Source organism: Cucurbita pepo, chromosome LG04 (genome assembly GCF_002806865.2).
Source record: "Cucurbita pepo subsp. pepo cultivar mu-cu-16 chromosome LG04, ASM280686v2, whole genome shotgun sequence".
NCBI lineage: Eukaryota > Viridiplantae > Streptophyta > Magnoliopsida > Cucurbitales > Cucurbitaceae > Cucurbita > Cucurbita pepo.
Window position 1 is genome coordinate 3,894,796 of NC_036641.1, and position 115,142 is coordinate 4,009,937.

At 37.4% G+C, this 115,142-nt stretch overlaps 13 protein-coding genes, 4 non-coding genes and 1 pseudogene across 18 annotated transcripts; 9 read left to right on the plus strand and 9 right to left on the minus strand.

Annotated features, from left to right (window-relative positions):
• Positions 1 to 3,249: 3,249 nt before the first annotated feature.
• On the minus strand, positions 3,250 to 4,064 carry LOC111793679 (classical arabinogalactan protein 9-like). 2 transcript variants are annotated; one of them, XM_023675672.1, is made up of 2 exons: positions 3,659 to 4,064; positions 3,250 to 3,432 (listed from the first exon to the last, which is right to left on the minus strand). In XM_023675672.1, the coding sequence occupies exons 1-2, from the start codon at positions 4,025 to 4,027 to the stop codon at positions 3,355 to 3,357; spliced, it is 447 nt and encodes a 148-aa protein (XP_023531440.1). In that variant the 5' UTR covers positions 4,028 to 4,064; the 3' UTR covers positions 3,250 to 3,354. The 2 variants fall into 2 exon arrangements, with proteins under 2 accessions (XP_023531440.1, XP_023531441.1); XM_023675673.1 differs by having other exon boundaries at positions 3,364 to 3,453; positions 3,659 to 4,055.
• A 2,241-nt stretch (positions 4,065 to 6,305) lies between these two features.
• On the plus strand, positions 6,306 to 6,501 carry LOC111794144. Its single transcript, XR_002815037.1, has one exon. It is a non-coding gene; the product is annotated as a U2 spliceosomal RNA (small nuclear RNA).
• Positions 6,502 to 12,575: 6,074 nt separating this feature from the next.
• Positions 12,576 to 20,558, minus strand: LOC111792815 (phenylalanine--tRNA ligase beta subunit, cytoplasmic-like). The gene is made up of 21 exons (XM_023674404.1): positions 20,426 to 20,558; positions 20,274 to 20,329; positions 20,099 to 20,196; positions 19,612 to 19,741; positions 19,410 to 19,525; positions 18,974 to 19,040; positions 18,552 to 18,593; positions 18,247 to 18,288; positions 18,028 to 18,104; positions 17,667 to 17,793; positions 17,411 to 17,578; positions 16,822 to 16,947; positions 16,615 to 16,716; positions 16,390 to 16,524; positions 16,158 to 16,232; positions 15,067 to 15,174; positions 14,587 to 14,682; positions 14,395 to 14,477; positions 14,230 to 14,251; positions 13,120 to 13,209; positions 12,576 to 12,748 (listed from the first exon to the last, which is right to left on the minus strand). Exons 1-20 carry the CDS (start codon positions 20,481 to 20,483, stop codon positions 13,141 to 13,143), a joined length of 1,797 nt encoding a protein of 598 aa, XP_023530172.1. The 5' UTR covers positions 20,484 to 20,558; the 3' UTR covers positions 12,576 to 12,748; positions 13,120 to 13,140.
• A 1,800-nt stretch (positions 20,559 to 22,358) lies between these two features.
• Positions 22,359 to 24,666, plus strand: LOC111792129. The gene is made up of 2 exons (XM_023673462.1): positions 22,359 to 22,747; positions 24,259 to 24,666. Exons 1-2 carry the CDS (start codon positions 22,448 to 22,450, stop codon positions 24,376 to 24,378), a joined length of 420 nt encoding a protein of 139 aa, XP_023529230.1. The 5' UTR covers positions 22,359 to 22,447; the 3' UTR covers positions 24,379 to 24,666.
• A 92-nt stretch (positions 24,667 to 24,758) lies between these two features.
• LOC111792128 lies at positions 24,759 to 27,461 on the plus strand (annotated as a pseudogene).
• Positions 27,462 to 28,318: 857 nt separating this feature from the next.
• On the minus strand, positions 28,319 to 30,224 carry LOC111792246 (probable protein phosphatase 2C 63). The gene is made up of 4 exons (XM_023673601.1): positions 29,777 to 30,224; positions 29,241 to 29,614; positions 28,841 to 29,077; positions 28,319 to 28,760 (listed from the first exon to the last, which is right to left on the minus strand). The coding sequence occupies exons 1-4, from the start codon at positions 30,033 to 30,035 to the stop codon at positions 28,491 to 28,493; spliced, it is 1,140 nt and encodes a 379-aa protein (XP_023529369.1). The 5' UTR covers positions 30,036 to 30,224; the 3' UTR covers positions 28,319 to 28,490.
• Positions 30,225 to 35,219: 4,995 nt separating this feature from the next.
• Positions 35,220 to 37,498, minus strand: LOC111792297 (probable E3 ubiquitin-protein ligase RHY1A). Its single transcript, XM_023673670.1, has 3 exons — positions 37,151 to 37,498; positions 36,337 to 36,527; positions 35,220 to 35,808 (listed from the first exon to the last, which is right to left on the minus strand). The coding sequence occupies exons 1-3, from the start codon at positions 37,367 to 37,369 to the stop codon at positions 35,439 to 35,441; spliced, it is 780 nt and encodes a 259-aa protein (XP_023529438.1). The 5' UTR covers positions 37,370 to 37,498; the 3' UTR covers positions 35,220 to 35,438.
• A 1,617-nt stretch (positions 37,499 to 39,115) lies between these two features.
• Positions 39,116 to 40,635, minus strand: LOC111793725. Its single transcript, XM_023675745.1, has 2 exons — positions 40,510 to 40,635; positions 39,116 to 39,591 (listed from the first exon to the last, which is right to left on the minus strand). Exons 1-2 carry the CDS (start codon positions 40,548 to 40,550, stop codon positions 39,294 to 39,296), a joined length of 339 nt encoding a protein of 112 aa, XP_023531513.1. The 5' UTR covers positions 40,551 to 40,635; the 3' UTR covers positions 39,116 to 39,293.
• Positions 40,636 to 42,166: 1,531 nt separating this feature from the next.
• TRNAN-GUU lies at positions 42,167 to 42,240 on the minus strand. The gene has a single exon. It is a non-coding gene; the product is annotated as a tRNA-Asn (tRNA).
• Positions 42,241 to 42,877: 637 nt separating this feature from the next.
• On the minus strand, positions 42,878 to 42,951 carry TRNAN-GUU. The gene has a single exon. It is a non-coding gene; the product is annotated as a tRNA-Asn (tRNA).
• Positions 42,952 to 43,328: 377 nt separating this feature from the next.
• Positions 43,329 to 43,402, minus strand: TRNAN-GUU. Its single transcript has one exon. It is a non-coding gene; the product is annotated as a tRNA-Asn (tRNA).
• Positions 43,403 to 43,945: 543 nt separating this feature from the next.
• LOC111792187 (leucine-rich repeat protein 2-like) lies at positions 43,946 to 47,355 on the plus strand. The gene is made up of 7 exons (XM_023673528.1): positions 43,946 to 44,369; positions 44,653 to 44,785; positions 45,048 to 45,119; positions 45,549 to 45,692; positions 45,766 to 45,837; positions 45,934 to 46,005; positions 47,016 to 47,355. Exons 1-7 carry the CDS (start codon positions 44,291 to 44,293, stop codon positions 47,080 to 47,082), a joined length of 639 nt encoding a protein of 212 aa, XP_023529296.1. The 5' UTR covers positions 43,946 to 44,290; the 3' UTR covers positions 47,083 to 47,355.
• A 1,191-nt stretch (positions 47,356 to 48,546) lies between these two features.
• LOC111792571 (40S ribosomal protein S29) lies at positions 48,547 to 50,026 on the plus strand. Its single transcript, XM_023674079.1, has 3 exons — positions 48,547 to 48,702; positions 49,598 to 49,697; positions 49,806 to 50,026. The coding sequence occupies exons 1-3, from the start codon at positions 48,641 to 48,643 to the stop codon at positions 49,812 to 49,814; spliced, it is 171 nt and encodes a 56-aa protein (XP_023529847.1). The 5' UTR covers positions 48,547 to 48,640; the 3' UTR covers positions 49,815 to 50,026.
• A 13,103-nt stretch (positions 50,027 to 63,129) lies between these two features.
• LOC111793789 (QWRF motif-containing protein 2) lies at positions 63,130 to 74,850 on the plus strand. The gene is made up of 6 exons (XM_023675831.1): positions 63,130 to 64,929; positions 69,000 to 69,119; positions 73,690 to 73,806; positions 73,891 to 73,980; positions 74,208 to 74,315; positions 74,412 to 74,850. Exons 1-6 carry the CDS (start codon positions 63,451 to 63,453, stop codon positions 74,490 to 74,492), a joined length of 1,995 nt encoding a protein of 664 aa, XP_023531599.1. The 5' UTR covers positions 63,130 to 63,450; the 3' UTR covers positions 74,493 to 74,850.
• Positions 74,851 to 80,783: 5,933 nt separating this feature from the next.
• On the minus strand, positions 80,784 to 81,612 carry LOC111793920 (zinc finger protein ZAT10-like). Its single transcript, XM_023675997.1, has one exon. It carries the CDS (start codon positions 81,608 to 81,610, stop codon positions 80,999 to 81,001), a length of 612 nt encoding a protein of 203 aa, XP_023531765.1. The 5' UTR covers positions 81,611 to 81,612; the 3' UTR covers positions 80,784 to 80,998.
• A 2,863-nt stretch (positions 81,613 to 84,475) lies between these two features.
• On the plus strand, positions 84,476 to 88,812 carry LOC111793752 (ATP-dependent Clp protease proteolytic subunit-related protein 1, chloroplastic). Its single transcript, XM_023675781.1, has 9 exons — positions 84,476 to 84,781; positions 85,185 to 85,300; positions 85,482 to 85,688; positions 85,784 to 85,888; positions 86,043 to 86,105; positions 87,796 to 87,907; positions 88,060 to 88,121; positions 88,196 to 88,378; positions 88,475 to 88,812. Exons 1-9 carry the CDS (start codon positions 84,574 to 84,576, stop codon positions 88,559 to 88,561), a joined length of 1,143 nt encoding a protein of 380 aa, XP_023531549.1. The 5' UTR covers positions 84,476 to 84,573; the 3' UTR covers positions 88,562 to 88,812.
• A 700-nt stretch (positions 88,813 to 89,512) lies between these two features.
• Positions 89,513 to 101,005, plus strand: LOC111793539 (zinc finger protein-like 1). The gene is made up of 9 exons (XM_023675466.1): positions 89,513 to 89,762; positions 90,225 to 90,305; positions 96,402 to 96,522; positions 96,633 to 96,727; positions 96,945 to 97,016; positions 99,351 to 99,638; positions 99,745 to 99,853; positions 100,295 to 100,481; positions 100,616 to 101,005. Exons 1-9 carry the CDS (start codon positions 89,739 to 89,741, stop codon positions 100,716 to 100,718), a joined length of 1,080 nt encoding a protein of 359 aa, XP_023531234.1. The 5' UTR covers positions 89,513 to 89,738; the 3' UTR covers positions 100,719 to 101,005.
• Positions 101,006 to 111,627: 10,622 nt separating this feature from the next.
• Positions 111,628 to 113,316, plus strand: LOC111792816 (transcription factor bHLH54-like). Its single transcript, XM_023674405.1, has 5 exons — positions 111,628 to 111,996; positions 112,596 to 112,826; positions 112,912 to 112,977; positions 113,069 to 113,134; positions 113,218 to 113,316. Exons 1-5 carry the CDS (start codon positions 111,628 to 111,630, stop codon positions 113,314 to 113,316), a joined length of 831 nt encoding a protein of 276 aa, XP_023530173.1.
• Positions 113,317 to 115,142: the final 1,826 nt, after the last annotated feature.

Sequence of the window (115,142 nt, forward strand, 5' to 3'; positions counted from 1 at the left end):
CAATTTCGAGTCGAGGTGTAAGCGTACGGATCTACTCTCAGTTATGCGGATCTCGGCTATGGCTGGCTGTACTGGCTTGCCAAAGCTTGGATGGGCCTCGGGTTTGCATTTGCTGTAGGCGAGGGTCATGGGTCGCAGGCCTGCAGGCGTGGGTTGGGCTAGCCGCTAGGCCGCGGTTCCTACTGGTTGCAGGTGGGTTACGGGTTGAATTCCACCCGGATCTTTTCTTCTTCACCCGACTCTCAGCGCTATTTTTCAATATCTTTCTCTCTTTTTTTCGCGGCTGTTTTCGACGTTTTTTAGTTATCTTTGACTGAGCGAATGTCAGGAAATCGTTACCGAAGAAAAAGCCGAAGAAATTGTTGGGGAAGAAAATAACGGAAAACAAAGAGAGAGATAATATTTGCCCTAAAGACGGGATGATTTTATTTCTCATTCATTCGATATTTAAATAACAAATTTAATCTAATGAAAAGGAGTGGGCAACTTAATTAAAGTGCTTTGAGTGAACTTCCCACTCACTTTAATTGTCTAGGTTTAAAAGAAAAAATAGTTACCTAGAAAATCCTAACTAAAAACTAGGAATGATTTTCAATCTATCTATTTATCTAACAATCTCCCCCAAGCCCTATGGTATATATCTGCCTTATTGTTTGAACTCCGATTTGAGCCCCTATGGCTCAGTGTCCCGGTGGCATGTCCTCCAGACTCCACGTCTTGTTCATCCACCTCTTCTTCGAGCTCGCAGGCCGCTAGTCCAGGTGGTTCACCTCCTCCCAGTAGGTCTTCCATCCTCTGGTACCTAGCTACCAGATCATCATCGTGATCGGCATTCAGCGTCGAATCCGCAGTACGTGGTGTTGCAAACTCCACTGGTTCAGGGGGTGCAGCCGGAGTTGTAGTTGGGGTTGGCTAGGCGTGCCTGATGCAGCTACTGGTGGCAGTAACGGTTCCTGATGTGTTGTGCTCCTCCTTCTCCCGGCTTGGTGATGAGGTACTCCATCGTGAATTGATTTGGGTTTTGGTTTGCCTCGGCCACGTCCTTCCACTGCCAAAAGGTGCTCTCGTCAAAGACAACATCGCGCGACACGTGAGCTCACCTCCCCATAGGATCATAGAGCCTGTACGTCTTACTCCCGAGTTTATAGCCTATGAAGACGACCTTCAGCCCCCTGGGATCAAGCTTGGCAAGGTGGGGACGCGCGACCTTCATGTATGCAACGCAGCCGAACACTCAGAGATGATGTACCACTGGCTTCTTGTTGTACCAGGCCTCGTGTGGCGTCTTCCTGTCGAGGCTTCACGTTGGCGATCAATTGAGGAGATAGACGGCCGTCATTACCGCCTCTCCCCAGAACCTCCCAGGCATCCCAGCCGTCATCAGCAATGACCTTGCTGTCCCGACGATGGTCTGATTTTGGCGTTCCACAACCCCGTTCTGCTGAGGGGAGTAGTGCGTCGTTTGTTGCCGCTGCATGCGGAGCTCGTCGCAGTACTTACCGAAGCTTGCTGAGGTGAATTTCCGCCTTAGTCTGTGCGCAGCATTCACATCTCTTCCCGTATTCTGCCTCAGCTCGCGTTTGAATGCATCGCCTCTGTCGCCTCACTTTTCGCTTACAGCAAGATTAGCCACATGAAGCGGCTTTTTTCATCGACCAGCAGGAGGAAGAGGGTCTTGCCACATGGGGTCGTCGATTTGATGGGCCCGCAGATATCGTCGTGCACGAGCTCCAACGGCTCACCGGCGCGGTAGGATGCCTGAGACAGAAAAGGGGTGTGCCTCTGTTTGCTGATGAGACACCTGTTGCACTACTTGTTCACGCCTTTGATTGCCAGCAAACCGTGCACCATCTTCTCCTTGTGTAGTTTTGTAGTTTTTCTATTATCTTTGACGGAGCGAATATGAGGAAATCGGAGGAAAAAGCCGAAGAAATTGTTTGAAGAAGAAAATAACTAAAAACAAAGAGAGAGATAATATTTGGGTGGAAGACATTTTATTTCTAATGATATTTAAATAACAAATTTAATCCTAAGGACAAGTTAATTAAAACACTTCCACTCAATTTATGGTTGAGCGGGTTTAACACAAAAATAGTTACCTAAAAACAATAACTAAAAACTGATTTTGGATTTATCTAACATCTTTCTCATTGTTTTCCTCCTTTGGCTCTCTGTTGGACCCTTTGGTTCCCTTCCACGAACTCGTGGCTTGTAGATGTCTAAAATGGTAGATCTACCAAATTCCAAAAAGCTCGAACTTCCAATCTCTTTTCCGATGACAACGAACGATGACACAACGCGAAACGTGTCTTAAGTGGACATATGATGGTCGAAAATATCTTTCATAGTGTGGGATGGTCGTATTAGGCATCGGGGTGCGTGGTTCAAACTCGTTGGAGACGTTTCAGTTTCTTCTTCTCTCCATCTAAGGTGGTGTTTGGCGATCCGTGGAGGTCGTAGGGTTGTGTCTCAATGTGGGTCACGAAAATTCCGGCAGTCGCTAGAATTTTCGCGTCCACCGACGACTAATGCAATTTTTTTAAAAAAATTAACGGAACGTTACAACTTTATTGTTTTTATTTTTTTTAATAATTTCTATGGTAGTTACCTATTATCTCACCGGTTGGATCGACTTAAACTTAGTTTTTTTTTTTAATACTAAATAAATCAAGATGATCCAATGCTTCTACTCTAGGTGAATAGCTCAAATACCAATTATTACTTGTTAGGGACCAAGAATATGTACACACCATTTTTCAGTAGTATTATATTGTCCAACTTTAACATAAGCTCTCGTGTATTTACTTGTGGTCTTACTCCAACATATCTCATACCATTAGAGAGAGTCCTCTCCTATCTTACAAACCTGAGACTTTAGTTCCACTTCCAACATTCTCCCTTCAAACAATGTAACACCGAACATACCCTCAAATAGTTATTTATTCGTCTAATTCTTTACTTAGTCCCATAAAACTCTATCACAAACCTTCACAGTAACTAATGTCTTTTAGACTCATAATTTCTTTTTTCTTTTTTTTTCACCCAAAAATTCTATCTTTTTGAGTTTGTGAGGGACAACGATCCCCACATCACTATGATATTGTCCACTTTAGACGTAAGTTTCATGACTTTACTTTTGGCTTCATTTAAAATGTCTCGTATCAAATCAAATGGGTATTTATATAGAGAGAGACCAAAGGGCTAGTAAATTAAAAAGAAAAAAGGTCCGAAACAAGAGAAGGGGGCAAATAATAGTAAAAATGAAATGAAATATAGAGCAGCCCAAGGGAACACAGACACCAAAAATGGGGGCTGATCTGCACAACCAAAACACATATCAACAATGTCCACTCTTCACCCTAACACCATCATAAATACATATCCCATTCCAATCATCGCCATCCTCCCCACCATCGTCTCCTCCGCTCCGCTCTGCAATTATCAACCGCCCTTCTATAAATATCCAAATGAAAGTTCCACATCCGCTAATTTAGAAAATGATCATAAGTTTATAATCAAATAATACTATCTCCATTGGTACGAGGCTTTTTGGGAAAGTCCAAAGCAAAGCCACGAGAGTTTATGCTCAAAATGGATAATATTATACTATTGTGGAGAGTCGTGTTCAACTAAAAATTATAATTTTTTTAAAACTTACATTGTCGTTTTGAGATGGGGTGGGAGAATCAGAGCTGGTGGGTGATGGGGCCTCAGCTGATGGCGCGGGTGGACTCGACAGGGGCGATGGTGCTGAAGCTGCCTTTGACTTCTTCTTACTGGGTGCCGGGGCCGGGACTGCTGCTGGTGGGGATGCCAACGGCGCAGGTGGTGGGGTTGCCGGAGGAGGAGCTGACACAGGAGGGGGAGTGGCTGGAGGAGGAGCTGACACGGGAGGGGGAGTGGGTGGAGGGGGAGATGAAACAGGCGGAGGAGTGGCGGTGGGAGGAGTGGAAGGGGACTGAGCTCCGGCGGCGGCGAAGGCAATGAAGATGAAAGTGAAAGACAACAAAGCTTGAGGATCCATCATTGTTGTTTTGTGAAGAGGAAATGAAAGAAGAAAGAGAATAAATAGAGAATTTAAGGAAATTTGATATCCAATAATAAATTTTAACGTAAGAAATAATTTTAAGGACTAAACTCCCCGCCACCAAACTCATCTCAGGAACCTGTCCTGTCGGGTGGGCCCACAGACAATGAAATTTGGACCAAACATGGATTGTGGGAGCGCAACGTGGCAGGACAACTTACTCAACCAACCCTCCTAATCATGAGCTAATTATTTAAAATAGTAAATCGTAAATTTGTCTGTCTTCAAAGAAATGAAGGTAAGTTTGTTTACGATCTCTCCAAGGAGTATGTGATATCCCACATTAGTTGGGAACGATAACAAAACATCATTTATAAGGATGTGGAAACTGAAACACACTTTATAACAGTGTGGAAACATTTTCCTAGCAGACTCGAGAAAGCTCAAAGTGGACAATTTCTAGTGGCAGTGGATTTGGGCGCTACAAATGGTATCAGAGTCAGACACCGGACGATGTGCCAGCGAGGAGGCTATCTGCTAGCAGTGGGCTTGGTGCGTTACAAATGGTATCAGAGCAAGACATCGGACGATGTGCCAGCGAGGAGGCTGTTCCCCGAAAGGAGGTAGACACGAGGCGGTGTGCCAGCAAGGACGCTGGACCCGAAGGGGAGTGGATTTGGTGAGGATCCCACATTGATTAGAGAAAGCAATGAGTGTCAGCAAGGACGCTGGGCTCTAAAGGGGGCTGGATTGTGATATCCCACATTAGTTGAGGAGAAGAACGAAACACCCTTTATAAGGGTGTGAAAATCTTTCCGTAGCAGACGTGGGAAAGCCTAAAAAGAACAATATCTGCTAGTGGTAGACTTGAGATTTTTACGGTGTAAAACGACGAGCTTTATCATGATTATGACAGCCAAAATCCACCGTTGGTAGATATTGTCCTATTTGGATTTTTCTTCCCGACTTTCCCTCAAGATTTTCACAATGTTTAGTTCCTCTTTTCCAACCGATATGGAATCTCTCACACACACAAGGTCTTTTGATTGCAACTTTAATTTATATATATAAAAGAAAAAGAAAACTTCACTTTTAATACAATCTTAGTTTACAATTATTACTATCAAGAGTGCGTGCTATTCATGGGGGAAACCCGTTTGAGGCAAATTTGGATCACACGCAAAGTAGGATGGAGAGTTTGGTGAGTATTAGGAAGGTGTCACGGCCTGATTGGCTGAAGGTCGATGACGGTGACCGATGAAAGATATATATAGTTCGTATAATTAAATTCTTGGTTACGATAATAATTTGGTGTGAAAACAAACCAAACACATTTAACTATGATTAGTAACTAATTACGGGAGCCACCGTGGTAGTTTTAGTTTTAGTTCTCAAAATGATTGAGACTTCTAAAATAATTGATGTCTAATTGTTGGTAAGTTCTTAAAAGATGAAATTAAAACGCAGGTTAAAGTAATTAATACTAAATTATTACAAATTAAATATAATAATCAAAATATGCATGCTATTGTTATTTTAGTTATTTAATCTCAATTTTTTTATAAATAATTAATTTAAATTTCATTCATTTAAATTACAATATTATGTTTATTTTTATAAGAAAAACAATTGCTTACAAAATACTCCTAATTCATCCAAACTTATTAAGTAATGGGAAAACTTGTTTATAGTCTTCTATGGCAACTAACGATCTCTCTCTCCTCGTCACGACCCTTCCACGCCTCTGCCCTACAAATTCCTTGCAAGGATCCCACCCTAGCCCCACAAAAATAAACGAGAAATTCTACACCCTAATCCCACGAAAATAAACGAGAAATTTCGCAGGTATGAAGAATGAAATAAAAGGCAGAGACGAGGACGGGATCCCACCCTATCCCCACGAAAATAAACAAGAAATTTTGCAGGGATGAAGAATGAAATAAGAGGCAAAGACGAGAACGGGATCCCACCCTGTTCCCACGAAAATAAACGAGAAATTTAGCCGGAGTAAAGAATAAAATAAGAGGCAGAGACTAAGACGGGAGGAAGACTTTCCTATCTCAAACCAGACACCTCTAAATAGGGGATTTTGAATATTTAAAATACAAAAATTAAAAAAAAAAAAAAAAAAAAAAAAAAAAAAAAAAAAAAAAAAAAAAAAAAAAAAAAAAAAAAAAAAANAGCGAGGCTCCAAAAATGAACGTCCCACATCGGAAATGCGGCATAAAGACCACACCAAATGTCAATATAAAATGCCCCTGGATTGACTGTAAACTTCATACCTTTCTCGGCCTTTTGGCTAAGATCAAGTGTAGTATCTGTTCTTATCAGTTTAATATCTGATACGTGGGCCATCGGCCCACATGATATTAAATTAATTTTTAATGGGGGAAGGCCCACCAAGGTAGCTTGCTACCTGGGTCTTCGAGCGTCGCCCTTGCGTTGCACTACAGCATGGGCCTGGCGCACCCCTCGAAGCCCAGTTCCAAGTGTTGTTTCATCCTTATAAGTCCGTTCCTGTTTAATTTCGTCGAGGGGGGGAGGGCCATGGAAGAATATGGTGGTTCGGGGACTTGTTGGATCGAGGTTGTTACAACCCGATTTTACTGAACCTCAAACTACACCGAACTTGACATTCTACGAAGATCTCCTCTATGACAGCTAGCGCAGCTCCTGTAAACCAGTCGTTGACAATTGTCTGATTTCTTAGTAGACAATCTATGAAATGAAGAACGAAGAATTGAGTTGGTATAAAAATATTTAGTAGACAATCTATTTGTAAGCTCTCGTCATCCGGGTTACAACCATCTATTGGTAAGTTCTCGTCATCCGGGTTACAGCACGTTTTGTTTTTTCTTTAAACTTTAAGAAAAATTCAGAACTTGGTAGCTATACAGCTACCATCTTTAAAAGGACCAAATCTTGGTAGCTATACATGTAAAATTCAATCTTGGTAGCTATACATGTAAAACTCAGTTTCATATATGGTTAGGTCTAAGTCACTAATGAGATCATACAAAAGAGTAGGATAAGGATGCGTATGATCCAAGAGTAGATAAAAAAAGTCACGTCGATGTAAGGCATAGAAACCTAGAGTCTGAGGTAAGCGATAAGGTATTCCTGAAGGTGGCACCGATGAATGATGTAAGATTTATACAAAAAGGCAAGTTGAGCCCACACTTCATCAAGACCTTTAAAATTCTATATCGAGATTAGATCGGTGGCATATCGATTGACCCTACCAGCATCCCTCTTCGTTGTGTATAATATATTCCATGTGTTTATGTTTCATAAGTATATGATTGACCCGACCCACGTGATAGACTACGAGCCCTTCCAGATAGGTGAAGTCCTAAACTATGAGGAAAGACCAATAAAAGAAGATAAGCTTGAGAAGTAAAAGTTCTACATACCAGGGATACAGAGTTCGTTAAGGTACCATGACAAAATCATCCAATAGAAGAGGTTAAATAGAAACGGAAGGACGAGATGATGGAGTATATAAGGTACTTTGAGGAACGAAAATTTCTTTTAGAAAAAAGTTATGAAAAAAATACTTCAAAATATGTGACTTGGTATCTAATGGACGAGTCTTTGTTGGGTTTGTTATAGGCATATGGGAATTTGCACTATTAGCAAGGTGGTGGGATTTTGGTCTCACAAAGAGTCCTCCCGGTTGAAATATCATCACTAGCCTAACAGAGTAAACCTTTATAAGTGTATGAGCATTTATTTTAGTAGAGATTTTAAGAAAGATATTTAGATGTTTTAGGAGAGAGATCTAATATTTTAGAAAAAGATTTAGATTTGTTAGATTAGATTGGGTAAGCTTTAGTATAAATACCCCTCCATCCTACCTAGGTTTTCATCCAAGAAATCCAAATACAATAAAAAGTAGTAGTATTCTATAGAGTGTCTTGTATTCTCTTCTCGATTGGTGTTAATAAAGAGTGCGAGTGTTTCCCACAAAGAGTTGTATCTTGCATTCTCTTCTCGATTGGTGTTAATAAAGAGTGCCCACAAAGAGTTGTGTTCAAAGATTTGGTATCAGAGCGAGGTTAGTGTAGGTTATCTGATATCTTGGAATTCTTAGTATGTTCTGTAGTTGCATCTCTATCTGATCTTCCACATCAGAAACGATTTTTTGAGATTAGTAGTGAGTGAGTCTCTTTTGTGTCGTGAGTAGTCTGTGACTCTGCAAGTCTTGTGTCGAAAGAGCTTGTTTGGTATTACTAAGGTATGACCAACACGATGGGTGATTTCCAAATCGTTAGAAGAATCAAGAAACTCAACAACAACTACTACAACACATAGGCAACATGCATGATGTCCTATTTACAAGGACAGGATATTTGGGAGATCGTTGGCGGGTGTGAAACTACGCGGCCAGAGGAGGATTCTAACGCCGCCTTGCACAAATGGAGAATCAAAGCAGGCAAAGCAATGTTTGCCTTGAATACCACAATCGGAGAAGAGATGTTAGAACATATTTGAGATGACAAGACACCGAAAGAAGCATGGGACACGTTCGTGATGTTATTCTCAAAGAAGAACGATACAAGGCTACAACTTCTGGAGAATGAGTTGTTGTCAATTTCACAACGTGACATGACGATTGCTCAGTACTTCCACAAGGTCAAGTCAATCTGTCGGGAGATTACTGAACTAGACCCGAAGGTTGCCATTGTAGAATCTCGAATGAAGAGGATTATAATCCACAGATTGCGTCCAGAATATAGAAGCTTTATTACTGTTGTACAAGAATGATCCATTCAACCATCACTTGTAGAGTTCAAAAATTTGTTAGCCAGCCAAGAAGCCATGGCTAAACAAATGGGAGGCATTACATTGAAGGGTGAAGAAGAAGCACTCTACACAAGTGAAAGTCGGAGCAATAATAGGTCGTCTACCAAATGTGGATACAATGGTGACAAAAGAAGAAGCCACCAAGGAAGTGCACAACCTGAGAGAGCTCAGAAGAACGACAACAAGAGTTTCCAAGGAAAGAGATTTGAAGGTATTTGCTATAATTGCGGGAAGAATGGTCACATGTCTAGAGATTGTTGGTCCAGGAAGAAGTCTGTTGAAAGCAATGTGGCAATATCCAAAGAGAAGATAGAGGATGAATGGGATGCAGAGGTACTATGTCCCATAGTAGAAGACGAGCTAGCACTCATGGCAATGATGGAAGAGCATATCGATTACGAGGATGACTGGATCATTGATTCAGGATGCTTAAACCACATGATTGACTATCAAAATGGTGCAATGGAAGAGGGGTGGCCCTCAGAGAATGAAGTATACTAGGCCTTGAGAAAATTGAAGAAATTCTTCTACATAACACAGGGGAGCAAACTGAAGAGATTCTTCCATAGAAGACGGGGGAGCAAACTGTACACATTTGCTTAAGCGCTGATGTGCCTGAAGATTCAAGTGACACTAGTGTTGGTGAGCAAGAAGTGACTCAACCAAGCGAACCTAGTGAAAATGAAATGACACCTCAACAACTTAGACATTTAGAAATAATCCTAAAGCCAAATCCAGAGTATGCCAACGCAGTAGAAGACGAAGTTAATGAGCCGGAGACATATGAAGAAGCATTACAAAACTCCAGTGGCGAAGATCACTATTGTATAAGTTCCTCCGGCACTTGGCAAATAAAGATTAAAAATTTTGGTAGATGGATATGAAGAATGTATTCTTGCATGGAGAGTTGGACCAGGAGATCTACATGAACCACCAAATGCATTTGAAAACGAAGTTGGAGTCATTAGTCAGTATATGCAAAGTTCGAAGAAGCCTCATCTTGATGCGGCTCAACAGACCTTGAGATATGTCAAAGGTACAATCAATTACGATCCTTCGTATAAAAGAAGCGAAGACTACAAACTAGCTAGATACCGTGATGCTGACTATGCAGGAGACCATGATACTCGAAAATCAATCACTGGGTATGTGTTCAAGCTTGGTTCGAGATCAATTTTTTTGTGTAACAAAAGACAACTAACTGTATCATTGTCAACTAGAGAAGCAGAGTACAGAGCAGCGGCGGGAGAAGCTCAGGAATGTACATGGCTGAAACTTCTAATAGAAGATTGACACTAGAAAGTTGACTATTCGATACCACTTCAATGCGACAACCAATATGTGATTTGTTTAGTAGAAAATTCGATGTTTCATGACAGAACAAAGCATGCAGAGGTGCACTGCCATTTTATTAGAGACAAAGTCTTGAAGGAAGAATACGGATGACCAAGTGGTAGATTTGTCTACAAAAAAGTTGTATACTCGCACACATGAGAGCTTTCACTGTGATGGAGCGAAGGAGGACTAGTGCTGAGGGAGAGTGTTGAAATATCATCACTAGCCCAATAGAGTCAAGCCCTACAAGCCCATCATATATCTATTTTAGTAGAGATTTTAAGAAAGATACCTAGATATTCTAGGAGAGAGATCTAATATTTTAGGAAAAAGATATTTGTTAGGGGTAGATTGCGTAGACTCTACTATAAATACCCCTCCATCCTACCTTGGATTTCTGGAATAAAAAGGAGTAAATACCCCTCCATCCTACCTTGGATTTCTGGAATAAAAAGTAGTAGTATACTCTAGAGTGTCTTGTATTCTCTTCTCAATTGGTGTTAATAAAAAGTGCGGGTGTTTCCCACAGAGAGTTGTGTTCAACAATTTGGTATTAGAGTCGTGATTCCATTGTGGAGACCCGTGATTCCTAACATGGTGTCAGAGCCATGCCCTAAACTTAGCCATGTCAATAGAATCCTCAAATATCGAACAAAGAATTATGAACCTCGAAGGTGTAGTCAAAAGTGACTAAAGTGTCGAACAAATGGTGTACTTTGTTCGGGGGCTCCAGAGAAAGGAGTCAAGCCTCGATTAAGGAGAGACCCTTGAGGTTTATAGTATACTTTATTCGAGGGGAGAATTGTTGAGGATTATTGGGAGTGAGTCCCACATTGGTTAATTTAGTGGAAGATCATGGGTTTATGAGGTTTATAGTGTACTTTGTTCGAGGGGAGGATTGTTGAGGATTATTGGGAGTGAGCCCCGCATAGGTTAATTTAGTGGAAGATCATAGGTTTACGAGCGAGGAATACTATCTCCATTGGTATTGGCACAAGGCCTTTTGGAAAAGCCCAAAGCAATATCCATTGTGAGAGTAGTGGTCTAACACTCCCTTCAAATTAGGTAACCACCATGTCTTCTATTCTAAGAGTCCCTTCAAATTAGGTAACCATGTCTTCTATTCTAACACTCCCTTCAAATTAGGTAACCACCATGTCTTCTAAGAACTCCTTCGTCAATAACTTCAACGTGCTCTAATATGACTAAACAAAAATATTGTTTGTTTACATGAAATTTTAATAGATTCTCATTCAACGCCAAATACACTAATCTAAATTCTAAGCATCCTAAATAAAACATCAAACAAAATGACCAAATGACCCAATGTTGGTTTTCGTTTATTTTTGGAGACAAATATAAGATATTTGAAGGATATAAAAGGTACTTTCTTCAGCTAAAATGAGAATTTCTATGCATACTTCACTAGCAGAAGGATGGTAAATGTACCTATGAAGTTCAAAATTAACTGCAAGTTGAGATAAAATAAATTTTACAAAGTTTAGTATGGGAGAAAATCATGGATCTATAAAGAACAGACATCTTCATTGACATCATGTATTTTTAGTACTAAAAGTAAACCATCATACTTTTATGTCCAAAGTGGACAGAAGGTGACCATACTAAACTAACTCTTAAAATTAGGCTTAAGAAAGGCTCTACCAGCCTAAAACATACCCTGAAAAAAAAAGAAAAAAAAGTCAGAAGTTCAAATCTCTCACATTACATATTGGTGTGAGATCCCACGTCAATTGGGGGAGAACAAACTATTTTTTATAAGGATATGGAAATCTCTCTCTAGCATATGCATTTTAAAAACCCAAAAGAGAAAGCCCAAAGAGAACAATATTTGCTAACAAAAACGCTGGGTTGGAGAGGGGAACAACATTGATTGGAGAGGGAAACAAGTGCCAGCGTCTCGCCGGCCCTCGAAAGGGGGTGGGATTGTGAGATCCCACATCGGTTGGGGAGGAGGACGAAACGTTCTTTATAAGAGTATGGAAACCTCTTCCTAGCATACGCGTTTTTAAAACCTAAAAGAAAAAGCCCAAAAATGACAATATCGGCTAGAGGTGGGCTTCGACTATTACAAAAGGTTACCTATGCTAACTAACTCTAAAGAAAGGTCACATGAGCATGTACCAGTATAAGACATAAGCCCCCTCAGTTTCCAATCTCTCGCCATATTGTTGAATTAAAAAATAACATATAAGAACCAGAGGATCATAAGTGAACTTAACCTTAAAAATTTAGATTGGCGAATAAAAGAAATGAAAGAACATGATGTAGATAAGGACTCCAGAAGCAACTCAGAAAAGATAAAAACGGTTGTATATTATAAACCAAAAATGACTCTGGCTGTAATCATGCCCATAAATGTTTAAAAAAAAAAAAAAAAAANACTGACGGTTAGCCATAAAAAATACACTACAAATGGCCAAAGTTTCAAATGTAATCCTTATGATGAGAGCTTGAAACGAAGAGAAAAAAAAAAGGCCTTCAAATTTTCGAAACCTGGCGTGCAAATGCATATGGTGTTTGGAGTATCCTGTGAAACTTAGCAGAGGTGAACCCAGAAACCTACAGTAACCAAAAAAACATACCCACATCAGCGAAACCAAAACCGACTTCGGCGTTTTAACATAGCGAAAGATGCATAGTCTACTTCATCGGCAAAAAACAAACTTTGTAAGAATCGTTCAATGTCGTTTTCGACATGAGAAATGGATAACTTCCACTGGAGAGGACGGGACTCCAGAGAAAGGTAGCGATAGAAATATTATGGAAAAGACTTTCAATATAGGAGGTCAAAGATGAACTACGTATACGATGAAAAGCCACAAGTCTTACATTGCTATATATCCCGCATAAAATTGAACAAGAAAACAAGACACCTTGAAAAATAATATTAAAAAAAAAAAGAGAGATAGAGAGAAGCAAGGTTTACTTACTCGTCAACTGTAGAATGAATACTATAGAAAGCTCTCGATGCTAAGTTCGACAAAGGAACATGGATCAGGAATGTCAAAGTTATTCAAAACCTGAGGTCAAACAAGGGAGATATCATTAGTAGCACCATACAAATACGAACTATATTTCATTTTCGAGACCACATATCATTTTCTTCTTTCAATGTCCAGAAACAAGAATTCATCTCGAAATGCAGTAGAAGATACAGATAAATCAGAAGATGAAGCTTGTATGCCCCCGACAGAACTAGAGCTGGAACAAGCTGGGGCCGTGAATAATAATGTTGAAAGCAAGAATTGAGTTAAGACATTGATGGCTTATCGAACTTCATGTCTTGATAAGTAAACTACGGAAAAACTAAATTCTGAATTGTACAAGTTACATAAAATATTGTAACAAAATGAATAAAGTTTTATTTGATAACTATTTGGGTTTTGAAAATTAAACTTATAAACACTCTTCCACTTACGAATTTTTTGTTTAATTATCTACTTTTTTATATATATTTTTAAAAACCATGCCAAGGTTTTGAAAGCTAAAAAAGAAATCTTAAAAACTTGTTTTTGTTTTTGGAATTTGACTAAGAACTCAAATATATTCTTAAGAAAGGTGAAAAGCAACATAGAGAAATGGTGAGAAAAGAAGCACGACTTTCAATAATCAAATGGTTATTAAATAAAACCAACATCCAGGAACATGGGAGAAACTTGGCATCACTCATTGTTCATCAATAGAGTAATAAACTTTGCAACCAAAAACAAATCTCAATTAAAAAAAATGGCAAACATACAACGACAATAATTGATGAACTTATTACCAAAGTTTATATACATGCATCTTATGACTTACATTTGGAACCTTGATTACTCATCACAAGAGTATTGCAAGCATGAACAACATCTCATATAAAGCTAATTGAGTAAGAATCTTGCAATGGTATCAATTTTTGAAACTCAAAGAAGCTCACAATCTCACAATCAATGCAAGAAAGAGAGGGAGGGGAGAACAAAGAGTGACACTATATTACACACACAAGGTATATATAATATGTTGGGGAAGATTCAAGCATAAGTTTGAAGAGGTGTTACTACCTCGGGATGAANTTGTAAAGTCCTATTTGTTTTCTAATATATTCACCAACGTTTTTGCACTGTCATAAAATAACACGTCTAAATGTTAGCTAATTACAGAAAATAAATAGTAATTAGGAACAATCAACGATAAAGGGCAGATCTAGACTTCCTTTAGATTCTTACCTCAAACCCAGAATTGGCACTGCAATATAGAGCAGCAAGATGACGATGANGTGAGCTTGTCTACCAGTAAGAAACTCTGGATTCTGCAGGACATATAAACAAAACAAGGGAATATGGCAAGAAACAAAGTCAATTCTAAGTTTCTAATTTGTAACCTTCCATGAAATAAAGCGCACGGAATAACCCACTTACATCTGAACATTTTATGTAATACCCAGTTTCAACGCCAACTGAAACAAAAGGAGCCCCTATGACTTCCATAATTCTGTCGACCAAACCATGGATCAACTGAAATATCAAGAAAAATAAAATGATTAAAAATACAAAACGGCACCGTGAATTAACACTCGAAAAAGATGGCCACAGAAAAAAAATGAGATTTATAAGAACATTAGTATCTTTAGAAAGCAAAGTACTATGTATCAGATGAAAATTGAGCATAACACTAACTTTATAAAATTAAGGGATTTCTTTGGTATATTTTCTAAAAGTTTTCTTCAGAAATTGTAATGCACAAAACTTCGCTGTTTTTTTTTTTTTTTTTTTTTTTTTNCAACGTTTTTGCACTGTCATAAAATAACACGTCTAAATGTTAGCTAATTACAGAAAATAAATAGTAATTAGGAACAATCAACGATAAAGGGCAGATCTAGACTTCCTTTAGATTCTTACCTCAAACCCAGAATTGGCACTGCAATATAGAGCAGCAAGATGACGATGATTTCTTGCGCCAACATCTTTTGCATTATCCAGTAATGATACATCACCTACTTCAAATATCTAGAACAAAAAAGTTGACAGATAATTTAACTTTCTAAGCTTTTTTGATGTTGACTTTAAAACAAACAGGCCTTCAAAAAAATATATTGAGACGATAGCTTAATAAACAGATAACATCCTTGTTTTTCAAACCACCCATGAGCGCCCCAACAGTTCGCCTGCCCCTAGAATGATCTCATGAAACAAATAATTGTAAAAATGGACTACACTAGAAATCTTCATGAGACCTTAAAGAATGCCAATCCAACTGGGGAAACTCCTAAACCCTCTCTTTATTCAGAAAATAAATTCAATAAGCATAAAAGTACAAACGAGTACAAGAAGCACAAAATGAAAGAAAAGACAAACCTCCTCTTCCTAAGAATCTATTTACAATTTCTACCATTTACCAGTATACTTACAAAAATCAATAACCATTACATAGAGCATACTGGAACAATGAAGACTCAGAGACCCATTTTATCAAGTAATTCAGCTTGTAACTCCAAGACCTACTAAAAACAACCGTACAAACTACTTATCTTTTCTTCTCCGAGAAGACCTTCTCGACTGGAAAATACCATATGCAAACTTTTCCTACTCGTTCAGGTCCTAATTGTCGTTTAGAGGTTAAACCAACATAACAGTCACACCTCACCATAACTAACAATTGAACTCTACAATTCTTCCCCAAGAACAATGGAGTCTGAGCACGTTTCGTAGCAGTGACCTACTATTGCGTCCACAGCATGACGCTAAGCCACAGACAACATCAAGATGTAATAAACATCACGTAAGCTTATTACACACTTAAAACCTAGAACAGTTGCCACGTGTAACTTCAAAATATGCATACACTTACTACCAGCGCACATTCATACAACGTGCATGTGTATATTAATGCCACATGTCTACCAATATTTTTATCACAAGTGACAACAGTTTCAGAGATTTGGACCTCCATGTGGTAAATAAATGAAGTCATTGAAAATTTATGCATGTACCTTTATGGGCTTTGGATGATCTTTATTATGTCCAACAGTTTTCAAAAGACCAGGCATAAGACTGGTTCGTACAACCTGGCAATGTTGAGAAAGTGCAAAAAGTTATTACCAAGGCAGAGCATCATTCCAAATGTTTAGTGAAAGCATACATAATTCAAGTGATTTCTAGCAGGTGGCATACTTAGATAGGTTTACCCAAGTTGATAAAAAATATCAGATGGGGTTTACAAACCTCAAAATCAGTTGAACGGGGATTTCCGATGATAACAGCGGTAGATTTATCATCTTCACGCTTTAACATGGAAAAGTTCTCTTTATAAGAACATAGGATCCACGTAAGTACCTCCGTGAACCCAGTCATTGCAATCTAAACAGAAACAAGTGAACAAACAAAATGGTAAGCAAGGAACTTACATGTCCAAAGCATATAGAAAAATCAACTGTTACTAAAACGTACCTCTGCTCTGATAAGGTCACTGAACTCATTTAGTGGTAGAGGCTGCAAAGATGCAGGTTTACTTTTTGGGATGTTATTGAACCCATAAGCAATAGCAACATCCTAGAAATGAATAAATTTACAAGATCAATAACTATTTGCAAGGTGAAAAGAAATTATGTATACACATGTATTCACAAGATTATCCCTCCTATGTACTATTTTTACCTCCATGACATCACATGCGTGAAGCACATCACTCCTTGTTGGGGGCACTGATATAGTTATACTAGACTTGTCACCAGACATTGACTGCTTAGCGTGTAATTGCATCCTATTTAACAAACTGGTAACCTGGAAGATTGTAAAATATCACAAACCACATCATATTCATTCCATTGTACCAATATAATACCTACTTATCAATTCCCCCCATTTTGCAAATGCTTAGAATTGGAACTTACAATAACTTCCAATTGATGGCATTCCATAGTTGAAATTAATCCTTGTCTTCTTTGGGTAAAGAACCAAGAAAATTGAATTATTTTGACTACGTTGAACATCCTAACATTATCTTCTAAGATTTTATAGTCTGCATTAGCAGCAAGCCAAAGTAAAATGCTAAACTCAAGCCTCGAGGAAAACTTCAGCACAAAAAAAAAAAAAAAATAGTGAATGCCAAAGGTCACAATAAATTATTGATTCTTATATAAGTTTCTATTATGATATAGGAGGATACTGAATATGTGTTAAGGAAACCGTATGGTATGGCTAAAAATAAAGTTTAAAAAAAGCATATATGAGCTTATAAAACTACCTCTTCTGCCTCCAATGAGACTCCAATGCAATTAGTGATATAAGACAGAGAAACTTCCATATTGTAGAGAGATAGCTCCGGATAAATACTTGACTTCCCATCAGAATATACCACTTCAACTGGCTCGATTTCAAACTTCTTTTTGCACAGCGCTGAAAATATAGTCACCTAAGAAGATTACAAGAAATTCCAAAAATTAGGGATTACTTTATATCAGCAAATAAACTTTTCCACAACTACTCAAAAAAATTATTACCATAGTATTCAATACAATATTTGCCTTTGTCAGATCAGTTGCAGTGCATTCAATAAACACATTCTTTGTCTTCAAAGTAATAGCCGAATGTGCACCATTGATAATTGGTGGTAAAGACAAAACAGTTCTGCAGNAAAAAAAAAAAAAAAAAAAAAAAAAAAAAAAAAAAAAAAAAAAAAAAAAAAAAAAAGACTTTTTCTTCGAAAAAATTCTGAAAACTAAGAGAAACTACAAATATTTTCAATAAGCTAATGAAAACTATAAAATGCACATGTTTTCTGATAGTAAGAAGTAAACCAGCCAATTAAGTTCTATAAGATCCCAACAATTTCAAACATAAGAAAGTGTGGTGGTAGTATACCTGTTGCGATCAAACAAAACGGGAAATACAGGTGATTTTTCTATTATGTGCAAGAACTTCTTCAGCTTCAAATCTGACTGCAAATAAGCATGGAGAAACATGGATCAAAATATCTCGACATCGATTTCAGAAAAAGGGAAACTAAAAAACATCATAACAACATACATCTAGGACTTAATACCAGACAGAAAATAGATATATTCTTATTACGGCACTTACTTTATAGAACTCCATCAGCTCATCAGCTCTGAAACTCTTCGTCTGCATCACATAAAAAAATAAAAAAAGTTAGTTCCAAACCAACAGACAACTGAAAATCAATTCCTACAAATATCTAAGTGAAATCAACTAAGGTTATTTCAGAACATATCAACACGCAGCAAGTACATATTTGATTCCTTTAAGTCATGGAAATAAGACCTTTCAAAAAGGAAAAAAATGAAATCTGAAATACTCATTTTGCTGAATCTCATCAACGGATAAAAAGAGGGAAAAACTTGGCCTAGGTGCATTATATATTTTACCTGTTTCAGTGGCACAAAGTTTATAGCTGTTGGTGGCAAAGCCTGAAACAAATGAGGGGAAAGTGAGAATGTCAACGTTAGGACACTGTATTCACTGGAACAGATGAGTATCGACCAAAAGCTAACAAAAGCGCGAGAGAGAGAGAGAGTTAACCACAACTAACACTTCAATCATCAGAGAGCAGAATCTATAGTATTGCACTACAGCAGCAGCCTTTTTTTAGTTTTTCATTATTGTTCCAAAACATACACTTCAAGGATGAAAGGATTAACTTTACAGAATAATTTTCCAGAGATGTTACAGAAACTGAGGATGAATACACAGACAATGCAATCTAATGCTACACAGCACATTCTACTAGACCTACTAATAGAAACAGAATATTTATTGTCCCAAGACTATGATCACAAGGAAATCCCACCTCATAGGTGAAAGGGCCTTCAAGTGTATCCAGATCATGAGTTCCAATGGCAACGAGGGTTCTCCGTCTAAAAAAAATCAAACAAAACTCTTAAGACAATACTTCCAGCACAAATGAAAATAAAACAAGAAAAAGAGGAAGAATTAGAAAGTAAAATATACAAATCAGACGTAGCAAAAATATTATAGTCAACAAAAGAATTGCTCATGCACCAAAAAATAACTATGTCTTGATCACAAAATTACGTCATTGCTACATACTTGGACTCCATGTCCTATATCCTATTGGAATTGCTAAAACAAAACAATACAACTTGTAATTCTCGACTCAGTAGCTTTACGACTTGTGTGGCTGGATGGAAATCAGAACAATGCACAAAATAGGAGAAAATCACAATGAATATGATACCAATAAACTAACTACAATCCAAACTTACCGACATATGTTCTGATGAAGTTTGTCTTGCAGATCAATAAAACTATTATAACTTGCTTCATCAAAAGTTATGTCTCTCAAAACAGCACAAACCACGTAAGGACGAATCGAGGAAGTCTGAGAAGTTGAAAGTTCCAGATAAATAGAAACAAGTTGACATCATCTATAATTATATAAATTACATATTCAAATGGAAACTATACCTCAGGTTTTACATGCATTTTGTGCATAGATTCCTTGGTTATATTGGTTAATTTATAGCTGGGTGTCGCCTCCTGCTTATTAAAAATGCGCAGTGCTTGAGCAAGCCCTTCAAGACAGAGCAAATCGTATCTACAAAACCATAAAGTAGATTTACAAGTTATATCTCAGATGCCAACAACTACAACGTTCAAATAGTTTTATAATCTCCAATGAAATTTACAACGGTCTTCTACCTTTTGCAAAAAAAAAAAAAAATCCAAGAACTCAAAATGAGGCCAATGCAGGCACATTTACAAATAGATAAAAATTGTTCTTTTAGAAGAAAAATAAACATCTTGGATGCGTTACAATCTGTGCCTAACCTAGCAGAAATCTCAAGGACTTGTCCGGACACGCACGCACACAGAGAAGAAGAAGGGGAAACAAACGCTCCATCCCCGTATTGAATCCTAATTGCAATTTAGAGAAAATTATAAAGAAATGTACCTGTTTGCGGGGACTTCAATCTTGTAGATGACTTCTTCATCTTCATCAGCTTCTTCTTCCAAATGCTTCTCTTTCCTAATAATCGCCTTCTCTGTCGTCTACAGTCAACAAGCCAAAGTAAAAAAGAAAATTCACATCCAAATCATGAACGTAATCGAGAAAAAAAAATACTTACAACATCATCAAGCTCAATTCCAAACCTAAAGCACAGCTCTTCGAACTCTTCCTGCGCTAAGAAATGAAAATGAAACAAAATTAAATGAAATTAACAGAAAGCAATTACATAATTGAACAACGTAACATATTGATTGAAAACTTCAAGCTCACAATAAGTTCTTCCGAGGGCAGCAAATAGACGATCTCTTCCGACGCTTACGGTCGGCATGGTCGACTCTTCTTCTGAAGGAACAAAGGCTACACGAGCAGGCAACAAAAACACTAGAGCAGCGCAGAATCGCCTGCGGAGCCCTTTAGAGCAGTCTGCTCCCACGCCAGACGCGACGCTTAGCCAATTGGGCTAATGGGCTTATTCTTCGTTTATGGGCTCAAAAGAAACGGCCCATTCAGAAAACTTGTTTTTCCCACGTGGAAAATTGATAAATTATGGGATATATACGAATATATTTATCGTAATTTTCAAAATTATTCCCATTGGAAAAGATTCTTAAAAAAAAAAAAGAAATTTGACTTTAAAAATCTATTTCTCTATTTGATGCGCAGTCTAAGATTAAATTTATAAATTAAATTTTAGTTCAACTTGAATATAAATTATTTTAATTAATTTGTGAACATATATATACATTTTTTCTTTTTTTGTTATAAATTTTATATAGTTAGTATTTTACAATATTATATAATTTATAATATAATATATTTATTATATTTTTCTTAAAATTTTTATTTTTTAATATTATCGAAAAACTTTGTGTGCGTGGGATCAATATAATCATGGATTACTCTTACCCTTATAAGTTGTGTGTCGCAATCTCACCAAGAGATAGTAGGTTGTGCCCTCCACACGTAAGACAGACAATGGGCAACCCTCAAGTGGCGCCCCATCTAACCCTGTTTAGGCCAAAATTGAGAAGTTTCATGATGCAACCGAGAAGGATGGGGCATCATCCAACACACCAAGAGTGCATTGAAGCAAGGTTGAAACCTATGCAAAGCTCGAGAGAACGAGGCAACACAAGTGTCGAAGACAAGCTCAAGGAGGATTGGGTAGGGGCTCGGGCCATAACCTTAGAAATTGAAGTTTCGATATGAGTTTCAACGTGCGGCTTGGGAATTAAGTTCGCCGATATGGAAGATGAAAGCTCGCCAAGTTTGTTGTCAAACGAATACTCGACGGACTATTCACGAAGGCGTATGTCCGTTCGCCAAAATGACGTCTATCGAGAGGGATTAATGCCTCAAAATGTACTATAGGGGAGACATGGTGTTGGCTCTCCACCACTCCTAGGCCTTATGGCCTAAGCGAGCTACTTAATGGTACGTGCTATGTCACAACATAGGCAAACGTCACAGAATGAGCGTCTCGAGCGTCTTCCTTTGAAAATGGTCTTTCAAGGATAGTACCAGACAGCAAGAGTGTGCCAATATTGTGCCCCAACCCATGTGTCGAAGGTTGGATTATGTACTCGCTATCCAAAACATATCTCATAAATGGTTTAGCATGGACATGGGAGAATCCGATGCTTAAGAGAAATCAGATGGATGGATGTTTGGGATGTCTCAATGAGATGATTGACCACATGGACCAGTTCCCAACGAATGTGTCCAAGCAAGCCAAGATGACCGCTATGTCCCAAAGTGTGGGATGATATCACGATGCATGGATCGTGTTGTTAGGAACCGAGATGACAATGAGATGCGATGTTGTTGTGTCGTAACGATTGAACATGCACACACGAACGACATATGTGGCCGTACAAACATGGATTTCGAGCAAACGATACTCGATTAGCGAAGACAAATCTCATCGACGGTCCAACGAAGCCACAAAGTTACGCAAAAAATGTGAATGAAGCTTGGTAAACATGTTAAGACAACAACACCACATTATTGAAAAATTACGATCGCCACACCACGAATTAGGGGTTGGTGGGATGGGTAATCCTTATTAAATCGGGCCCAACATTCGTACTCGACCTGAATCGGGCCCAACAGGGCCCAGAAACTCAGATTAGGCCCAAAGCCCGATAATGGCATTGTTGTAATTCAAGAGAACTTGACTGGATTAAGGCGCGTTCAGAATTTCGAGCTTCTCGGTCTCACCACTTCACCTTCGCTCTATCCAGTTACCGAGCGCACAGGCACACCCAACACTTCCAGTCGTCAGTTCCGGCCATGGCTTTCGTCTCCACCTTCATCTCCGGCGAACTGTCGCTCCTCACAGTCAGAGCCTCCGCCACCCCCTCCTCCGTCAAGCATCCCTATCAATTCCCTCCGTCTAATTTGCACTTCGCCCGCACTGTTACCTTCGCTTCTACCTCCAACCAGGCCACTGCCTCCCAACGCCAGCCCCGAGGTATCATGAAGCCCAAGCGGATTTCTCCGGAGATGCAGGCGCTTGTCGGTGTTCCCGAGATTTCCCGTACCCAAGCCCTTAAGGTCATTTGGGCTCACATTAAAGAGCATAATCTTCAGGTAGAATTTCTCTTCCTCTGTTGTTTTTCATTTTTCCTTGTCTCTTTATTTCCATGTTTGTTTTCCTTTCACCTCGTCTTCGTCTTTCAGTGATACTAGTTAATTAGAGAATAGGTTTTTCGGTGACCACTTTTAGGGGTTTTTGCTCTGTTCTGAGGATATCGTATGATGTATCGGCTTGCGTGACGAAAGAGTCTTGTTCTGAAATGATGTCTGAAGCCCTCATTTCCGAACAAGACCTTGGATGGTTTGTTTAGAGTTTTCTTACTGTGTTCTGTTTAAAATTTGCTTCGATAATCATTGGATTAATTTCTACGACTCTTAATTCTTCATTTGACGATAGATTAGGGGAGTTTTGTTCCGAGTTATGATGTATTAGCATATGAAAATGTCTTGTTGTCTTTTAAATTTTCATAGAGTGTTCTTGTTGGGCTGCGCTATAATGACCATTGGATGAATTTCTACCACTATTAGTGCATTGTTTTGAAGATGTTTTGGTATTTGGGTAGTAATTCTATAAGATTTGATATCCTTGTTGTTGAGAGTTCTTCTTTTATGAGGGGTTTCAAGATGATTTTGCTGCTTCGGAGTTTCATGGTTAACTTTTTTCTGATTTGTGCATTTGTTTTCAAAGACTAAGAACAGATTTAGCAAAATTTCTGTTCATTCTCTGGTTTTCATTTATCTCTGAAGTTGAATCCACCCATTTTAGTGCAATATTTCTTGAACATAAATACCTTCTCTTTGTGCACTTACCATAGACTCATTCCATAATGTCTGCACAGATTCTTCTACCAGCCTCCACCATTCATTGAGCTCTCTCCTCGTTAGGCATTTCTTCTTATTTGACTCTTCATAAACTCTCCCCAACTCTGTCAACCAATTCTAATTCTTTATTCCTTCCCACATTTCTATCCCTACTTGAGTTCTTCACATAGATTCCGTTTTCTCTAACTTCATAATGTTATAATTATTCCTCTTGAAGCAGTTGTTGGGGTTTCCTCAGCGTGCTTTTCAGCCCTGGCTTTTGTAACTTTAGTTGGCTAAGGATTATGGATTATGGAAACTTTTATATTTTCGTTTAGTCACCGGATAATGGTATTCGCTCATCGGCGGGTTTTTGCTTGTGTTCTAGGGCGGTTCTGAAAAGTTGCTTTCTCCTTCCAATATCTCAATGTTCCCCTAGGAAACAACGGGACCTGGATTTCGAAAAGAAAGAACCTAAAACAGGAACCCTAGTTTGGAAACCCTAAATTGAGTCACGGTCATCATTTTTCGGGCATGTTGGCGATATATACTTTAGTTCCTTGAGTTCTCTTACATTAAATGCTGCCTAATACTTCACAAAGAGACAGAAAATTTGTATGATAGTGGCCTTCTCAGAAATTAGGTGTTCAAAGCACAGAAACCCATAGTCGAGTCGATTTGTTTTGTTTTGTTTTGTTTCTGATTCTATTCTTCATTCTTTTCAATATTTGTTTTGTTTTTTATTGTGCTCATCTTTGTTTTAGAAACCGAGCGACAAAAAAGTCATAATCTGCGACGAGAAGCTGAAGAACATATTCGGAGGGAAAGATGAAGTTGGGTTTCTGGAGATTGCAGGATTGATAAGTCCCCACTTTCTAAAATGATTGGAAGTACGGAAAATAGGGATCTGGGGACCTTCAGTTGACCTTCAGTTGAGTCCATGAAGATGAACTTTGTGTGTGTTGTTTTGTTGTGGAAGTCTCCAAATCCGGTTGATGCGGATGCTTTTAGGTATTATTCCTCACTGAATCCTGGCGTTCAGAGCCCTTTTGTTTGTAGTAGTGGATACAGAGGAAAGCTTTTGTAAGAACTTTGGTTGGAGATTTGTGTAGGGATTATTATATTCAAATCTTTGTTGCTCATTAGTTTGGGAAATCTTTCACTTTTTAATACTACATGCTTACCATTTTGCACTTGGGTTTGCACTTAGCTTCGCCCGATGTGATCGATCAACACGTTGTGGCTACCTATTCTAAACCATTGGAGGTATGATGACACTGTAACTTTTAGTTTCTCTACCCTTAAACTTTTAGGTCTTGAAAATACCTTATTGTTAGTTTTGGATGGAAATCGTTAGTATCGTTTCATAAATACCCTTGAAAGTTCAAGAGTATTTTAACATCGATTAAGGTCAACCAATCGAAAAGGATCAAAACTTCACATAAACCCCCACTTCAAAATTCTAAACCCCGCGAAACTCTGCGGTGGCTAAAAATGGCGGATAAGGTTGTTCTTCCCCTCCTCCTCCCCAATCCACCGCCCTCCAAACCCCTCATCTCCGTCTTCCACCACCAGCCCCCTTCGCCCTCTTCCCCGCATACAACACTATCCTTTCCTCCGCCGCAGCCGCAGCCGCTCTCTTCCCCATCATCCCCCATAGCCCCTCTTCTCCAAGGCATCCTTCATCCCCACCAAGACCCCTCTTCCCCTCAAACCCATAACCCCAAATCCATTTTCAGAACCCACACCCGAAAAGGCCGATCCCGCGGGAACCCATGGTCGCACCACCGTCTCTCTACCAAGGGTAAACAAATTCTCGATTCTTTACTCAACCCAGAATTAGATTCCTCCTATTTTAACGAAATTTTGCTTCAATTCTTTGAAACCAGTCCCGTAGAGCTTAATTTCACCCCTGAATCTGTTTCATTCGACATTTTGGGGATAATCAAGGGCTTAGTGTTTCGCAATAAGAATGAAGTAGCCTTGCGTAATCAGAAGGATTTTGCATCGATTTTGAATAGCTCTGTCATTGCTGTGATTATTAGTGTTCTTGGTAAACAGGGTCGGGCTTCTTTTGCAGCTTCTTTGCTTCATGAGCTTCGAAACAATGGACTAATTATTGACATTTATGCTTATACTTCTTTGATAACTGCTTATGCTAGCAATGGTAGATATAGAGAGGCTGTGATGTTGTTTAACAAGCTAGAACAAGAAGGTTATACACCAACTTTAATTACTTATAATATCATCTTGAATGCCTATGGGAAAATGGGTATGCCTTGGAGTAAAATTGCTGCCATTGTTGATAGCATGAAGAGTTTCGGGGTTGCCCCAGATTTGTGTACATATAATATGCTTATTAGCAGTTGTTGCAGAGGGTCATTGTATAAAGAAGCAGCAGAGGTGTTTGAAGAAATGAAAGCAGCTGGGTTTATTCCTGATAAGGTTACTTACAATGCGTTGTTGGATGTGTATGGGAAGTCTCGACGACCTAAGGAGCGATGGAGGTTTTGAAGGAGATGGAATCGAGCCGTTTTGCGCCAAGTATCGTGACTTACAATTCATTGATATCAGCTTTTGCACGGGACGGTTTGTTAGATGAAGCTATGGAGCTAAAAAGACAGATGGTGGAGAAGGGGATCGAGCCTGATGTTTTTACTTACACGACGTTGTTGTCTGGTTTTGAGAAGACGGGAAAGGACGATTGTGCGATGAGAGTATTTGATGAGATGAGTTGCAGGGTGCCAACTGAATATATGCGCATTCAATGTGTTGATTAAGCTGCACGGTAAGAGGGGGAATTTCGTGGAGATGATGAAGGTTTTCGAGGAGATTAAGGTATGCGAGTTTGTGCCTAATATTGTTACTTGGAACACACTTTTGACAGTGTTTGGGCAAAACGGGATGAATTGTGAGGTCTCACGAGTGTTCAAAGAGATTGAAAAGGGCAGGTTTTGTGGCTGAGAGGGACACTTTCAACACTCTAATAAGCGCTTATAATAGATGTGGTTTGTTCGACCAAGCCATGGCTATCTATCGAAGAATGTTGGATGCTGGGTTCGCTCCCGATCTGCTGATGTACAATACCGTTTTAGCAGCCTTGGCTCGGGGAGGCCTTTGGGAGCAGTCGGAGATAGTGCTCGCCGAAATGAAGAACGGTCGGTGTAAACCTAATGAGTTAACGTATTGTTCTTTACTTCATGCTTATGCCAATGGCAAAGAGATCCGGCGGATGTCTGCACTTGCTGAGGAAATCTATGCCAGCATTATTGAACCTCAAGCTGTGCTTTTGAAGACATTGGTTTTGGTTTATAGTAAAAGGGATCTTTTGATGGAGACCGAGCGTGCTTTCTTCGAACTTAGGAAGCACGGTTTTTCGCCTGATTTAAGGACTCTAAATGCCATGGTTTCGATCTATGGTTGGAGAAGGATGGTTTTGAAAACGAATGAAATTTTAAACTTCATGAAGGATAGCGGTTATACTCCGAGCTTGACTACTTATAATAGCCTAATGTACATGTACAGTCGCTCGGAGAACTTAGACAAGTCGGAGGAGATTTTGAGGGAAATTATTGAGAAAGGAATAAAGCCTGATATCATTTTGTTTAATACCGTAATTTTCGCCTATTGTCGGAATGGTCAAATGAAAGAGGCGTCGAGGATATTTGCTGAAATGAAGGATTTCGGGCTTGTCCCAAACGTAATTACGTATAATGCCTTCAATGCAAGCTATTCTGCTGACTCGATGTTTGTAGAGGCGATTGATGTGGTGAGCTATACGATCAAGAATGGATGTAAGCCTAATCCGAACACATACAACTCTCTAGTAGACTCGTTTTGTAAACTAAATCACTGGGAGGATGCAAATAGTTTCGTCTCAAACCTTTGCAATCTCAACCCACACATAACGAAAGAAGAGAAACGCAGGTTGCTGAAGCATATAAAGCAAGAAAAGAAATGGTCATAGCAATGAACAATGCAAGCTTGCGCTGAAGATATGATTAGATTAAATTTTAAATTTTGAGATTTTATCGAACCTCAAAATTCTAACTTTTAAACTCTTAAAAATGAGATTAATTTGACAATTCGTTAAAAAATCGACCAAGATCAACCTCATGAATGCATTGCAAATCTACAATGTCTCGTAGGCCAAACCGCTCAATTGATAAAAGTTGATAACATCTTGATATTCCCCAAGAGCTCACATCAAGGTTTGACATCTCAATGTCAGCTCTTTGCCACCTGGGACTGAAGTATGTTTCTAAGAGTTGGTTTGTTTACCCATTAAAGCGGTATGTGTGAGCTAGGTTCAGAACGTCGTGAGACAGTTAGGTCCATATTCAATGCGGGCATTAAAGCATTGAGAGGACCTTTCCCTAGTACGCCCATTAAAACAGTACGTGAGCTAGGTTCAGAATGTCATGAGACTATTCAGTCCATATCCAGTGTAGGCATTAGAACATTGAGATGACATTTCCCTAGTACGCCCATTAAAACAGTACATGAGCTAGGTTCAGAACATCGTGAAACATTACAGTCTATATTCGATATGGGCGTCAGAGCATGAAAGGACCTTTCCCTAATACACCCATTAAAACAGTACATGAGCTAGGTTCAAAACATCGTGAGACAATTCGGTCCATATCCAATATAGGCATTAGAGCATCAAGAGGACCTTTCTCTAGTACGAGACGACCGATATAAATTAGAAATACTCCCAACGATTATAGAAAACCGATAAACAAAAGAGATGATGTAAGGACAAAACTGGCTGCCATTGTTGAATTCCACAACTTCATACAAGTCAACGGGGGAAAAAGTCAATAAAAAACGAAGAAAAACAAGTGGTTATATTTGAGTATAAAAAAATCAAAGGAAGTTGGTTTATATTAGCAGCAGCAATTAGTGATATAAATTTATCTATCTACAACAACTCTCTCTATCCCCTACCTACCATTGCCTCCTATTTCTTTGTGTATCAATAAATTCATATTTTTCACAACATTGTGTGAAGTTTTTCCTCACCCTCATAGTTTGAATTAACCGAGAAAATGTCGACAGGTGCGTTAGTGTACCCGGTAACGACGTTCTTTGCTCGGCTCGTACGTGAGCCTTTGTTATGGTCGAGATAAACGACGATGACCGTGATGTCGTCGTGGAAATGACGTCGAATACCCTTTTCGAGCTTCTTTATCTCAGCATATCTCATCTCCCGTTTCCTCGCCGCCTCGTGTAAGGCAGCATTCACTAATCTCTTTGCAATTCCCTGAATCAGTTAAAAGAAAGTGTGATGTTTAGAAAGCTTTGTAAATGACATGAATGGGAAGGAAGAACTCTGCAACTTACAGCTCTTGGGTTCTTGACAACTATCTCCACAGCAGCCTCATCAGTCAGCTGTTCCCAGAGGCCATCTGATGCAAAGATCAGGAATAAGTCTTGTGGTTTGAGCTCGCGTGTTAGGATCGATGGTTCGGCTGTCATTACCGGTCGCTTCAATGGAACAGGATTCCCAAATTGTTGGAATATTGGATCCCGGTTGAACTCGGGTTTCTTTAAATAGACGTCACCTATTGATCTTGAAACCTATAGTCAAAAGGATACGTGTCATGGTCATGTTTGTCTTAGACGTGTTGCTTAGTGCGATTGAGACACTAGATAGCTACCAGTAATCACATTCAATAAAACTATAACGAGAGAATTCTAATGATTCGAGTCGAACAAGAACGAATTCATGAACAAAATGGACCTGAATTATGCCCTTTATCCTCCAAACTCCACGAGTATAGACAACGATATGAGCGTCGTCGGGATGAAGTGCAACAACCTCTTCCCTAATTTCATCGACGCCGACGTTGTGATCGGTCGACAATCGTTCTGCAACGACGGGTGTTCTTTGATTCTCAGAAACTCTACGGCCAAGAACAGCTCTCGAATCTCCAAGATTTGCAATGTATAACTTCTTATTAGAAATTGCACCTACAAGACAACATGATCCAACAGATGCAATTTGTGGCTTAGCAGGCAAAGCCCTCTTCACCAAACGCAAAAACTCCTCTTCAGTAGCATTGAATGCTTTCTTAATAACATCCTCTGATAGCCCACCTTGTTCTAAAGCAAACTCTGCAACATAAACTCAAAACCTAAATTCATACGAACAATTTCCATTTCATCCAACAATTTGATTCAGTTCATATTCAAAACAAGTTCAGAAAACCAGAGATATTCCCATCAAATCAAAACAGAACCTAAAATCTACCAAAACGCGTTCGATCAGAGACTCACTGTGCATATAAGGAACAAGATGCTTATTAACGAAGCGAGAAGCCTCAGGGCCGCCATGGCCATCATAAACACCAACATAAGTAGCAGAAGGGGACGTGAAAACCTGACTCTGATCTTCAAGACAAGAGTTAGCCTGAACAACAGCGATCGAGTAATCACCAGAGGCATGAGGCTTCAAATCCGAGTGCCAGAGCAGCCCATCGCCAGCCCACCGCCCAAAACACCGCTCAAGCGGCCGATAGCACGATCTTAGCAACATGGGCTCCAAATGAACACACAATCAAACCCTATTGTTGAAATAATTTTTTGGGAGAAGAGGCGAAATTGGGTTAAAGGGGAGAGGAAAAGTGGAAGAAAAGGAGGAAGAACCGCGTGATTAGAAGGAAAGGATGAAGGAAAACTGAAATTGCAACCATTTTTGATTCACTAACGCGTAAATAAAGTGTCCAATTTTGTTTTTCTCATACCCTTCATCCTCCATTTTAATGCCCTTTGTTGACTTTTCATCTCCCTTTCTTCCAATTTCCATCTATAAATTTTTATAAAAAATTTCCTTTTTCAAACCTTTCCCTTTTGGTTTCAATCCTAAATTACAAGTTTTGAGCCTTAAAATCGTGTTTGAATTTGTAAACTAGCATTACGAGTCACTCCGACTCTATTTTCTATCAGTCTCGTCAATTAATAACTTCAATTTTTACTCTCGATCATTCGTTGTAGACTCACAATTTTAATACCCGATTATCTAATTTTATCTTTTTACTCAATAAGTTCAATTTTCATTGTAGGCTCCCGAACTTATTAGAGTCAATTCTTATTGTTTTTTTTTTTTTATGGACTCATTTTCTAAATTTACTGTTGTAGACTCCCAAACTTATTTACTGTCAATTTTAACTGCCTTTTTGTGGACTCCATTTTTTAAATTTACTGTCAGCCTTGTAACTCAATAAGTTCAATTTTTACTGTTGTACGGTCAATTCTAAACTGCCTTTTGTGACATTCACAACTTTCCTCTTTCATATATTTTTCACTTTAGGTTATTCCTAATTTTCTGTCTCTATTTTTTTACTCTCATTTTTTTTTTCCATAATTATACTAAATAGAATAAAAAAAAGTGATTTTTTTTTATCTATTTTACCCCACGGTATATAATTTTTTAATCTAAAAAAAACATGTTTTTACCATACCCTTCAAAATTCAATTAAAAAACTAAAAAATTATATTTAAAAATAGAAAACTTTAAAGGTCAAAATTTAAAAAAAAAAAAAAACATTTTTTTTTAGACTTGGCATTTTCTTTTTGTTTTTTCTTTTTTAAAAATCCCAATTGCATTTATTATCATATTTTTGGAATTTAATTCAGGAAAAATTATGAGCTTTTTGGAAAGTAATTATAATTTTATAGAAAAAAAAAAGAATATTTTTTCCATTATGGGCAGCAATGACCAAATCTTCATTAAAAAAAAAAAAAATAAAAAAATAAAAATAATAATAATAATAATTTGACTTGGTCTTCCTAAGAGAAACTTAGTACCCAAGTTGTGATTGTGTATCCAATCATCAATATGGAAATAATTTGGATTTTAATTTGAATATAAAACTGTTTTATTTTAGATTAATTTTAAACATAACTTATCCCACAAGTAATTTATTTTTGTTTAAAACTTACCAAATCAAGTAATTCTTAACATCAAATTATTATAACATTTAATTTTCCAATTTTAAATTATATATTTTAATTTTTTATTCGGCTAAACCTTGTTTTAGTTAATAGCTTATTGTAATATTTCATGACTATGATTTGACATTTGGTGGTCCCGACATTCCTACATGATCATGTTATTTCTCACTTTTAAGAGCTATAATGAAATGTGGGGACCACTAGATGCTAAATCTGGATTCCAAATCCTGGACATGGAAGACTGTCATAATGGTGAGAATTTAAATGGTTTTTTTTTTTTTATTTACCAAATTTTATGGGTGAAAATAAAATAATTTTAAATGTTTCAAATTGAAAAGTAATTCAAATAGACTTTGAAAAATTACCATGGGTAAATTGACTCGATCTCTTTAGTGTAAATTCTAGTTATAAGAGAAATTAGGAACGAAATTAAGTCTAATGGAGGACAAATTCGAGCTAGAATAAAAGGATCGAACCACCGAGCAAAGAAGAGGAGAAGCAATTTAGCTAAAGCTCAATTTCACTCCCTCACCCTCGACAAGGGATGAGGTCGACCATCACAATGAAACATGACGTGAATTTGTGGAACCCGTGTTGAATCTGGTATGGTTCATCTTTAATTTACGAGAGGGAGAAAATAAACAGTAAAGAGCTCTCATATAAATACTTATCTTCGATCTTGAGAACGTAAGCTTTTCGTCACTCCTAAAATCCTTGCTATACTCAAAATTTTCTTAGCTAATTTAAGCATCGGGGTTGGTGTGACCGGCACTACACCGACGTCCAATTTCTTCTCAAAACTCTATATGCCATGTGTCTTAGCCTTTTTATAGATATATATTTAAAATCTCAATCTCGTAGGATATAGATTACAGCTCCTATTATGGTAAAACACTCGGACAGCTCAACTAAATCCATATGCATCATTATAGTCTTATATATAATTTTGTCAACTCTAACTTGTGCTTATCTTTAAGTATAGGGGTCTCGTTTCATACTCGAACAAGCTAACTCATCTGAGCTTTATTTTAATCATTGAGCTCAAGGTCACATGAGCTAGCTCATACGAGCTTGAGTTCAAGTAATCTACTTCATTTAAGCTTATCTCATCATTTAGTATACCTCGGTTGGATAGTCTAGCTACGCTCTTTGCATTGCAATCGTTTTGAACTCGTAATTTTTCTAACAGCTTATAGTACATATACAAACCCCAACCATCGTGCAAAAAGGATATATATATTTTGTTTTCCTCTCGAGCAGCGATAATGACCCACGATTAGATTAGGCGGTGCACGTTTGCAAGACGAGCAATTGTTCATGAATTCGATGGAGAGAAACAATTTATTTGGCCAAAGAGTAGAGAAAAAAACTTTAAAAAATCGAAAATTACCTAATTCTCGACGCGGGTTCCTCTAGATTGAAGCCATGATTTCATTTATAATCATCTGCCCCAAAGCAATTGAGCAAAACTCTCATAAATTCATCACGAATCGAAGAACTAAGCTACGTTTTTTGTATCACTAAATCTTATTTTTACGATTGATATTCTCGTAAATTTTCATTGGTGTTGGTTTTATTACCCCAAAAATATCCTTTTTTGTAACGGCCACGTGATAGGCATGCCCTAGATGTGGTCAACGTTTAGGGGAGTTCCAAGAATGGGTAAGAACGTTCAAAACCCTAAGTTTGAGGCAACTATTTTAGCGTGTTGATATCTAAAAAAAGATTAAGAAAGTACCTTCGTGTAAATGTATGAAAACTCTACGACCTTGGTGAAGGAATTAATTCAATCCGAATTCAATGCAAGAAGTTATGAAATCTCACGTGTCCTGAAAGACGGTTCTGTAGGGAAGAAGGTCAAGTGACACGTGTAGAATATTAGGCGGCAGAGCGCATTCGACCAAGTGATTCCCATGCATCAAACATGGAATGGAGAAGCATGTTTGACTTCAGGCGATGAAGCGTGTCGCGAGTCAGCTCGACTCGATTAGTATTTGACCTAAGATCCGCGCACCAACCTTTTGACTGAATCGACCCGATTCTCAACCACTCCGAGCACGCTACATGTCACTCCCAAAATATTTGTAGGTAAACCACGCTTGCTAAGGCTCAAAATCGGTAGCTGACTAAACTGCCCACACATGAGCTCCTACGCGTGGAGAATGCTCCTAAAGTGTCGTGAGGGCACATAGGGGTGTGTGGGAGCTCTTTCTTGGCTCGGTTGAAATTTCTTTGTCCGCTTTCAGTTCCAATTTTGATACTAACCTTAATTTTGTTTGACCGAGAACGTACTAGAGAGTTTTCAAAAAATTGGAAGCCTCATGCTAATCGAAAAACAAACTCGAGAGTGCGTGCGAAAATAAAGTAAGTAATCTCACAGATTCTAGGAAATAATACTTATTGGGATCGCTCGGTAACGCATGCATACATGCTAGTAAAACCAAACCCTAGGTGGATAAATTCGACCTGCCTTGTGGCTAGAATGATTGGATGAGTATGAGAATAACCACTCTTATTACGGGCATAACTGAACTCCTCACATGATGTAATGGACTGTTTTTCTACTGCTTGTACATAATTGTGTTGATACGGATGATGGAAATTGTGTATCTGTGCTCTGGGTGCTTGATGGATGTTAGTACCCGTAGAGTATATGTGATTGTTTGCATGATTTACTGTACAATAACTCGAGGTGATTGAGTGGATGATTCTCCCGGTAGAGTGTAAGTAGTGAAAACAAACCAAGATTAGGGTGTTAAAGTTAGTTTGACTAGACAATTACCTAAGATGGAATGCCTCTGGTAGTCCGAGTGTATTAGAATCGTGAAAGACGATCAGAGGATATAGCCTTAGTGCTCCCGATTGAACCAGACTCAAAGAGTCGGAACGTGAAACCTGGAGCCATGAATCCATGTCAAGGCCACCAAACTGCCTTAGGGACGTAGAAGACCACCATGACAACCTTGGTAAACAAAGGTACTGCATAGGTTGATAACAGCTGGTACAGTGTCTGTGGAGTTTCCATTTCCCATTTCACTCGGATAGGGTACCGTTGAGTTAGGCGTGAGGCTGGTTAGGGATGTGTAACTTGATAGTTCGGATTACCCTACACGATGAATCGTCATGGGGAACATTGATCATGCGGGTAGTAAGCGGCACTGACACATACAGGGGGTTGTTCCCCCCCAACCTCGGGTGATTACATGGCCTTTGTGACAGGTTCATCAGCTAACCTCCAATGGATGACGAGCAAGCTAACACCCACCATGTTGTCCCCACTTGATAGAGAGAATTCTTCATTCAATATCAATTACCATAGCGTAGGCTAAGTTAGCTACCCAAGTCTGTGAACTGCTAGGCCAAGGATGAAATGAGAATCTACAAGGAGGCGTGGGGGTGCGTAGAAGCTCAATAGCCACGGAGGGGGTCGAGAACCAAACTCTCTTTTAAAAATCTATCCTTGCTCATGTTTTCGAAAACAATTCTCGCAAACGTGATTCGAGACCCGAGAAAACGTCAACATTGTCCATGACGTTCAAATTTCTCATGGCTGACTTGTTCACTGAATTTGAACAAATGCCACACAATCACCGTCCCACTGCCGCAAGAGTGATTGTGACACAGAGCAAACGTGAAACAACATAACTTACAACGACGAGTTGGTACCTTTTTAATTGTTTATTTTATATGTTACTTCAAATACGGAAAATAATGACATTAGAGCTAAAAAAAAAAATCAAATTGAATGGCAGTGGTAGTTTTTAACTAGAGTACATACGCGACTGCTTTTTCATTTTGTACAAAAAAAACCATCCTTTTCTCAACATATAGTATCCTACACACATCTTTCATAAAATTCCCACACAATTTGGTCTCAACTCACAACTTAGAGGGATTAATACCACAACTTCTGATGCTTGTTGGTCAACTGTCTTAACCTTTGTACATACACGAAATCCCGAGTTGCAAAACGTGTTAGAAAAGATTAGTTAACAACGATACGTTGTCGACAATATGGACATTCACCACAAGTTCGAATCCATTGTTCCAAGCAAGCATGGTGAAATTTGTGCTTACAGGGCAAATGAATGAGCTTGTCTCCATCTATGAAACTGTCTAGACATATGCTACAATCGTTTGATGTTCTTATCATCGTCAAGTCATCGTCAATGATATGCTCTATGTCGATAAAACGCTCCAGTTGTAAGCAGTTGATTGCCTCCTGTGAGAGACCAGGGGGCCTCTTGCTGACTGCAGGAACCAACCGCAACCTGTCAGCATCCTCGAGGGATATCATCTGCGATCGACTTGCTGAAATTTCTGGACTCCAATCCAATGCTTCAACAAGACCATTTCTGATAAATAAACCACTTCAGTTATGACAGAGCAGGGATCCGTTCCAGTTTTTCAACACATAGATGAACAAACAATATCCATATATAAATCTAGGAGAATAAGATGAAACGGGATAGCTCGGCAGTTCGTAGAGAGTTGAAATTGTACGAATTTATAGGAATTGGATCCTATTTTCTGGGTATATACAAGCAGATTCATAGCAGTCATAATCGTACCAAAATCTAGAAAGATGCCACAGGCAAACTCATGACGCGTCAATAGGTATAAAGATTATGTCTCTAGGAGGGACTATTCCTGTAAGATCCCACATCGGTTGGGAACGAGAACGAAGCGGTTCTTTATAAGGGTGTGGAAACCTCTTCCTAACAGACACGTTTTAAAAACCTTAAAGGGAAGCCCGAATGGGAAAGCTCAAAGAGGACAATATCTACTAACAATGAGCTTGGGCCGTTACAATTCCAATTGAATTCCCAAACTTTTATGTATAGCAGTCTAAACAAGCACATGATAATAGAGTAGCAACTAACCTGATCGTTGGTGAAGAGGCGCCTCTCAATCTCTCGAAAAGCCTTTCTCTTGCAAGTAAAACAGAGCCTGGCAATCTGGAATCCCCACTTAACCCAGGCCTCAAGCTATTCTGAATATTTGCATTGATATTATTTCTAGAACCAACGCTTATACCCGATTCAGATTGAGCAGGCGATCGATCGACAGCAAGCTACAAGAAGATATGGAGTGTCAATACCTCCAAACTAATTGAATTCAACATTCAGTCCAAGATAACAACCCAGAAAAACCACAATTAAATCAAGACTTCATAGCCAAGTAGCATTAAAAGCTTATAAATTTTGGAGAGTTTAGTCGTCATCACTTTCAAAACCTAGTTCTGTCATTTAATTTATTTTGGTTCTAAGGATTTCACAGCAATATGAAAACAGAATTAGCATTGAAGAATGAAAATAATCACTGAATTAACAGCAGGGTGGACAAGAGTTCTTGTTAGATCAATCCAAAATCCAGAAAAAACTTAAGTCAATGGTTAGGTGGAAAAGAACAGTACTCTCAGACCAAGAACTTAAGTTGATGAATTAGGGCATAATGCTCTTTTCAACATATTCCTCCTAATTGGCTATACAGTTTATAAACACTGTTAGGTCAGAAACAAACACATAATTCAATCAAAATAAAATTTGAACAGTTCCTCCAACTCCAACAATTAGCAGCCAATTAATATAAATTTCTCGAAGTCAAAATCATTTCCGAAGTAAGAACAACAAGAAAAATAATCCGCACGCGATAATAACACAAACAGAGAAGTTTGTCAAATTTGTTTGTTCTTACAGGATTCAAAAACCGGGGAGATTGACGGCGTTCTTGCAGCGAGGACCGGCGGAAAGCACCACATGCGTTCAAAACGCGGCGGTGATTGCCATTATGACCATGATGGCGGCGTTGATACTGAAGATGCCGATCGGGAGGCTCAGAATCAAGCCCTAAATCCGCATCTGTGCGACCCAATCTATACCTCCGACTGTGAAACAACTCCGAAGCGCTCGTCATACACAGACTCAGCTGCTCTAATGCTTGTTCTTCCCCTCAAATTTGACGAAATTACTGAAATTGAAGGCGGTTTCACAACAAAGGGAAGGAAAAGGAAGCGGAAACTGGAGAGGAATTTAAACTGGGAAGCAAAATAGGGGAAATTACGGAGAAATATCGATGGAAGTTGCAGGAAATGGCGGGGGATTGCTTGGTTGCTTACGCTACGAGACAGATTGAATGAAGACGAAGAGAACGGAAAACTCGAGCTTGGATCGGAACTCAACAGGTTACTAGATTCTTATCTTTATCTTTTATTTATGATTAAATAATTCGAGAGAATTAAAAAAAAAAAAAAAAAAAAAAAAAAAAAAAAAAAAAAAAAAAAAANTTAGTAAATAAATAAATAATCCTAAAGTCTCAAAAATATCCTTAAATGTTCCAAAAAAAAAATTAAAATATCTTTAGGGTAAATTTTAGATGAAAATATTAGTAATTTATTTAAAAAATATTTTTTAACGTTTAAAAAGTTTTTAAAAAATGTCTATAAAACTTAAAAAATAGCATTAACATTTTTCACTTTTATAACAAAAATGTTTTAAAAAATTATTATTATCAATATATAGACGACTCCCTTGTAAGGAATATTTTGTTTCCCTCTCCGAACATTATAGGATTCACAATCCACCCCCTTTGGGGGCAAAGCATCCTCTCGCTAGCACATTACCCGTTGACTGACTCTGTTACCATTTGTAACAGCCCAAACCCACTGCTAATAAATATTGTTCGCTTTAGCTCGTTACGTATCGTCGTCAGCCTCACGACATAATCCACCCCCTTTGGGGGCATGCATCCTCGTTGGCACATTGTCCGTTGATTGACTTTGTTACCATTTGTAATAACCCAAACCTATCGCTAGTAAATATTGTTCGTTTTAGCTTGTTGCATATCCCTGTCAGCCTCACGATTTAAAAATGCATCTGTTAAGGAGAGGTTTCCACACACTTATAAAGAATCCTTCGTTCTCCTCTCCAATCGACATGGGATCTCACATTGTCATAGTCGTTGATACTGACTTATCACTAACCAACAAAAAGAATAAACGAACATTGTCTTGTACTAACCTAATATCTACGGAAATAAATGCAACTACCCTATGCAAGTTACCTATGATACCCATATAGGGTGCCTTATAAGAGGAGCACAAGGCTTCAATATTTGAAGAGAGGTCTTTGATGCTCATATAGGGTGCCTTATAAGAGGAGCAGAAAGCTGGAATATTTTAATACTCAGTAAATGAATTGCAAACACATCCAACATGAATTGAGATCTATCATTTAAAACCATAGTCTCTTGCGTGGCATCCAGTTCGAATAAATTGGATGCTTCTCTACACTCGACCTAGACGTGCGAGCGTGGGCCCACCAAGCGGGCTTGCACACCTCTTGGATCTGCTCGTCGGGCTAGCTTCTCTAGGTTGTAGCCGAACGCCCGGAGGTACAACGACCGTTGTGTACCATACCAAGTGGACACACCTGTACTCATCATAAAGAAGAAGTATCCCGATACATGTCGAATTGTTCAAAGCAAAGTACGCTTAACGGTTCCTATGATTGAACTACTGAGAAAGGAAGCCACCTTCTTGGTATAAATAGTAACTTTCTCTTAGTTATCTTATGGTGAGGATCATCTCAACCAGATGTAGTTCTGGTTCATTTATGTACCTCTATATTACCCGGGTATCACATTTAAGTTGATAGATTACGATAAATTTAATAAAATTTATTCACTTTATTATGCAATATTTACCATCTTCGGAGATGTGAGTGATCATTACACCATCATACTTTACATTATTCCTAGGCCAATTTGGTCATTGGCCATCCATACTCCAACTTTAAACTCCTATGCTAACTCTGAAGTTGATAGCCATCTTCCCCCAAGATCAATCCTGCCCGGGACCTAAAACAGCAGCAAGTCGAGGTCCGGGAGAGGGATGAGTGTCGGGGTTTAGGTCGTCGACGCCATCGAAATCCCGGAACCAGAAAACGGGAGAGAAGGAAGCTGCATTTTCAGGGACATCCTTCATGACCCACTCATGGCCCTGAGGGAAGTATATTCCAGTCCGGGGATGGGGCACCCAAGTTGATGAGTTATAGGACAATGGCTCTGTTTCTGTCTCCTCTTTGTTATGTGAGCTATTTGCAAGGCTGCTGAATTGGCGCCTCAATTGCTTCACTTTCCTGCAAATAGAGATCATTATTGTCTCATTTACTTGATTGAGACACGTGTTTGAACTCGTATATCTTTGTAACAAATATTTAATGATTGTCAGATCTCACATCGGTTGGAGTGAGAAACGAAACACTCTTATTAGAGTGTGGAAACCTCTCCCTAGTATACATATTTTAAAATCGTGAGGTCGACGACGATACATAACCGGTCAAATCGAACAATATCTGCTAACAGTGGGTGCCAGACACCGAGCGATGTGCTGACGAGGACGCTAGGACCCCAAGGGGGTGGATTGTGAGATCTCACACCAGTTGGAGTAGGGAACAAAACACTCTTATAAGAGTGTGGAAACCTTTCCTAGTAGACGCGTTTTAAAATTATGAGGTTGACGACGATACGTAACAGGCCAAAGCGGACAATATCTACTAACAGTGGGTGCCAGACACCAAGCGGTGTGCTGGCAAGGACGCTGGGATCCCAAAGGGGTGGATTATGAGATCTCACACCAGTTAGAGTAGGGAACGAAACACTCTTATAAAAGTGTGGGAACCTCTCCCTAGTAGACGCGTTTTAAAATCGTGGGGTTGACGACGATACGTAACAGGCCAAAGCGGACAATATTTACTAACGGTAGGTACCAAACACCGAGCAGTGTGTCAGCAAGGACGCTAGGATCTCAAAGGTGTAGATTGTGCGATCTCACATTGGTTGGAGTGGGAAACGAAATACTCTTAGAACAGTGTAAAAATCTCTCCCTAGTAGGCGCGTTTTAAAATCGTAAAGCTGACAACGATACGTGACGGGATAAATCGGACAATAATTGCCAGCGGTGGGCTTGGACCGTTACAATAATATACTTACAAAAGAAAAAAAAAAAAAAGAAAAAGAAAGAAACAAAAGCATAATGAAAACAAGATGATTATTACCTAAAAAGCAATGCATTAGCCTGCACAGAAGTCCTTGCCATACAATCTCAGGCAAGCAGGTTTGGACTGGAAGAAGAAATTTTCCGGGAAAATGAGCCAAACAGGTTGTGGGAAGTAATTTTCCGGGAAAATCCGAATTTATAGGGCTTTTGGAAGAGTGATTGTAGAAGGACATGTAAGTACTTGGTCATCGTAGTCCTCTTCCGTCCCTGTCGAATAACAATCTTTAGCCCAAATCCAATGAAGAGAATTTGAAAAGCAAAGCTGCCCATTACAGGGATTTCAACATTTTCAAAAGGGGATCGAATGTGTTCTTATAATGTGTGGCTTTAAAACTATGATTTAATGTCATCTTCTTTGGATGCCTTTCACTAAATGTAAGGATTTGGGTCTTGTGATTCTTGTTGTTTTTGTCATCAAAAGTAGCAAAGGTGTTGTCGTGTTGTCGTGTCTCGTGCATGATCGATATTTGCCAACGAAAACTCATTTGAGTTTACTGTTCATCTTCTAACATGGTATCAGAATAAGAAATAAATCGAACAGGCTTAGCTATGGTCATAGGATCGGCGCATCTGATTGATTCGTCTAGAGCCTTCTGAAGAATACAACCCCTAGCATAGCAAGCACTCCAAGAGGCTCGACAGGGACAGGGTCTTTGTATGCTCAAGCCCAATACTAGCAGATATTGTCCTCTTTCGGGTGTTCCCTCAAGGTTTTTAAGATGGGTATGCTAAGAGAGGTTTTTGTACCCTTATAAAGGGTGTTTCGTTCTCTTTCTCAACCGATGTGGGATCTTACGGTCTCACACAATGAAATGACTTTCATTGTTATTCTATGTACTGAAATAACAACAATTTTAATGGTCACACCGGATCCCTCAATGTCCCACTCTCCTAAATCTTAGTAAGAGAAGATAAAAAGTTAATAATTAAGAATTTATTCTCGGAGGAATTATTCATTAATTATGATAATCAAAGACCACCTAGAAAGGTAATAAAACACTCTAAAGTCACGTCATTTATAAAAGTTTTGATTTTGAAAACGAGTGCATATTTGTTAGTGGTGGGTTTGGACCGATACAAATGGGTATTGAAGCTAGACATCCTATGCCAACGAGGGCGCTGGGTGTCACAATCGCACTTTTAATGGCAGCGGACTTGCGATTGTGCGGCACTCACTTTCCAACGACAAGTGAGCTAAGCCAATTCGTTTTTGCGTCGCCCACGACCAAGCGACGTATGCTCGAGCCTCTAGCCTCGGTTTTAAGAGAAGATTTTAGAATGCGAGGGCAGGAGAGATTTTCGAAAGAGAGATTTTTGAAAGAGATGTTATATAAGCAAGCAAGAGAGAATAACAACGGCTTACAGTATATAACCTTGGGTAGGGAGAAGTTGACAACTAGTCGTATCCCCCTACAGTACATTCCGAGGCATTTCATGTCTGACAGGCCTAGACATGATATTTCTCAAACGTCATACGTCCTAGAAATATAAAAGTAAAACACTAGAATATAAAAAGACATAAAGGGTTGGGCTTGTCATGGGCATGCGGCTATGGGCAACACGCCTTGGACGAGCATGACCGTGACACTAGGCCTGCAAGGACAGCGGATTTTGAGCCCATAAAAAGATGCTCACTAAAAGGAGGTGAATGCACGCGCTAGAAGGAGGGGTTGAACCACCAACCTTGTGGTTAACAGCCACACGCTCTAACCAACTGAGCTATTCTAGCATTTTTGTTTGAAAAATTTCTTAGTAAAATTACAAAAGAAAAGAAAAAAAAAAGTTCCTTTAAATGGAAAAAAAAAATGATAAACGCTAGAAGAAGGGTTTGAACATTCAAACTTGTGGTTAACAGCCACATGCTCTAACTAGCTGAGCTATTCCAACATATTTGTTTGAAAAAATTTCTTAGTAGAATTAAAAAAAAAAAAAAAAAAAAAAAAAAACTTTAAATAGAAAAAAAAAACAACAATGATAAACATTGGAAGGAGGGTTTGAATATCTGATCTCGTGGTTAATAGCCACACATTCTAACTAGCTCAACTATTCTAACATATTTATTTGAAAATAGTAAAATTACAAAAAGATAAAAAAACTAAAAAAAAAACGTTCTAACTAGCTCAACTATTCCAACATATTTATTTGGAAAATATTCTTAGTAAAATTACAAAAAGATAAAAAAAAAAAAAAAAATCTTTAAATGAAAAAAAAAAACAAAAAACAACAATGATACTCCGACCTTGTGGTTAACAGCCACACGCTCTAACCAACTGAGCTATTCCAGCATATTTGTTTGATAAACTTTCTTAGTAAAATTAAAAAAAAAAAAGAAAAGAAAATACAACAAATGGTAAAAAAATGATAAACGCTAGAAGGAGGGTTTGAACCTCCGACCTTGTGGTTAACAGCCACACGCTCTAACCAACTGAGCTATTCCAGCATATTTGTTTGACAAAATTTCTGAGTAAAATTAAAAAAAAAAAAATACAACAAATAAAGGATAAACGGTAGAAGAAGGATTTGAACCTCCACACCTCCAACCTTGTGGTTAACAGGCACGCGCTCTCACCAGCTGAACCATTCTAGCCCATTTATTTAACAAAATTTCTTAGTAAAATTAAAAAAAAAAAAAAAAAAAAAAAAATCTTTAAATGAAAAAAAAAAACAAAAAACAACAATGATACTCCGACCTTGTGGTTAACAGCCACACGCTCTAACCAACTGAGCTATTCCAGCATATTTGTTTGATAAACTTTCTTAGTAAAATTAAAAAAAAAAAAGAAAAGAAAATACAACAAATGGTAAAAAAATGATAAACGCTAGAAGGAGGGTTTGAACCTCCGACCTTGTGGTTAACAGCCACACGCTCTAACCAACTGAGCTATTCCAGCATATTTGTTTGACAAAATTTCTGAGTAAAATTAAAAAAAAAAAAATACAACAAATAAAGGATAAACGGTAGAAGAAGGATTTGAACCTCCACACCTCCAACCTTGTGGTTAACAGGCACGCGCTCTCACCAGCTGAACCATTCTAGCCCATTTATTTAACAAAATTTCTTAGTAAAAAAAAAAAAAAAAAAAAAACAACAACAAATGAGAATGATAAACAGTAGAAGAAGAGTTTGAACTCGGACCTTGTGGTTAAGGTTCACATGCTCTAACCAACTGACCTATTTCAGCATAATACAACTTAATTTATGAGACGGCGATAGACGATTTTTTGAAAAAAAAAATCTTTTTTTTACAAAGATTCAAAAGATTCTAAAAAAAATTAAAATAAAAAACTAATAATAATTTTTCCCTTAAAAGGAAAAATGAGAACATAATAAGTAGTGATGGTAGGGTACAATGGAAGGCATTCAGCACAAAAGGATGACTGTCAAAACCCTCTTCTTCTCTGCGTTTTCTGTCCACCGGTTCCCCAAAGCCACAGCCCGGAAGGAAGAAACCTCTTATGAAAACGGTGGTGGACCCCCACCGGCGCCGGCCCCACCGCCACATTTCACGCGTCCAACCTGTCCCCTCACTAACCCACCAACCCAATTCACTAACTATGCCTTTTCTCTTCTCTTCTCTTCTCTTCACCTCTCTCAAAAAGTTTCTCTCTCTGATTTCTATATGAATCCCCTCTTTTCTCTTCTCTCCACTTGACCCATCCTTCTCTCTCAGTCAAATTCTTCTTCAATCCCACTGTTTTGTACTCGTCTTTTCTTTTTCTTCGCTTTTACCTCCATTTCTCTTCTGGGGTTTGCTTCGATTTCTCTGTTTTCTTCTCCAATGGCTTCTCTCCCTCTCCCCCTTCTCTTTCTCCTTCTGGGTTTCTCTTTCTCGCCTGTAATTTCTACTAATTCTGAAGGTAACTGTAAATTCAATTGAATGCCCAGGAACTGTTTGATGTTTTGCCTCTGATAATTTTATTTTCTTTTTTATTTCTAAAAGTTGGTTTTTGAGTTTCTTGTTCATGTTTTTGGGCTTTTCGCCTGTAATTTCTACTAATTCTCTGAATGCAATTGAATGCCCATGAACTGTTTGATGTTTTGCCTCTGATAACTTTTCGTAAAATTTTGTTTTCTTTTTGATTTCTGAAGGTTGGTTTTTAGTTACTTGTTCATGTTTTTGGGTTGTTCTTCTGGTTTTAGGAAATGCTTTGCATGCTCTGAGGAGAAGGCTGTCTGATCCCACCAATGTGCTGCAGAGTTGGGACCCTACTCTGGTTAATCCTTGCACTTGGTTTCATGTTACCTGTGATTCTGATAGCCATGTGATCCGCTTGTGAGATTCTACCCTTGTGTTTTTTTTCTCACTGTTTTTATTTGGGTTTGTTCGACGAACACGACTCTCCACAATGGTATGACATTGTCCACTTTGAGCATAAGCTCTCATGGCTTTGCTTTGGGCTTCCCAAAAGGCCTCCGACCAATGGAGAGTGTATTATTTGATTATAAACCCATGATCATTCCCTAAATTAGCCGATGAGGACTTTCATCATCCAACCGGGTTCTTTATTCATGTTCTTTTCTCTCTGTGTTTTCAGGGATTTGGGAAATTCAAACATTTCTGGGACTTTGGGGCCTGAACTTGGCGAGCTCCGGCATCTTCAATATCTGTACTGCTCACCCTCTTCATCATTTTGAGAATTATTTAGATCTTTTTTTTTATGTATTTGTGTTCTGCAGTGTGGATTATGAACATTTTTTAATTTCTTGAACATGATGGATTGCATAGTTACAGCTGTAGGTTATGGGGTTGTTTTTCTGAGAATTTTTCGTACAAAAAAGTATGTTTTTTTTTACAGTTTTTGTACTTAGGGATTCACTTTAATTAATGTCTAAAAAGATATGAAATCCTATATGGCTGAAAGATCAGAAAACCCTCTTTTTTAACCACAAAGAATTTGTTCTTCCATTTGTTTCCTGGTCCACGAAGGAAATTAGGTTAACTAGCTTCAGAGTTTAGCTTCTTTATGGCAAGGTGATGGCTTTGCTATATTCAGTAAGCATTACTGACCTTTCTCGTGTTTTTCGATGCCCTGTAGGGAGCTCTACAGGAATGGGATAACGGGCGAAATCCCTACAGAGCTCGGTAATTTAAAAAACCTTGTAAGCATGGATTTGTATGAGAACAAATTTGAAGGAAAAATCCCGAAATCTTTTGCCAAACTCGAGTCGCTCAGATTTCTGTAAGCAACTTTCTATTGTCACTGATTAGTTTTGCTCCAATTGTATCTCATTTGGTTCGATTTGTATAAACAGACGGATGAACAACAACAAGTTGACAGGATCGATCCCGAGGGAACTCGCATCACTCTCTAAACTCAAAATTTTGTATGTTTGGTTTAGAAACAACTGCTTTGTTCTCTAGTCTCGCCCTCTCGCTCGCCCGTTATTCGTTACTAACGCTATCTTTAACTTTTTCTGCAGTGATGTCTCAAACAATGAGCTCTGTGGAACAATTCCAGTTGATGGCCCCTTTTCTACTTTCTCAATGGAAAGGTAAACAATTTCTTTAGATCTTTGTTCTCTCTGCTGGACACATTTCATGAACCCACATGTTAGAATGGTGAGTTCTTATCTGGCATATTGTCTGAACCTAAATACTTGGATCGCGGGTTGGGCGTTCATAGAATTTCAATATGACTGAACAACCGTGGGTCGAAACTAAAGCAGTGACTCAAACTCGGTTACGCATTCTTGCTAAAACTATATGACACGGTTACGCAAGTACATTTATACTCAAAACTCGGTTACGCATTCTTGTTCATATACTTGATTAACAAGTATTGATGTATATTACTCCAAAAATTTATTATTTTTGTCTTAGAGTATTATTCATGGCAACTTATTTTGCTCAAGGATTATTGGATGCATTCGTTTGTTGAACTAGTATCCAACTCATGTCTATTGTGCCAACGCACAAGTATTTGACAAATGTTCTACTAGTGATGGGCTGTTGGAGTATCTAAAATGTAACCGTCTAAGCTAACCGTTAGCTTAGCAGTTATTGTCCTCTTTGGGCTTTTCCTTCCGGGCTTTCCCTCAAAGTTTTTAAAACGTGTGTGCTAGGGAGAAGTTTCTACACCCTTATAAAGAATGTTTCGTTCCCCTCTCCAATCGATGTGGGATCTCACAGTTGCTTCGGGGCCCAACATCCTTGTTGGCACTCGTTCCTCTCTCCTATTGATGTGGGATCTCACATTCCACCCCATTCGGGGCCCAGTATTCTTGCTAGCACATCGCCCGGTGTCCATCCTCTTTTGGGGCTCAACGTCCTCATTCCGTTGTTTGGCTCTGATACTATTTGTAACTCTCGTTAAAGTGTCCATATTTCATACGTCATTAGTCATTCATCGCGATCATCTTGTGAAATGATTGGTTTTCGTTCTTGAGTATTTCTGGCCACTCTTATCGTTTTCTTACTTGTCACCATGACCAATCCAACCTGGAATCCCAAAGTACATATTCAATTGAATTATTAACTGTATATGCTCTTTTCTTTGCTGCAGTTATGAAAACAACAGGCTAAGTGGCCCCGAGTTGCAAGGACTTGTACCATATGACTTTGGATGCTGAACCTCTCTAGCTCGTCGTTGGTCTCGAAACAACATGGCTTGGACGGTAATAGGTTCGAGTAAAATTTATTATCCTTGTGACAATTACATTGCGCGTGTTGGAAAATATAGGAACCAAAATAAATAATGTATTAGCTTCAATTCTCAGCAAGAACGAGAACGAGAACGAACGAGAATTAGTTCTATAGTCGCCCAACTTCGGTATTTCTTTTTCCATGTAATAGTTCAAATTCATCTCAAACTAAACAAGAAATTTAACAACAATTTCAAGGGATTCATGGGATTAATGAACAAAATAAACTCGATTCTGATTCATTATCAAAATATTACAAGGTATTCATGGGATTAATGAACACGTATCTCATTTTATAATCTTGAGCTAACGTCCTCGAAGAAGTTGGCTGGTATGCCTTCGGGTTGTGTAGCCTCGAAAATATATTTAGGAGAATTATGCAATATGTGTTTAGAATACATATTGTGTGGCCGAAGTTTAGATAATTTGTATTTTTGGATTCTTTGATATTTTCAATCTCTTCCAATCCTACTTTATCCATCATCTGTCTCTCTTAACGGTAACGGTATCGAGTTTTATCCTCCATGCTCGCCAAGTTTCCCATTTAATGCATTATTGGGACGAAGATTTTTTTTAATGCATAATTTTCGTTTTACGATATAATTTTTATTACAAAAGGTAAGACATCTTAGAAAATTTAATAATATTTTATAAGCAAAAATATTATATAATATTCCACGGAGTCCATTTTTAAAATTTAAAATTTTAATATTTCAATGTAATTTTTAATTTAAATATTATAGTCATACTATAACATGTAAATAATAATATTTATAAAAAGTCCCAAATTTAATTTTGTTTTTAATGTAAATAATTTCTATTTTCAAGCTAACCCGATAAAACATCCTAATATATTCAATAATATTTCATAATTAAAAATATAATACTTTGGCGGATAATATAAATTTTAAAATATTAAATTTTGGTAGATCAATATAATTTTAAAAAAAATTAAATTTCAATATTCAATATTATAAATAGAAATGAAAATAATATTCAATTAATTTTAAAATTACCACATGAAAAATATTTTTTGAATTAAAATGTAAATAAATAAGGATGGAATTAAAATATTCAATGAGATAAAGCCTCATAAGTAAAAAGAAAATATGTTGAGTGAAAATTTAAATATTTAAACTTTTATGTAAATTTTAATTTTTTTTTTAGAAAAAGTAATTGGTTAAAATATTATATTTTGAATTAATGGATCAAATATTCAAATTTGTTATTGTTAAAAAAATCGAATATTAAAAATATTTATTTAAGAAAAACAAATATATTATAAATAAAAGCGAGAAAACAATGCATAAATTAGATATAAGATTATATTTTCCGTACACGTCAGCTAGGGTTTCTTCTCAATGTCTCCCCTATAAATACTCACTTCTTCTTCGTCCTCTGGTTCTTCAGAAAGCATTTGCCGCTTGCGAGGATTTTCGAAGGCTTAACGAGCTCTTAAGATTTCAATCTCTTAGGCAATCCAAGCATGGGGCATTCTAACGTCTGGAACTCGCACCCTAAGAGCTATGGTCCCGGCTCCCGCACCTGGTAACTTGTTTTTTTTTTGTTTGTTCCCTCTGTTTTGTATTTGAGATGATTCCGATGTGATCTAGTCAAATTTTCTATCCTGTGATTGGAGATCTCATATTTTTCTTGAATATCATGGCTATATATTTAGATTAGAGAGTCGAAAGTCGGGAGTCTTGTTAATTTGACGTGGTATTTTGACTAGGAGGCAAAATTATGTGATTGGTTTTGATTTTTGTTCTTGACATAGTTCATAAAGTAATGATTTTATGTTTCTTTGATAAATGGAAGCAAGCGTAACGGTTGATTGTGTTGATTTTCTTCTATCGATCTGTTGAAGTCTAACTTTATCAATTATTTTTCTCCCGATAAGTTCACATTCTTCGGAAGATTCATTCTTCTATTGATTTGGGTATCCGCATCTCTATATATTCGTGCTGAAAATATTGTGTTCTATTGGCTATTATGAGCAAATAACTGAAGTAATAGCAAAATAGTTCCCGTGTGTATCTCCATTTGTTTGTATAGTTTGTCTAAATTGATTAGGTATGAAATCCTCGTTTTCTTTGGATATTAGCACATTGGTGAATTTCCCTATGAATCCCCGATTAAGCCAATGTTCTTATTATCTTTCGTTTAATTTGTTATGGGATTAGGATCATAGCTAAACATTGGGAGTCCTTAGTAATTAGTCACTAGTAACATTTGTGGCTGTTGGGTGAACTTTGGTGAATGAAAGAATTCTTGAGATGCTGTAATACTTCCATTGTTGAGTATATATATATATATATATATATATATATATATATATATATATATATAGATGCTTTTGGTTGTTAACATTTATCCAGTAATATGATATGAAGGTCTTTTTCTGTTTGAATTAAATTTTTTCTATGTCTAATCTTTATTGAAGCCGGGTTTGCGGAAACCCTCATGGGTTGATCAGAAAGTACGGGCTTATGTGCTGCAGACAATGCTTCCGCAGCAACGCCAAGGAAATTGGGTTCATCAAGGTAAGGTTTTCTGAGTTCATGACTGATTTGATCATATTGGTTATTTTGATCTATACATCCAAAAGTTTTTCAATGTCTTGATCTGTTGAACCTCAACTCTTCTTGCAGTACCGCTAAATGGCCTAGTTTTCTCAGTTCCATTAAGGGTCGATGGAGGGAATATGGTTGCAGCTTTTTCATATATATATATATAAGAAGGAACCTTGAATTTTGATTCTGTCTCTAGTTAGTTCATTTTTTTTTTCTGGAATCTTCAGTTGATTGTTGAACTTAGACTACAACAATGTTTATTGATTTTGAAGATTTAAGTTAGTGTTTTTCATTCAGCACCGCATTCTTCTCTGCTTCCTTTTTCTTAATTCTTTCCGAATGATAATATTGCGTTTTTGTTGGAGTATGGATTGTAGTGCTGATTAAGTTAATGTCCAAGGGCTAGCTTAAGTTGTTGTCAATAGTTTTAGGTGCACACAAATTCATTTGGGCACTGATGAATATCAAATAATTTATAGCTCAAGCCACATGCTTTGCACTACTAGTGTTGCTGGTAAATTACACACTTTATGCACGACTGCTAATATAAAGAATTAATTGTGTTAAATAAAGTAAAGGCTGGGCTTATTTTTCATTTTGGAATTCTACACCTCTTTATGGAAGAGAATGTTTTGTTCTCTTCTTTAATTGATGTGAGATTTCATAATCTAATTTTTGGGGTCTAGTGTTCTCGCACTCGTTCCTTTTTCCAATTGATGTGGGATCTCCAATCTACATGTTTCGTCCTCGTCTCTAATTGATATTTAATTGATGTGGGGTCTTATAATCTACTACCCTCTTTAGGGCTTAACGTCTTTGTTGTCACTTGTCCTCATCTCCAATTGATGTGGGATCTCCAATTCACCCATTTTAGGGTCAGTGTCCTTGCCGACACACCGTGTCTATCTCTAACCAACTATAACGGTTCAATCTCATTGCTAATAGATATTGTCCTCCTTGAACTTTTCTTTCGAGTAAAATGCGATTGTGACCAACTATAACAGGTCAATCCCGCTAGTAGATATGTCCTCCTTGGATTTTTCAAATATCAATGTTCCCATTAGACATTAATACAATGTTACATCTAGTGTGGATTTTGTATTTACTTGTAATTTGTGAATGGTTTTGTGTGATGTGTAGTCCAACAGAGTACGATCAACAACCTTGAAGACGAGTACAATCAATGTTCCCATAGGACATTAATACAATGTTACATATTCCTTTCTTTGAGTCTTGGATTCACTATTTTCATTACATTATTTGACCCTAATAGGTCAAAATTTGAACTTTTTTACTTTTTGTTTGAAATATGACTAAATGAATTAGAGATATGTGTTTGTTTGTTCATTTTAGTATATTAACGGTAAACATGGTATTCGAGTTTAAATAACACATTTGAAACTCATATTTTTAGCTATATCACTTTCCAAGCCAAAAGAATTCACAATAAGTATTTACCTCTTTTGTTTATTTACAATTATTATAAATTTATTTCTTACATTGATGATGGCGCCTTCTTTCGTAGACGACTAGCGCGGATAGTTTCTCTCAAACGATGAGCAACTTCTCAACTTCTCAATTGAACGACAACAAATAGATTCTTTCAGATAGTAACAATTTTTATCATCAACGGCGACAGATGATTTTTCTTAAACAGTCATAACTTCTATCATCGATAACAACCGAGCCACTAAGAGTCAAATAAAGCAAAAAAATTCCAATGCATATCAATGTAGACCAAAACAGAACTAGAACTGAGCCACTAAGCCGGAGAAAAAGAAAAGGAACTTCGTACTCTTAGACATCTTTTTAAAGTTTTTTTTTAAATTAAAAAATTAACAAGGTAGAAAATTTAAATTTTAGAAGTTTGGATCAATGATACATAACTAAATTAGTTCAACTATACTTAATTAACTCATAATTTTATAAAAGTTTTCAAGCCTCTCATGTATGAACCAATGGATGGGCATGTGGCAGATACCCGAGCAAAAAAAATGGTACAAAAAAATGTGATAGACATCCGAGTAAAAATAACGGTACACTTAGTAAAAAATGAATTGACACCACATCTAAATTAGAGTAATTTTGAGAATAGGATAATTAAAAAAAAAAATTAAAAGAATTGAAAGTAGCCATCTTTACCAATTTTCCTGAGATGCATGTGAGTGAAAACAAAATATATTGAAAGAAATCATGTTAATATGTAGGGATAATCTTCTTTGTTAAGAAGTAAGAAGTATTTAATGTGAGTATGTCTCGTGAGAACGTCTGAGTCATTAAGAAAAAAAAATTATTAGTTTTACAAAACTTCTTTTTAGAAATAAGTTTGATATTACATGTTTTTTATCAAATAAAAAATAGAAATATTTAGAAAGTCAATAATTGAATTATAATGACTAGAAAAAAACAATAAAGTCAAATACTAAAAAGTCAAACTTTCTCAATTTGAATGAAGAAATGGTTCAATTTTAGGTCCTTTTTAGTTGCCTTATAACAATTATTCTTAAGGTTTTTCTTTTCTAAATAAAAAAAAAAATCTAATATTTGAGAAGAGAGAGAAAGGAATTTGAAAAGTGGAGGGATCTTCGGGTGGAGAAGAAGGGTCCATCGGATCCGGGTCGGACCCGAACCCACAGGCGTGAAACCAATCGGTACACACAGCCCAAATATGCTAACGACCCAATGGTGTTCATGATCCGGAACGCCACCCGCGATGCATCACCTCTCGAGAGCAACAAGTGTCACGTATGCACACGCCGACTCCTTCGGCTCACACAACGTTAATGGCTCAGCTCGACTTCGGCAGCGGCTCGATGACTCTAACAACTCAAAATGGATTATTCGGCTGGAGTTACACTATTTGATACCAATTCCTACATTTTTTTTTACCCTTCCAAAGTTAAATATGACCTTAATAAAGACAATTAAGATCCGTATAAGGTACGTTTTCTCAATTTAAGTTAAATTGAGTAAAGAAATTGGTATTACTAACGAAACAAGATGAGCGTTTTAATAGGAAACAACTCCCAACGATACTTGGAGCAACTTCGAGGGATGAAATTCAAATGTACTCGAGTTTAGGGAGAACGTCGGTTAAGGCCAACCATGTAATTGACCTTATTATCGGCTTAGTCGAAAGACTTGCCTTATGTATGACAACACATGCCTACTGGTATTGACATGTGTCATTTATGCTTTATATGTTGTGATGCATTGGCTAAATTATAATAACGATGTATGATATTATGATGACGTTATATGATGATGATGTGGTGACGATGACATGACGATGATGATGTATGATATTATAATGACGTTATATGGTGATGATGTGATGACGATGACATGATGATGATGATGTTGTATGCTTTATATGTTGTGACGTGCAGGCTAAATTATAATGACGTATGATATTATGATGATGTAATGACGATGACATAACAACGATGATGTATGATATTATGATTATGTTGTTTTACGATGATATGATGATGATGATTATGATATTATGATGACATTATTTGATGATGATGATGACGACAACATAATAATGATGATGAGATAGATTAGCATGACGTTGACGTGCATGTAATGAATGTCATGATACATTACGACGATGATTCATTTTTTTTGAAGACACAACCCTAATTGAAATTAATGATGATGAGCGTATGAAGACCAACACCTACATGGTTCTTAGAGTAATATATGAATGGTGTATAGGAGTGTGTCACGAATATGATTTAAAGATGAAAACTATAAGAACCTCATGCATTTTGTGTGTACATATACAACGAGATACTTCCCCATTTATGATGATGAGTACGGACGTGTACACTATGATGATGATGGTGATCATGCCTAGCATGACACTCAAGGGTCTGCTAACCTCCGGACGGACAATTAGTTCGACTATGATAGGTCAAGAGGGGTACGAACCGTCTGGGGATCCACACTCGCATGTGTGGGTCGTGTAAAGGAAAATACTACACATCCAATTTTTGTTCGGATCGGAAGCCACCCTTATGATGGTTTTTAAATGATACGTCCCTAGATCATGAGTTGCATGTGTTTGTTTGCATTCCTTGACCCCAATATTGAGGTTACTTAGTGAGTATTTATTTTGAATACTCAAGCCGTGCGCAACTTCTATTTCAAGTAAAAGCAAGGTATCACTGATGGCTTACAACGACATCGCAATTCATGACAGTATTTTAAGATGAAGTTTTAAATGTTTAATTCAACATATGAATATAGATGACGACGACGGTAGTGACTCTAGTAAGTAGAAATTTAGAGTCGTTACACTAACAACAAGTTCGCTTATGTAACGGCCCAGATCCACCGCTAGCAGATATTGCCTCTTTGAGCTTTCCCTTTCGGGGAATAGCGAGAAGGCTGACAGATCGTCCGGTGTCTGACTCTGATACCATTTGTAACGACCCAGACCCACCGCTAGCAGATATTGTCCTCTTTGGACTTTTCCTTTCGGGCTTCCCCTCAAGACTTTAAAACGCGTCTGCTAGGGGAAGGTTTCCACACTCTTATAAATGGTGGTTTGTTCTTCTCCCCAACCAATGTGGGACATCACAATCCATCCCCCTTCGGGGCCCAGCGTCCTCACTGGCACTCCTTCCTTCCTTCAATCGATGTGAGACCGCCCCCAAATCCACCCCCTTTGGGGCCCAGCGTCCTTACTGGCACACCGCCTCGTGTCTACTCCCCTTCGGGGAATAGCGAGAAGGCTGGCACATCGTCCAGAACCTGGCTTTGATACCATTTGTAACGACCTAGACCCACCGCTAGCAGATATTGTTCTCTTTGGGCTTTTCCTTGTTTCCTCAAAGCTTTAAAACGCGTCTGTTACAGGAAGGTTTCCACACGCTCATAAATGGTGGTTTGTTCTACTCTCCAACCAAGGTGGGATATCACAACTTACTTGTTGACCTAAGTCTAAGTCAAAGTCAAAATCACTAACAAATCCCGATACAAAATAATGGTCATAATTGATATATAGTAAGAACTTTGGTTTTATTTTTCATACCCCTTTGGATTTGATTGATTGAAAATTTGTGATGGAAATAATTTTCTAATTTTATGTAATGTGGGGAGGGGCATGTTACCAAAAACAAGACAAATCATGTACTTGAAGAGGTTGGAGGGTAAGTTCTTGGACAAAAATTGTGAATTCTATTTTACTCGTTTCAAATCTCTGATCGTTCACTCCGAATTATTTATAGAATGACCTGATACATAGTGGAATAAAAATTAGGGATGCACGTTGTGAAAAATAATCATGATAGTGATCAAATTGAATTAATTTATTTGTGTAATAGTCTAAGCCCACCGCTAGTGTAATGACCATAAATTTTCACATATCCAGAGTTATCACTAACGTCTTATGCTTATCTTAAATGCGGAATATAACTCTAAAAATGCTCATCATAAATAGCGGAAACTTTAAAACTTCATAATACATTAAACTACTAGAAAACACATCGAACATACGTGTTTCAAAACGTTAGGCTGGAGTTCAAAACAAGATAAAAGCAATTACAAATTAAATAATTTAAATAAATGAAATGCAAACACCCTATTTTAACCTAAGATTAGGAATTTTAAATATGCACCTGCTCTATGCACGCACCACAGTCTCTAATTACGATGTCGTCGTCAACCGTATATGGATGCTTTGCCTTTACGTGAACAACAATATGGCACACGATCAAGAAATACTCAGTAAGTGACCTCACTATAGGGGTCATGCTAATGCAAATACATGCAATCATGATTTAAGGACTTATCTCTAAAGATTATAAGAGTGGTCTCCAGTCTTGGACAAATTGGATGTGTAGTACTTCCCTACACACGACTCACACGTGTGAGTGTGAATCCCCAGGGCGCTCGCACACCCCCTGGAACCCTCTGGTCAAGCTAATTTGTAGCTACGTCCGAAGGTCAGCGGAACCCCATAATGTCATGCGCCTCATGAACACCCTCATCTGTGCGCATTCGCACTCATCATCATACGGTGTGCGTCTGCACTCATCATCTCTAGGGGAAGTAACCCTATGCTTATGAGCACACAATAGGCATGAGGTTCCTCTAAATCCAACTATACTTCTCTTCTAACACAACCCTCTGGTCTCATCTCTTTGTTACACTATGTAACACGTGCTCGTGAATATTTACATTAATATCATTTTCATACTCTTGGGGTTGTGTCCTATGTTGATCTAACGACATGATGCAATATAACACTCATCATCATAAAACATGCTCAACATGGAAAACATCATCATATTAATAATATCGTCATGCATACATCATATCCATCATAAAGTCATCAAGTGCATCAAATATAACATGTACGTCATGCATCGAAACATAAATAACATACATATAACATACACCACAACACAACATCATACTCATACATCATCATAATTCATACAATCTTTAGTCTATCCTATAGTAAGTTCACTTACTTGGTTGGCCTTGGTCAAAGTACTCGCTAATTAGCTAAACGTAAGCTCCCATTCCTTGATAGCTGCTTACTACGTTGTCGGAGTTTGTTTCCTATCACACCGTTCGCCACCTTCCGTTAGTATTTCACAATTAAATTACCAATCACTCAATAAATGTGAAATACGACTCTAAAACGGCCTCGATTACCTTAATCAGGGCCGAAAAGGATCTAGGAGGGTTGAAACAGTAGAGATCGGGCCGAAAACAGGTGAGCCAAGCTGAAACAGCTGTTGGGAGGCGCTGGAGGAGCCGCTAGAGGGAGGCTGAGCCGTTTAAGCCTAGCCGAGCAGAAGGAGTGCCTGCACCGCTAGATGTCACGTGGCAGCAACAGGACGTGCCACGTAGTACGGTGGCATCGGGTCGAGGCTGGTTTGGGTCGCGGGCTCGGGTTGGCTCTCGAGTCACTGACTACCGGCGTGGCTGTTGGGCTTTTGGGCCGAGAGTAATGTGTTGGACCTATCCTTTGGGCCTCGAGAATATTGGGCTGTAGGCCGGTTTGGTTGAACCACATGTTTGGTCTCGAGTTGATTCAACTGAACCGTGGGCTACTGGGCTGGATTGAGGTTTGCGCCCCTATAGTTGGGCTGGGCCGAAGGCAGAGGCTAAGGGGAAAGAAGTCGGGCTGGGCTCTCGAGTTTCAAATCCGGGTTGGCCAAGATCTGATGGATCTCGTCTTCCTTACCCGACTTCTGCGCAATTTCTAGTGCATTTTCTCTCTCCTTCCCACGGCGTTTCGATGCCGATTTCGGTACTCTCTCTTCTTTTTCTTCTTTCTTTGTCGCCCCCTCTTTCCTTCCTCCATGTTTTGTGGCCTAAAAATACTTAAAACCATAAATCTAAGGACGTTTAGGAAAACCCAATTTTTGACCTCGGTTACCGATAATGACGCGTACAAAAAAGCACAAAACGTACCTTGAGTTATTGTGCTATCGTTAGGGATCCTTCTCATGATTGTAACTGAGCGTTTGGCGTCGATTTTCGGGTGGTTTGGGACTCGCCGGGAAAATTTGAAAACTCGCAGGCGTTACTTGAAATCTCTCTCTCTCTCTCTCTCTCTCTCTCTCTCTCTTTCTCTCTATCTATCTATCTTTCTCTCATATTTTCTCTCGTATTTTCTCTCTTTTCTCTGTTTGCAGGTATTCTGAGGTGTTCTGGGAGTCGTGGGTTGAAGGTTGAGCGGGGTATGGTTGTCATTTTGCGTGGGATCCGCCAAACTCGGCGGTTGTCGAAAAACTCGCGGGTTTTTTGGCGATCAAGTTTTTTTTTTCTTTTTCATTTTCTTTTTCTTTTTCGAGTCGCTACAGCTAGCATACGTCATCAGTCTCACTGTTTTTAAAATGTATTTGTTTGGAAGAGGTTTCCACACCCTTATAATAATGTTTGATTCTTCTCTCCAATCAACATGAAATCTCACAATCCACCCCCTTGGGAACCCAGCGTTCTTGCTGGCACACTGTTCAGTGTCTGGCTCTAATACTATTTGTAATAGCTCAAATCTACTACTAATAGATTATGTCTGTTTTATCCGGTTACGTATCGTCGTCAGCCTCACAATTTTAAAACATGTATGTTAGGGAGAAGTTTTCACACTCTTATAAACAATGTTTCGTTCTCTCTCTAAGAGATCTCACAATTTGATATTATAGTAACTTGTGACTATCGGTTTGGTTTGATAAAATTTAAGATTAAAAATGGGTGGTCCATTTGATTTGGTTCGATAAAAAAAAAAAAAAAAAAAAAAAAAAAAAAAAAAAAAAAAAAAAAAANAAATTTTTTTTTTACCTTTTCATGTCTTCCTTTAAATATACATATACAATACTTATATACATATACATATACATATATATAAACATATACAATATATATATATATATATATATATATATAGTTTCATGAACTTGCAAGGCACCCAATTTTTGGCAATATTTAGCAGCCACATTAGAGTTACATTGACTTCTCCCAAGCCTTTCCTTTAGGACAACTCCCCCAAATATCTCAACCTTTAGTCTTAAGAAAGTGTGGAAAATATGTGCCTAAGATACCTCGAACAAGGACGTTCCCGAAAAAGAGAGGGTATCCCTACTTACCAAACCCGACAAACAATCTATATCAACACTTAAACTCGAAATTTCTTTACTTTACTTTAGAAATCAGGTCATTCAAAATAAGAATCGGGTTTTTTTTTTTTTTATCAAGCGTCTGTTATTGATAATAAAAACTTACGCTGTGAGGTTTCTTTAAATCAGTTTGATAACGGGTTTTGTTCTAGAAACCCGATTATTCAAAATAAGAACTCGTTTAAGTGTTTGATTTTTAGTGAGGTTCGGAAGGAGGTTAGAAAAGGTAGAAGATATAAGAGAAAAAGACAAAGTTGAATTGAATATTAGGGTTATAATCACTTCCAAAGCAAACAAACCTAATGCCTCTAAGCTTCTTAACAAACAAACCCATCACTCTTATTTTATTGAGTATGTCTAAAGTCACATGGGGAATGAAACATTTCAAATCTCTCTCTCTCTAACCTTATTTTCTCTCTCCTATTTTTTTTTCAAATTATGGGACGAATTATTTGAATAATTTATCGAGAATTTATTTACAAATTAGGTTAAAAGCTCGATCTAAGAAAAAATTCACTTTTTTTTTTCGTGTTTGGTAGAATAATTTTTTAAGTAACTTTCTGAATAAATTTGTGAATGATTTGTCATTATTAATATTATTTATACGACGACAAAGTAAATAAAATATTTATTTTTTTAATAGAGTAGTCAAATTTCAACTGTGTATACAAATTTGTACGTGTATATCATAGTGAAAATGAGAAATTTTTAACGGTATTCTACGTCTACGTATCTTTCAAAACAAAACATATCAAATATTACAATAAATAAATAAATATTATATATATATATATATATATATATATATATATATATATATATATATATATAATAATGAAAATGAAACTTTTTTAACGATATTTTACGTCTACCTATCTTTCGAAACAAAATATATATATATATTGAAAATGATTTTTTTTTTAAATGTATTTTTACGTCTACTATCTTTCAATTAATATATATATATATAATATTCAAAATGAAATTTTTTTAACAATATTTTATTTATTATATATATATTTGTAATAAAAATGTCAAATTTCTAGGGTATGATAACAAAATCCGACAATGGTATAATAAATAAGTATTTATTACGACAAAAAAGTGCATTTTTGTCGCAAGATACTAATATTCATCTCTAGCAATATTTTAAAGTCAAGTTCGATTTAATAAACGAACTACAAAGTATGAGGGCTCATGTCGTTATGTTCTTATCGAACAAGTATCGAGATTTTATACGAGCAACGAACTTATTAACCCACGCAATACACTATTGATTTTGAGTAACGAGACGAACGTGGGAGTAGCTTGAAAAGAAAGGGAAAAAGAAAGGGAATGAAATGGATGTGGCATCTCTCATAGGTAGCAAAAAGCAATTAAGAAAAAGAAAGGGTTTTAATTATAGCTTAACTTAGCTTGCAAAAACCACAATATATTATTTTTTTTTTATTAGTATTGTAATTATTTGTTACATTATATGTATGTAATATTAATGTGATTAATTAATTATTAAGTGATAAAGTATTCTCATTATCTCTTTAATCATGAGCCAGAGGAAGATTTTGTAAAAGTAAAATTAGGTTTGTTCGGGTTATATATTGGTTTTTGACTTTAGGGTGATTTTTTCGACATTGGTTTAGGGTAAATGATTCGAGAACTCGACTAATTTGGACTATCTAGATTTGGGTTGGGTGAGTTTTTGGAAAACTGGAAAAAAATTGGGTCGGTTTGTAAGTTGACAATTTTCTGGTCGGGTCAACTTAACCAACTCGAAAATAGAGTTACAGTCCAACTCTTACCCTACTTTTAAGATGTGATGTCTCACATTGGTTGGGGAGGAGAATAAAACACTCTTTATAAGGGTGTGGAAACCTTCCCCTAGCAGACGAGTTTTAAAGCCTTGAGGGAAAGTCTGAAAGGAAAAGCCCAAAGAGGACAATATCGGCTAGCGGTGGGCCTGGGTTGTTACAAATGGTATCAGAGTCAGACACGGGACGATGTGCTAGCCTTCTCGCTGTTCCTCGAAGGGGGGTAGACACGAGACGGTGTACCAGTAAGAACGCTGGGCCCCAAAGGGAGGTGGATTGTGATGTCCCACATTGGTTGGGGAGGAGAATAAAACACCCTTTTATAAGGGGCTGGAAACCTTCCCAGGAAAAGTCCCAATAGGACAATATTATCTTACATAAGATTATTAGTGATGAATGACGTTTTTGGCTTTTAATTAACGATTTATAATATAATATTATAGCATATGCTCGTGCCATTTGCTTCCTCGTAATAATGATTGTCACCTCGTTAGGTCTCATACTATATCTATACTCGGCAAAAAAGCAAGTTCAAGTTTAATTTGATCCATTTAAATAATTAAATTTCTCAACAAAAACGGGCATGGAGGCTACAATGCATCAATTAAATTTGTCAAAAAGTTTGTCGAGTACTTATATCATATCATTATTAAAAATTTAATAGAATTTTCAATCAAAAAATTAAATTATTTTGAATTAGTCAAGACTCGAACCATCCACTTTTATAATGGTAATCAATAATTTATCATTAATATAATTAAAAAAAAAATTAATGTATGAGCTCGAATGTGCCCACTTTGTAAGGGCATGACAACGACAAATGCCCTATAAAAGTATATATTTATGATATACGATAAAAAAAAAAAAAAAAAACNAACACCCAACACATATAGTTTAAGTTGAATAGTTCGAGCTGTTCGAGTTATCAGATCATATATCTCCTAACAATCACAGTATAGAATGGAATAAGTCATCGACTTATTCAATATTTTTTAAAATTTACAGAGTTACCAGATATATATATATATATGGTAAAATTTATTATATAATTAAAAAAAATGCATTTTTTTTGGTAAAATAAATATGCTAAGATTAAAATAATTGAGCTTTACAACCATAACCATCACATTCTTTTTTAAAGATATGAAGATACTAAACTTTACCATATAAAATAAATATTTGTAATATAAAAAGATAACATAAGTAAAAAGAAAACAAGGGATCACATGTAGCCACTCAAAAAGATAAAGGAACATTTTTTTTTTTAATATTTACTCGTAATTTATTAATTATTGGATGTATTTTAATGTAAAAAGAAAAAGAAAAAAAAATTAGGCACAAATTTTATTTTTATATTTTACCCATATATTAATTAAAATTGACAAAAAATCTCGAGCTTATATCGATTGTGGATTGAGAATGAGAATTGAATTCTCTGAACTCTATGTGAGATCTCACGTCAATTGTAGAAGCTAACGAAACATTCCTCAGTATGTGGAAACATTTTCCTAATAGACATGTTTTAAAACTGTGAGGCTGATGGCGATATGTAATGGACAAAAACGAATAATATCTGCTAGGCTTGGGCTGATAGGAACGAAATATTCCTTATAAGTGTGTGAAAACATCTCTCTAATAGACGCGTTTTAACTTTGGGCTGAAGGGAATGAAACATTCCTTACAAGGGTGTGGAAGCATCTCCCTAATAGACGCGTTTTAGCCGTGAGACTGACAAGGAATGAAACATTCCTTTACAACGGTGTGAAAACATCTCCCTAATAGACGCGTTTTAAGCGTGAGATTGATACGATACGTAACGGGTGTGGAAACATCTCCATAACAGACGCATTTTAACGGTGAAACTAACGGGGAATGAAACATTCCTTACAAGGGTGTGGAAACATCTCCCTAACATACGCGTTTTTTACTGTGAGACTGACGACGATACGTAATGGGTGTGGAAACATCTCCCTAATAGATGCCTTATAATTGTGAGACTAACGAGGAATGAAACATTCTTTACAAGGGTGTGGAAACATGTCCCTAACAGACGTGTTTTTAACCGTGAGACTGACGACGATACGTAATGGGTGTGCAAACATCTCCCTAATAGACGCCTTATAATTGTGAGACTGACGAGGAATGAAACATTCTTTACAAGGGTGTGGAAACATGTCCCTAACAGACGCGTTTTTAACCGTGAGACTGACGACGATACGTAACGGGTGTGGAAACATCTCCCTAACATATGCATTTTAACTGTGAAACTGATGGGGAATGAAACATTCGGTGTGGAAACATCTCCCTAACATACGCGTTTTAATCGTCAGACTGACGACGCTATGTAACAGGTGTGGAAATATCTCCTTAATAGACACATTTTAACTGTGAAACTGACGGAGAATGAAATATTTCTTATAAGGGTGTGAAAACATCTCACTAACAGACGCATTTTAACCATGAGACTGACGAATATACGTAACAGGTGTGGAAACATCTCCCTAACATATGCATTTTAACTATGAAACTAATGGGGAATAAACATTTAGTGTGGAAACATCTCCCTAAGAGACGCATTTTAACTGTGAAACTGAAGGGGAATGAAACATTCCTTACAAGGGTGTGGAAACATCTACTCAAGAGACGCGTTTTAATTGCAAGACTAACGACGATACATAAAGAGCTAAATATATGCTAGGCTTGAGCTATTACACCCTAATTTACGGTTGTTTATCGGTGGTAGATCGATCCCTGTGCCTCTCGCTCGGTTGCATACTATCATATCGTATCGTATCTAATTGTTTTGAAATATATATAAAAATTTGGGAGTATTTATATATATTTAAAGAAGGGATTAATTAAATTATGTAACGTCTCTAGAAAGAGTCCCATAAACCCAAGAAGAAAAGGAGTGTAGAGTGTATAAATACAAGTAGTTTATGTTACTCTCTCTCTCTTTCTGTAATGAGGCAGCGGAGCTCTCAAATCTTGTCTGTCACCTACTCTTTCTCTCTAGCCCAGAGGAGACGGAAGTGAGCTTGACGGGGACACGCACACAGCGAGCCGGGCTGCCTTCCATGTCCATTGATTTCCTCTCTTCTACGGAACATGTTCAATTCCTCTTCAACAACCTTCTTCCTTCTTCTTTCTGGGATTTCCTGAATCTTTTTCTTTGCAAAATGGTGAATTCTTCACTGAGATCCTCGTTTTTCTCTTTCCAACTCTGAGAAAAACGGACGAAATCGAGCTTCTGGTTGCTTTCTTGCATCAATGGTGGCTGCCATTTCTGGAGCAGCTTCGACCCACTCTCCAACTCCCAAAATCTCTACCAATCAGCGTCATGAACGCCAGCAAGATCATCTTAGAAATCAAGCCAGGCCTCCGTTGTTGCCTTCTGAGAAGGACAATGGAGTTCTTAATCGGAAACCGAGAGGTAGACAGGTTCCTTCAAGGTATATGTCTCCGTCGCCTTCCACTTCTACTTCTACTTCCTCGACTACTTCGTCTTCGGCTTCTTCTCGTCGATTTCCGTCTCCATTGCTATCTAGGTCCACTAATTTGACCCCTGCGTCTACTCCATTGCCTTCCTTGGGACCTAAGCGGTCCCAATCGGTGGACCGGAGGCGACCAACGGCGCCTCGGTCGATGACTCCGGTTATTGAATCGAGGCACGGTAATGCGACTGAGGCTGCGAAGCTTTTGGTTACTTCTACGAGGAGTTTATCGGTTTCTTTTCAAGGAGAGGCGTTTTCGCTTCCGATTAGTAAGACGAAGGCTACTACGACGCCGAGTTTGAGTAATGCGAGGAAGGGTTCGACGCCGGAACGGCGTCGGGCGACTCCACTTAGGGATAAGAGCGATGGGTCTGGAGTTCAGGTGGAGAATTCGAAATTACTTGATCAACATCGCTGGCCGGCGAGGAACCGGCATGCTAATTTGGAGGGGAATCCGTTGTCGAGGAGTTTGGATTGCAGTGGTGAGCAGAAGAAAGTGAATGGAATTGGATCTGGGATGGTGGTTCGGGGGTTACAGCAAACAATGCTAGATGACAATAGAAGAGCTTCTTTTGATGGTAGATTGAGCTTGGATTTAAGCAGTCCCGAGTTGCTGAAGACCGTTCGGCAAAGCCCAGATGCCGATTCTGTGAACGAGTCTTCTGTGCCCTCTGATCTCACTACATCTGATACGGACAGTGTTTCCTCCGGCAGTACTTCAGGCGTTCAAGATTGTGGTTCGGTTGCCAAGGGAAGAAATGGGCCTCGAGGGATTGTTGTATCTGCGAGGTTTTGGCAAGAGACCAACAGCAGGCTGCGGCGCTTGCATGATCCTGGTTCTCCTTTATCGACTAGTCCTGGGGCGAGATTGGGAGCCCCATCAAAGTTTAATCAGTCAAAACGGTTCTCAAGTGATGGGCCAATTTTATCACCACGAACAATGGCTTCCCCTATTCGCGGTGGCGCCAGGCCTCCATCCCCAAGTAAGCTTTGGACTTCTTCCGTGTCATCACCATCAAGGGGGATTTCTAGTCCTTCCAGGACGAGAAATGGTTTCGGTGGATCCTTGGTTAGTAACTCTATTAGTACGCCCTCCATTCTCAGTTTCTCTGTTGATATCCGGAGGGGGAAGATGGGGGAAGATCGCATTGTTGATGCACATGTATTGAGGCTTCAGCATAACCGTTACTTGCAATGGCGGTTTGTGAACGCAAGGGCAGATGCTACGTTCATGCTGCAGAGACTAAACGCAGAGGTACTAATTTTGTGTTGAATATCTTACCCTTTTGATGAATTTCTGTGGTTTTGCCTAATTCCATGATATTCGTGAGGTTTTCAATGTCTACTACTTGCACCTTAACTTACATTTTGTTCTTGATGGACACTATCTATCTAAGGTTGTTACATCCAAAAGTTGGCCTTGAATCGTATCCGGCGTTGTAGCCATATCGGCTACCTTAGATCAATTCTCTCTTCTAGAATTCATCTTAAATTGCTTATTCAGTTGCTACTGAATCTTTCACGGGGAACTTCCTACGGGTCGGGATGGATGGACAGAGGGAGATCTCCCGTGGTCTCTATTTGGTTGTGATGCCATTGTCTTTCGGTAGCTTAAGTATTGTTAACTTTGTCGACCTGAATATTTTCCCTCTAAGCGATATGATTTACAGATTTCTTTGGAGAGTTTTGTCTAGGGGATTTGAGTATTTTGGGTGAGATTCTTACTCTGATAAAGAATCTTAAGACATGTAGTTTTGTTCTTGGAAGTATATTTTTCAAGGCAGCAAATGCTTCACATTTTCCCTTGCCCTTGGGAAATTGAATCAATGGTTGTGTTTGGGATGTATGTTCCAATGGGGATTCTATTTTTTTGTTTCCTTTACTGCAATGAAACAACTCATGAATTGTAACAACCCAGATCTACCGCTAGCAGATATTGTCCTCTTTTGGCTTTCCCTTTCGGGCTTCCTCTCAAGGCTTTAAAACGTGTATGCTAGGGGAAGGTTTCCACACCCTTATAAAGGGTCTTTTGCTCTCCTCCGCAACCAATGTGGGACATCACATGAATTATCTTCTATGCTACCTTCTACTTAACAGGTAGGATCTACATAGTATCTACATAGGATCTAGTATAAGCTTTTTCTTGATAAGAAGCAATCTATTTCATTTATGAGAAAGGGAGACCTAGCATCTTCTTTTATGCCTGATCTTAGCAGACATTCCTACGATAGAGATTCCAATGATATGATTCCTCTTCTTTCCTTTTTGAATGAGATTTTTATTAGACCTCTCTTCTATGGAAAAGAGAAGTAGATCCCACTAATCTAATGTTTGTCTTTTTTCTCTAAACACATTTTTGGCTTGTTTTAAGTTTTTCCTTGATTTTTTTAAAAATTGTTTTCTAAGTGGTTCCGTTAATCGACATTGTTTTAAACGCATTTCGAAAGCTAAGGCTGGAATGATCAGTCATTTTTTACAATGTTTGTACTATTATGATAAAGCATGAAAGAAATGTCATGAGAATTGAAAAAAGTTGGTCTGGTAGGTGCTATTGATGTTCCACTTTTGGTGGTTTTATATATGCCAAAGTAGGTTCTTTTATTGATCTGTTCAAAAGTGTCTGTAATCAACTAGCTAAAGGTGGTGGAATTTTGTGATTCTCTCTATGGCTTCACCCACAAGGAAAGTTCAAATAGTGGAAAATAATTTGGAAGATAGTGTGCAAGAAAATGGTGAGCAATGTGCTAAAGCGCGGTAGGAAAGGCAGTTTGCTTCGTTGACCGGGATTGAACGGCAGGAATCCACTCTTCCTGTAACTATTTTCACCTTCTAGTATGTTTTTGTCGGGAAGAGACAAATTATTAATTCCCTTGTTGTGGCTAACGGGGTGGTGGATGACTGCAATCAAATGTATTTTGTAGGGTCCTGAGTTCAAATGGTAACTCGTAGAAGGCCTACGTGTTGCAACAAAGTTGATTGGTCTTTCTTAAACATTGTTCTCAAGCTAAATGGTAACTCGTAGAAGGCCTACGTGTTGCAACAAAGTGAATCTACGGGTGTACCTCTGAGTGTTAATTACTCAGTTATTCTTAATGGCAGATTGATTGAGTGGATATTCATTGCTTTGAGGTGACCATATTCTTTTATTCCGTTGGTCATTGTTGCAGATTGTTTGAGTAGGATGCATTTGAAGGGGCTGAAAAGTATATGTTTTGAGAAGTTTTTTGGTTGGCGGAGGTTCATTGCATGAAACCACCTCCAATTAATTGATAGCTCCTTGGTGTTTGCTTGACACACCATTCCAAAGTCTGTACACTTCATGTGCTCAGATTGATTTTTGGTCTCGACGACCAATTCACTGTCTAGTGAGAGGATACCAATTGCTTGGAGGAGTTTGCTGGTTGATTAGGCCACTAGATTTATAATTGGCCTATGAACTATCTTTCTCTCAAGTGGAACAAAAGAGCTTTTAGGGATATGGAGAGATTTTGGAGAGATTTGGAGAGTTTGCCCATACTATATTTCTTTAGAGCTGGTTAATTTTAAATCCCAATCGCTACCCTGGTACTCATTATGCTTCTACCTGATGGCCTAGAAAACATCTCGGTCTTCCTTGGTGGGAATTCCCATTTCTTGGAGCTTCATGGATGAAAAATAACAGGTAAGTTACATGAACGGAGGAGCGCTGTCTTTCTTAAGATTGAAGACACAGACTCATTCAAACTACCCTATTAGGGATCATGGCATGAAGGGAGGCCTGAAACCATGATCATATGCTCAACCAATGTTTCCTCCATATGGCCTCTTCCCTTGGCTCAAGTGTTGATGTCCTTCAGTAGTGATGGCCACTTCCATAATCTCATGCCCAACCCAATCAACCCTTAATATTCAGTCCCCTGCCTAGATGTTGAGCATTAGTTTATGTAACTTTACATTTATGCAATGAAAAGTTTCATTTTTTCAAAATAGTGAATCACCCTTCAATACTCTTCCCAGATCTTGAATTGCTACCCATTTAAAGGAATCACCCTTAAACACTATGTTTAGTACGTTTGGTTATGCTGCGATAATGATTTGGAACTTCGGGTAGTCCCTAATGCTGCTTCTTGCTTAGAGCCCTAAACTGCTCATACAATATTCATTCTTTCTATAATCAAAATAGAATGATACGGCTTCTTTAAATTCCTTCCATGTTTTGTTAGTCAGTACTACACTGTTGCTTCATCCAATATACTCATGATAATGGCTTCTATCTTCTCCTCCATCATCACAATGACCTCTAACGTTACTCTAGTTGTAAAATCTCCAGTCCATAAAAATGGCAGCTCTAATTTTGTCACTTTCTAATCCGTCAACTTATTCCCTTGTAAACCAATTGATGAGAGTTGCCTGTTTCGTTTCTAATTGTCTCATCAATGATCCTTTCCCCTTTTTTTCAAATTGGTTTACACCATCAATTGCGTTTTCGTACATTTGATTTTCTCTCGCCCGTGTAAATGACTTTCCCTTTCTAACTAGGTAACCATGTTTCTGGACCCCCTCATTTCCATCCTAGTATCTATTCTTCTCCTTCTTGGCATCATGCTTAGGAGAATACAGCTGAAAACAGGACACTCATGAAACTGGGCGAATTATAATTGTTCAAGTTGATGCTATTTTGTTTAATCCATCCTCCATACGAGGGAACTACTTTTGGTACTATCCAACATGGACGTTACTAACTCTTTCTTCTGCAAGCTCTCCGTTGTCTTTTTCCGACCAAAGGTAAAACGGGTTGGAGGCTTGGGATTTTGGTCAAGTCCCTGATCTATATTTTGATGATACAAGTTGGTTTTGCTAGTCCTGATATGCAGAGGGTCCAATGATTTGTATTGTCTGTAACTAGAATAATTAAGAACATTAAACTACTGTGATTGGTTTGGTTATGATGTGGGGTATGCATTTTGGGGAAAATGGTTTTGTAAATGTTCCAAAACTACATTCAAACATGTTGATTAATCAACATTATAACACTTTTCTACTCAAAGAGTACTTTTGAAACATTTATTATTATTTAAATTTTTTTTATATCGGTGAGTGTCCTTGGCTAGCTTGCACACACCTCGACTAATCTCATTGGACAAAATCTGGACCTCTGCTATATTTGGTTGACACGGAAACACATAGGATATTAGGTGGCTGTCATGAATTGAACCCATTTCCTATTAGTTTTCTTAGGGTTTGAAAAACAAAGTTTAGGATATTTTTTTAAAAATAATTTAGCCTTAATTTTTGTTTGCGTATATTTAATCCAGTATATTTCTTATCTTTCTTTTTATGCACCAGAGGAATGTTTGGAATGCATGGGTCACTATCTCAGAACTACGGCATACTGTCACACTTAAAAGAATCAAGTTACTATTACTACGGCAAAAATTGAAGCTGACATCCGTCCTCAAGGGACAAGTAAGATTCAGAACCCTTTTCTTTTTCTCCCAAAGAATGTCATTTGGTTTATCATTTGGCTCTTTAGATGCCTTCAAACTTGCATATAGCACATAGAAAAAGAAAATTGCGATAGAACTTTGTAAATATCTGTTCTTCAGGCTCAGAAAAAACAAATGCATTGTTCTTCTAAAGGACACTTGAAGTGCCATTGCATTATACCCATAGAGTTTTAATGTATTAATACTGACATAAATCATTGATGCCCAAATTATTCATCTTCTTTTGAGTAGAGCTCTTCTCCATCAAAAGATTTGAGGGTTGAATAAGCAGCACCTGACCATCAAGGATAAAAATCACATTTGTAATTCCGCTTGTTGGGTTGATTTCTCGTTTTATGTTTTTTTTTTGTGTGTGAATCTGTTTTGATCTATAAGGATTTTATCTTTCCTATAAAAATGTATGTATTCCAACGCACTCTCGCAAGCCATATGTTTTATGTGGGAGTTTGTTTTCAATATTTTCTAGTTAAGTGCCTTTAAAAGGGACGAGGGAAGCTAAATCTGTCCACCAATTTTTGTTAGAAACACCATATTCGTCAGCCTCTGTTGTCCTCCATTGTGAGTTTTTCGACATCGAAAAAGGCAGAAGCTTTTTGGTCAAGAGTGAATGATTTTCAACTCAATGTTATCTTCATCTAGACCTCCCAATACTGTGGGATTCCTCATTTCTTCTCGTTAACTGGATGAGCTCCCCTTCATTTTTTCGTGATCAATCCCAATAGAAACCTCTCTTTAAGTTTTTCAATTATCAAAAGCTACTCTTGGGCGAAAGAAAAGTAGACATATAAAATACATTGAAAGGCTTGCGTGGAAGGCTTGGATGACAGTCTCCTTCAAGACTGTTGATCTCCTCGAAGGCTAAATCCTGCATCTTTCAATAATTGAATTCCGAAGTGCAAGTCACTTTAGGTTCTCTTTTAGTGGAAGCATAAGTAAGTTATGGGGCATTTCTCAATGCTAGAGATAATAGAGAGGCTAGGTAAAGAACTTTTGAGTAAGCAACTTATCTGGCCTATATTGAAGTCTTGCTTAGTTGCCTGGGTTCATATTTGGACTGGTAAAGAGCTCAAAAGATTCGATAATATTAAAGATATGCACAACCTTATCTTTCTGGATGGTCGAATAATGGGGGGTGATTACTAATGAGGTTACTTTCAGCCACCATGAAATCTTCCTCGAAGCACTACTAGGGGCAATAAATGCTCTTCATTGTGTCAATGGTACGGTACTATCCACTTTAGGCACAAGCTTTTGGGGCCTTACTTTTGGCTTCACCTAAAATGCTCCATTCCAATGGAGATGCTGTCCTTTATTGATACACCGTGGATCTTCCCTTAACCAATGTGAGACTTTTGATCACATTTCCACAATCCTTCCATCAAATAGAAAACATAAGGTCTCTCATCAAATAGTTATCGATATGTCCAACTCTCTATCCTTAGTGAATTCATACATCGTTTGTCTGATAGTTCTCAACCATGGATCACCATCACTATGACTCCATGGCTCATAACTTTTTTGTTCATCATTCGAGCCCACAAGAATTTCGTAGACCTAAGTTTGGGGAATTCTCCAAAAACCACTTATTAGTGATAATGATACCCACATTTTTATATTGTTCACTTTTAGTATAAACTCCTATGACTTTATTTTTGTTTCACCTAAAAGGACTCATACCAAGGGGGATGTTTTCCTTATGTTTAATTAATGGATATGTCCGTTTCCTAACTAATGTGGGCATAAACCCTTGTGATATTGTCCTCTTTGGGTGTATGACCATGTGAACTAAAATTCTTGGATAAAGTTCTTGCGGGAAAAAAAGGCTTTAGGTTTAAATGTAATCTTAGATTTAAAGCTACTAGGTTGTTGATGTACTCGATTTTCATTAATGGATGGATCACATTTAGTCAAATTGGAGGTGGTGAAAAAGCAAGTAGGACCTTGGGGGATTAGATATAGGTAACACTAGGACTGTTACAAGGCCCTTTTGTCTAAATGACGGGTGTTTTCATTATGCATCTTACACTTGTGACAAAGGTCATTGAGAGCAAGCATGGACCACTTGATTTTGAATTGTCACAACCATACAATAGGTTGGGACCTTCACATAGTGACAAGCGCAACCCTCAAGTGGCGCCTATCCGACCACGTGAGGGCCACAACAGACAAGTGCCATGAAGCGCCTAAAGAGGACGGTGCATTGTCCTAACACACCATAAAGATATGCATTGAAGCCAAGCGGAGGCATAGGCAAGACAGAGGCAACGATGTCGACATGAATGTCAAAGATAGGCTTGTTGAAGTGCCGAGCAGAACTTCGGGCCTTGACCTTGAAAGTCAGGGTTCTAGAGGGAATTTGGGCATGTGGCTCTGGAGTAGTCTGTCTATATGAAATATGAAAGCTTGCTAAATTTGGTGTCAATCAGACACTAGACAGACGCTCCACGACACCATATGACTGTTCATCAAAATCATGTCTACACCGGCTAGATTGGAAATGCTTCAGAATGTACCTTAGGGGGAGGCATGGTGTTAGCTCTCCACCACCCCTGGGTCCTATAGCCTAAGCAAGCTACCATGTGGCATGGATGAGCATTGCGAGACGAGTGTCTCGGGCATTTTCCTTCCAAATGGGTCTTTCAAGGACAGTGTCGAACGACATGGGTGTGCCAGCATTACATCCTATCTCATGTGGCGGAGGTTGGTATGTGCAACCACTATCCAATACGGAGTCCATAAATGACATGACATGTACACGAGAGGATTCATGCCCTAACATGGACACGAGAGGATTCATGCCCTGATGAGAATCCATAAATGACATGACATGTTCGAACAAGCCAAGATGGTCGAGTTGTCTTAAGACATGGGATGACATCACGATGCATAGTCGTGTTGTTGGGAATCAAGATGATGACTAAGTTGTGACGTTGCACCTGAGAGCTCTTGGCTTAGTAGAGGCAAGGTCGAGCTGAATGACTTGATCTAGTGTAGAGGCAAGTTGGCTAGAGTTGGAGATGATTGAACATGCATTCCTGGGCGGCATGTGTGGCCAACAAGCTTAGAATCCGCACGAGTTGTGTTAGGTTGGCGAAGGAAAATCTCGCCTAAGGTCTAAAGAAGCTACAAAGACAACCGAAAAATGTATATAAGGCTTGGAATTTCCTCAAGGCTTGTCATGAGTGTGTCATGACATGAATGGATCTTGGGTGGGATTAAAGGCACTACAGAAACCATTCGAAAGGTATTGCTGAGGAGCTTCATTCTTCTCTTTTTATCCATTGTTTGGTGTGATGGGAGGGATACATTTTTCTGGGGAATAAGTGGTTGGAGATAGATTTTCTGCTCTGTTTTTTGTTTATTTTATTTTTCTCTGATGAGGAATCATTGGATGACTTGTTCTATCTTATTCTAGCACCTTGCCTTCACCTTTATTGGGGTTCCATTGTCTCGACATATATTTTAGCCCTTCTTTCTCTGATTGGGGCATTTTATTGTAATTCAAGGAGAATGGATGTTTGTATTTGGAGTCCTAGACCGTCCAAAGGTTTTTCTTGTAAATCGTTTTTTGCTCGTCTTTTTAATCCATCTCCTTCGACCAGTTAGCCTTTGTCTCGTTATGGAAGGTGGAATTTTCCTAGAAGGTTAACTTTCTTGTGTGGTAGATTCTCCACGCAATAGCTAACACTTCGGATCACGTTTTGAGAAAGGTGCCTAATTTGATTGAGCCACTGCGACTCATTCTATATCGAACGGAGGCGATTTAAGATCTTGACCATATCCTTTGGAGCTATGATTTTAACTCATACAGCTTGAATCTCATACATTGAGGAGTTTTATTTATATTTGCATAGACATAGGGGTTGCAGATAGATGATCAAGATATTCCTTCTCCATCCCCCCTTTTTTGAGAAGTTAAGGTTTTTGTTACAAGCCAAGGTGTGGGCAGTTTTGTGGTACTTTTGGAGAGAGGGAAAACAGTCTGTTATACATGTACTCACGGTGTAACGGCCCAAGCCCACCGCTAGCAGATATTGTCCTTTTTGGGTTTTCCCTTTCGGGCTTCCCTCAAGGTTTTTAAAACGCGTCTGCTAGGGAGAGGTTTCCACACCTTTATAAATAATGTTTTGTTCTCCTCCTCATCCGATGTGGGATCTCACACACACAGGGATTATCATGTGCTTATACCTTGCAACTAACTAGCCACATTTTCCCTTAATATGTTCGCTCAAACACTTAGACTCATTGTGTACCTGTTTACTACGATGCACATTAGTTACTGGGGGTCTATCAACATGGTGACCATTCTCTTTACTTTTTGAACTTATCTTCTACACTCCATCTCTTACCGCAATGAACTAATTATAATAGATTGAATCGTGTTGTTTCACAGTGTTCTTATTCATTTAAGACAATAGGATAATGTAATTCTGACAATGGCCGTAATTTCCTTGTGAACTATCAATTTTATGTTAAATTTACCCCAAATTCTGACATGAGCTTCTTCAACTGAATCAATTTGATTGTAGATAAGTTATTTGGAAGAGTGGGCTCTTTTAGACAGAGATCACTCGAGCTCCATGCTTGGAGCGACCGAGGCTTTGAAGGCTAGTACTCTACGGCTCCCAGTTGTTGGGAAATCAATAGTATGTGCCTTTTCAGTTTTCATTGAAAGCGATTCAATAAAGGCTCAAATGTGAAGAAAATAATTCATTTTTGTATTTTATCAGGCGGATATTCAGAACCTGAAGGATGCTGTTGGATCAGCTGTTGATGTTATGCAAGCAATGGCATCCTCAATTTGCTCTCTATCATCTAAGGTGCTGCGTTTTAGAATTTTTACCTTTGTGAGAAACTTTGAACATTTTTCTGCATGAAAGTTATGAATAGGCAGCACAAAGCTATGTACTACAGATTCAACTTAGCTTTGTTTTGGGGCTTTGTCTTGTTATTAGATAGCATAGCCAAGGAAATAGGAAGATTGATGAGCCTTTTCCTTTGACTCTTTTCATAGCTCATAACTTAGAAATGGTTGTCTTGTTCACAGGTAGAAGAAACGAACTCCGTGGTGGCTGAACTGGTTAAGGTGACGGCGAAGGAACGGATTTTACTTCAACAATGTGAAGATTTTTTGTCAACGCTAGCAGCCATGCAGGTATGTCGTAGTCATGCAGTTTCAGTACTCAAAAGTGAACTGTTCATGTGTTGCATTTCTTTTTATTGTACTGTTTGGTGTCCATTATGAATATAGGTGAAAGATTGTAGCTTGCGAACACACATATTGCAACTGAATCGATTTCCAACGAAACAGCAGCCTAACAAATACGTGTAGAACTGATATGATATGATATGATCCGATGATTTGACTCAACTCCTCACCCGTTATTCTACTAACATTACACGGACCCCTTTTCGTTTTTCGACCCGATGGAGGCCGAGACTGAAGTAACAAGAACAAATTGGTGGTATTTAGGATCTGGGTTTGGTGGCTTTGATATTTCTTCACTATTGTTGTTATGTGTATCTCTGTGTATCTGGAAAAAGAAAAAGAAAGATTGTAGGGAATGGCTTTGCATCCCTTTGATTAGCTGTGTAAAAGTGCTGCAATTCTTTATCCCTTTAGGCAACAAGTAAATGTCAACGTTGAATGTGTATATATGTAATGTTCTCATCATTTGATGATTCTTGTAGTTTGTGCATTCTTATTGTCGTTATACTTTCATGATATGAGGGTGATAATTCAAACGTTTAGACAAAAGTATATATCTAAACGTTTAAATTCATCTACGTATTATTGTAACACTTGCTAATGTACCTCCATAGTTGTGTTGTACCCTCTTCAGGTGTAAAATATGATGTCGTACCTAGTTGTTTAAATCAATTCTCCATTTTGATATAATGAGAGAGAGTTTTCTATAGTCAGTGCAGTGAAATTTGTGGAACTAATCATGCCTTTACATGTGCGACCAAAAACATAAGTCGATTGTTGAACCAACTCTTGCTCAGCCACACCACCTGTAACGATCTAGAGGGCTTTCCCTCAAGGCTTTAAAAGTCGTCCACTAGGGGAAGGTTTCCACACCCTTATAAATTGTGATTTGTTCTCCTCCTCAACTCCCACAATCCACTCCCCTTCAGGGCCAGCGTTCTCGCTGACTGCCCCCAAATCCACCCCCTCTGGGGCTTAGCGTCCTTACTGGCACATCGCCTTGTGTCTATCCCCTTTCGGGAACAGCGAGAAAGTTGACACATCGTCCGGTGTCTGGCTCTGATACCATTTGTAACGGCCTAGATCCACCGCTAGCAAATACTGTGCTCTTTGGGCTTTCCCTTTCGGGCTTCCCCACAAGGCTTTAAAACCCCTTCAGGGAACAGCGAGAAAGCTGGCACATCGTCCGGTGTTTGGCTCTGATACCATTTGTAATGACCCAGATTCACCGCTGGCAAATATTGTCCTTTTTGGACTTTCCCTTTTGGGCTTCTCCTCAAGGCTTTAAAACGCGTCTGCTAGAGGAAAGTTTCTACACCCTTATAAACGGTAGTTTGTTCTCCTCCCCAACCAGCACGGAAATTTAGTTGGCTCATTTCTTTCGGTAAATTCAATTGAGTTTTCTGTTTATAAGATTTTGATTGTTTTAATTGCACGTTAATTTGATGAATTACTAGGTTCATTTCCATTAAGTGTGTTGTGTCGATGTTCTCAGAAGCTATTCAAAGACGGATAATACGATAAAGCTATTAACATTTTATTTTTATTTTGTGTTTAAGCTTTCTACAAACAAATGGTAAGAACAAAGTTGATAGCAATGGTAATGTCAATGTCCAAAACCAAAAACAAAAGGGTATCATTATGATGCCTTGGGGCTTCCACCACTTGAATTAATTAAAGTCTCTTTGGTCTTTATAATTAGCCTACCAAATTTGAATCTCTCTTTCTTTCTTTTAGTGAATTTAGTCACCCAAAGTATTCTAACAAAACTAACATTTAAAATCCCCCATTTGTATCATTATCATACAAAAGTCTATTATTTAAAATAAAATAATACGACTCGAAAATTTAAGAGTTAAAGGTCAATTAAGTTGGTTAGAAACTGGATAATAATGTCGTTTTACGGGTCAATACTCAATGAGTTTCGTGTCTTACATGGTTAGACAATAGGGATTCAGTTGACTTGGTTGTTTAAATCCAGTGAATTGTTTATTTAGTTGCCCACTTATATACGTCTTGGGAGAAAAAAATCAATATTTTCATATTATACTTTATAAATATTTATATTGTTTTTAGTTTTTAAAATTGGACTAAAATTTCAATAAGATGTATTTTTTTAAAACTAAAACTAATAGACATAATATTGAGTTTAATTAAATAAAAATAATTGTCAAACGTTATTTTAATTCAAAGAATAATATGTGGTGTTGACTGAGTTGCCTACTAGAAATAGAGCTCGGTTGAACAAGTGGGTGTTCAAAATTAACGATGAATCATATGATAAAAAGGGCGTTCGAGGCTCGGTTAGTGGTTAGCAATATTCACAAAGAAAAGACATTGGTTATGCTGAAATCTTTTCTCGTGTTTTGAAAATAACTACTATCCAAAATTTTCTGAGTATTGTTGCATCATAGAATTTACAACTTGAGAAAATGGACGTAAAAACATCATCTTTACATGGAGATCTATATGCAGCACTCGGAAAGATTTGTAGTTCCAAGCAAGGAACACATGATGTGTAACCTCAATAGGAAGCTTGTATGGACTGAAAGACGGTGGTACAAGAAGTTTGACTCCTTCATGTGCAAGAGTGGTTTCTATAGGAGGGAAAATAATCAGTGTTGTTTCTTCGAGTAATACACTAGTTCTTATGTGTTTCTACTCCTATACGGGGGTGATATACTGATTGTAAGATTCTTGGGACGAGATAGATCTAATTTAAACTGAAAAAATTTGGGTGCAGTGAAGCAGATTCTTGGGACGAGATAGATCTATTTGCACATTAAATCTATCCCAAGGGTAGTACATTGAAAAAGCGTTATCCAAATTCATGATGAATGATTCTAAACCTAGGGCTACCCGTTCGGCAAATCGTATTAAATTGTCAAAGGAGAACTCTTTAAGATAGTTGAGGAACGTGAGCACATGACATCAGTTTCATACGCTTCTATAGTTGGGAGTTTGATGTATGTCATGGTCTACACTAAACCTGATACAACACATGCCGTGAGAGTTTTTAGCAAGTACATGACAAACGCAGGGACAGAACATTAGGAAGTTGTGAAGTGACTTCTGAAATATCTTAGAGGTACATCTAGTAGTTTTGCAAGGTTTTGTGGATGCTGATCTTAGTCGAGATGTAGATTTTAGGAAGAGCACATCTAAATATATCTACGCTATAGATGAAATAGCAATGAACTGGTTGTTCAGGCTTCAGAAATGTACGTTGCTCTTTCATTTGTTGAAGTTGAGTACGTGGCAATAGTTGAACCTTGAAAGAGGATGATATAGATGACAGAGTATCTAGAAGAATCAGGCAAGAGGCAGCACGAGAAGATTATTTATACATATAGTTAGAGTGTCGTACAATTAGTGAAGAACTCGATCTATCATTCAAAGACAAAACACATAAGAAGACGATATCATTTCACTTGTAGATTAGTGAAAGAAGGTGATACGTATTTGGAGAAAAAAAAGGTGCAAAGAATCCAACACACATGTTCGACAAAATATGTTGATGTTGGAAAATCGAGGTTATGCACAGTGTCACGGTCATGCTTGTCCAAGGCATGTCGCCCATGGCCGCATGCCCGTGACACGCCGAAACCTTTTTCTCATTGTTCATATGTAAAATTCAGTCCTCTCGCTCATATTCTTTCTTGCATTTTCTCTCTCCTATTTTTTGTGTTCATCTAGATCGAGTAGACAGAATAAGAATCTATTCTTACTTTTAATTTTAAAAATTTATTATTTATATAACTTCAATTAATTTTACATATGAACAACGAGCAAAAAAAACATTGTTATCCATTATTTTTAATAATTACTAAATTATAATTAAAACCGCTCAATCGTGCTAGCACCCCTTGTTCTAGTGCACTATCATCAAATCTAGTAGTGTTTCCCGACAACACGTTTGGACAAGTAACATGATGAATGACTCGATTTAAATCCTCATGTATTAAAAAAGAGCTCGTTAACAAAAATAAATAACTATCAAATCAACTAATTTTCAAAAATTTATTAACAACATTTAGATCAGATCCTCGTCTTATATGTTTGAAGGAGGAGAGACATGTTGAGCGTCGTAAGAGTTGAGCTGAGGCACGCACCACCTAATCTCGGAACCCTCCTTGCCATGTCAGGTACAGATCTTTCATGAGACAACAACAAGGTACATAGTATCACTCTAATTCAGCTCAACATCACTTCAGCCTTAAACACCAACTTAAACATCGAAGCGTGTTGAGCATAGTATTATACTAATATGAATTTTTGCTTGCAAGTCATCCCAACGTCTCGATATATCACCTCGATCAGAAGGCTTTTGAGATTTGTGACTAAAATTATATATCAAGAAGTGTCTGCACGGTAAGATTTTACTTTTTCTCCAATGCCACAAGAAGCATTAAGTGTCAGGTATAATCCTAACTTCTCCTTACGTAAGTTGCATAAGAACGAGTGTATCTATCTCGAAGAAGGTTGCATCGGGATTAAATTTTCATAATCTCGACACTTGTCTAAAGCATCAGAAGAATTTAGTTATTCCTATGTAAGTTGCTTCGAGATAACTATAATCTTTTAAAAAAATTTCTACGTGCCTTCTTCATTCAAAAGAAATTTCACGTGTTAGAAATGTCTAAGCGTCCATTGGAGACATAAATAAATTTGAACGTTCTTTAGACAAGGCTAACGTGCATAACCCACCTCCTCAAAACATTTTTGCGCACTATCTGAGACAAAAATACAAATCAACATGAGTTAAATGAATCTACCCCACTTCTCGAAACTTTGAAAGTATCTAAAAAGCGCTCAAATAGCTTAAAGGTGTCTAAAGTGTCACATGGGACCAAAATGAATTTGAACGTTGTCTAGATCATGTGTTTTCCGATCATTTGAAACTTTACAAGCGTCTTAAAGGTGCCTACGTGCACTCTGAGGCCAAAACTCAACTCGAAGCAAGCTTAACACGCTTACCCTGCTTCCCAAAACCTTGGAAGTTTTCAAAAGGTGCCTTTAAGTAGCATACAAATGTCTAAATAGTGTATGAGCCTCTCGTCATGTCTCTCGTCGAGGTATACTATGATGATTAACTAAACTTAGTCATATTTTCGAGAATAATCGAAGGAAATTAAACAATGGAGAAGTTCGAGAAGAGGAAAACCACATTGCATGTACCATTGTCTGTAATAGCCCTAGCTCAACACTAGCAAATATTGTCTACTTTGATCCGTTACATATCGTTAGGTTCACGGTTTTAAAACACGTATACTATGAAGAGGGTCTAGCCCTACTCCGACCAGTGTCTCGCACCGTTCGATAACTAGCTCTTATACTATTTGTAACAGTCCAAGCCCACTCTAGCATATATTGTCCACTTTGACCTATTACGTATCGCCGTTAGTCTCACGATTTTAAAATGTGTCTGTTAGGGAAAGTTTTCCACAACTTTATAATAAATGTTTCGTTCTTCTCTCCAACCAATATGGGATCTGAAGAGATGTACGTGAAAATTTTAATACTATTAATACAAAAAATATATAAAATTGTTAAATTACAAATTTAACCTCAATATATTTTGAAAGAATTAAGGTGCGTTATTTGTTTATTAATTTAAGAAATATTTAAATAATGGAATATTTTGGTGGCTGTTTATTACCGTTAACCAATCACGTTGGCTTTTCAGCTGTCTATGAGTTGTTAACGAATCCCCTCTCTGTTCTAACTAACTAAACCGCGTTTTCCACACTCCTAATTCTTTTTTACTTTATAAATTTTTAATTTCATACTCTTAAAAATAAAATTTAAGTAATGTAATTAAAAATAATAATAAAAACTCGAGACTCCGAAAATTTTATACGTTGTTGCTATATATATATACGGCGATACAGACTCGACCCGCTCCTACCCATCCCGTCTGAGGATCCGCATAGCCCTCTATTTATGTGTTATTCGTCCCTCTCCAGACACTAGTTTCATTCCTGAGGATACGAAAGCCTAGTCAACAAAAAAGTGAAAGTAAAAAAACAAAATTCTTACATCACAACACTGCAAGCGTCCTTCTTAGGTCGGCATTTGAGGCAATCCAGCCCTGAGCAATAAGGGGCTGGAAGCAAAGGTTATTCCAATCCCGACTTTTGTGTTGAGAAGTATGCTCTAACGATACCAGCTTCTAAAAGATAATATAAATTCTAGTCGTCGACCGCTATATATATATATACAACCTTTACGACGTAAAAAATTAACAGCTTACGGTAAAAATTGAATTAATTTAATTTTGAAATTAAAAATTGATAAAAATGTACAATTTCTTTTTATTTTTTATTTTTTATTTTTTTATTTTTTAATGGATCGACCGTTAAAGGAACCATCGGACGAGTGGAAAGGACAGTTCGTAAAGGTCAACCTCTATCCCTTAGCCACCAAAAACACAGTATTTATTAATTAATTAAAATAAATCAAATAATCATGATTATCTCTTTAATAATTTAAAATTTCCAAATACAACCAAAAATTAAATTACTTTGTACACTAATAAATTAATCCCAATAATCCAAACCCATAATTAAAATCACACTAAAAATATTTAAAAAAAAAAAAAAATGGATTTAGCGTCGCCGGAATCTGAATTATTCCACCGGAAGCAAAAGCCTCGGCTTCTTCAACGGGTGAGGACTCTGCACTTCCTCCTCCACATACTTCTCCTGGATTTGACTTTGACTTTGACTTTGACTTTTTTCTCGGTCCGGGAATCTCGGCGAGAACTCCGGCGAGGCCGGCACGTTGAGATCGAAGTCCCGGACATGGGTGTGCGTGAGAGTGGAGTCGCCGTTACTATCGGAACCAGCAGCGAGGGTTTTATTGTTGTTGCCGTCGTAGTGGCGCCGTTTGTGGCCACCGAGAGCCTGGCCAGTGGGGAAACACTTGAAACAGATGGAACACTGGTGGGTCCTTGTAGAAGAAGAGACGGCGGAAGTGGTGGTGGAATCTGTGTCGGCGGCGGCGTCTGATTTCCGGTGGCTGGACTTATGGCCGCCGAGGGCTTGGTAAGAAGAGAATGACTTATTACAAACGGAACAAGAATAAGGCAATTTCGTCGGAGATGGGATGTTTCCGCCGTGTGCGAGCATGAGAAGGGAAAAGGCTAAGTGCTGGTCGTCGGAGTCGAGCGGAGGGTGGGTTGAGCGCTTGGATGGCTTGACCCATGGCTCGGTCGGGGAATTGAGAGCTTGCAAGGCCATGGTGGGGGTTTGAGGGGAAGGGAGGGGGGAAGTGGGTTATAAAGGGGGAGGTGGGTCGGTCAACTGGTGGAGCGATGGCGGTGGCTGGGACTCTTTCCAAGTCAAAACAAAATTTATTTATTTTTATTTTTATTTTTATTTTTAAATGGGAGAAGGACTAGAGTGTACTAGTGAATGGTTGGAGTTTTCTGAGCTGGCACTTCGATGAATGTGGAGTCTTCCTTTTTCTTTTATTTGCTTACCTAATTTCCACCTCATTCTTTTTTTTTTTTTTCTATTTATTTTACTAATTATTTACATTTTCTTCCTATAAACAACTTTTAAATAAAAATTATACCATTAAAAGTTGTGGGTTTTGGTTAAATATTTGAAAAATATGAAAATTTGATTTTTGACATTTTTTTTTATGGGTCAACTCGACTAATTTAGATATAGGATTATAGTCGAAACTAACCATATTATACTCCTAAAAGTATTTAAAATATTTAACGTTTGTAATCGATATTAATAATAAATTATGACTGGTAAATGTTTAATATTTAAAATTTATTATATTTTAATTATTAATATGATACGTAATAAGATTTTTTAAAAATAATAATAATAATAAAATAATTCAAAAAATAATTGGTTGGACAAAAATTTCGAATTAGTTCAAAAGATTATTTGAGTTTTAATATATTTTAATAGAATAAGAAAAAATAAAAAAATATATATAAAAATGAAGGGAGAGAGAGAAAGGGAGAGGAGAGAGAGAGGGAATAAGTGGAAAGAGAGCAAAAGTTAGGGAGAAACTTCGGCTGTCGCCCACGTGTATTCTTATCCCATTTTCCTTTATTTCTTCCACTTCCACTCATAATCCCTTTCATTTCCAACTCACACCAACTTATTTTTCCCATTTTTCCATTTATTTTTATTCCTTTTTAAAAAAAATTTAAAATTGTTTTTGTTTAATTCATGTTTCAAATTTTATATTATCTAATTAGTTTTTAAAAATTTTAAATTTTATATTTAATACGTTTTTCAATTTTTTAGTTTTTGACTAAAATATCCCTATATATCTTGCTTAATTGAGAATTTCGACAACTAACTCTCAAAACTACCTACTCACTTTAAGTAAGACGCCTTTACTCGGGGTTAAGGTCTCTTAATGCCATGTCGCTTTCATCTTGTCATCTTGATCTCCATCGACATGGTTCATATGTCTTGACACCATTCTGAGTCTCGGGATGTCATCGCAGACAATTGAACATACACGCGCAGGCGGTGTGTGTGGTTGAACAAGAATGGATTCCGCACAAGCTATGTTCAACTGACAAAGACAAACTTCGCTGATGGGACGATAATTTATAAATTTATTAAAAAATTATTAAATATATTTTTAAATGCATTTTGTGGAGTCTCCACCCTACGTTTACGTGACACCAACTGTCAGTGACGTCAGCACTACGCGCTGCTATTTCGCCACTCGAACGCGTGTACTTTTCCTCTTTATGGGGCCGTGTTCACATGTGTCCCGTAACCGACAAATAAATTGTCACACTTAACCACGTGTATTTATTTCATTGGCTTCTCCGACTGAAACCCCTCAACGTGGCATCTTGCTCACCCACCACTTGCCACGCAACGCACTCCCACACCCCTTTTCAACATGTTTAATATTTTTGTGGAGTATAAATACGTGGCGAATATAACCAAGTTCTCAACTTCTTTTAATTTTATATTTTTATTATCCTTTTATACTTTCAAATATTATATTAAACAGACCACATTCATAATCTCATGTAATATATATATATATATATCATGATATATTTGTTTTTACGTGCGCTAAAATCGATTACTTCGTGATAACGAAACTATTGTTTAACTTGAAGTTGAAGATTTAACTCGAAATTATACGTGGTTTTCGAAATTAGGGTTGTGTTTCTACCTATTTATTCCGTTAATCGGTAGGTATAAAGAAGTTGACGCAGCGTCAAGATATTATATTTTCAAAATAGCGTTTTTTACATGTGTCAAGATTTTATACCAATTAGTAAAATTATATATCTCATTTGAATTCATATTTATTCTCGGTGTTTTTTTTTTTTTTTTTTTTTTTTTTTTTTTTTTTTTTTTTTTTTTTTTTTNGCAAAATCTCACTCTCGGCTTAAACACCTCTACCTTCTTTGATGTTGAGGAATGTTGGGTGGAGTCCTACGGTGGCTAATTAAGGAGAAGATCATCGGTTTATAAATAAGGAATATATCTCCTTCAGTACATTTTTTTTAATTTGTTATTCTCATGAATCAAACTGCCTGCCCACGACCTAGTCCAAATACCCATGGTCCCCACGCATTCCACCAGCTCGTTCCAACCCACACGCCTGACCTAGACCGCAATTCGCATGCATGCCCATGACCTGCAAGCTAGACCGCAATTCGACTCGACTTAGCATGGTCGGAAGCTCCATCTTGGCTTCTCCTGTATGTTTTGTATGGACGTTACACCATGCTACAATAAGCACCCTTTCCTTCCATTGGTTCCCGGCAGCATGAACGTGCACTAGCTCATAATCAAGCCTAGGGGTTATGCAAGCCCGCATAGTGAGTTCATGTGCATGCACGTAAAATATGTGTAGAGAAGTATAACCCATTCAACTCAACTCGAAAAGAAAATGTAAAGCCCAAGGACCCGTCACGAAAATATAGGTCTCATCACAAACCATGATTGCATTTGAGTTAGGTAAGAGCCCAAAAGATAGCGAGACTATTGAGCCTCAAGCCTTTGGGCTTGGGCTGGGCTTGGGCTTGGGCTTGGGCTTAAAGCCCAATTGCAGTTCCGTCTAATTTTGGTTTTGTTTCCCTTTCTCGTTGTCTTGTTGTTAGCAGAACAGCGAGTGACCTCGATCAGAGAAGAACTCGAAGACCTCAAAAAATTTATCGGCAAAATCCGGCCAAGCTTCTCACCTGGCCTTCTCCATGGCGACATCTTCACCTCTTCATATCTCTGCTACGCCGTCGTTGGCCGTCGGCAGCTCAAAGTCATCGTTCCTTTTCGGTACCCATCTCCCTTTCCCCTCCTCTCGCCCAAGAACTTCATATCGCAGATACTTTCTTTCTCCCTCTGCCAAAAAATCGATGGACCACATTCCTAAGCAATTCAGAGAAGAGAATCTCAAAGATGGCTGTAAGTTTTCGATATTTAATTGTCTGGCCGGAATCATTCAATCATCTGAAGCTATTTATTTGTTTCCGTTCGTTTTCTGATGAAATTAGTTGATTGATTGGTAACTTGGAAAATATCTGTTCGTTTGGCGTTTTCTTTTCATGTGTTCTTGATGATTTGTGATGGTATTTCGATGGCCGGAGATTTTGGAGAGGGTAAATTTAATCTTTTATTAATAATATTTTAAGACTGAGCAACTGGTTGACAGTAAACAGAAATTGCCACCTCATTGGGGAGTTGTGTCTTTGAATCCACGTTCATTTTTCTTTTGTTAATTCTAGTTCCATCGTTATTTTCATGAGTTTGATCCTGACGAAAATAAACAATATCATTGCCTAAATCTCCATATCTCCTGTTCTTATAGTGATGGAGAACTACGAGAACGTTCCTCAATCACTTTATGGCCTTACACCTTCACAACTGGACATGTTCATGACAGAAGATAATCCTGTCAGGCGACAGTCAGAATTAGTTACTGAGGTTCTTTTCTCATTTGATCTTGAGGGTTCAGTAATTTCTATAAATTTGCGAATCCATACTCAGTTAAAAAGAAAGGAAAAAGAAACAGGCACATTTACTTTTTGCTGGAAGCTCAGTATTGTTCAAGCCAAGCATTATTATTGTGCTTTAGTAACCACAACGATTGCTTGTTACCTGGCAGGAAAGCATCTCATCCGCCCACAGCTATTTGAATAATGGTGGAATGTGGAGTCTATCAGGCATGGATGGAAAAAAGGGTCCATCAAAATATAGTATGAGCGCTAGTATGTATCGTGGGGGAGGAAGGGGATATGGGCGACGCCAATCAGCTCCTCCTGATTTGCCTTCTTTGCTCTTGGACGCTCGTATAGTCTATTTGGGCATGCCTGTGAGCCACTAAAATATTTATTCTTTACTCAATTCTGCTTTGCAAGATATTTTTTCTCAGGGGTACATCACTGTATTTTGTTGAAATAAATGCAGATCGTACCAGCAGTGACTGAGCTTCTTGTTGCTCAGTTTATGTGGCTAGACTATGATAACCCATCAAAGCCTATATATCTCTACATAAACTCTCCGGGGACGCAGGTTATTAATTGATATTTCCTTAATCCATGAAGTATTATATTTCCTGTTCTAACGAAGCTTGGAGTATCGTTGTAATTTTCATTGTTTTGACCATGTTGTTATTTTAATATTCAAGACCTAGTTTTTGTTGCTTTGGTGCTTGTTGATAACTTAGAATGAGAAGATGGAGAATGTTGGATTCGAAACTGAAGCATATGCTATAGCAGATATGATGGCTGTAAGTAGTCTCTTCCTTAACTGAACTTAATTCCTTTTGTCCAATATTTGTCATTGAGTAACTACGTATCTGGTCTTTGAATTTTTTGGTAAAATGCATTCCTTGAAAAGAAAAAATTGATCAGTAAGAAAAATGGAAGTTGTGGGGAGGTTATAAAAATAAAAAGAAGGCAACGACCATCATAGGAGCCGCCAAAAATGAACAAACAGGAATCGATATTACAAGAGAGCTCCGGTTGCTGGTACTAAAAGCGAAGGGAAATCTCTATAAGAATCGATGGTAGAAATCAAAAGGAAGTGTTGAAGTGAGCATATGCCATATCTTTCCCATAGAGAGCATTCCCCTCTTGAAAGATCTTGTGTTCCTTGCTGCTAAATATTCCTTAAGATAGCGAAAAAAAGAGCCTACTATGATGGCCCTCCTTCATCCTAAAACAGGAGTTATAGAAGGATTTCCATCCGATATTGACCGATAGTATCAACTTTAGGCTGGTCTTCAAAAACCTCCCTAAACATAAGCAGAAAAAGAGTAATGTCAAAGCATGTGATTCTTTTGCCCCGACATTACCCTGCCCCGCCCCTAGAGTTAGTATACCAATGTGGACCTAAGCTCGAAGTAGTTAATATTGGGTTAAAGAGTACGGTGTTAATTTTCCCATGTATGACGAGCCAGGCACAGAGTTTATGAAACACACCTATTGGAAGAAGTTTTCTTTCTTCTTCTTTTTGTTTTATTTATATTTATTTATTTATTCTTTTTTTTTTTTTTTGCAAGCTAAAGCCCAAGTAAGGGAGATGTTCCTTTGCCTACAAGGTATCAAATAAAACAAACTGTAACAGCCCAAACCCACTGCTAGCAAATATTGTCCTCTTTGGGCTTTCCCTTTTGGCTTCTCCTCAAGATTTTAAAATGCGTTTGCTAGGGGAGATGTTTCCACGCCCTTTATAAGGAATGCTTTGTTCCCCTCTCCAACCAATGTGAGATNTTGGCTTCTCCTCAAGATTTTAAAATGCGTTTGCTAGGGGAGATGTTTCCACGCCCTTTATAAGGAATGCTTTGTTCCCCTCTCCAACCAATGTGAGATCTCACAATCCACCCCTTTGGGGCCCAACGTCCTCGCTGGCACACCGCCCGGTGTCTGACTCTGATACCATTTGTACCAGCCCAAATACCGCTAGCAAATATTGTCCTCTTTGGGCTTTCCCTTTTGGGCTTTTCCTCAAGGTTTTAAAACGCGTCTGGTAGGGAGAGGTTTCATACCCTTACAAGGAATGTTTCATTTCCCTCTTCAACTAAGGTGAGATTTCGTACTAGGACACAAAGGGATGATTGGAAAAAGATTTATAATTTAAGAAATTCCAAATGACTTGGGAGATCAAACTTGATATTTGTGGAATCCAAAATGGTGGAAGATAGCCCCCTTGAATGAAGGATTAAAAGGGAAATATACCAGCTTCATCCCCTCTATCACGTAAAGCTTTCTTACATTGGAAGTAAACCGAGGACCCAGAGACATTTTCTCCTACCTGATGATAGCTTATTAATCCATCAACGTCGGCTGCTAAATTATTTTATGAAAGTAAAAATGTGCCAAAATAAAACCGTATCAATAGTTTATGATTTAGTTACTTCGTTGTTTTTATTATGCCATCAACAAGGTCTCAGCTTAATTCTTTTTACATCTGTGTAGTATTGCAAACCTGATGTCTATACTATAAACTGCGGAATGGCATTCGGTCAAGCAGCAATGCTTTTGTCACTTGGAACCAAGGGTTACCGTGCTGTCCAGCCTAACTCCTCCGGTACGTTCCTCGCCTCTTAAAACTGATATATAATTCTTTCATTTTGCATAATTCTGCATGCTCATCAACCATCCAGGATTATGGTAACTTGTTTTTCCTGGCTCGCGAGGATCATTCCCTTCCTTTTTGACCATTGTCTTTCATAATTGCAGCTAAACTGTATCTGCCTAAAGTTAGTAGATCAAGTGGTGCGGTCATAGATATGTGGATTAAGGTACGCATACTTCCCTCTCTCTGTTGAGCTTTAGCCAGTGTCTCCCTCTCATTTTCCTGGAACTCGTGTCTTAGGCCAGAGAACTCGATGCCAACACCGATTACTATATCGAGCTATTAGCTAAAGGAACTGGTAAACCCGCGGAAGAGATTGCTAAAGATGTTCAACGACCCAAGTACTTCAGTCCCCAAGAAGCCATTGACTATGGCCTTGTAGACAAGATAATCAGCTCGCGGGATTCTGCGTTCGAAAAGAGGGTCATTATCACATACATTTCTATCTCTCTCTCTCGTTTTCTTTTAAGATGCTTTGAATTTCGTCACGCAAGTCTAACATTTTGCTTCTACAATCAGAACTACGACGATATGCTTGCGCAGTCGAGAGCCATGAGGAAAGGAGCCGGAGGCAATCCACAAGCCGCGCCATCCGGGTTGAGGTAATTCAAGTGTAGAAATAGAAGGATACACAACCCCACTCTTTCATAGCTAGCTGCTACCCCCTGGATGGGCTTTATAATTCTTTCTTTCTTGGGGTGGGGTGTTTTGGTTTACTTCTGAAGGACTTGACTAATGAATGAACATCAGCAATGTGATCTTTATAGCCGGTTTGTATATTGAAAAACTCTCTCATTTAGGTTTAGTTCTGTGTTTTTAAGGTTATTATGATTTTGTGATGTTTACTCACACTTGCTCTTGCTCTTGCAATCGTATGCGATGTGAGCCAGTCCTAGAGAACGTTCATTCATTTCAAGCTGTCTGTCTGCTCATTCGTTTTAGTCCGCTATAAGATCTTTCTTATTATGATTCGAACAGAAAATTCTCTAATTCTCTAGATAAGAAAAAATGTCGGGATATCTCATATGGCTTTGACCTTATTTAAGTGACTTTGAACAAATATTAAATATTTGTCATAATTAAGTAATATATTAAGATATTTAATATGTTAAAATTTATATTTAACAAATTTGAGTCACATTTTAGATATATTTACCCATTTTAACCTAATCAAATTTTCTAATTTTTTTTAATGTATATAATATATATTAATCATTTTAATATTTAATAATTGAATACAATAAATACATTTTCTTCTTTCAATGTTTTCTCTAACTTTTATAAATATCAAAACATAGTCCAAAAAGGACGATATCTACTAATAATTGACTTGACTTGAGTTATTAAACTACTTTTTAGACTAACTAAATGGTTCGGGTCTAAATTTTTCAACACAAACAACACTCAATTCGCATGTGTGCGAATATAGCATTCGTAAATGAATAATTGAAATTAATAAAACAATATGGTGATAAAATATTTTCCAAATTATTGAAGAAAAATAAAAAAAATATTCCAAAAGAAATTGAAATTTCAGTCTTAAAGAAAAAGGAAAAAAAGAAAAAGAAAGTGTAGGGGGGAGGGATCGGCGAAGCAAAAGAAAACGGTGGGGGTTTCGTTGTGCTTCACTCAGGTAGAGAGAGCTCAAAGCCATTGATACCCTTGGTCGAGACATTTCAGAGCTTTGGAGATCTATATCCATGTCGTTGAATTGTTAGTTTTGCCATTTTTCCATACCGGTCCAACTTTGTTTCATCACAGCGTCTCCGCGTCGGTCACTGCAATGGTGGTCTGCAAATGCCGCAAGGTACTACGATTCTCCCTCTTCCTCTCCCTTCTGTCGCTATTGTGTTGTGCAGGGCAGGATTATACTTGTTATTTTTCCTTTTCATTTCTGATTCGGATTGTGGAGGCTTGATTGATGTTGAAATTGGGATCGGATCCGGGGTTGGGAGCTTGGAATTTGAAGCGATCTGAATGGTTGACTAATTGATTGTATGTAGAATTACGGAATTATAAGCTCATTGCTACGGGGGTAGTTTTAATTTTCTATGGATTTTCATGAATTTTGTAAGCATCATTATTTGGATCGAGGAAATGTCCAAGTTTACTTCGCTATGTTGCTTATTGGTTTACCGTTTAACTGAAATGCGGTTTCTTATTGTTTCTGTAATTTGTTATCGTGATAGCCTTGTTTTTTTTTTTTTTCTGGCTTTGTTAAAATCAATGAACTTGAGAATACTTTTGCTTTGTGTTTTTGTTGCTTCAGGCCACGAAGTTGTATTGTTTTGTTCATAAGGTTCCCGTATGTGGAGAATGCATATGTTTCCCAGAACACCAAATATGCGTGGTAAGCTTATTCATCATTTTACAGTAGGGGGAAAATACTGTTTGTATTTCAATCTCTTATCGCATGAGTTTCTTTTGCAATTTATTTCAATCTGTTTTCCGACTTCTCAGTTGTATTCTCTCTCTCTCTCTCTCTCTCTCTCTCTCTCTCTCTCGTATGTTCCTGTGGTAATTTTTGGCGGTTCACAATATGGAGTGTTGATAAATATTTGTATAATTAGCTACCATGGGATCACCTTTGTATTTTCCACCTTTTGTCTATAGTGCAGAAGGGATCATTTACCAAAGAGTTCACCTGATTATATAGGGAGAAATAATTATTTAATCTCATTTTCCTGCTTGAGAAGTTATTCCTTGTTTAGTTTTGTAAAATTTGCTCCAAACGGTATAGGGAGAATGGTATTCCTTCTTAAGAATAACTTCTTAAGCTAAACAGGAAAATTTGCTCTAAACGGTACAGGGAGACAAATAAATGGTATTCCTTCAGCTATACTCTAAACGGTATAGGGAGAATAACTACTCATTTTCCATTGTTTAGATGGAAGGTGGGTGGGTTTTTGTTTCCTTGGAAAGTTGCAAAGTCTTAAAAGTTACTCTCAAGGAGCAAAACCTTTCTCTTTTTGGGGATCTTAGGAAAAAGAAAGTGTAGATTATGATTAAAATTAGGGTGAAGTGGGCAAAGGATAGAAACAAAAATATTATTCATGAATATGTGACTAGGGAGGAGAGAGAGAAGTGAATGTGTCTCCTTGGAAGGGGACTTCGAATCTATTATTTGTCAGGAGGATACTAGTTTGAGACAAAAGGTTAAGGTGAAGTGGGCAAAGGATAGAAAAAAAAAAAAATACCACTTTCTTCCACAATCGGGCCAAAGGAAGAAGGAACAAGGATAGGATTGATTTCTTGGAGAAAGGAGGAACAAGGATAGGATTGATTTCTTGGAGAAAGGAGGAACAAGGATAGGATTTATTTCTTGGAGAAAGATAGTGGGGAGGTGCTAAGGGAGAGAAAGGAGATTATTTCTTTTTTATCAAATCTTTTATGCTCCTACCCTTTCCCTAGGTCATCTGTAGAAAGGGTTAGAGTGGAATCCTATCTCGATAGGGAAGAGCTAGAGGCCCCTTTCACCTTAAAGGAAATTTGTAAGGTGGTTTTTGGTTTTGATAGGTTTGTCTCCTAGTCTTGACAACTCCACTATAACCTTCTTTTAGAAGCATTGGGACAACATTAAGGAGGACATGTGGAAGTTTTTTTGTGAGTTTCATGAGCGGGGTATTACTGATTCTAAAATGAATGAAACCTATATATGTCTTATTCCAAAAAAAAGAGAAGACAAACAAGGTGGAAGATTTCAGACCCATAAGTCTTATAACAAGTTTGCATAAGATTATTGCTAAGACTTTAGCTGGTAGATTAAGGAGAGTCCTTTCAAATTCCATTTCCAATTATCAGGGAGCTTGCACAGAAAATTTTGGATTAAGTTCTTATGGCTAATGAAGCCATCGAGGATTATAGGGAAAGAATAGAGGAAAGGATGATTTTTAAGTTTGACTTTGAGAAAGCCTATAACCATGTGGATTTAAACTTTTTGGATAGAGTTTTGGGGAAGAAGGGTTTTGGGTCAAGTGGAAAACTTTGATGTGGAACTAAGTTAGGACCCAAAGACAAGATTTTTCTTAGTTCTCTTAGTGGTTGATGTTCTCAGTAGGCACGTGTTGACATTAGGGGAAAAGGTGGGATTGAGGGCTTCAAGGTGGGTAACGACTTGGTTTATCAATCTCACCTTTAGTTTTTTGATGACACTCTTCTCTTGCTCTCGACATGAGAGTTATTTTGCTAATATAAATAGATCCTTGTCTTTTTCTAAAGCTTTATCTGGTCTTGAGATTAACAAGAGGAAGAGTTCCATTTTTGGTATAATTTGTTGTCCTTCCAAGATAGCGTTGTGGGTCGTGGCTGTGGGGGTGAGGTTAGTCAGTTCCCTTCTACTTATTTAGGACTTCTTTTGGGTGGTAATCCTTAAAGTAGAGATCATGGGCATTAATATTTGCAGATCATTGAAGAATTTGCTAGCATTTATGGTTGTAAAAAGAGAGAATGACCAAATATGTACCTAGGACTACCTCTAAAAGGGAACCACAAATCCTTTTCCTTTGGGAAGATTATTATTGAGAAAATAGGAAGAAGGTTGTCAACATGGTCATCACGTTATACTTCAAAAAGCGGAAGACTCACCCTAATACAAGTCACATTATCCAACCTCCCTACTTATTACATGTCTCTATTTGAAATGCCACAAAAAGTGGCCGTGGATATAGAAAGACTATTCAGAAACTACTTGTGGAAAGATGACGCAAACCTTGTTGGTTGGAATATTATAAACCTCCCAACAGAAAAGGGAGGCCTCGGTCTTCTCTCGATAAGGAGGAAGAACAAAGCTCTCCTCGCCAAATGGATATGGAGATATCATCATGAAGAAGAGGCCTTATGGTGAAATCTTAGGCTAAATATACTTTTACATCAAACAAAAATCACCCCCTCCATCTTCTACAAAAGGGCCTTGGAAGTACATAAAGAAACATCAAAATCTCATCACCAACCGAACTCGCCATAAGGTGGGTAATGGGGGAAGCACATCATTTTGGACTGACCCATGGATTGAAAACACCACGCTAACCTTGAAGTATCCACTTTTGTACAGGCTCTCTCATACAGGCAAGCCACGATTAAAGAAACGTGGAATGTTGTCAACAAATTTTGGGACCTGAAGCTTGGTAGGAATTTAAAGGATAATGAATCAATGGAGTGGGCCAAATTAAGCCTTGATCTTGCCCCTGTGGTATTGTCAAACAAAGAAGACTCATTGACTTGGCTCCCCAGCGCTGACGGGGTCTTTTCTACAAAATCCTTAATGATGAACATGGGTAAAAAAGTAGAAGCAATAAATCCCACGTTAGCAAAGACAATATGGAAAGGACATCAACCTAAAAAGGTGAAGTTCTTCCTTTGGGAAATAGCGCATAAAGCCATCAGCACAAGTGAAAATCTTCAAAAAAAAGAATGTTTTACATCACTTTTTCTCCAAATTGGTGTCCATTATGTCAGAAAGAAAACGAATCACAAAGTCACTTGTTTATGCAATGCACATACGCAGAATCTTTGGACAACGATTCTCAATGTATTCGGATGACATCTCACATTTCCTAGGGAGGTAAAGGATTTTTTGGATATGACTTTAACATACCACCCTTTCAAGAACACAAAAGCCCTATTATGGAAAAATCTTATCATGCCTTTCTTTTGGAATCTGTGGAAAGAAAGAAATCAGAGAATATTTGTAGAAAAGACACAGACCTATACAAAATTTTTCGACAATGTTGTTTACCAAGTTATATCTTAGTGTAAACTGTCTAATATTTTTACTTCCTATAGTTATACCTCCCTCATTGCAAATTGGGAAGGTCTTTTGTAAATACCATGGATTATACATCCCTCTTGTAAATTTCAATCTTCAGAAATTGTCTGGTCAGGGGTCATGTTTTCTAGAACTAATCTTAGAAAAGTTTCAGAAATGGTTGTCTGGTTGGTAAAAGTTTTATTTTTCTTCCAAAGCAGTCTTAAGTGGGATTCCCATCCTTTTCTTATCTTTATTTAGGATCCATGTTACTATGAGTAAAACGCTTGAGAGACTGATGAGGAACTTTTTGTGGGAGGAGGTTGAGGAGGGTTGGGTCCCATTTGGTTAAGTGGGCGTTGGTGTTGAAGCCTGTAGAGCTTGGAGGCTTGAGTATTGGGAGCTCTTGAGGTTGTGCAATGAGACGCTTTTGGCAAAGTGGCTGTGACATTTCTTTTTAGAATCTGACAATCTGTGGTATAAAGTGATTGTGAATAGGTACGACTCTCACCCTGTTGAGTGGTTTTGAGGGGCTTCAAAAAGGGAAAAAAAAAAAAAAAAAAAAAACGCTGGAAAGCTATATCTTCATGTTTTCTTTCTTTTCTCAGTTTATCAGGTGCTTTGTTGGGGAAGGATGTGAGTTTTTTTTTTTTTTTTTTTTGGGAGGATCTTTGGGTTGGCGATAAACCCATGTGCTTCTTTTTCCTTGTCTCTATTGCCTTTTGAATAAGAGGTTGTATTTGATATCCTCCGTGTTGTCTTCTCTTGGTTCTCTACTTTAATCTAATGGTTACATTGTTCGCTTACTGATAGGGAGGTGATTGATGGGGTGAGGCTTCTTTATATCCTTTGAGATCAGGTTGTTACTCTGAGATGGAGAGATGTTAGGGTGTGGACCCCTGATTCTTCTAGGGGTTTCTCTTGCTGTTCCTCTCTTTCTANAAGAACACAAAAGCCCTATTATGGAAAAATCTTATCATGCCTTTCTTTTGGAATCTGTGGAAAGAAAGAAATCAGAGAATATTTGTAGAAAAGACACAGACCTATACAAAATTTTTCGACAATGTTGTTTACCAAGTTATATCTTAGTGTAAACTGTCTAATATTTTTACTTCCTATAGTTATACCTCCCTCATTGCAAATTGGGAAGGTCTTTTGTAAATACCATGGATTATACATCCCTCTTGTAAATTTCAATCTTCAGAAATTGTCTGGTCAGGGGTCATGTTTTCTAGAACTAATCTTAGAAAAGTTTCAGAAATGGTTGTCTGGTTGGTAAAAGTTTTATTTTTCTTCCAAAGCAGTCTTAAGTGGGATTCCCATCCTTTTCTTATCTTTATTTAGGATCCATGTTACTATGAGTAAAACGCTTGAGAGACTGATGAGGAACTTTTTGTGGGAGGAGGTTGAGGAGGGTTGGGTCCCATTTGGTTAAGTGGGCGTTGGTGTTGAAGCCTGTAGAGCTTGGAGGCTTGAGTATTGGGAGCTCTTGAGGTTGTGCAATGAGACGCTTTTGGCAAAGTGGCTGTGACATTTCTTTTTAGAATCTGACAATCTGTGGTATAAAGTGATTGTGAATAGGTACGACTCTCACCCTGTTGAGTGGTTTTGAGGGGCTTCAAAAAGGGAAAAAAAAAAAAAAAAAAAAAAACCCTGGAAAGCTATATCTTCATGTTTTCTTTCTTTTCTCAGTTTATCAGGTGCTTTGTTGGGGAAGGATGTGAGTTTTTTTTTTTTTTTTTTTTGGGAGGATCTTTGGGTTGGCGATAAACCCATGTGCTTCTTTTTCCTTGTCTCTATTGCCTTTTGAATAAGAGGTTGTATTTGATATCCTCCGTGTTGTCTTCTCTTGGTTCTCTACTTTAATCTAATGGTTACATTGTTCGCTTACTGATAGGGAGGTGATTGATGGGGTGAGGCTTCTTTATATCCTTTGAGATCAGGTTGTTACTCTGAGATGGAGAGATGTTAGGGTGTGGACCCCTGATTCTTCTAGGGGTTTCTCTTGCTGTTCCTCTCTTTCTATATATATTTTTGGAGTTTCCACCTCAAATACCTTTGGCTTTGGGGTCACTTGTCTGATAAGAAATCTCATGATGTTTCTTCTCTACTCTATTTGTTGGTTGACTTTTAACTTCACCTTGGGGCCAGGGATTTTTACATGTAGACTCTAATTCTTTGGAGAGTTTTCTCATAGTTCTTTTCTTCTCTCTTCTGTGCACATTATACCTTTGTTTTTTTTCATTTTGCAGTTTTCTAAAGCGTTATTATTTTTTTATTGAAACCAAGTTTTCAGCGAGAAAAAAATGAAAGAATATAGAAGGGTCCAAATAGGGCAAAAAATGTGGGCCAACAAGAAAACTTTGTCTAAAAAATGACTGCCCAAATGAACCCAACAGAAACCTAATGAGAAAGAAAACTGTTGTAGTCCAAAAGAATAAGACCAAATGAAAGATCACAGTAGTCATTATTCACAAACATTGAAAGCACGACATAAACCTAGAAAAAGAACAAACGTTCCCTGTTTATCTTCCCCCACTAAGATTCTATTGTTTCTAAATCAAAATTTCAAAAGTACACCTAAATAGCTCCTTTGTTCAGCTGCTGCAATAGAATGACTTAGAATATGAGCAATTCTCTTTGTTAGGCTTTATTCCTTTTAGGTTTGTGCTATGTTAATGTTGTGCTTCTTCTTCCTTTAAGATTCGCACCTATTCAGAGTGGGTATTGAATGGAGATTATGATTGGCCTCCAAATTGCTGCCTGTGTCATGCTACACTTGAGGAAGGAACTGGTCCTCAAACTACTCGATTGGGATGCTTGCGTATGTGACTTTGTATATTTACTTACCTTCTTTCCATGCAATTTTTAAGAATAGAGTGGATTTCAATTGAAATGTTGAAGTGGTTATGTAATTCATTGTTCTCATGCTAGATGTTATACATACGGATTGCTTGGTCTCACATATCAAGAGCTTTCCTCCATCCACTGCCCCTGCTGGCTACGACTGCCCCGCCTGTTCCATTTCGGTATGGTATATATGTACACTTTTTATTATTTAATTCAAATTCATATATGATCCCAGGACATGCCTTTGACACCTCTATGTCATTGTTGTGTTGTTTCTTCTTGATGATGAATTTTTCAAGTTCCCGGATTGATGTGAATATAGTCTTCTATAATGGAAACTACAATATTGTCTCACATGTCTGATTACTTTAAGATACATGTATATTCTTGGTGCAGATATGGCCTCCGAAGAACATTAAAGATTCAGGATCTCGCCTACACGCAAAGCTAAAGGAAGCTATCTTGCAGGTTAGGCTCACATGCCTGAGAAATTTTTGGGGAGATGATTATCTCAGTTTTCATATGACTATTTCTATTTTCTCTTCCTTAGTTCTTGCTTTTACTGCCTGTACAATCCCAGGGGATGTGTGATGCTCTAATTAAGAAACTAAAGAGTTGCAAACAAATGGGAAAATTACTGGATACTCAATATTAGATACTGCAGAATGATACCACAGAATGATAATAAGCTGAACTTTATCCCACAGTTCAAGTTCCAATCACTCTCCTTAAAATTATTCTTCTTTCATTTCAAGTCACCTATAAGATCGCTCAATCTTTAATATGCTTCTTGAGCTTGATCTGAGTAAATTCATAGAATCTTCCAGGGTAGCAAGAAACACTCAAGAAGCTAAAAACCTCCCATAATCCTTGAATAATCACTATCACAAAACAATAATCAGATTCATCGTCAAGCTTCTCCTCCACTTGTATTGCACGAGCATGGGGTCTATGATGTATGACTGGATGCCCCATTTGAATTTACCGGCCTTCTGCTTTTGAAGCTAGAGCAGATGAAAATGGAAACTACTTTTATTTTTCCTCTCCTTTTCTCTCTTGGAACTTCGTACTTCTAAGTAGGAATATAAAGGTCATGGCTAGGAGCCCCCTTGAGCCATCTTGAAGAGAAGGTGAAAAGGAGTTGCAAGAGCCTGCCATCTACTGTCCTATCTCTGTGATCAACCTAAAGTTAACCAGAGATTTAAAAGAACGATGTTGTATTTTGTAGACAGCTTAATCAGAGGGAATTCGAGCAAAATGTTGATCTCTCATTTTTTAATCAGTAACTTTCAGGCTCCTACAATGATGTTTGAGGAAACTAGAACTTAGTTTCCATGCAGTTTGAGTAACCTTTTTGTGAAGTCTATACAACAAGCTTACTAGAGGAATAGAAATTCTTGATGATCATATCCGAAGGAAAATGCCTAACTTTCTACTCTCTCCAAATAGGCGTGTGTTATGCAAAAGAAGCCCCGAGAGTCTTGTTCATTGAATCATTGCCCCTTTGGGCAAAGCTCTTCAGTATCTTTGGGGTTAGTTGGTGTTTTCCCTGCTCTTTTGAAGAGGCCATCCATTGGCTTTTTCTCGGCCTAAATCTTAATCACGTGGCTATAGTTGTGTTGTTTGATACAGTGGATGCTGTCCTGTGGTGTCTTTAGCTAGAGCAATATAAGAGAACCTCCACTCTGCAGCAGCAGATGAGCTTTGAAAATCTGTGGGATCTTATCAAGTTTCATTCCTCTTCTTGGTTTCTTTTCTAAATTCTTTTGTAGCTATGATTTACATATTTTGGCCAGTTGGGAAGCCTTTTTGTAATCCCTTTGCCTTTTGGGGATATCTCATCTCCCTTCTTTTATGCATGACTTCTTAAGTGAATATATTTCTCTGTTTAATAGTTTTTTTTTCTAAGATAAAAATCTTAATGATCTTCTTTGTAAGGCTATCTGAAAGGTTAAACGCCCTAAAAAGTGTAGGGTTCACCTAAAAACTGCGTGCTTTAGGGGATGAGTGTGACAAAGTATAGGGATCTTTACAAATGCCCCTCATCAAGTTAGTGCTTTCTTTGGGAAAACAACAAAGAGCTGTACAGGTGCCTCTCATTAAGTTGGTGCAGTCTTTGTGAAAACAGCAGTGAGAATGCCCACCTCTTTGTAGCTACCTTTACACTGAAGCTGTGGTGGATGTGCAATTATGAATCTCATGTAGAGTTCAATCCTGGCTTGAATTACGGGACCTACACATATTAGTACAGTATACTGGCATCCTGGCCAGAACCACACGTGCAAGTTTCCTTGTATGTGGCTCGTCCATGCTTTTCGAGGTGCTGCCTGCAACAGAAAGGAAGGGGTTCATGTAGCTGCTGCGATATGACCTACTCGAACAATCGCCCTACTTCATTAAAACTTTTTTTAGCTTGCTGTTTTGTCTATAGGCTCAAATACTATTTAAGTTAATGATGTCCAACATGTGCATTATCAATATTGAAATGCAGAGGAAAGCTTTAATCATATAAAATACTATCTAAACAAACAAGGTTATCTCCCAAATAGAAAATTATCCAAAAAAAAAAAAGGTTGAGCTATTTAGCAAAAGTTGAATGTTATTATTATTATTATTTTTTTTACAAAATCTACACTATTGACATTTTTTTTGATCATCCTATGGGATCTTCACGGTGGAACATTGTACTGAATGAACTTTATTTGAGACTCTTTGAGTCTCATCTAATTCCTGGTTCTATTGCTATGTTGCTGGTTGTACCATGTTATTGTCTTACTAGTATTGTTTCTTTTTGTTCGTCAGACTGGTCTGGAAAAGAGTTTGTTTGGAAATCATCCAGTAGGATTATCAGCAACAGAATCCCATGGGCCTCCCCCTGCCTTTGCCTCAGATCCCTTGGTTTCCTCTTCAGGAGATGCACATAACAATAAGAGCTCATTAAATTCAATAGCAAACGTTGTCTCAAATACGGGTGAAGGATTCTCAGCCACAACTGGAGCTGGATCTTCCAAAAATAACATTTCAGATATTGTTGAGATTGAAATTCCTGGTCCAGAAGGGAATTTTGTGAAAGGCTCAAGTCCTTCAGCCGTAAGAATATCTTCTCATTGAAAGATGATTAGTCAACATATTATTCATTTGCTTACTTTCAGTTTATTCTCATACCATTTATTTTTAATTTTCGAATGCAATCCAGCCTGTTGCTACCACAAGAAAGGGTGCAATCAATTATGACAGGCAAAGTTCTGAAATTTCGTATTATGCTGATGATGAAGATGGTAACCACAAGAAATACGTTCGAAGAGGTAAGTTACATGCTTATCAAACGTCACTTAAGTGGCCATTTGTTTCCCTCTTTACTCTCATCCGGGAATTGCATAAACTTGTTCCTTGTTAAAATAGACATCAAACTCGTGGTCATATATTTTCTTCCCTTTTAAGTTGTGATGTAACTAAGTTCATCTTGAAAGTTCTTGATAATGGGACAGTAAGCTCACCATTTCCTTACGCAGCACATATTTTGGAGACTCTTTAATTTCAGCACCATTTTATTTTTTGTTTCCACAAAATAGAGCAGTGAGCTCCTTGCTTCAGTCATGGTTTTGGCTTCTTAATTTTCTGCCTTGTCAATACTAATATTAGTAATTGTTTTTGTTGTTGATATATTCCTTAGTTTACTTTACACATTTTTGCTGCATGTTATTTTGGTAATTATTGTCATTACTCCATTTATTTGTTGCCTGCAGGTCCTTTTAGGCACAAGTTTCTTAGAGCACTACTTCCTTTCTGGTCGACAGCATTGCCAACCCTACCCGTGACTGCGCCTCCACGTAAAGATTCATTGGGTGCCAATGATGTCAGTGAAGGCCGTGTTCGGCACCAAAGACCCTCCAGAATGGATCCCAGAAAAATTCTTCTTGTCATAGCAATCATGTAATTCCCGTATATTTATATACCTTTTTTTTCCTCTCATTCTCTTAATCATATGCTTTATGGTTTGCTTGAAGCGCTCCTTTTTCTTAATTGTGTAATGTGTATGTGCATTGGATTTCCTGAATCATGTGCAGGGCATGTCTGGCAACCATGGGTATTTTGTACTACAGACTTGCACAAAGAGGTATAGGAGAAGAAGTTGTGGAAGACGAGCAACAACTGAAAGCAGCACAATGAGACCATATTGGAAGAGGTCTATAATCTTTAGCTCTTACCAGCCTTGTAGCTCGCATTAGAATTTGTATGGCTCCTTGATATCGAACCTTTTACGAGTTCATGCAGACGATATACGAACACTGTAAGTATCTTTTACTTGAGGCTTTTCTGCCACAGTGAGATGAAGTTTTTTTTTTTGTTTTTTATGCGAGCCTTTTTGTCATCTTACAACTCTACTTGTGTTCCTTCACATGTAAGGATTGTGGATCAGAGAATTAGGTTAAAGAAAAGATCTTTGATTTGAACTATTTGTTTTGTAATTACTCATTCAGTCAATAATTTTACATCATAGGGGTTTTTAGTTTGTGTTGCTCCAGTAGTAAAGAGTTATTTATATGATACTCACGTAGATATCTTAATTGATTAGACAGGGAAGATCAATTACGCCTAAGTTACGCCTAGTAATATGACTTTTATGTGTTAAGATAAGTATGAATAGACGTCCAAGCCTCGATAAAATACTTTATTTTTAGTTCTTAATTTTAGAAAATGGTTTCACATTTTAATTCTTAATTAAATTTCCTAAAACTAAATAGATATGAAAAGTAATATACTTGGTAGATATTAATACCCATTTTTGTCCCTTTGTCTCTATCACTAACAAAGTGGAGAGCACAACATATTACATATTATTTTAATCATTAAAACTAGATATTTAAATCAATAAAGAAATGGAAACTCAAATAGATTAAGTAAGCCATGTTTTAATTATTTTATGTTTGAGCAACATTATATATATATATATGGTGTTATTAAACATTATATTAATTTATAACAATTTGGTTAACAAAAAAAAATTAATAGTTATTACATATACTTAAAAACATCTTCTGATTTGGTAGCTCAATCATTGATGTTAAGCGCGTTTGGCTTGAAATTTTTTTAGTAAACATGTGAGTAAGAGAACAAAACATGCTAAAAGAACCCAGGTTCGTCTGCAAAAATTCTAGAATAAAGAGTATATACACGAAAGTATATTTGAAGTAATTTTTCAAACCATTCGAACAATAAGAACATGTTTCATAACTCATTAAATATGCATTAACAAACAACCTTTGAAATATAATAGACTAGAAAAATCCTAAAAACCAAAAAAAAAAAAAAAAAAAAAGTATCTATATCATCCGGATCCATATGCTAAATTTCATAGACGAAAAGTAACTATGGACTCTATTTTTCTACTATAATAAGGTCGTTACCATATGTATGATATAACTGTTAAGTGTAGAAATATTAATTTAAAGTAATTTTAAACGATGTCATGAACTTAAACATGTAAAGTAAGACTATAAAAATAACACTAAGAAAATGGTAAAGCGGAAAAATAAAGTGTAGCATTTGAAAAAAAAAAAAAAAATCAATGTCTTGTTTTGACCTTAAGGGCTATAGAAAGACATAATGCAGCTATCCTAATAGTGGTTCGACGACTTTCATTGTGACACCGCGATCATCTATACAGCCATGCCCTATCTTTACTTGAAATGTACGAGTAGCACATGACTTGAGTTTTTTAAGAAATACTGACTAAGTAACTCTACTATTGGGGTCGGAAAATGCACACACATGCAACATGGAGAGACCTATCATTTGAAAAACATTATAACATGCTCTTAGGCAGCTTTCGAGTCTAGTCAAGGTTGGATGTGTAGTGCTTCTCTAAACATGGCCCATGCATGCAAGCATGGGTCCACTAGGCGGGTTCGCACACCCTCACCTTGCTCGTCGGGCTAGCACTCGCTAACGGACTGCGCCAAACATCAAGGAGGGAAAGGACTTGCATGACATCATTGCGAACATAAATGTCGTAAATCATCAGTCGTGATGTACGTATATGTACTCACCATAACGGGGAAGTATTTCGATGCACATGACACACAAATATGCATGTGGTCTCTGTAGCTTTTAATAATGACATAATGTATGATGCAAGACAAACCTTCATTTATCTATAACATAATAAGTCTATGAATTATGGTCTAAGGAGGCTTATGCATCATAGATCATCGGTTTCCTAGCAGTTTTATATAACATGACATGATAACGTTATAACATAGCTTTTATACGTAACATAACTTATCATGGCATCACACAACTTATCGTGACATAACATAGCATATCATGACATAACATAGTATAGCGTAACATATCAATCATACATATGATACGTGCCGGGGTCATTGGACACACATCATCATACATTATACAATTCGTCCAACCAAGCCGATATTGGAGCCACTTACTTAGTTGACCTGAGTCGGAGTCCCAGAGTATTCCTAAAACTGGCTTGACTTCATCCCTGAAAATTCGTTTCAACCTAGGTCGGACCGATAACATCATATTAGAAATATTCTAACTAACTTTATTTACCTAATTCTCAAATAATTTCAAGACAAAAATGAAAATAAATAAAAATAAAAGATGAAAACAGGATGAAAATTAAATTCAATCCAATTATAGGACGGTGCTGTTCAAATTTATTACAAATGAGAAAATAAGTATGAGATACAATTAAAAAATGAAATACAAATAACTCAAATACAAAGATATACTGACGCTCTGAATCGACCTTTTCTGTGACCACACAACTCTCGAACGCTCCTCCACCTCAATTGACAGCCTGCAAACATCTGGAAAAAAAAAAGTANCTTAATCATATGCTTTATGGTTTGCTTGAAGCGCTCCTTTTTCTTAATTGTGTAATGTGTATGTGCATTGGATTTCCTGAATCATGTGCAGGGCATGTCTGGCAACCATGGGTATTTTGTACTACAGACTTGCACAAAGAGGTATAGGAGAAGAAGTTGTGGAAGACGAGCAACAACTGAAAGCAGCACAATGAGACCATATTGGAAGAGGTCTATAATCTTTAGCTCTTACCAGCCTTGTAGCTCGCATTAGAATTTGTATGGCTCCTTGATATCGAACCTTTTACGAGTTCATGCAGACGATATACGAACACTGTAAGTATCTTTTACTTGAGGCTTTTCTGCCACAGTGAGATGAAGTTTTTTTTTTTGTTTTTTATGCGAGCCTTTTTGTCATCTTACAACTCTACTTGTGTTCCTTCACATGTAAGGATTGTGGATCAGAGAATTAGGTTAAAGAAAAGATCTTTGATTTGAACTATTTGTTTTGTAATTACTCATTCAGTCAATAATTTTACATCATAGGGGTTTTTAGTTTGTGTTGCTCCAGTAGTAAAGAGTTATTTATATGATACTCACGTAGATATCTTAATTGATTAGACAGGGAAGATCAATTACGCCTAAGTTACGCCTAGTAATATGACTTTTATGTGTTAAGATAAGTATGAATAGACGTCCAAGCCTCGATAAAATACTTTATTTTTAGTTCTTAATTTTAGAAAATGGTTTCACATTTTAATTCTTAATTAAATTTCCTAAAACTAAATAGATATGAAAAGTAATATACTTGGTAGATATTAATACCCATTTTTGTCCCTTTGTCTCTATCACTAACAAAGTGGAGAGCACAACATATTACATATTATTTTAATCATTAAAACTAGATATTTAAATCAATAAAGAAATGGAAACTCAAATAGATTAAGTAAGCCATGTTTTAATTATTTTATGTTTGAGCAACATTATATATATATATATGGTGTTATTAAACATTATATTAATTTATAACAATTTGGTTAACAAAAAAAAATTAATAGTTATTACATATACTTAAAAACATCTTCTGATTTGGTAGCTCAATCATTGATGTTAAGCGCGTTTGGCTTGAAATTTTTTTAGTAAACATGTGAGTAAGAGAACAAAACATGCTAAAAGAACCCAGGTTCGTCTGCAAAAATTCTAGAATAAAGAGTATATACACGAAAGTATATTTGAAGTAATTTTTCAAACCATTCGAACAATAAGAACATGTTTCATAACTCATTAAATATGCATTAACAAACAACCTTTGAAATATAATAGACTAGAAAAATCCTAAAAACCAAAAAAAAAAAAAAAAAAAAAGTATCTATATCATCCGGATCCATATGCTAAATTTCATAGACGAAAAGTAACTATGGACTCTATTTTTCTACTATAATAAGGTCGTTACCATATGTATGATATAACTGTTAAGTGTAGAAATATTAATTTAAAGTAATTTTAAACGATGTCATGAACTTAAACATGTAAAGTAAGACTATAAAAATAACACTAAGAAAATGGTAAAGCGGAAAAATAAAGTGTAGCATTTGAAAAAAAAAAAAAAAATCAATGTCTTGTTTTGACCTTAAGGGCTATAGAAAGACATAATGCAGCTATCCTAATAGTGGTTCGACGACTTTCATTGTGACACCGCGATCATCTATACAGCCATGCCCTATCTTTACTTGAAATGTACGAGTAGCACATGACTTGAGTTTTTTAAGAAATACTGACTAAGTAACTCTACTATTGGGGTCGGAAAATGCACACACATGCAACATGGAGAGACCTATCATTTGAAAAACATTATAACATGCTCTTAGGCAGCTTTCGAGTCTAGTCAAGGTTGGATGTGTAGTGCTTCTCTAAACATGGCCCATGCATGCAAGCATGGGTCCACTAGGCGGGTTCGCACACCCTCACCTTGCTCGTCGGGCTAGCACTCGCTAACGGACTGCGCCAAACATCAAGGAGGGAAAGGACTTGCATGACATCATTGCGAACATAAATGTCGTAAATCATCAGTCGTGATGTACGTATATGTACTCACCATAACGGGGAAGTATTTCGATGCACATGACACACAAATATGCATGTGGTCTCTGTAGCTTTTAATAATGACATAATGTATGATGCAAGACAAACCTTCATTTATCTATAACATAATAAGTCTATGAATTATGGTCTAAGGAGGCTTATGCATCATAGATCATCGGTTTCCTAGCAGTTTTATATAACATGACATGATAACGTTATAACATAGCTTTTATACGTAACATAACTTATCATGGCATCACACAACTTATCGTGACATAACATAGCATATCATGACATAACATAGTATAGCGTAACATATCAATCATACATATGATACGTGCCGGGGTCATTGGACACACATCATCATACATTATACAATTCGTCCAACCAAGCCGATATTGGAGCCACTTACTTAGTTGACCTGAGTCGGAGTCCCAGAGTATTCCTAAAACTGGCTTGACTTCATCCCTGAAAATTCGTTTCAACCTAGGTCGGACCGATAACATCATATTAGAAATATTCTAACTAACTTTATTTACCTAATTCTCAAATAATTTCAAGACAAAAATGAAAATAAATAAAAATAAAAGATGAAAACAGGATGAAAATTAAATTCAATCCAATTATAGGACGGTGCTGTTCAAATTTATTACAAATGAGAAAATAAGTATGAGATACAATTAAAAAATGAAATACAAATAACTCAAATACAAAGATATACTGACGCTCTGAATCGACCTTTTCTGTGACCACACAACTCTCGAACGCTCCTCCACCTCAATTGACAGCCTGCAAACATCTGGAAAAAAAAAAGTAGAAAGGATGATTATAAAAATACTTGGTAAGCAACCTATCTGTAAACTTTCATCGATCCTTATCCTAGTAGGTATCCATGGACTTTACTCTTGGCTCAGGAAGTTTCGGGTCTAGTCTCTACTGCTATTTAAGCATCTGGGCTGCCTCAAAATTTTAAGCGGTATTTTAACTGCTCATAGACACACTCTAGGTATCGATGAGGTGGTTCACCTATTTCTGGCATTGTAGGTCTAGACACGAATCTCATCTTTAGGGGTGAATTACTTTTCTGTTCTTAAACATAGGTAGCTTGCTTTGCCTAAGAAGTGTGCAACTGGTGTCGTAGGTCGATGCATTACCTCGTAAAGCTCCCTTTTTGGTGGGGACACTATAGTGTGTGCTAACCTGCTCTCATTATCCATGCATGGGAGGTTAGCTAGTAAACCCTACCCACAGGACCATTTAGTCACCCAGGGTTGGGGAACAACCCCCTGTGCTTGTCAGCTATTAAGACTACCCACATATTCCTACGTCCCTTCTTAGAACAAATTTTCTATGCGGGGTAATCTAGCTTAACTATCAAACACACATTCCTTCGAAGTAGAAAGGGACGTAGAAACTATGTTGATACCGTACCAACTGCTAACATCTTAAAGGTTACCTTTCTCATTTTTGGATGTCATGGAGGTCTACTAGGTTTTTAGGGGCGTCTAGGCATTTAAAACTCTCTCTTATTTCTAAGACATCTAAGACTAACGCCTCTCTGGGTGCATATAGGTCTATCCCTTTGATTGACGCTCACGATCCTGGAGTGCAGTGTCTACTGGAATCTATTGGATTCCTAGGGCAGCTAAGTGGCTTCTTAACACGGACTTCTTGCTCCAAGGTACTCTCCTCTAGTCTTTCTTAGTTTAGGAGCACTAGGATCTAGAGAACAATATGCTTCAACGAAGATGTGAAGAAAATATTGTTGAAATTATCAAAAGATATTTCAATTCATGCCACATTGAAGAAGAATGAAGTTTCATGTTATAAATTTTGGGTGGATTACAATTTAGAGTAATTTAGAGTTATTGTATTTCATTAATGTATTTTAAGACTTTTAATTTACTCTAGGTTACAATTACATAATGGTTAATTATGGCCCTTAAGTATGAATGTTACCACTTTTGAAATGCTTTTAGTAGTTTCATTTTGAGGCTATATAAAGCCATGTATGTTGTATTTTTAAGTAGACTTGGAAAATATAGTAAAAGAAGCATTTGTACTTTCTTTAGCCAATGGCTAAGTTTCTTTGCAATTCTATGTAGTTTAGGTTGCATGTATAATCATTCAAACTCGACATGATCAATCTTGCTTGTGGAGTGATTCGAATCTCAAGCAAGTATTCTTGCCTTGAGATATTTGATCAACAAGAATCATTCAAGCTAGACATGATCGATCTTACTTGTGGAGTGATTCGAATCTCAAACAATGTTCTTGTCTTGAGATATTCGATCAACAAGGTAATCTGAATCTTACTCCCCTTGTAGTGATCCCTTCTCATATCAACTAGGGTCTAGACCTTCTGACCATAGATTGGGATCCTAAGCTGCTTAGTTTGCTGGAGGCGTCTTAACCTAGGATATCATCTAGCCAACCTAACTCTAGCGTCCTAGTTTTAAAAGAACTGAAAGTCACTACCACAAGCTAAATATATTATATAATACCTGAGTAAAGGAGGCATACACAAGTGAACAACGACTATATTTGACTGAGAGCGATCTTGAGGATAGGATGACTAAGAAAATCTTAAAAGAATTGAATGCCACTACCTATACCAACAAGGTGCACGTTCCTTTTTGGTGGCTCAATCATAAAAACTCCAAAATTAAGTGTAGTTTTCTTGGAGAAATTCTAAGTTGGGTGACCTCCTGTACATATCTTTTATTTTCTAGTGTAATAATGAGTTCGGTATGCATGTGAAAATGAACCCAAGTGAACCCGAACATGTTTAAAGTCTTAGAAAGTTAGGCATAAACCATGTTGTTTATTTTATAATTTAAATTAATAATATAAAAAAAGAACAGTGATTATCAAAAAATCCAGCTAACTAAAATATATTAGTTTAATAGGTTGAAGACTTTAAGGTTGAATTTAATTGGTTCTCAATAATTATTCTTCACCAAAGATTGCGGCTGTCAGGAATTTCTAACCTTTTTTTTTTCTTTTTTCTTTTTTTTAATATCTAATATATAATATTGTATTTCAAATAATAAATTCATTAAGCAACAACCAAACATGAAAGTCCTCGAAAAACAAGCCACCGAGTGAAGCCTCTCTAGCGAAGTGGTGCGCCACCCTCTTGCTCCATCTGTAGTTGCCATTTGAATTATTTTGAATTAAAATACTTTAGGAATTTGAACTTCAAACTTCTCGATCGAAATGACTGACTATGGCTGATGTCAACTTAGTTTAGCGAACGACGTAGTTTTACTATCCAATATACGTATTTGTCGAAGTGAATTTTGTAAGTTGCGTACTTTGTTTAGAACAATTTTATGTCGGATAACCTCCTATGAATGATAACAAAACATGCTAGAAAGACTTATGAGAAAACTATTCTATCCTCCCATCATGTTTAAATGCTTGAATTATTTTGTTCTCGATACTTATCACATGTCTAAAAGGTTTGTTATTAAGTTGTAGGCTCTCTCGTAGCCTAGCTTTTGGGTCATGCTAGTCTATTCCTAGAACAACTTGAGTTTCGAAACTCTTAATCCCTATAACTAGGTTATTCTTAGTTTCCCATATAGCTCCGTGTTTCTTTCAAGGTGCAAAGGAAGTTTAGTGTAACAACCCAAAAATGAGAAGAGGAGGAGAAGAAGAAGAAATTTTTTTTTTTGTCCCACATTACTTTAAGTTGAGAAGTGGGGAGTTGGCTTCCATTATCAAAGGAAGGTCCCTCACTTCATTTTATCATCTCACTTGAACAGTTCGAGCTAGTCGGAGAATACACTTACTGACGTCTTAAGGCTAGAATTTTGACTAATCCAACTTGGGTCTGATGCTCGAACTCTTTTTTTACTAGTTTCAACTCTTTAGAAGGTTAGTAATGACTACTTTTAACTCTGTTTTAATGGGTTGGAGTTAATTGAAATTATTTTATGTAAAATTAAGTTTACTTCGTTTAAATTATTTTATACAAAATTAGGTTTAGTTAGTTTAAATTATTAGGATTAAGTTTAATTATTTTAGGTTAAATTAGATGAGTCAATTTTCACTGTAGAATGCTAATTTATAATTGTGAACCTCCTTAAATAGAATTAAATTTGATAGAAGAGCGTCAAGCTACCATCAAGGGATCGTACTAGCTTCGATCTAGGTCAACCAAGTAAGTGGTCTTACTATCCGTTCGGCTAGAAATTGTATCCTGAATGATGACACGTGCCCCATGGATTTACACGTGTCGTATGCTTGTTATATGTGAGATGTTATGAAACGATATGTTTATGATATGATATGATATGATATGATATGACCTTGAATATGAAATGTGAATGATATGATATGTTTGACGATATGATGCATATTGCGATATGTTTTATGATTTGATACATGCATTGTATGATATGGTATGTTGGGAGACACGATATATTTATGATATGACACATGTATGACATAACACAATGTATGATATGAATGACATGCATTGAGATGTTTCAGCATGATGCACGACCCCGATATATGTATTGAAAGCTATGATAAAAATGATATGATATGAAGTTAAAACGGAAGAGGTTGTCTTACATATTAATGAATGAAAATGTTGGGATCTCATACATCATTTTGTGTTACATGCATTAGGGAATCTTCCCTTTTACGATGGTACGGACGCGTACTTTACGAGACAAGAAAACAATCATTATATTTATCATAATGTTGCAACGGTCACTATTCTTACCGGGTGTTTGGCAACAATATCAGAGAATGCTAGTCCGACCAGGAAAGGGGCCCAAAAAGTGTGTGAACCGACTGGTGGGTTCATACTCATACGTGTGGGTCATGTGTAGATAGAAAATACACATCCAATTACCCGCTTAGGATAGTCGCCTAAGGGAATACAAATTTAAAAGATATATCTCATTTATGATTGTATGTGCTTGCATCTAACCACAGTAGCGGGGTCACTTACTGAGTATTTTTTACAATACTCAAGTCATGTGCTACTTTTATATTCCAGACAAGACAAAGACAAAGCTCCCATGTACGACTAACGGTAGCATTGTAACTCAGAAGACCATGGCATATACATAGGGTAGTTTACATTTAATTTCGTAGACTATAGGTTAGTATCTGGTATTTTTGTTTTATTATAGTTTTTGTTAAATTGTTTTAAAGATTTTTAAGTAAACATGTAAGTCCACGACAATGTTTTTTTCTTATATCAAATGATTATTTTCGCAGAAAATTATTACGTTAGGTATACAATAGCGACTTTAGGTTAAGTAGAAATCTAGGATCATTACATTTAGGGTGTCTGAACTCTCCACTAGTTTCTCTAATTAATGTGTAACATATACACTCAAATTTTGTATATACGACACTCACATGGCCAAATACAACTCACCTATTATGCGCACTTGCGGGCCTAACAAAGCACACACCACGACAGTTAGACACTCTCGCTGGCCAAATAAACTAAAAGGTTAGACGTTGTCGCGGTTTAACAGACTACCAACTTGTAAGTTTCACAAGTTGACTCCTGCTTATTAGAGTCAAGTTCACGGATAAGAGTTAGTTGACGAAACGGCCATACACACAACCAAGCATAAACTTAAATAATGAACCCAACCCAATTGCTTATTCTAACAAGTATTTAAACTCCAATCACACAATTACTTATTCTACTCTACAAGCATAAAATTACACGGAAACACCAAACAACTACTTATTTCTGTCGGTATTCTTTTTACGCTTGATTTCATTGAGGACACTGGCCTCAAAGGATGGTGGATTGAGGGTCAGTGAGGACACTGAGCCCCGAAGGAGGGTGGATTGTGAGATCCCACATCAGTTGAAGAGGGGAATGAAGCATTCTTCATAAGGATGTGAAAACCTCTCCCTAGTAGACACGTTTTAAGAACCTTGAAGAAAAACTCGAACGAGAAAGCTCAAAGAGAACAATGGTAGATTGAGCTGATCATCTCATATCCAAACATTAAATCATAAACAATATATATATTATTAACAAAATGGAAAACTAGACCATTTCAACAAAGCAATAATTGGGAAAACTCAATCTCTCAATTTGTTAAATATCCAAAAAGTCAACTCCATCACAAAAACTCACTATAAATACATCCCACAAGGCCAACATAAAATTAAAAATGGAGCAACTAAGAGGCCCCATTGTTGAAGATGGAGATCAATGGAGCTCTCTCAATGGAGTTTTCACAGCTGATGAAGAAGCTGCAACATTCATGGCTCAACTTTTCAACTCCACAGCTCCTGACCCTTTCATGGCTGCCCTTGATCTTCATAATAATTATTGCAACCCCATGAACTTTTGCTTGGGAGAGCTTGGAAATGATCACAATGGTGGTTTCAATCTTGAAGAGGAGGACTACAATTTGCAGGCTTGTTATGAAGCTGAGTTCATGAAATTACCTGAAGAAGAAGCTGCCATGGAACAAAAGAGGCATACCCAACTTGAGATCAATTGCAAGAAACGATCGAGGGGATCTCGCGATGTAAGTGTAAGTGACGCTCAAATTGAAATCGATAAAATTGAATGAATTAACCAATAGGGGAGTTCCATTAAGTATTTTTTATATGAGTGTGGAAACTTCTCCCTAGTAGACGTGTTTTAAAATCGTGAGACTAACAACGATACGTAATGGACCAAAACAGACAATATATGCTAGCGGTGGACTTGGGCGGTTACAAATGGTATCAAAGCCAAACACTGAGCGGTGTGCCAGCGAGGACGCTGGGCCTCTAAAGGGGTGGATTGTGTGATCCCACATTGGTTGGAGAGGGGAGCGAAGCGTTCCTTATAAGAGTGTGGAAACCTCTCCCTAGCATATACGTTTTAAAACCGCGAGGCTAACAGCGATATGTAACAGGTCAAAGCGGATAGTATTTGCTAACAGTGGACTTCGGTTTTTACAAATGGTATCAAAGCCAGACATTGGACGGTGTGCCAGTGAGTACGTTGGCCCCCCCAAAGGGTTGGATTGTAAGATCCTACATTGGTTGGAGAAGGGAACAAAGCATTCCTTACAAGAGTGTGGAAACCTCACCCTAACAGAAGCGTTTTAAAACTATGAGGCTGACAAAACTATTACATCGATAGGTAGAGAAGTGGAATGAAAGGTCAAAGAAAACTCAGAAGCTTACCTCAAGCAACAACACTGAAGAAGATGGAAATGCTGTTCATAGCAAGCAAAGCACAAGCAGCTATTGCTCGGAAGACGAATCCAACGCCTCGTTCGAGCTGAATAACTCGAGATCAAATCCGAAAGAGACGGCCAAAACCAGGGCTAGTAGAGGCTCAGCTACAGATCCACAGAGCCTCTATGCAAGGGTAAGAAGAAAAAAAACAAAAACAAAAACAAAAACTTCCATTCGAAAATGAAAAGTCCATTCATTTGTTATGTTGTTTATTGCAGAGAAGAAGAGAAAGAATCAATGAGAGGTTGAAAATCTTACAAAATCTTGTCCCAAATGGAACAAAGGTAAGACAATCAAAACTACCTTAAACAAAACAAAACAAAACAAAACATGATGATTGTGTTGGAAAATAATGTCTTGAGTTATTGCTTGTAGGTTGATATCAGCACAATGCTTGAGGAAGCTGTTCAATATGTGAAGTTTCTACAACTTCAAATCAAGGTAATCATTACTAAAAACAAAATTTTGCATCATTTTACACAATTTTTTTTGACATTTATGTTCATTTTAAATGATTATTGTAGCTATTAAGCTCCGATGATTTATGGATGTACGCTCCGATCGCCTACAACGGAATGGATATCGGGCTTAATCGAACCCCGAACACGTCGAAAGAATTATGAAACGAGAAGATGGGAGTGTTTGTGCAGTTTGAGAAGTGTAATTTTTGTGGGGGAATAATGTGTTTTTTTTTGTTTCTTTGCCTCTCATTTTACTATCCATTTACATGACTGATTTGGATCGAATGAGATTTTGATAGAGCGAATGCGATTTGAGGAGGTTTTTTATTTTCAGAACTCATAGTAAAAAAAATTTGAGGGAGATTCATTGTTCATTCTTTGTAATATCTCAATATACAAGTTTGGTCCGTTCTTAACTTTGAGTTCTTGTTATTGTTAGGTTGAATAGCACGGTGACTTCACGAACTCATGTATTTATAGATGTCTATAATGAAGATTATATTGTAACAAATCAGAAAATCATAGATTTGGTAACAAACCAAGAAATCATACATTCTCCTTAATTCATGGTAACAAAGAAGTAAATCACTAGATCATCTTACTATACAGATATGATCTATTCTACGTTTAACAGTTATTACTTCATATTATGTTCCATGGAAGTTGGTGAACAACAAATTTAACTTCATTCACTTAATCAACGGAATGGGGAGGGAAATAGGAAAAATGGTAGACAAAGATTTCTTCCCATTAGCTAAACGAGATCAAAGATGGAGATTATATTCTTGTTCCCGCCTCACCCCGTTGTATATATATATATATATATATATACACTTTGAGTGCCTAAGACTATGTTTAACATTGAAATTGAAATTTTTAAAAAATATGTAGGTAAACAATTATATAATATTTTTTTACACTCGAGTAAATGAAGGGTACATGAATGAACCATGACTATATTCGAACGAGAGCAATCATGAGAATAAGATGATTAAGAAGGACTTAAAAGAATTTAAAGTTACTATCGGATGGCTCAATTATAGAAACTCCAAAGTTACACATATATTTTCCTCTGAGCAATTCTACGTCGGGTGACCTCTTGAAAATTGTGAGTGATGACAAAACATATTGGAAGGACTTTTTGCAGGGATAACATTCATTTTTAGAAGCAAACAGTAAGTAATGTGGTCATGTCATAGGGAAATATAATCTTTTTATAGAACCCGATCAACCTGATCCTCACGAGTTCACTGCAACGAATTTCTGCTACATCCCCACAAAAACTAATAAAAATTTCACAACATTATAAGGAACAATATAATTGATGATATTGTTCATACTATCATCAATTATAGCTAATAGATATTTAATAAATCATATTAGTATGGATAAATTTGGACCTAAAGAATAATCCCAACAAGAAGAACCAATGTAAAATGGATCGAGCATCAATCAGATTTTAGAAAACACAAAGGGTCCGATTTTCATAGTAAAAAAGAATAACTTGGTTGAAGCTCAAATTAGGCCCCTCAGCCTCGATACGAGGTCGAGGCCAAACTTGACCCTCTAAAAGGGACATGTATCTTAGATTTCTCAAGCTTGTGATGTTTTTGTTCGAAATGCAAATACTCTAAAGGGCAAATATGTAAATACATATTTTTAGTCTCGAGAAGATAAACTCATACTCATAACTCTTACTATACTCAAATTCTCTAGGATCTGAGAATAAGGGTGGAGAGGTTTTTCTCGTCCCTACGCAATCCCGTTGACACCTCTAGTAATACCAACGAAGATAAAACAAAGCTAACCATCAAGATGATCCTTATCACTATTCTCGAAAGGGGTTGCAATCTTTGTTGCCGAGAGTTGACATCCAAATAAAGGATTATATTTTAAGGATGAAATTAAAAAAAAATTAGTGAACCCAATAAGATTTTTTTTTTTTTTTTTTTTTTTTTTTTTTTTTTTTTTTTTTTTTTTTTTTTTTT

What these genes read in the sequence shown, in the direction of transcription:
- LOC111793752 (XM_023675781.1), top strand. Translation starts at nt 84,574, where the DNA reads ATGGCGACATCTTCACCTCTTCATATCTCTGCTACGCCGTCGTTGGCC. An exon ending in TCATAGATATGTGGATTAAG is followed by an intron (nt 88,122 to 88,195) that starts GTACGCATACTT and finishes CTCGTGTCTTAG; the next exon opens with GCCAGAGAACTCGATGCCAA. An exon ending in ATTCTGCGTTCGAAAAGAGG is followed by an intron (nt 88,379 to 88,474) that starts GTCATTATCACA and finishes TTCTACAATCAG; the next exon opens with AACTACGACGATATGCTTGC.
- LOC111792816 (XM_023674405.1), top strand. Translation starts at nt 111,628, where the DNA reads ATGGAGCAACTAAGAGGCCCCATTGTTGAAGATGGAGATCAATGGAGC. An exon ending in GGGGATCTCGCGATGTAAGT is followed by an intron (nt 111,997 to 112,595) that starts GTAAGTGACGCT and finishes TTACATCGATAG; the next exon opens with GTAGAGAAGTGGAATGAAAG. An exon ending in CACAGAGCCTCTATGCAAGG is followed by an intron (nt 112,827 to 112,911) that starts GTAAGAAGAAAA and finishes TGTTTATTGCAG; the next exon opens with AGAAGAAGAGAAAGAATCAA.
- LOC111793539 (XM_023675466.1), top strand. Translation starts at nt 89,739, where the DNA reads ATGGTGGTCTGCAAATGCCGCAAG. An exon ending in GCCCCGCCTGTTCCATTTCG is followed by an intron (nt 96,728 to 96,944) that starts GTATGGTATATA and finishes TTCTTGGTGCAG; the next exon opens with ATATGGCCTCCGAAGAACAT. An exon ending in CTTCTTGTCATAGCAATCAT is followed by an intron (nt 100,482 to 100,615) that starts GTAATTCCCGTA and finishes AATCATGTGCAG; the next exon opens with GGCATGTCTGGCAACCATGG.
- LOC111793679 (XM_023675672.1), bottom strand. Translation starts at nt 4,027, where the DNA reads ATGATGGATCCTCAAGCTTTGTTGTCTTTCACTTTCATCTTCATTGCC. An exon ending in CCCCATCTCAAAACGACAAT is followed by an intron (nt 3,433 to 3,658) that starts GTAAGTTTTAAA and finishes TGATAATTGCAG; the next exon opens with AGCGGAGCGGAGGAGACGAT.
- LOC111793920 (XM_023675997.1), bottom strand. Translation starts at nt 81,610, where the DNA reads ATGGCCTTGCAAGCTCTCAATTCCCCGACCGAGCCATGGGTCAAGCCA.
- LOC111792297 (XM_023673670.1), bottom strand. Translation starts at nt 37,369, where the DNA reads ATGACGAGCGCTTCGGAGTTGTTTCACAGTCGGAGGTATAGATTGGGT. An exon ending in CTCCCCGGTTTTTGAATCCT is followed by an intron (nt 36,528 to 37,150) that starts GTAAGAACAAAC and finishes ATCTTCTTGTAG; the next exon opens with CTTGCTGTCGATCGATCGCC. An exon ending in GCCTCTTCACCAACGATCAG is followed by an intron (nt 35,809 to 36,336) that starts GTTAGTTGCTAC and finishes TTTATTTATCAG; the next exon opens with AAATGGTCTTGTTGAAGCAT.
- LOC111792246 (XM_023673601.1), bottom strand. Translation starts at nt 30,035, where the DNA reads ATGTTGCTAAGATCGTGCTATCGGCCGCTTGAGCGGTGTTTTGGGCGG. An exon ending in TCTTGTTCCTTATATGCACA is followed by an intron (nt 29,615 to 29,776) that starts GTGAGTCTCTGA and finishes TTTATGTTGCAG; the next exon opens with AGTTTGCTTTAGAACAAGGT. An exon ending in GGATAAAGGGCATAATTCAG is followed by an intron (nt 29,078 to 29,240) that starts GTCCATTTTGTT and finishes TTTTGACTATAG; the next exon opens with GTTTCAAGATCAATAGGTGA.
- LOC111792571 (XM_023674079.1), top strand. Translation starts at nt 48,641, where the DNA reads ATGGGGCATTCTAACGTCTGGAACTCGCACCCTAAGAGCTATGGTCCC. An exon ending in GGTCCCGGCTCCCGCACCTG is followed by an intron (nt 48,703 to 49,597) that starts GTAACTTGTTTT and finishes TCTTTATTGAAG; the next exon opens with CCGGGTTTGCGGAAACCCTC.
- LOC111792187 (XM_023673528.1), top strand. Translation starts at nt 44,291, where the DNA reads ATGGCTTCTCTCCCTCTCCCCCTTCTCTTTCTCCTTCTGGGTTTCTCT. An exon ending in AATTTCTACTAATTCTGAAG is followed by an intron (nt 44,370 to 44,652) that starts GTAACTGTAAAT and finishes TTCTGGTTTTAG; the next exon opens with GAAATGCTTTGCATGCTCTG. An exon ending in TCTACTTTCTCAATGGAAAG is followed by an intron (nt 46,006 to 47,015) that starts GTAAACAATTTC and finishes TCTTTGCTGCAG; the next exon opens with TTATGAAAACAACAGGCTAA.
- LOC111793725 (XM_023675745.1), bottom strand. Translation starts at nt 40,550, where the DNA reads ATGGCAAGGACTTCTGTGCAGGCTAATGCATTGCTTTTTAG. An exon ending in GCTAATGCATTGCTTTTTAG is followed by an intron (nt 39,592 to 40,509) that starts GTAATAATCATC and finishes CTCTATTTGCAG; the next exon opens with GAAAGTGAAGCAATTGAGGC.
- LOC111792129 (XM_023673462.1), top strand. Translation starts at nt 22,448, where the DNA reads ATGGCTTTCGTCTCCACCTTCATCTCCGGCGAACTGTCGCTCCTCACA. An exon ending in TTAAAGAGCATAATCTTCAG is followed by an intron (nt 22,748 to 24,258) that starts GTAGAATTTCTC and finishes TCTTTGTTTTAG; the next exon opens with AAACCGAGCGACAAAAAAGT.
- LOC111793789 (XM_023675831.1), top strand. Translation starts at nt 63,451, where the DNA reads ATGGTGGCTGCCATTTCTGGAGCAGCTTCGACCCACTCTCCAACTCCC. An exon ending in CATCCGTCCTCAAGGGACAA is followed by an intron (nt 69,120 to 73,689) that starts GTAAGATTCAGA and finishes ATTTGATTGTAG; the next exon opens with ATAAGTTATTTGGAAGAGTG. An exon ending in CAGTTGTTGGGAAATCAATA is followed by an intron (nt 73,807 to 73,890) that starts GTATGTGCCTTT and finishes GTATTTTATCAG; the next exon opens with GCGGATATTCAGAACCTGAA.